The 102,783-nt window shown below is 42.8% G+C and overlaps 2 protein-coding genes and 1 pseudogene across 5 annotated transcripts in view; 1 reads left to right on the top strand and 2 right to left on the bottom strand.

The window, feature by feature from the left end:
* Positions 1–1,555: 1,555 nt before the first annotated feature.
* CSF1R (colony stimulating factor 1 receptor) lies at positions 1,556–37,546 on the top strand. The gene is made up of 21 exons (XM_081900163.1): positions 1,556–1,798; positions 12,916–13,167; positions 14,715–14,987; positions 15,769–15,902; positions 17,156–17,321; positions 18,550–18,739; positions 19,079–19,194; positions 20,699–20,816; positions 21,172–21,362; positions 22,040–22,146; positions 22,684–22,810; positions 23,318–23,422; positions 24,005–24,115; positions 25,250–25,415; positions 26,572–26,654; positions 29,133–29,245; positions 31,726–31,848; positions 32,154–32,265; positions 33,173–33,272; positions 34,325–34,430; positions 35,808–37,546. The coding sequence occupies exons 1-21, from the start codon at positions 1,726–1,728 to the stop codon at positions 35,940–35,942; spliced, it is 2,901 nt and encodes a 966-aa protein (XP_081756289.1). The 5' UTR covers positions 1,556–1,725; the 3' UTR covers positions 35,943–37,546.
* Positions 37,547–39,414: 1,868 nt separating this feature from the next.
* Positions 39,415–63,110, bottom strand: HMGXB3 (HMG-box containing 3). Its single transcript, XM_081900162.1, has 20 exons — positions 62,894–63,110; positions 60,905–61,052; positions 58,599–58,773; positions 57,645–58,208; positions 57,189–57,287; positions 56,286–56,417; positions 53,995–54,428; positions 53,516–53,691; positions 53,055–53,152; positions 51,773–51,871; positions 50,830–50,979; positions 48,414–48,715; positions 47,249–47,376; positions 46,886–47,017; positions 45,525–45,709; positions 44,983–45,202; positions 44,115–44,248; positions 42,911–43,027; positions 42,302–42,511; positions 39,415–41,293 (listed from the first exon to the last, which is right to left on the bottom strand). The coding sequence occupies exons 2-20, from the start codon at positions 61,048–61,050 to the stop codon at positions 40,826–40,828; spliced, it is 3,969 nt and encodes a 1,322-aa protein (XP_081756288.1). The 5' UTR covers positions 61,051–61,052; positions 62,894–63,110; the 3' UTR covers positions 39,415–40,825.
* Positions 63,111–89,993: 26,883 nt separating this feature from the next.
* LOC309363285 (neuropeptide Y receptor type 2 pseudogene) overlaps positions 89,994–102,783 on the bottom strand; it is a 15,683-nt pseudogene continuing 2,893 nt past the window's right edge. Inside the window, exons 1-2 of one of the 3 annotated variants that reach the window (XR_014173443.1) lie at positions 98,590–98,776; positions 89,994–92,016 (exon numbers count right to left, since the gene is read on the bottom strand). The product of XR_014173443.1 is annotated as a neuropeptide Y receptor type 2 pseudogene (transcript). Of the gene's footprint in view, positions 92,017–94,153; positions 94,415–98,589; positions 98,777–102,783 lie in introns of those variants that run through there. The other 2 variants (XR_014173444.1, XR_014173442.1) reach the window with 2 other exon arrangements.

The following is a 102,783-nucleotide window of genomic DNA, read 5'->3' as shown; positions in this document are numbered from 1 at the left end:
GCATATGCATAGACAGATCAGGTCCCATATTTATCGTTGTAAACAAAACCCTTAAGGTTACTGTAAGGGAAAGATGCTTCCTCCCACTTACTTCCCATTTTGCTAATGCTGACCAATCTGAAAATTCACCAAGGAAGGTAAAGGGGGTCCTTGGCCTGTGCTTCCATCCCCATGTCAGCTTTTTCTTTAACCGCAAGCTGTGCAGAGCTTCACCTAACTAGTTCATTAGTGAACCCAGAGCAAACAATATATAATAAGAACATAAGGCAACTCCTGCAGGATGGGACCCAAAGGCCTCTCCGACATACTGCACCTCCTGTTCCTTTAATGACCATGTGCTCTGCCATTCCTATAGTGTTTGTGAAAAGAAATAACTACAGTGGTACCTCAGGTTAAGTACTTAATTCGTTCTGGAGGTCCGTACTTAACCTGAAGCACCACTTTAGCTAATGGGGCCTCCTGCTGCTGCCACACCACCGCCGCACGATTTCTGTTCTCATCTTGAAGCAAAGTTCTTAACCTGAGGTACTATTTCTGGGTTAGTGGAGTCTGTAACCTGAAGTGTATGTAAACTGAAGCGTATGTAACCTGAGGTACCACTGTATGTCCTGGTGGTTCTCTCCATTTCACCAGATTTCCATTTTGCCACTATTCCTATGTTCCCCTTTAACACCAAACACCCCAGCTCCCTCATCTCGTATTGGAGGCTTCTATCATTACCATATAAAAACGGTTACTTCTGCAGATGTTTACCATTAGCATTTCCCTCTACAGATCCTTGGCCGGCTATTAAGCCCTACTATGCACTCATTGCCTAGTTTTGCCCTGTTCCACATCTGAATGATTTGGATTTCTATCCTCATCCTCCTTGCTCACACCAGCTTTCCCCCAGGGGTCGGTTTAAAAGCTCCCTCTGCAACATTTTTATATTTGTTCTGCGATGAGAGGCCAGAGAAGTTTACTAGTTTGCAAGCAGGAATGGGAGAGAACTTTGGTTCAGTTCACATGTTAATACAAACCTACCTGATTTACACTTCTCTAAACAATATTCAAATGGAAACACAGCAATCGTTCAGATTTTGTGATGCAGTTTTCCAACTTTAAAAAATGCGTAATAGGGGAAAGTGTGCATAAAAATGAATACATTGGTGTAAACAGCATACAGAAATGCATCATCTTAGGAGGAAATGTGTGCAAAGTTTATTAAGAGTGAGGTGCACTAAAATGGATTTTTTTTATTTAAAAAAATGTAAATTGATGTGGAAATTTGGTGACCTGGAGTTAATGCTAGAAATTGAGAAAGCAAGTGAAACCGAAAGAGATCTATCCATCCATTGCTATTCATAAGAGATCCTTTCTGATTGTTGTCCATGACAACATAGGCAAAGCTCACCTATATGAAGGGTTAACCCTTTAAATGGGGCATCACAATGCAGCTGCACCTCCCCTCCCCATCTACAACTGGTGAGTTTTCGTGACACACACGCCTTTGCTCATTTGCTTCTTTTTTTTTAACTAAAAAAACTAGGAATTTCCTAACTTGTGGTCATTTCAGAAAAAGGAGAAGTTCCCACTCCAAAGAGAGAAACAGACACAGAGAACGCACAACTGAAAAAAGCTTAGCAGCATTTTCTGCCTCATCTATCTCTCTTTCTCCTAAAGAAGATCCACTGGACCAAAGCCCTGGCACGATTCTAATACCACAGCACACCTGTCCTGTGCAGGATGGGCACGTTTATTCCAGGGCCAGTGGGCCCAGCCATCCTGATGCTCTTGGTAGCAGCTGATGTCTGGCATGGTAGGTTTGCTTTTTGCTTATTGCATGGACACCAGGGTAGCTTTGGGCGGCTCACGAATGGTCTCGAAAACCAATCATGTTGCATAGTATAAGGGAGCTTCTTATATCAGTACGCATTAGAAACAGCTCTGAACTATTACTATTACAATAACAGTAATGTTATCTGTTGAAACTGCATGATTCTGTCAAAGTTTGTTCTTTTTCCACCATTACTTGGGATTTGGTCGCCAGTTCATATTTGTGTCATATTTCAGAAGTTGTTTTTAAGATTGGCTTCACTTTTCCATAGTTAGGTTATATCAGCCTTTTGTCCACAAATTGAATACTCGGCTATGAAGTTTATTCCCCACCGCCCCGTACAATAGTTCTAAAAAGTGGCTCTAGAATTTCTCACAGTCTGAATGGTAGGCATACTGTGGAGATAACATAAACTGACTCGGTGTGCGTTCTTGGAGAGGATGAAGTCCATCAATGTTGCATTATTTCTCATTTTATTTAATATATTCATGTACTGCTTCATACTTCAGACAGTATCTAAGCAGTTTAAGATGGTCTCTAAGATCAGAGACTAGGTTTACGCTCAAGAAAGAGAACTGAATTTAATACTTCCCATCTGCTAGTGACCAGAGGTTTTCTTTGTCAAACATCTAATCATGTTTGTTCTTATTTGTTGTTTTTTAAATAGCTAACCACTGGACTAGGGCCAGGGTCAATTCATTATATCTTTATATGTTTTTAAATTAATAAATTAGAGAAGATCTTGGAAGGTACCCAGTGGTTAAGACATGGGATGTCTACTCAGTCCCAAGTTTTCCCAAACCCTACAATTCAAAGTGCTGCAGCTCTTTGCAGCTCAGGAGCTCAGTACTTCAAGGACAGCCTCAGGGAGAGATTCAGGTAGGTAGCCATGTTGGTCTGACGCAGTCGAAAAAAATAAAAAAAAATAAAAAATTGTCCAGTAGCACCTTAGAGACCAACTAAGTTTGTTCTGAAGAAGTATGCATGCACACAAAAGCTTATACACAGAATGTACTTAGTTGGTCTCTAAGGTGCTACTGGACAATTTTTTAATTTATTTAACCTCAGGGAGAGTGAACCAACCTGGACCCTGCATTCATCGTCTGAGGTCCTTCACCATGTATCTTCTCTGAGGGAGGTGTATAGGGTGACAACATGAGAACAGGCCTTCTGGGATTCTCTCCCCAGGGAAGCATTCCTGGCACCATCATGGTCAGTTTTTAAGCATTTATCCAGTCCTGAGGTTCCTAAATTGGGGTGGGGTGGGGGTGGAGGAATCTAGTTACTGTAGGTCTGTGGCCTCATTCTTGTGCTCATCCTTTTAAGAGGGGCGTGCATAGGATTTGCGCTCTCTCTCTCTCTCTCTCTCTCTCTCTATATATATATATATATGGATAAGCACTTCAAGTCCTCTGTTATTGCTGCTTTTATATTTGGCTTTAATTTTGTTTCGTTTTGTTGGTTTAATGTTTTTATCATGTAATTCACTTGCAGACACTTCAGTGTAAAAAGCAACTAATACATTTAATAATAGTGAATAACCACATCAGCCTTTTTTCTGCTTAACTGACTTATTTCCCTTCAACTTTCTATGAATATCACTCTTCCATCTTGTTCCTATTCCCATCCCTTCCACATTCACACTTAGAAAATAATAATAACAACCCCATAGTTTCTAAATTTTTGCTTCCACCAAAGGAAAGAAAGCTTCCGGTCACAGAATTCTGCATATTTATTGTTCGTGAATAAAGAGTGCCCATCAATAATGCACACAATTGTAGATGGCCTCAAAAGGCAGGCACAATCAAAGGTTTGCTGCAAAAGAGAGTAGCATTCATATGCCACCTTTAGGGTGCAACCCTATCCAAGTTGGCTGCTAATACTGTAGCAGCAGCAGCAAAAAAGCCAAGAACATTGTGGGCAGCAATATAACCAAATCATTACTGTATAAGCTGGAAAACTTCTTGGTTAAGGTAGAAAGCTTCAACACATGTCAAAATGTGATTGTTCTGGTTTAGCGTCCAAATGTAACTGCAAACGGCAGGGTGAAAGAGTTATGTGCCTGGTTGAAATGGCTTCACTGGAAGAGAGAGAGGGGGTGGAAATGGGCCGGCAGGACAGTAACTGAAGGCCACTTATGCAATGTGGTAATGTGGTAAAGTGATAGCCAGAAGTTACTGAAAGTATAAAGGAAGTAGGGCAGGAACGGGGTCAGTGACGTTTTCTGAAAGTTCATGAGAAAATCCATTCTCATCAGCTTAAGAAATGGCAGCAAATATATTTATCCGTATTTTGAATAAACTGCAGAAGCTGACTATACATTCTCATTGGTGTCCTACTACTACTACTACTACGTATAATAATAACTTTAAATCCACGATCGAATGACAACAGTATAGCTGAATATCACAAGTTGCGTGCATATACACTAATAATAGTTAATACAGTTGGTCTACAAAGTATAACCTTAAGCTTGTAAGAAGAGTTAGCTACATAAATACCCCAAAGTCAGCTTCTGCCCCCATCCCAATTCTGAGTAGGAAAGGAATGTAATATCCTCTGTATGCTTTTGATGTGTCCTGCTTCTAAGCAGAATAGATCTGTGGGACTATGAAGACATTCACTTCCTCCCCAACCCCACCCTTTCTGCCCCAGCTGGCCAGTTTTGAGGATAGCAAGGTGGCTCCCATTCAGGATCCTTCACACCTGGTGTTTCCGAGCCCCGCTTTAATAACCTTTGGCATCAGAGACAGGAAAGGGTAGCAATAGATCTCTGTGTGCTCTCCTTTTTTCAGGGAGCATGGGCAAAGATGTTTCCATCTTCTCTAATGCTGTCCCCTCCTTGGGAACATATGTGCACTCAGCCCAAGAAGACGGATGTGTGTAAACTCTCCCTGCCTCACCCATGCCTCTGAATTCTGAGAGCCAGTGCTTTTTTTCAGGGGGTACTCAAGCATTCACAGTATTGGCACCTTTTGTTATTGTTAAAAAGTGTGGCACTTAGTGTAACAACTTCATGGTGAGTACCAGCACCCATTTTTCTAGGGAAAAAGCACTGCTGAGAGCTAATATATAGTCAACTCGTAGCTGGAACAAGGATGTTTTATTTCCCTCTGGAACCAAAGGCCAATTCATATATAAACCATCCGACGGATGGAGGGATATCTGAAGAGTCTGGACCAGATGACAATAAATCATATTGCTCCTCCACTTAACAATGACTGAGTCACCAGTATCTCACATAGTCACTCTCTATTCCATACCACCTAAAGTCAATCATAAATTTAAAAATTACTCTGTTTCTGGCTATGGCCATGAGAACAGGTGTTCCACAGTTAAGGAGCAGAGGCAATTCCCAGTTAGGGAGGGGGAGAGACTGTTGGGTCTCTTGCAAACCACCCAACATTTTGATGTTCTTGCAATCCCCTGATGTAGCATCACTCCACAGTGGAAATGTAAAACTGGCAGGTGTGCTGGTGCCAGCTGTGCGAGAGCCTCCAACTCAATTCCCAATGCCGGCGGGTCACTTCCTGGGTGCTGAGCATTGGGCAGATGTCTGCACATGATGGCAGGCATGCTACCATCCCTGGTTGAGGGCAAGGCACCAAAAATCCCGCTCTGTGCAGTCCTGATTTGCTGCATAGATAGTAAACTTAATGATTGCATTCTCAATCAGTCATCAAGGTTTTAATGTAACATGAAGTGGAGGAAATTATTATGATTTACATATGCTTAGGATTGCACCGTGCACACAAAATTGAGAGAAGTTTGCGGCATAGGACGGAAGGGCAGGGAGAAGTGAGATAGCATTGTCCTGGGAACATTCCTGCCATCACAGAGCCTTCAAAAGTAGTACAGGTCTATGCACCTGATTTCTCAAGAGTCAACAGCTAGAAAGGTTTCGGTACTGTTAAAAGGAAATGCAAAATGGAGCCATTCTTCTGCATGAGAAACGTGCGGTGCCTAGTAGATTTTGTTATTCATTAGGCTTTTGCCCCACCTTTCTGCCAACATTGACCTAAGACCAGTGCTTTCTTTCTGGGGGGACACAGGGGTGCGCATACCCCTAAACATTTTGTGAATCTTTGTACTTTTGTCCATTTACTGTATGTATTTTTCCTGATTTGAACTATAAAATGGTGATTTTCTTGAGTCGAAATGAGAGTACCCCTACCCTAAACATTTTTTTAAGAAAAAAAGCACTGCCTAAGACAGTTGCACAAAAAATGAAAGCAGGTGTGTGTGTGTGTGTGTGTGTGTGTGAGAGAGAGAGAGAGAGAGAGAGAGAAATACAAAAAAGAAATACAGATAAAAGCACTATGAAATTCCCAGAATAAACAGAGTTTCTGATTAGTAAAACAGAAGAATTAAAAAACCTCTTCACCTAAACTCCTGATTTTTTTTTATAAAAAAAGAAATTTATTAAAAAGTTATAATACAGCTCTGTCTGCTGCCATAATACATAATACAGGAGAATTCGTTCTGGAAGTCTGTTCTTAACCTGAAACTCTTCTTAACCTGAAGCACCACTTTAGCTAATGGGGCCTCCTGCTGCCGCCGCAACGCCGGAGCACGATTTTTGTTCTCATCCTGAAGCAAAGTTCTTAAACCGAGGTACTATTTCTGGGTTAGTGGAGTCTGTAACCTGAAGCGTATGTAACCTGAAGTGTATGTAACCTGAGGTACCACTGTATCACAGAATGATCACTCCAATCTTCAATCCCACATCACTTTCATGTTGGCTCGCCGAAAACCTTCCATAGAAACCAGCTGCCAATTTGGTTTACTAGACATTTTGACTTCTAAAAAGTCTTTGTTTCTTAAAACTATTCACTCTGGGGGCTGAGTTCCAGAGTCTTTTTGGCGGGAGGCATTAAGGAATCTTCCCCATCCCTGGTCACTCTAATCGGGGTGACATTTTGTCAAGTGCTTCCATTTCAGAGGAACGTTCATTTCCTGGCAGTCCTGGCACTAAAGCAAGTTGCTGGAAAAAGACTGTCCTTCCCACACATGTTGCATGCACAAGCGCTGTATGAAATGTGGTTGCAAAAGTGTCACAGCTGGTGCTCGTGAACAGCAGCACAAGTCTTCCCCACCAATGCCTCTGCAATTTTATGCACTTTTTCAAAGTCCTGTTTTGTTTTTATTATTTTTTATTTTGCTCTCAAGGCTTAGGCTCACTGTGCCACCACTGTGGAAAAGCACTAATCGAGCCCTTAAGATAACCCTTTCCCAAACGTAGCAACCAATCGCTAGCAACTCTCTCTGTATAGAACTATCCCACTGCTTCATGAAAGTTCACCTCCTATCAAAAAGATGGATTCTGAAGTGAACTTTGATCAGGAAAGTAGTGCAGTTAGATTATTTTAGATTCTGGACTTATAGTCTTGCCTTTTTAGATGGTGATTGCGTATTACTTCATTTACTTCAGAATTAGATAAGGCAGCCATGTTTTCATTCTCGTTTTTTTGCACCAAAGTCCTGACTTGATAATACCAGCAGACCAGAATTTCTGGTTCTTTATCCCAAATTTGTAAGTTCTTTACTTAAGCTGCACACACACCAGACATTTACAGCACACTGCCACCCAAAGAATTGTGGGAGCTGTAGTTTACCCCTCACAAAGCTACAATTCCCAGCAGCCCTAGCAAGTTACCGTTCCTAGGATTCTTAGGAGGAAGAATGTGCTTTAATTGTGGCTGACATGTATGGTGTGCAAGCACAATTTAATTTGCACAATTTAAGCAGTTTTCAAACTTTGTTCTGGAGAACTCTGGGTTTCCTTAGAAATGTATCAGGGTTTCAGTGGCAGCAAACTTCCTGAAAAGAAATGTTATATGTTTTCCTCTGAAATGTGCAACCATTGGGACAGTGGTTGTTTTTTACTTGCTTAAGGTCCAGGACTAAGTGCCTCCTTTCGGAAATTTCCCCTGTACGTCAATTCCGCCACTGAAATCCTGGTAATGTCTGGAAAAATCTGGACATGTAGCAGTCCTAGAAACTTGGGGTGTCATTTCTAGGGCACGTTCTCAGCTCAGACAAGGCTGCAAAGAAGCTGCAGACAAAGCTTTTAAGGAAAATTGATGTGGAAGGAGTATAACAACAACAATAATGAGACATAGAATGATTGAAAAGCCCTGTTCTAGACTTGTGTGCCAAGTTGTACAATTAAAACATTACATACTTGGAATAACTAGAAGAGGAAGATGCTGTTAAAATACTGGATTATTTTTTATTTGACAAATTGTGTTGGTGATTTCAACTTGTTCATTGTGATATTCACACAAGAATGCAACTGAGTCAAAATTGACTCATGTAATTAGTTGTGTGCTTTGAGCTGCTTCTTCATCACCATCACCATTAAGAGTAGATCTATGCTGTTTTTGATACCGTCTATTATACTTCAATTTCTATTTCTATTCAGTTATTATTTCTTTGCTACTTCTAACAGTCATAAAATAGGATGGTGATTTCACATCTGTTTTACTATTACATTGAGCTTTGTGAAAGGTACCAGGTTTAAGATCTCTTGTTGTCCCATTAAGGACATCCTTTTTTAAAAAAAAGTCTTGAAATTACTTTGACCTTTTTAGTTATTCATTCATTTAGTAAATTGAATAAAAAAACCACTTTTTAGGAGAAGATTCCTCACAAAGCAATGTAGAAAATACAAGATTGAAGCTGCAGTCCCAACCCCCTCTACATAGGGCTAGGTGTGTGTGTGTTCGATTGGACAGAGGTGCCCTAGCCTCTGCCAACCACTGCCCACATATCGATGGCAGTGCCACTCCACCAGAACAGAGCTCCTTGCTTCACCCATCCAACCAGCAGGCGGAAGTACTATTGGTGGGATTTCCCCCTTACACACACACACACACACACACACACACACACCAGCAGAAGCTCATAGAAACCCCCCCAGATGGGCGCATTAGGCCCTATTTGGGCTCAATCACTATACCAGCTTCAGGCTGGAGCTTGGATGGCAGTGTAAGCAACAACTGAAACAATGCAAAAATACAACACTAGAATTTTAAAAGATTCTAAAGTACATTTTAAAATCTTTAAAATGTCCATGCAAGACAACAAATATTGCAGCATAAAGCTGAACAGATCAAATAGAAACATGCCTTTTGCATTCTTAGGGATTATAGTGATTAGGGTATGATCTGGATTTTAATTTCTAAATTAATATATTTTGTATGATTTTTATTAGGAATCCACCAAATGTTTTCCCATTTTAATTTGAGGGCAAAAATATATCTACCTCTCGCCAAATCTGCTTACTGTTCTTTATTTCCCTTTAGTCATGTTGCCATTTTGTTCGGAGCGTCTTTCTCTTCCTGAGAGTGATCTCAGCAAACCAGAGATCCCACTGTGAACACAATGACCATAGAACCTTAGAATCATAGAGTTGGAAGGGACCCCCAAGGGTCATCTAGTCCAACCCCCTGCAATGGAGGAATCTCAGCTAAAGCATCCATGGCACATGGCCACCCAACCTCTGCTTAAAAACCTCCATGGAAGGAGAGTTCCCAGCTTCATGAGGGTGTCACAGAGCTGCATAGCCAGTCAAATTTTGCTGTGTGGTGGCATTTCTTGGGGCTTAACACATTTCAAGTAAATAAACTCTTCTTTCAGCAACTAAACTAGTTTCCCTAGAGCAGGGATGGGGAATTGGTGGCCCTCCAGATCAGGCCCAGCCAGCATGACCAATGATCAGAGATGATGGGAGATGTAGTCCAGGAACATCTAAAGGAATAAACTATTATAAACTAATTGGAAAGGAAAGGTAATAACATACTTTAATGGTAGCACTGTAGTGTTTAATCAATTAATTAAACAGATTTATTTTAAAATCTTTTTGTAAACCAAAAATGTGTCCCAATTACAGTAATTGAGCAGCAGCTTTTCTGAAAACTTTTTTATTTTAGCATTTTTCATTTTATGTAACAAGTAAGAAAAAGTATAATTAACAGGACCTAAGTACGTATTATTGAGCAGTCACTTCCTCATTATTAATTAAGCTTCTCACTTTAGTTTTTTTGTTAAGCTTTATAATTACTAAATTTATTTAATCATTTGACAATTATTAACATTAATCAACAAAACTGCTCCAGAAAAAATACTTCAGATCATAATATTCTGCAAGAATATAAGACTTGTCATAAAGTTGCAGTGTTTCTTCTAAAAAAAATGAAAACCTATTTGAATTTGCTTTTGCGAAAGGTCATTATTTTCATGACAGCATTGTAAAATAGGGCAACCAGTTTTCTCATAATTTATTTCAATATTCACTTGCAGTTCTCACTCTTAGATGTTATTTGTGCTATTATAGCCAAATCCCAAACTGTATTAAGCCATTATTTAAATAAGGGAGTAATTTTGAGCCATTAACATTATTGCAGCTGTTAAGAGCTGTTAAGGTCTTTCTTTATGATAGGTGGCATATTGTTCAGGAAAAGCAATAATGGATCTAAGGGAACTTCATGTCTCAGTATATTTGTTATTATTCTAATAACCATCTTCTATTCTTTTTGTGCATAATCACATGTCCACCAAATAAGGTAATATGTTCCATTCTGCTTATTGCACCTCCCACATATTTTTGAATAAGATTTATTGCTCTAATAGAGTTTGGATTTGATATCCCGCCTTTCACTCCCCTTAAGGAGTCTCAAAGTGGCTAACATTCTCCTTTCCCTTCCTCCCCCACAACAAACACTCTGTGAGGTGAGTGGGGCTGAGAGACTTCAGATAAGTGTGACTGGCCCAAGGTCACCCAGCAGCTGCATGTGGAGGAGCGGAGACGCGAACCCGGTTCCCCAGATTACGAGTCTACCGCTCATAACCACTATACCACACATAATTACAGTTATGTTGGTTTATCTATATGAGAGTGTATGCAATTTTAACCAAGAATTTAATCAATTACTTGACTAACAGCACAACCCTATACTGTACATGTCTAATCAGAAGCAAGTCCCATTTAGATCAGTGGGACTTACTGCAATTCAGCTGCAACTTAAAGCTCCTAGGCACTAATGACAAAATTTTATTTGGCAGAAGCTAAACGCAGAACTATGATGCCATGATGAAATCATTTGAATCAAAGCTAACACACTTCCATGACCCAAGTGTTTTCTTATTTTACTTTTTTAACCTAACATTGAAAGAAAGCCAGAATTCATTTTCAGTGGATTGCCACGAATGTGAGAAGAACATTTGACATAGTAATCCTGGGCTTGTTTTCAATCTGGAGTAAAGCGCAAAAAGCAGAAGTGGAAGAACAAGAATACCAAGGGGTTAAACGGCAGCGATGAGGAGTGGGAAGAAGAGAGAGGAGCCACAGAGCCCAGAGCAGAGAAAACCATCTTCAATGTGTTTCCTCTGTTATTGAAGGGCACTTCAGAGTCTGTCTCCCCGCAACTATTATTCACAATGCCTTCCTCAGCACATTTGAGGTGCTGATTCACTTCTCACTTCCTCATCCTTGTATTATAAATATGAACAGTGGTCAAAAGAACTTGCTGACGCTGCAAAAAAAGCAATTGGCTTCAGCTACAGTAAAAGCCTGAAGATGCTTCTTTCTTTCTTTCTTTCTTTCTTTCTTTCTTTCTTTCTTTCTTTCTTTCTTTCTTTCTTTCTTTCTTTCTTTCTTTCTTTCTCATCCCATTTTATTCAGCCTGAGGAAGAAGCCAATTTAGATCCTTAATAATAAAGCTGGCATCTGGGGCTCGGATAGGTAAAGGTAAAGGGACCCCTGACCATTAGGTCCAGTCATGACCGACTCTGGGGTTGCAGCGCTCATCTCGCTTTATTGGCCGAGGGAGCCAGCGTACAGCTTCCGGGTCATGTGGCCAGCATGATTAAGCCGCTTCTGGCGAGCCAGAGCAGCGCACAGAAATGCCATTACCTTCCCGCCGGGAAGTTCGTGCTTTCGAACTGCTAGGTTGGCAAGAGCTGGGACCGAGCAACAGGAGCTCACCTCATTGCGGGGATTCGAACCGCCGACTTCTGCTCGGCAAGCCCTAGGCTCTGTGGTTTAGTCCACAGTGCCACCCGCGTCCCACGGGGCTCGGATAGCCAGATGGAAAAGAAGACAGGCCTCCTGCCCCTTTCACTCTCCCTTCGGCACAACTAAGGTGCAGGAGCTCTGCCCACCGCAATGTACAGTGGAACCTTGAGTTGCGGACGTAATCTGTTCCGGAGGCACGTCCACAACTCAAAGCATTTGCATCCAGAAGCGCCGAGTCTGCGCAAGCATGCAGAACGATTTAGCGCTTCTGCACTAGTGGCGAAACCTGGAAGTAACTGTTCCGGTACTTCCGGGTTGCCGCAGGACGCAGCTTGAAAAGACATTACCTGAAGTGGACGCAACATGAGGTATGACTAGATCCAAATGTCAGATCCATTGTAAAATCAGCACACAGAAGCCCCTGCAGACAAAACCCCTGACTTTCAGTCATTTGGAATTAAAACTTGTGGTTCTCAAGGCAACTGCGGCAACACAATAAACAGCGTTGATTAATCTATAATAAATAAATAAATAATATTTTTTTATTTATACCCCGCCCTTCCCGGTTCAGAAAACTGGGCTCAGGGTGGCTAACAACAAATTTAAAACAATTGATGCAACAAAAAACAGCATAAAATACGGTATAAAACGTGAATAACAATAAATTCAAACTCTAGGAGTGCTTAATATCTTTCTGTTTCTATCTTGCCACAATCCACGCAATGAAACTTCTGACTACGCAGCCCATGCCAGATGATGAGTGCATATGCCTGGCCCATTCAGGAAGAGCTGCTAGGAGAACACAGAGGATTGTGTTTGCGTACCATATGGATGTTTTTCAGAGTACCAGAGCCTTATCTGGGCTGCAGTCTGGCAAGGCAAAGAAGTCACAGGGCTCACTGTCGGCTTCATTTATTTTACTCATTTCAGAACAAATGGGTGCAAGTTGTTTGGTTGTAAGTCACTTAGGGTTGCCTTGGGCAAGATAAAGCGACTAACAAATTTAATAAATAAATAATAAAAAGATTTGCCAATGGTACCTGAAGATACATAGGCTGCTCACTGTCTTTCTTCTTTCTAGGCTCAGCCTCTCCTACCATCAGCCCTAATCTCCCCACTGTGATTGTGGACAAGGGAGACCCGGTAAGCTTGCATTGCTCCGGGAATTCTAGTGTGGAGTGGGTCGGCATAAGGAATGAGTCTAACATCGTGGTGTACACCAATGGCACTCTCTACATACCCAAGGCCAGTTACAAGGAAAAGAAAAACTACCAGTGTGCTTATGTTAACCGTACCAGTGAGGAAACAACATCTGTATCTCTCTGTGTGAAAGGTAACCAGACTTTTCTATTCTACTTCATTCATTTCACTCTCTGTTCCCACTCTATGCTTCCAAAATATCAAACAAGGGCTATGCACTTAGGGAAACCCTTTGGGGGCACTGACTCCATGCAGCTAACAACGGTTTGAAAAGGAAGTGTGGGGCAGTTTCTCCTAGAAACCTCCCTCTGTCCCCAACCCTCTGCAGCCAGCTTGCTGTACAGGCATAGTCCCTCCTCATGATTTGAAACTGTATACAGCAGGCTCCCCTCTATAGATGTTTCCCTCAATGCATGGATGTCTGCTGGTTACCATAACGAATGGATGGTAGAGGAGCATAGAAGGCCTGGACTCGTGAGTGGGAGCCAACTCTCTCCATCTGTATGTTTGTTAATATTGTGGATTGACTGCATGTGTTGGAAAGGGACAGTATGTCTGGTGGGGGACACAATGTGCTCCTTCTGGGTAGCTGATCCATCTTTGGGCCCCCTGCACTCAGCTCACACCTGTGGCTCCTAGACACCTGTGCCAGTGGCCACACCTCAGGAATGGCTTCATCTGGCTGGCTAAACCAGATGAGGGTAGCTGATGGGTCTTGGTGAGTTAGGGGCTTCCCCTGCACATGACGACAGACCAATAAGTGAGTCCAACGGTCAAGAAGGCAGTTTCTGCATATTCTGTAGAGGGAAGTGAGGGCCAGATGGGGCTCGTCAACCTGGAAAAAATGAAAACTCTGATCCTAAACCTCCCCTACCTTGTGACTACACTCACTTTGGAGTGAGAAAGGCTTTGGGAGCAAACCCCAAGGAAAAATCTGTACCTGCTGCTTTGTGGGACATCATCAGGATAAGAAAAGGAGTAAACCCTACACAAATCCGGAGTGGAGTCCTTAAGGTGCCTAGTTATGAATATTCCCTTTTGTGGCGATTAGGTTCAGGTGCACTTGGAAGAAGCTAGTTATCTAGACCAGAGCTGTCCAAGCTGTGTGTCCTGACACATTAGTGTGTCGGCTGCAGTGTGTTGCATGAATGCTCCCCACACTCCTCCCAGGGCTGGAAAGGGAGCAGGCAGCCTGCCGGTTTGCTAGTAAGACTGAATTACTGTCATTTTGTGACACAGTATGCCTCCTTCTGGCAACTCCTGCCGCCAAGCTGGTGCCAGATGTATTGCTTCCCTTTCCTTTGGACCACATCCATAAGGCCCAGAGGAAGGATCTTATCATCTGGGCAGCTTAGGACCTCCAGACACACTGCCCAGGCTTGCGCCCTAAAGAGAGAGGTTGTACAATGAATGTGTGTGAAATGACGCTGTTCTTACTTCAAATTTTCAACCCATTGGCTCAGCTATAAATATACATGAACATGGTTGTGTGGGTATATAGCAGAGGATACCTAAACTCAGTTAGGGCCATTTCCCCAGATAATTTGGCGTGAGGGAGCCTAGGTAGTTGCCATTGCTTCCAGTTGCTTCTAATGTATTCCAAGTTGCCACACGCACATCTGCTAAATGCTGGCCTCAGCTTCACAATTGATTTCTGACCCTTCTCTCCCCCCCCCCCAGATCACAGCTCAGCCTGGTGTGTTATTAAAAAATTCATTAGGGTGACAGAAGGTGAGGATGTGGTGCTGCCGTGCTTGATCCCTAACCCAGAATTGGCAAGCAATGTTACCCTGTGGACGGACTCGCACAACATCTCCTCTGGATTCTCTTTCAACGCTCAAGAGGGAATACGTATGCACAGTGTAAACATGAGTGATAAAAACTTCTATAAGTGCCGTGCCCTGGTGCAAGGACGGTGGGTGGATTCAGCAAAAATAGGCCTTATTGTTGAAGGTAGGTTTGCAGTTGCTCTTTCTACAGTGGTGCCACAACAGCAGCAGTGGTGGGGACCAGGGTGGGGTGAGGTATTTCTAAGTTGCTGGTGTAGTTATTCTGATAGCACAGTGCTGGAAGAGTGCTAAAGGTCACCTCTTGTTTCCTCTCACAACAGCTTTGAGCATTGGGTGAACTAGGGAGACTTCAAGGGCACAGTGCAGCTTTCATGTCTGAGCAAGGATTTTAACGTCAATCCCTTCTTGCATCCAGACTCCACATCCTTTTCTTGCTGCATTGCACTGGACCCGTGCTAAAGATGGGAGAAAAAAATTGGTTCAGTTCACATTTTAATACGAAATTAGCTAATTTGAATTGTCTGGAACAATGTATGAACCAAAACTTAGCTATCCATCAAAATTGGCACTTTTGCAAACACTGACTAGTGTGTCTGAGCAAGCAGCTTTGTGCAACACACAATAAATGCAACAAATTATAAATAGCAATGGTGGCAAACCAACTCCTAGCCAGCAGTGGCAGAACTTCATAGAACAGCATAGCTGCTGCCACATCCTCACCCACTCTGTTTATGCCAGCTGAAGTCAAAGGGCACTGCATTTTTGCTTTGCCTGCTCTTAGGCAACAGGGCTGACTTTGAATTCATGGTTTAAAAAAGTGGGCCACTCAGTCAAAAAATGATGGCACAAGCTGAAGAAATCTTGACAGATCTGAAAATGCTGCTTGTTACTTCACTTAGTCTGTAGCTAATCGGCATACTTCTTTTCTTTTTTGCTTGATTTAGCAAGCACCTTATCTGTCACAATTAAAACAAAAGATCATGTGAGACTACGAGGAGAACCTTTCAATATCACCTGCAGAATAAGTTCCCGCTCCTATTCCTATGAGGCAAAGTGGACCTATCCTTCCACTGCAAATGTAAGTCATTTTTAAAAGGTATTTAGTCAGAACTGTCTGTTATGGCTGAAGCAGCAAAGAAAAGACCTGGGATAACAGAAAGATTTGGTGGCACGGGCTAATTGATGCACAACTTTAAACTGGATGTCATATGTAGCCCTGCTGATCTGGTCTTTGCTGAGCATGAACCTTAGAGTTTTATGGACCTGAACTCACAGTTGAGTCTGTGGAGTGGTGAGGGCTTTCTTGAAGGATGGAGTAGGGTCAGCCATGCTAAATGAGGTAGTGGTACACCTTCTACTCAAAAAGCTCTCCCTATGGTCATTATTGCTTAGTTATGAATATTCCCTTTTGTGGAGATTAGGTTCAGGTGCACTTGGAAGAAGCTAGTTATTTAGACCAGAGCTTTCCAAGCTGTGTGTCCTGACACATTAGTGTGTCGGCTGCAGTGTGTTGCATGAACGCTCCCCACACTCCTCCCAGGGCTGGAAAGGGAGCGGGCAGCCCGCCAGTTTGCTAGTAAGACTGAACTACTGTGTCACAAAATGATGCATGTCTATAAAGTGTGTCACCAACATGAAAAGTTTGGCAAGCTCTGATCTAGATCATTTGCAGGTTGGATTCAGACTTAGTCTTTGCACCAAAGTCACTTTTGGCTGCCCTGATTGATCAAGTGCATTGGGAGAAGGGTGTGTGTGTGTGTGTGTGTGTGTGCACATGCGCACACATGTGTGCAATCCTGCTCCACCTCCTTGCTCTCTCAGTAGATGTTGATACCATCAAAACATGCTATCCTCCTGCTAGACCAGCTCTCGGGGTTGGAAGTTGGGGCACAGTATTGCTGTGGTTGTGTTCCTACCTACAAGGCTGAGACAGCAGGAATAGGAAATTTCTGCTCAGCCCCTTGGCAGTTGTGCTGTGGGGTCCTGCAGGGATCCATTCCCCCACCCCCTGTAATATTTAACAACTGTATGAAACTTTTGGTGTCAGCCATTTGGGGAAGTTGAATTTGCTTGTGCACTTATTTAGGTGAATACTTCCCATAGTTTCCTATGCCATTGCCATTCTCTAGGAGCAGGCATAAGCACAAATAAATACCCTACTGTGTATATTTACTTTATGATTTAGGTCTAATCCTCTGGGTGATGATGGAGCAACACTGGGTCTAGGATGGGCACTAATGAAATGGGATGAATTAAAGTGAGGATGGTGACAACTAAAACAACGACTTGTCTGCAAAATGTGCCATCATTTCTAACTTTCCTGGCTTACAGGTCAACTTGTTTCCAAGGGAAGATTACAATGTGACCTCTAGAAAATACTTCACGGACCATACCCTGTCCATTCCAGCAGTACGGTTAGAAGACACTGGGGAATATACTTGCTTGGGAACCAATTCCGCAGGAACTAGTAATTCTTCAGCCACCCTCCAGGTGATAGGTGAGCAAGTTTTGATGTTTTTGTAAGCAGATTTTTAAAAAATTAGACTGCAAAACAGCTGATTTTTCCAAGTCTCATATTTCCATTCATTGTTAATCACAGCTTCCCCTTCTATGGTACTTCAGCTGCAACCTAATTCTCTGTATTTTCACTCCATGGATTCTATATTTTCTGCTCCTACCAATTTGTTCCCAGCAGCACTCAAGACATCCATGATGGATCACACTTATTCACTCATTTGCCACAAACTTTTAAATGACTGATATGCCCCACAATAAATCAAATGCCGCAAAGCTTGTTCATATCTAATGGGCCCAGTTCTCAACATCATTCACAACCCAGCAGCCCAACAATACAGCTCACCCAGTATTAATACAAAAACAAACCTCAGTCAAGGGAGGTGTGTGTTGACCCTTCCTACAGGTTTTATCTGGGCAAAGGTTTCTGATTCCTGCATTGCAGGTGGTTGGACTAGATGACCCTCTGTTTTCCTTCCAACTCTACAATTCTATGACTTTGTCATCATTGCACACTTATTCTGGTGATAATGCGCACATTTAAATGAGTGCCTAAGCTGGGCTTTGTTTCAGGAAGCGTTGAAGAAAGGAGCATTTGGGTTAACATGAGAACAATGGATTCAATACACAACCCAACGTATGTCCCCAAGTTCACTGCTCCCCATCAGATTTCTAGGTGAAACACCACCACAATTTCCTACAGACAATAACTCTGTCCTTTTGATGTCCTTTTGACTTCAATATTGCAGGCTTAATTCACCCATCTCGAGCTCTCATCCAGGCAGAAGGCAAAAGGATGAATCATCTTCTTGCCTTTCTGGTCCATCATTTATGCCTTCCTGGACCATCTTCACTTCCACTGAGACCCATACCTGAATATCACAGGTTATATGTGGCCTGGGGAAAAGCATGGCTTAGGGAGAGTCCCAGACAAGGAAGCCTGTAAGACCACATTTAGCCCATGGGCCTATGCTTCTCCATCCCTGCATTAAGCAATTTGCTTATGGCATTGGAAGGCTGCTGCTTTGCTATGTGAAGGTCCAATTACTGTGATTATTCAAGTTGCCAAATTCCATGTGGGTACCACAAGGGAAAAACCACACTGATCCTAGTTGTGCCCCAACCTTTTCTCCTAGGAGAAAGCTTTAAAAAAACAAATCAAAAAAAGAATTCCTCTGTGCAACATCTTCATTCATTCATTTTCTTTTCAGAGAGTGGCTATGTGCATTTGTCCACCATACAGAACAGAAGCCAAGCGACAAATTTGCACAGCAGCCTGAACCTGCACGTGCTCATTGAGGCTTATCCTAGACCTCACACACAGAGATGGACATACATGCACCCATCAAGGAGCTCCGAGAATTTCACACTCAATATGGAAATGACTTCTGGCAACAACAGGTAAGAAAGAATGTGCCTCCTCTTTCCTAAATGACTTTCCAAACTATAAATTACTGTAATTGCATGAGGGATGCACAGAACTCCTCCATTGGCCAGGCTTGCTGGGGCTGATGAGAGTTGTAGCTCTATCATCTCGAGGACCAAAAGTTTCCCACACTTGATCTAAGGTATGATATGAGCAATGCCCTCTTTCTTGCTCCTACATAGACTATTTATGAAATCTAACAACACCTGTCCATAGATAATGCAAAATTATCTCTGGTCTCTATTTGAGAGGCTTCCATTCTGATTGCTTCTGAAAGGACCCTACCCTGTGCATTTGTTCTTTTTTTGTGAAAGGTACAACAATACGCTCAAACTGAACAGGATGGAGGAAAAGAATGGTGGAATATATACATTTTTTGCAGATAATGGTGAAGCCAATGCATCCATCACCTTCAACATCTCAGTGAAAAGTAAGTGTTCCATCCACTACTGTTCTTCCAATGTTATGTGTATGTTGAGAAGGAACAGCAGAGCATTCAGTCTCAACCAACAAGCTAAAGTGAAGGATGCAGGTGACCTTTCTGCTCTTCCTGTAAGCAAATGTGATGTAGCTATAACAATAAAATACACCGAAAGGAATTGTGATTGCAGTGATACAACCACATACACTCAAAGCAGCCCCCAAGAATAGATCAAGTGATCCAGAGTGAAGTATAATTGCCAGAAGTAGCCTTTCCTAGTGGGAATTGGAATAATCCACACCAAAAGAAAAATATTGACTGTGCTTTTGCTTGGATAAAGTGGTGACCAGCTATAGAATAGATTGGCTCCAAAGGCCACATCTGAGACTCTGGTATAGAATCATGGAATTGCAGAGTTGGAAGGGACCCTGCAATTGTCGAATTTCCTGCAATGCTGGAATCTCAGCTGAAGCATCCATGACAGATGATCACCCAATCTACTTAGAAACCTCTCGTGGAGAAGAGTCTACCACCTTCTGAGAGTTTGTTCCGCTGTCAAACAGCTCTTACTGTCAGAAAGTTCTTCCTGACGTTTAGTCAGAATCTCGTAACTTGAATCCATTGGTTCCTATCCTTCTGGAGCAGAAGAAAACAACCTTGCTCTCTCTTCCTTGTGATGGCCCTTTAGATATTTGAAGATGGCTATCATATCTCTTTTCAAGTCTCCTCTCAGTCTCCTCAGCATACCAACTTCCTCAACTGTTCCTCTTAAGGCTTGTTTTCCGGACCCTTTTATCATCTTGGCCGCCCTCATCTGCACATGTTCCTACTTGTTAATATCCTTCTGATTGTGGTGCCAGGTTTGGTGTGGCCAAAATAAAACATGGAGTGTATTCTAAGTATACTGCATAAGCAGGGCTTATTGTAAATGTTAGAAGGTTCTATTAGTTACCTTGCTCTGGACACTATATTTCTGCTAACACAGCCTAGAATAGCATTTTGTTGTTGCTGCTGCTGCTGCATCACACTGTTAACTCATGTTAAGCTTGTGGTCTACTGAGACCTCTAGATTCTTTTCCCATGTACTACTGGCAAGCCAGGTGTGTCCCACACCTTATATTTGTGCAGCTGGTTATTCTTGCCTAATTGTAAAACCTCACACATTACCCTTACATGTTACCCACTTTCCCATACACCCAAGTTTCACTACATATTATTTCATGATGCAATTTCTCATGTTGCCTATGTTAAGCATGGGGTGGAAAATGAAGACTGCATATGCATCATACATTTAAAGCGCCCCCCTCCAAGAATCCTGGGAATGGTAGTTTAGGTAAAAAGATAAAGGACCCCTGGACGGTTAAGTCTAGTTGAATTGAACTATGGGGTGTGGCGCTCATCTCCACTTTCAGGCCGAGGGAGCTGGCATTTGTCTGCAGGCAGCTTTTCCAGGTCATGCGTAGGTATACAAATGGCTGCTATACCTAACAGCTCTTTTACCTTTGCTATTCAGCTCCCCCTACAGCTAAACTGATGGACAACAGCTCTGGCAGCCTTTGGTGCGAAGCCAGTGGTTATCCTGCTCCACACATTGAGTGGTATAAATTGCCTCGCAATCTTCATCCAGACAGGTGAGATAAGTTATAGCATTCCCTACAGTTTCCAGAAGTAACACTACTGAGTTCACTAGGGAAGTTTTTAATCTTTGATCTTTTATTGTGTTTTTAAATATCCTGTTGGAAGCTGCCAGAGTGGCTGGGGAGGCTCTCCCAAATGGGTAGGGTATAAGTAATAAATTGTTATTATTATTATTTATTGGGTCTGTCCCAAGTAAACGCTGCACTGATCCTAAGGTCAAAGGCCTGGTAGTCCAGTGAATCTACCTGAACACAGCTCAATCCTTCATAGAGCAGAATTTAGAAGCTGATAAATAAAGAAACAAATATGAGCATATTAATATCTCCATCATCTTTGGCTGTCCGGCAGATGTGACCAAGGTGGAATGCTGCTTATGAAGGACACCAGCCCAGAGATAACGCATGAAGTTCCCTTCGGAAGAGTGACATCGAAGAGCACCCTCAAAATTGATGAGATGCTGGACAACATGACATACTGCTGCCTAGCAGTTAATAACATGGGGAATGGATCCAGTTTCGGTCCATTGGTTCGGTACATAGGTGAGACAAATCTGAGCATCTTGTTCGCTAAGAACTAGCTTTTTACCTTTCATCTCACTAAATCCTGGTTGTGGCTGCGTTTACGCCAATATAAAGGGGGCTCCTATGTGATTCTGTCCCTTGGGGTTGGCCTGGCACCAGCATTGTACATTGTTTGGCCCCAGGCCTTTCCCCTCTGACAGGCATTTCAAGTACCTCTGGAACAGATGGCTGAATTTGCTGCTTGATAATTCCACTGTTTTAATTTAATGTGCTTTGTCATTTTTTAATTGTATTCTTGCTATCTGTCCTGAGATCATCTATATTGAAGCATGGGAAAGAAATTACATAAAGAAACAAGCAAGCAAACAAATGTCAGAAATGTTGTGCAAGTGTGAGCACCTATACATCCATACATACTCATTCTGCCCGAGCTGGAGCAAGCCACAAGACTTTGGACGTGGCAGTGGTTCTGCTGCGCCTTTTCATTCTGCTGCTCCTAGTCAGGGGGTGGGATTGCTCTGTAAATAGGCTTTGCTATCACTGGATATCTGTGTCTTTGTTTTTTATAGGAAAGCAGGGAGGAAGCCAGGTATCTCTCTTGTTCTAATGTTGTGTTTGATCTGATAGCATGGTTCTCGTGAATGTTCAAGAATGACTGATGCACTACAAACTTTTATTTTCTTTCCCTCCTGCAGCATCTGAACCCCTGAGCGAATTCCCCAAACCAATTCTTATTGCATGTGCTGGGACGATGTTTTTCCTGCTTCTGTGTATCATCTTCCTATTCTACAAGTATAAACAGGTCAGATGGGTGTTCGTGGTCTGTGTGGAAAGAAAAGTAGCCAGAGAAGAGGTCCAGAGGTTGAAAGCAGCTCTACTGCTGTCACTTCTCATGTCTAAAATGGCGCTCTCTCACAATGCAGTACAGGAGAAGACCCTGTTGATGGAAAGATTTTTTTAAACCTTAGTGTCATAGTGGCATAAAAACATTCCAAGCTTAATTGTGAAGGGGCATATTGACGAAATTAAACCAAAATACAGCCTTCCAACCCAACCAAATTTGACAAAACCGTATCCTTAATCAAACTGGGACTGTATGCCATGTGTTTGATTTTAGTATGGAGGCCTCATTTTGTAAAATTCATGGGCCTCTTCAAACTTATAACAGTTGCAACATCTATGGAGGAGGCTGCTGGGAGTTTAGCAGGCCAATCCTACATATGTCTAGTTGATATTTAAGACCCACTAAATTCAGTGAGACTCATTTTCCAGATAATATGTTGAAGTGCTAAAATGCTATTGAGCAACGCTTTTCTGATGCATGGATTTTTCCTTGCAGAAACCAAAGTACCAAGTCCGTTGGAAGATCATTGAGGCCTGTGAGGGAAACAATTATACTTTTATTGATCCCACCCAGCTTCCTTACAATGAGAAGTGGGAATTTCCCAGAAACAACCTGCAATTTGGTGAGGAGCAATCCTTGTACACTTGCTCTGGTAGTAGTAAGTCATTCTGTTTATCTACATTTGTGGAAGGTCCGAATTATAAAACTGATACACAGCAGTTGCATAATACTATTCTGCTTATATGAAGGACTGCACAATTTCCCCCCTCATCATAATTCTTGGGATTTTGCAGAATGAGCAAAATGGCATCCCATAGCAGCTACTGACTCAATGGAAAAGGACTCAATGAAAAGATCAGAAAAATCAGAAGCAGAGAAATCAGGGCTACAAATAACAAAGAAATGACATTGAACTGTGCAAGGCACAGAAACCACCCCTGTTGTTGACTGCAAACCTTCTCATAGCCTGCTGTGGCTTATTGAACTTTAGGAGATATTACTTGTCTGCTCTCAAGGATATGTGCATATCCGCAGGGACACACATGCACACACAATGATCACTGAATCAGTATCAAAAATCCTCCTCCTGATTCTCTTATGCTTCTAAACACCATGTTTGCTTTCATAGGAAAGACCCTTGGAGCTGGAGCTTTTGGAAAGGTGGTTGAGGCCACTGCTTTTGGACTTGGGAAGGAAGATTCTGTCCTGAAGGTGGCTGTGAAAATGCTTAAATGTAAGTGCTGGTTAAAGCAGTCCTTGGCCAGTGCTCACTAGGTAATAATCATTCTAAGGGCCTGCAAATTGAAAACCAGCTCCAACATTGGAATAAATTGGGGGTGATGTAAGTAAGGAGCAAGAAGCAAGTCCTTCTCATGATACTATCTGTATACTTATATTTAAGAACTGGACATACTGATCCTAGGTGACTAGCTGGGATGGGAGGGTATCAATTCAATGTGCATTTATATGTGAACTTAACCTAATACATACTTTATGAAGCAATGTGAAACACAGCCACTTTTTGAAGTGTGCACTTATCTTAATTTTGCAATGCAGTTCTCCAGCCAAGTAATGTACACAAAAGTGATTATATTCTATGTATATGCATATAAATGCATATATTAATGAAAACAACATACAAAAATGCATTATATTATGGAAACCTGCCTTGCAAAAGAAAAGAAGAGTATACATTAGGCAAAGTTGCTTTTGAAAAATGTGTGTATAACAGGAGAAATTTGCACAAAAACGCTGTGCATTTTCACAAGAACCTGCATACGGGTTTGAATACAACTAGTTTCATTTCTGGTTTCAGCAACAGCACATACTGATGAGCAAGAAGCCCTCATGTCAGAACTGAAGATCATGAGCCATTTAGGTCACCATGACAACATCGTCAACCTGTTGGGAGCATGTACACATGGAGGTAAGAAGCGGTCCCTGGCGCCACTACAGTCCCCTCCATTCTCATTCCTTTGGTTTCATTCTTTTCAGCAACATTTCCTCATAATGGAAGAGTCATAGATTTTTCAAGTCAGTATCACAATCATGACAAGAATAAACATCTCTGCTTTGAGAATGCTGGCTATTCAGACCTTAAAGGTTACAATACACTGTCTGTAGGAAATTAGAAGTGGCCTGAATTTACAGGAACTATATTTAGTTGGGATGGAGTGGCGGGAGGTAGACCGCATTTCACAATAGGTATGCCATTCTCACTTTTTAATCTGCCATCATAGTGATGCTTCAGACTACTTTCTCTTCGTCCTATTTCACCTGTTTCTGGTTTCATACCTGTCATTCCAACACCTGAGAGTGGAACTACACAGTCAGTAAAATCATGATATGTAGTTTTTGCTATACCGTACCACTTTGGCTTGCAGGTAGAGGAACACATGCTTGAATTTTCCTGGTATAAAAGAATTTCAAAGAGATTTTTAAAGCAAAAAAACCACGCATGTCAGAGTTTTACATGAAGCTTCTCCAGGTGGCTTTCTATCTATAGGGAATCGTTTTACAGGAACAGAGCGTTCAATTCCCCCCTCCCCCCTCTGAAATGGTGCTGTCCAGCAAGAACCATGTCACGTGATTGTACTGATTACATAACTTGCCTTTGAGAGCAAAACTACACTTTACATTCCAGTTAGGAATTACTTTCCCCTGCTTGGTTTTCTGTTGTTTTATAAACCCAGGTCAGTTTTTTAAGCCCACAATCCAGTCACAATCTGACTGCAGGAAAAGCAAGAGATAGTGTTGCTTAGCCCTTTCTCTTGTGAGACCTTTCTGCTCATAATTCCTTCATCCAAGATGCTTGTCTACCTGCAGAAAAAAGGCAGCTTGAATAGGTAATTCTGAGTGGTAAAGAAATCTGGAGGGAATGGGGTGATGCACATCCTGCTTTGAGTTAAAAACAATGTGGAAGCCCTGTGTGGCACTCTGCTACAAAAACCAAAATCCTTTAAACTGAAATAGTTAGTGTTGATAAGTCAAACTAAGCTGCTACCTAGCAGAAACAGAGTACAATGATGCCACTTTCTGATCAGGTTTTTTTCTTTTTCAGGCCCTGTATTTGTCATCACTGAGTATTGTCCTTATGGGGACTTGCTGAATTTCCTGCGAAAGAAAGCAGAGTGTCTCATAATCCAGGATTTAACATTTGAGTCTTCTCTTGATAGCATGGCAGCAGACTATAAAAATATGTACCTTGGGAAGAAATACATCCGGAGGTAAGCTTCCAAACCAGTACAGATTCAACAGAGGGCTAAAACCCAACAGAATTAGGGCAAATTTCCAACCTAGCATACCTTTACAATACAGTCTTCATCTGAGAAGTCAATGAGAGCAAGAGTAATTTTGCTAAGCTTTCATGACTGGGATTTGTACACAAGGTAATTAGCTGATGTTCAATATACAGTGGTACCTCGCAAGACGAATGCCTTGTAAGACGAAAAACTCGCAAGACGAAAGAGTTTTTCATTTTTTGAGTTGCTTCGCAAGACGAATTTCCCTATGGGCTTGCTTCGCAAGACGAAAACGTCTTGCAAGTTTGATTTTCAATGCATTCCTATGGGAATCCGTGCTTCGCAAGACGAAAAACTCGCAAGACGAAAAAACTCGCAGAACAAATTAATTTCGTCTTGCGAGGTACCACTGTAGTGTGAGAGATGGTGGCTACATGATCTGAGGACTGCATTCTATGAACCAGACAAAATGACCAAGGGCCTCCCATGTTTCTGTCCAATGGAATGGCCTACTCTATCTTTAAAAGGGCTTTGTGGCGTGAAGAAGTTGACCAGAAGCTTTATTTACAGATGAGAAGGGCTGGTACCCACATTCTTCAGCACTTTCCATCCCACATACGACTGCTCTCCCTTCTTGAAATGCCACAACACATAGGAGATTAGCTCAAGAAATATAGTGCTTGTTGGAAAGAGACAAAGGGATTGATGCCTCGTGTCAGGATGCCTACCAATCATTCTTATTTTTCACTTACATTCATGGGCTTTGTCCCACCCTAAACAAATTCCTCACACACTTACACCATTTCAAATAATGACATACTTAATATTATTAGCAATGTGTTAATATGCGAGGAAGTTCCTATAGCGTTTTTTTAAAGGACACTGAGAAAGCATTTGATAGAGTTGAGAAGCCCCATTTGAAGTTTTTAATAGATTTGGGGGAGCAGTTTGTTATACGACTTTAAAGTTTTAATGATGCATCTAAAGCTAAGCTCATGATGATAGCCAGCATCAATTGGACTGGAACTTAAAATTACAGATTTGCACCTTTAGCACTCCTCCATTGATATTCAGGATGCTAGATCTGATCCAGAGATTAGATTGTTAATAAATTTTTCTTTCTCTGTTTCCATTGATGCAGTGACAGTGGAATCGGTACCCAGTGTTTGGACAGTTATTTGGAAATGAAACCAGTAACAGCATCAGGCTTTATGCCACCAAATGGTAAGTAAGCAAGGAATGATGCTTTCAATTATTATTGCCAGAGGAGGTAGTTCCTGCTGCTGAGGTTTTCAGTTTTTGCCATTATTTTTATATGATGGTTTGTTTATTACATTAAAAAATAATAATAACAGAAGTGAGCTCAATGTAGCATCTCCTTTCTTTTCACAATAGCCCTTACAGGTTGGACTGAGAGATGTATAAAAATGTCTGCTGACACCATCCAACATTGGCACAATTTGTGTATTATCCCTATGTTCATTGCATCCTAAACTTTTACACTAGACTTTGATTGTCCACTATTACAGCTACCTGAATGTGCATAGTTTTCAGGATCACAACCCTTACAGCAACATATTGTGCCAAAATTCAAATACAGTGGTGCCTCGCAAGACGAAATTAATTCGTTCCGCAAGTCTCTTCGTCTTGCGAGTTTTTCGTCTTGCGATGCACGGTTTTCCATAGGAATGCATTGAAAATCAATTAATGCGTTCCTATGGAAAACGCCTTCCCCCGACCTCTTCTGGCGGGCGGCATTTTAAAATCGCCCGGGACAGCGGAGGACTTCTCCGCTGTCCGGGGCGATTTAAAAGCCCCTGGGAAGGCAGGCAGGGGGGACAAAGGCTTTCCCGCCCCGCCGCCGGGCTTCGGGACATCGTTCTGAAGCCGGGCGGCGGGGGGAGGCTTTCTCGCCCGGCCGCCCGGCTTCGGGACATCGTTCCGATGCCGGGCGGCTGGGGGAGGCGTTCCTGCCCCACCGCCCGGCATCGGGACGATGCCCCGAAGCCGGGCGGCTGGGGGAGGCGTTCCTGCCCCACCGCCCGGCATCGGGACGATGCCCCGAAGCCGGGCGGCTGGGGGAGGCGTTCCTGCCCCACCGCCCGGCATTGGGACGATGCCCCGAAGCCGGGCGGCGGGGGGAGGCTTTCCTGCCCGGCCGCCCGGCTTCGGGACATCGTTCCGATGCCGGGCGGCTGGGGGAGGCGTTCCTGCCCCACCGCCCGGCATCGGGACGATGCCCCGATGCCAGGCGGCGGGGGGAGGTGTTCCTGCCCCACCGCCCGGCATCGGGACGATGCCCCGAAGCCGGGCGGTGGGGGGAGGCTTTCCCGCCCGGCCGCCCGGCTTCGGGACATCATTCCGATGCTGGGCGGCTGGGGGAGGCGTTCCTGCCCCACCGCCCGGCATCGGGACGATGCCCCGAAGCCGGGCGGCGGGGGGAGGCGTTCCTGCCCCACCGCCCGGCATCGGGACGATGCCCCGAAGCCGGGCGGCGGGGGGAGGCTTCAAAAGCCGTCCGGGGGCTTTTAAATCGCCCCGGACAGTCCCGGGGCGATTTAAAAGCCCCCGGTTAGGCAGGCAGGGGGGGCAAAAGTCTTTGCCCCCCCTGCCTGCCTTCAAAAGCCGTCCGGGATAGCGGGAAGCGCTTCCCTGCTATCCCGGACCGCTTTTAAAATGCTGGCGGTGGGGAGCAAAGCCTTTCGCCCCCGCCGGCCTTCCTGGACCTCTTCTGAAGTCCGGAGGGGGGGGGAAGGCTTTGCTCCCCACCGCCAGCATTTAAAAAAAGGTCCCCGAGATTTCCCTATGGGCTTTCGTCTTGCGATGCAAGCCCATAGGGAAAATCGTCTAGCGAAGCGTCGCAAAAACCGAAAAACCCTTTCGTCTTGCGGGTTTTTCGTCTTGCGAGGCATTCGTCTTGCGGGGCACCACTGTAAATTAGCCAGAATGTGAATTATTATGGGGAACTACATTTTGAGATATGCAGCTTTTCATTAATCACCATGAAATCCTGTAAGGGCAGATTCTAATTTTATTTATTAAATTTGTGATTCTAAATGCAGAATTTGAACACCAATTAACAGAATGATACATTGCTTTTTGTAACTGGAACTCAGCTCCCATGTACAAAGATCACATGACCTGCATTGCTAAGCACATCTATGTCTATAAAATAGGAATTGCAGCTCTTGCATGGAAAAGATGCTCAGTCCATTCATATTTCCCACTTCAGTATATTCTGCAAGCACAACTACACACATCATTACACAGGTTAGCATCATAAATGCCATGTGCATAAATTTTGTACCGAACAAAGCAGTCCTATTAGTTGGAGGGACTGGGAACAGCTTGCACATATAAGCCAATTGTATTGAACAAATAGAACTGGGCCACTAATTCTGTTCCTACTAGCAGACTTCCAGTTCAATCATAGTCAAAAGCAAGCTCATCCGAGTTCAGTGGGACTTAAATCTTAGGAAAGTGTTACAACCTTCATTGTACACTGGAAGTTTCAAATTCAAGTGATCGCTCTTTCCTTTCTCAAGATCCTTATCTGTTAACCATAGTTCCGTGTTATTGTTCCCATTTCTAGACTTCATTCATCTCCCTATATTGGAAATGTGGTTCAGTTAGCTTGAACATTGACTTCATCCTGTGGTAGAGTTGCCCTTTGTTGATCACCATGAGTTTTCCCCATTCCAGGGAGGAGCTCAGTGTCAGGAGAGGACATAGACGGCCATCCTCTCGACCTGTATGACTTGCTGCATTTCTCCAACCAGGTGGCCCAGGGAATGGCTTTTCTTGCTTCAAAAAACGTGAGTTCACACTCCTCTGAACATAGTTCTCTTTAGAAAATGTTTTCAGGATTCAGAAACCAAGGCGTCATTTTCCATTACTATGCAGGAAACTCACTTGCATCCCAAACAAAAGGCCTTGGCCCAACTTTTACTCTACATATGTGCAGCAGTTGGAACCCCACCCTGCTCTGTACACAAGTATATCCTGCATGTTACCCTTGAATAATGAACGCATAGTGCTGAAGTCTGAAAGAAACAAAAGAACATCCCAAAAACTAAGGCTTAGTTCTCAGTGAGGTGATAAGCCTGTGTCAAGGCTGTACCATTTCATACTGTTGGTAGGAGTTCACGTGATTGAATGTTTCTTTATTAAAATGAATCCCATATAACACCCACCCACTGACTAAAACAACAACTTACTAGTATGGCAGGGAGAGGGCTAAGTTCTCTTTGCCCCAACAGCTAGTTTTCTGTGTGGAAGGTTGTTGTGAACATGAAGGAACATTCAAATGTGTGAGGTAGTCTGAAGTGTTTCTCAGATTAAGATCCTGCTTTTGTACAAGAGAAATTTATTATTACAGCATCCTAAATATATTATTATTATTTTGCATTTTTAATGAATTCCATATCAAACAAAACTTAAAACTAAAACAATGCTAACAGAAGAGGTTCTCTAAAGTAAATAAGAAGTGGCATTGTTAACAAAGCAAAGAATTATTCCTTAACTGACTTCCCATCCCCTTTCCACGGTTCCTCTTATCTCCTCTTTTTCTCACGTTGTCTTGGTTCACCCTGTCTCTCACAACTACTTTTGTAAACTTAGGTTATTTCCTACACTGCTGAAAATCTTACCATTCTGCTAAGCTGATTGTTTGATTATAATACTTTTCCATATAGGCAATAAACAGTATCCAGTCCTCCTTAAATACTTATGGCTTTTGATAGAAAGGAATCCAGGTGTATGTGTATATCCCCCTATATGGTGAGAAACCATTTCTCTGCCCAGGGCTTATTTCTCATGCGGATCATCTGTCAGGAGAGAAAGGTGCTAGCAAGTGGGGCACTCCTTCCCCTTTGATTTCCCTTCCTTGCCCCTTGCATGAAATTAGAGGAGGGAATTTGTGCTGCCTACCCCAATCTGTTCCTGCCAACCTAGCAGTTCAAAAGCACGTCAAAAGTGCAAGTAGATAAATAGGTACCGCTCCAGTGGGAAGGTAAACGGCATTTCCGTGCACTGCTCTGGTTCGCCAGAAGCGGCTTAGTCATGCTGGCCACATGACCCGGAAGCTGTACACCGGCTCCCTAGGCCAATAAAGCAAGATGAGTGCGGCAACCCCAGAGTCGGTCACGACTGGACCTAATGGTCAGGGGTTCCTTTACCTTTTACCCCAATCTGTACCTGTGTATACATATGGATGCTGTGCAGTAACATGAACTATATTTTTCAGCTTGTGCAGTCCCCTCTTTGCCAACCAACAGAAGTATTACCATTTTAAAACATATTTTTCTATCTGAATGTTCACATTTGTTTAGTGGTTTGAGCCCAAAGCTTTTACAAAGATTTACAAGATTTAGGGTGTTCTTTATGCCTCCCATTCCAGGAATAAGGAACTGAAAGTGACGGTTGGGGCTTCTGACCCACCATGTTATAAATATAATTAGTGAGCGCAATCTCACTGGCTGCTCATCGCAGCACAGATTGTACTGTGCCGCAGACACAGGCTTCCACAAAAGGGTACCTCCCTACCTTTTAAGCTTGTACAGCAAGGAGATTGTGTAAGAGCTATAGACTCCATATGTGGCATTCTATAGCTTGAAAAGGTTTTACAACCATTTCAAAATTAATGCTGTTGGAGTGTTTAACCTTGACATTACAGGAAAGGGAAACATGGGCTATAATTTTCCAATTACCTGGATGTCCTGAGCACTAAGACTGTTTTAGCCTAAATCAATGCAAATGATTATCAAGGCTGATTCAGGCATGACTACTTCTGTAGTGGCTTAATGAAATGGTTAGTTTTGTCATGTGCTCTATTCTTCATGGTGTCAGCACAGTCTCACAACCAGTCTTTTATATGCTGTGTCCAAAGTACAGCGTCTTCCTACCTGTATCACCAATGGCTGGAAGCTCATACTAACTACTGGAGTTCCATAGGGGACCAGTGGAGTGAGAATAAGAAAGCCAAAACAAATACTCTAGCCCACCTGTCTCCAAGCCTTAAGATATTTTTGGCAACAGCTCCCATCAGCCCTGGCTGTTGACTATGCTGGCTGGAGCTTATGGAAGTTGTAGATCAAAACATTTGGATGACGTGAAAGCAACTGTAGCCTGTAGTCTCACTAATCCAGCCCGGATGTCTGCATCGTGCTGCTGGTGACCAGGAGGCAGGCACAAGCACAAATTGGTGCTCAACCTGTATTTCTCTATGGCCATATGTTGAAATAAGTCGGGAAGATCAAGAAAAACTGATATGCCATTTCTCACCCTTGCTATCTAGTGCATCCACAGAGATTTGGCAGCAAGAAATGTCCTAGTGGCTGATGGACGAGTGGCCAAGATCTGCGACTTTGGCCTGGCCAGAGACATCATGAATGATGCTAACTATGTTGTTAAAGGCAATGTAAGTAACGGGGGTGGCAAATGTGCACTGGGTACACAGGAAATTGATTTACAGTCAGACCATTTATTCCTCTGTTGCTGATAGTAGCTTTCTGGGGTTTTGAACACCGATCTCTTCTGCCCTCACCTGGAAATCTTGGGGTCACAAACATGGGAAATTTTTGAGTGTGTGTGTTCTTTGTCAGCGGGACAAGTGTTGCTGCATGTAAATTCTGGCAGAGGCTACTGAGCAAAATCTGGTGGAAAACAGTGGCACAAGATCTGTATATCACAGGCTGTTTCCTCTCTAAATAAATTTAATTCCAGGCTCGCCTGCCAGTGAAGTGGATGGCACCCGAGAGCATCTTTGAATGTGTCTACACAGTACAGAGTGATGTGTGGTCTTACGGCATCCTTCTCTGGGAGATATTCTCCCTAGGTAGGCAATGATGTGTTTGTCCATCCCCAATTTTCAGTATGGAAAGGCTTTAGATCAGAAATGGGGTTTGGGAGAAAGTATAATTTGAAAACTGGGTCACAACTGACTGTAGTGCTGATTCTTCAACGCCATACAGTGCCATAAGAAACCTCAGGCCTTTGGAGAAAAGTCATACTAGACTACTTAAAAGTTTAGCTGGCACCAGAAATCGGGGGATGACCTCAGGTACTTAACAGGGCCCAGATCCATAGAGAGCCAATGCCACCATCTTGGCTTTCACTTGATGTAGGGTCTGCCCTAGTCAGAGGCACTACATGCTACAGTACTTCTGACTTTTGCAGCAGAGTACTAAAATCGCTTCAATAACCCAAAGGCCTCTAGAGTTACACACCTACTCCCCCAACTTTTCCTCCCTATTCACCAGCCATTGCTTCCTGCCAACCTAGCAGTTCAAAAGCACATCAAAGTGCAAGTAGATAAATAGATACCACTCCAGCGGGAAGGTAAACGGCGTTTCCGTGCGCTGCTCTGGTTCGCCAGAAGCAGCTTAGTCATCCTGGCCACATGACCCAGAAGATGTACGCCGGCTTCCTTGGCCAATAAAGCGAGATGAGTGCCGCAACCCCAGAGTCGGCCACGACTGGACCTAATGGTCAGAGGTCCCTTTACCTTTACCAAAATGGCTTCGATAACCCAAAGGCCTCTAGAGTTACACACCTACTCCCCCGACTTTTCCTCCCTATTCACCAGCCATTGCTTCAGTGCACCCACACAGTTAGGGAGTTCACGTAGCATTGCCTTCAGCCTCTTAGATATTGACCTAAGAATCAGGAGCCAGTCCTGTAGGAAAGCAACATGAGAACAGCATGGTGACTGTAGAGTGTTGTGCTTCTTCTTATCACTATAGGCAGGAGCCCTTATCCTGGCATGAAAGTGAACAGCAAGTTTTACAGCCTGGTAAAACAAGGATACCATATGGGCAGACCTGAGTTTGCACCGGAGGATATGTAAGTAAACGGATTTCAGAAATCTCCACTGTAACCGGGCAACACACACAAGCATTACAAGGAAGCGACGGAAGTTTGTTCCAGAGTGTCACTGACATTTTCAGTGATGAGCATACTGCATGTTGCTGCTGTAATTCCACCAAGGTGTTTCAGATGCATTTTGCAGCTCACAAAGTTGTGTTCGGTGACAGGCCAAGATTTAGGTACTTTAGTAACAAACATTCTTCTAGCCATGTGAGAACTGCTTACCTGTGACTGGACTGCATGCACTGGCAGAATGTCAGAAATTACCCAACCACGTGGGCAGGACTCCTTCAAGCACTTCTCTTAAGGCTTAGTTTCCAGAGCCTTGATTAGGCTGTTTGCCCTTCTCTGCACACATTCCAGCTTGTCAACATCCTTCTTAAATTGTGGTGCCCAGAACAGGGCACAGTATTCCAGGTGTGGTCTGCCCAAGGCAGAATAGAGCGGGACTATGACTTCCCTTGATCTGAACAATATACTTCTGTTGTTGAATCCTAGAATAGCATTAGCTTTTTTTGCTGCTACATCACACTGTTGACTCATGTTAAGCTTGTTAATCACAGCATCCTTTTCTAAATTATTTGTTCTCTGGTATCAATGTCCAGCTCACCGGTCAGTAGTTACCTGGGCCTTCCTTCCCCCCTCCCCCCCCTTTTGAAGATGGGGACATTTGTCCGCCTCCAATCTGTAGGGACCTCACCTGTTCTCCAAGAATTCTCAAAGATAATAGATAAAGGCTCTGAAATTACATCCGCAAACTCCTTTAGTACCCTTGGATGCAGTTCATCAGGCCCTGGAGATTTGAAGTCATTTGGTGTTTCCTTAATACCTCTTTTCCTATCTTGGGCAGCAGCTCCCTCCTTACAACATTTATTCTGTTGTCACCAAGTCGGGCATCATTATAGGATCTGCATTTGGCCCTTGGGAATGATCACAGACTTGTCATTATTTCAGTTGCTTTTACACAGAATACCACAAGTTGCTGCTGAATGGGTAATATGCAGATTCCCCCCCCCCCTCCAATCCAGGTACAACATCATGACTGCATGCTGGAACATGGAGCCCACTCAGCGGCCAACCTTCAGTCAGATTTCCACTTTCCTTCAGAAGCAACTGGATACCAGTAAGGAACAGGTGAGATGATAAAATTACTCGTAAAAACGCAAGGTGAAGGTAGTTCATACCTGAATTATCTGTTTCTTCAGTAACTGTGTCTTTCCTTATATTTTCACATAAATGCATTTGTATTATGTTGAGTAGAAACTGCGCCACCCTAAAAATATTCTGGGATTTCTCATACTACTTCATTATTTGCAGAACGTTTGTTTCCCCTCAAGGCATAGATTGCACTATATAAATTACACTGTCCACAGTATATAATCCAATTCCCACCCAGATTAGATTTAACCCATTGACCTAATTGGTCAGGGATAAGGATCTTGTGGTCCTCCATTAATTGCTGGACTACCACTCCCAGTATCCCTGAGCACTGGCCATATTGGAGTCCAGCAACATCTGGAGAGCTGCAAACTACCCATCTCTGCTCTAGCCATCCTACACAGTCATAGAATCATAGAGTTGGTACCACATGGGTAATCTAATCCAATCCTCTGCAATGTAGGGATCTTTTGCCCAACATGGGGCTTAAACCCACAACCCTGAGATTAAAAGTCTCATGCTCTGCTGACTGAGCTATCCTAGCAGGATGTCAAGACTGGCATCAAATAGCAGAACAGGGGTGGGGAATAGGATGCAGCCAGACAACCACGTCCAGAAGAAGTGGCACAACCCCCTCTGAGTGACTCTGTCAGCTGGCAGGGCCACCCATTTGTGAGTCCCTTTACATCTTATGTCAGGGGACTGAAACTTCAGGCCACTGCTGCAAAGGAAGTTTCTCCCTTTCACTTGTGGCTTGCTGGGGGGGGGGGAGTTTCCTGTGAGAGAGGTTCCCCACCTCCGTAGCAGAGTTCCCACATTGCTGAACATACTCTAAAATGGCACTTGTCGCTGGCAAAATCAAAAGGGGATTAATGCTGTGTTCAGGTGTTTGGAAACCATGATAATACATGAGAAGCTGTAAAAAGCAGCTGTCTCCCAGTGACCATCGCAGTCACCTTCCAAGTCATGGACGGCAACTTTGTCAAGGGGGGGGGGTGTCCTTCCTTCATGGAGGGGTTCCCACACATTTTTAAAGCCTGATTTCCCAGAGTAAAATGCATGGGGCCCAGGAGGCTCCCTGCTCCACAAGGTTACCCTCCATGAGTCTTAAGGTGACTGTCATAGCGACAGGGAGGTAGAGCCTAGCACACTCACCTCCTTACCACCTCAGTTGTTAACAGGCTTTCCAAATGGCTGAAGAGGGATCAAGAGGCATCAAATTGTTTAGGAGCTTCTGTTTTATTTATTTTTAATGCTGTATTTTCCTGAATGCAATTGTTAAGAAGGCTTTCTGTTCAGATTATATACTCCAAGCACTAAAGTTTGTGGGTTTTTCCCCTCCTTGCTGTGAAGGGTTACACCAACTTACCAGCCAGCACAGAAGAAGACAGCGGATGTGAGCCTTCCAGCTATTGTGAAGATGAATCTTGTGACACTGGAGAGAGCATCCAACCCCTTCTGAACAGCAACAATTACCAGTTCTGTTAAAGGGTATACAACTGCACCCTACTTCTTGGTTCGATTTCAACTGAAATGTAGTTCTCACGCAGCTATCCCTCTGGGAGCATTTCATACCAGAAAGCCAGATGTAACTGGTGGGCACTGCACTGGCAGCAGACTTCAAGACATGAAGCATTGCCTGCCATTTCACATCTCCCCCCCCCCCCCGCTACTTATAACTGGTTTCCAATTTTTATCGAGCTTAGCTTAGAGCATGCAGGAATCTTGGGCAGAATCATCGTATAAAGTCAGCAGATTGCCATAGCCTACTACACACCAGTCTTCATATAAGTGTGCTTGTAAGAGTGAGAGAGTGGGGAATGTGGACTTTAAAACCAAGTTTTCTATATCTCGTGTACCTTTCACTGCTCATCCATCAGTATATGAGTTTAGAGTGGACTCCTTTCCCTAACTTGACTTCTTCCTGGGAAGGAATGCCACATTGATAAGATTAGTCGAAAGCAAATGGACAGATCCTATCCAATTTGACTCTGGCTCAGGGATTTTGCAATGGTCAGGGTGGGAAAAGAATCATAACCATTCCCCATCTGTGAAGTCACATCTCAAGAGGGGAAATGACCTTAGCTGGGAGAAAGGTTCTCTATTTCTCCACAGATAAGAACTTCAAACAGGAAAGTAACAGCAACTCTTTCTCTCACTTGGGACTACCATTGTACCATGTGCTAATCGAGCAAACAAAAATTTAAGTATTAAACTGTGATTTTTAGTAGTATAGCCAATCTATTAGCAAAGCTTTAGATTTAAAACACATTACTAATGAGTGACTTACAGTGCAGTTCTATACATGTCTATGCAGCTGTAATCAAGTTCCATGGGGCTTACTCGCAGGTAAGTTGATACAGGTTTGCAACCTCTCTTGCTCAACTGATTTAAATGACTGCTTTTTGTTTTGGAGACATCAATATGTGAAAATTTAGTGCCACAAAATATGTGAAAATTTAGTGTCACAAAAAGGAAGGGAGGGTATTTTGGCCAAGCCTTAGTCAATATTGTTTAATATTGGACCCAGAGATAATTGCAGCCATCATTGTAGCTGAATGTTTGATCGCTTAACCAGTTTTTATAGTTTTTAGAAACTGGTAATTTTTATTTGCCAATTTTTGGTTAATGGAGAGAAAACTCACAAGGCTTAATTCATTCTTACTTGGCAATTCAAATGAAACAAGAAACCAAAAGGAGCAATAAGCTAGGGAATGTACTACATTAGGAATAATTTGCAACAGTATTAGAAAGCAAGTTATTAAATCTGCGATAGCAAGCATTGAAATAATAGAAACAATGTGAATGGCTTGGCATGCAACAGATCAACAAGACAGGAAATGACCTAGAATAGTACCTAAAGTCCCATTGATTTTAATGCGAGAGTTAAAAAATTGTGAAATGTTCTCCTTTAGGAAAGACTGGGGTTTATTAGCGACTGGAACGTACCAGTAGCTCATGAAGTCCCTACATTTACTACAGCAAACACAGATCACCATTGCTGGAGGCTTTGTCCTTAGGGACCAACAATATTAGTAAAATTAGAGAAATTAGAAAACAAAGCATAATTAGATCTCTCCAATCTTTGCATATATAAAGGGCATTGCAGCAATAGAAAGTAACGTTTATTGAGGCAAACACTCAGCTCGACGGGTTGTAATCAATTGTTTTATTTTTCTGAATTTTATCACTCTTTGGCATTGTTGCTCTGTAGTTTATAACACTGAGATTTTATTGCATTTGTGTTAATATGTAAGCTGCCCTGGGCGTTTTACACTGCAGGGTGGCATTAATGTGCTAAAATAAATTGTTGCAATGTATTAGTTTTTGGGTTACAAACGGGTAAGCAAATCTCAGGCAATTCTATATTAAGACTACTGACGTTTGATATTTTTTCTGAAATATGAAAAAAATATATTGTTAACCTGCTGCAGAATAGATGGCCAGTCTCATCTGAAGTATCTAACTCACATTCTCAACTAAGTCAACTGTAGCAAATGTGAATTTGTACTGCTTGCGTACACAAATTGTCACAACTGTTTTATGTATTATTTGTTATTTTTACATACACTGCAGTTTTAAAAACCAAAACTAGAAAGCAGCAGCTTCATAATGGTTTTCATAATAATTTTGCAAGCCACTGATTTGAGTTTTATGTAAAGGTTACTAGCTTTGCTAAGCAGCTATCTTTGAAGCCTTGTGTAAATGAAAAAGGAGCATCTCTTTTACTGGATAAGAACTAGCCAGACAGTTTTCCAGAACAAACTACCACCATTCAGTTGCTGCAAGATTGCTTTTAAATAGTAAACTGCTATGTGTTGAGTTTCCAAATGAAACCATTCTTCCAATTACATAAATCAGTATGTTCAGATTTAACTGCCATTCAAAATAAAACAATTTGATTAAGCAAGTAATTAGAACTCTTTATTTGTTTACTTTTTTCCTAGGTGACAATACGATTTCTTCTATAAGGGCATTTTTAAATAATATGTAATAAATAATAATAAATTAAGTGACTTTGAGAATAGTTCTGATAGACTAAAAAAACAAACAAACCATGCCTCAGCTAATGTACTTACTTATGAACCATGTAAAGTACAGGTTTGTTTAAAGACAAAGCTGGCACACAAATGCCCAATTCTATGAGATTCTGCAGTAATTGAGCATTACCTAAAGCTTTAGGTAACATGTCCCCTTGCTGATACCATCCAGTTAAAACACTATTCTCTTCTCTCTGGTGTCCAATTAAACTGTTCTCTCTTCTTATTGGACATCAACTACAAAGAAGACTGCTCTCCCACCTACAAAATGGTAGGAGGGCCGAAGCAGACAACATGGGGGAGAGTGAAGAGAAACTTGGACTATGTCAACACTGAAAATCTGCCCTGAAGGTGATTCAAGAAATTCCTCTGGTGCTCTGGTAGGTCTCTGAATGCCTTAGTGCTCACAGGTGCCGTGTCGGAACCTCAGAGCTAGAGTTTCAGATCAGGACTGCGATGACCCAGTTTAAAAACTTCATCTCAGCCATGAAGCTCACGTGGGTGACCTTGAGCCAGCCACTCATTCATCCTAGCCTACCTCTTAAGAGTTGTTGTGAAAATAAAATGGGCATGGCAAAAGAACCATCCATGCCACCTTGAGCTGCTTGTAGGCAAGGTGGGGCATAAACGTAATAGTAGTAATTCAGGTGTTTTCCACCTGATAACCTATGCCCCACTCCAAGGCTTTAGCCACCCATAACTAAGTTGATAAAGCATCAGTATGTAGCTTCTGCAATGTCCTACACATCTCAATACTCAGTTTCAACAGATGTTTGAAATTAATCTTAACATGATACAGACCTCACAAAAACTTTCCCTTCCACATCTTGGGTAACTATGATGTTGAACTTTGGAGCAGTATTTCAAGTCACTTTCAACAGCCTTAGGGTGCCATACAACAAATTCCACAGTAGGCCAAATAGTTTCACCCTCCAAACACTGGAAGAGATAATTTATTAAAGTTTTCACTGACTGTAAAAGTGTCATTCATAAATTAGCATTTTTAACAGCAAATCACAAGCTTTGCTTGAAAATTCATTATGGTGGTGGTTTGTTTTACAGCACAATACACACTAGAATCCTTCATGGAAGGAAGTTTTTAAAACCACACCACAAATCTGAATAAAACAGTGGAAACTCTTCCCCTACGTTTCAGAATTTCCTGCTTTCAGCTATAGTGGAAATCCATTTTCACTTTCCAGATTTATAGATGGGCAAGAGTGAATGGGAATCAGTGGGTAATAATGCAAAGAGTTGACACACCATATTTCAACATATTACACAGGAGGAAGAATGCTGGTCTCCTCAAGACAAAGTGTTGGAGTGAATATAACCATATTAAATTCGCCCAAGTCAGTTTTGTAAATGTTGGAAATGGAGCATACATAGTGGTTTGCAAAGAGCCCAGGCAGTAAGTGTTGCACACCTTCCCTAACAGGTATCAGCTGGGGAAATAATAAAAGCATCTCTTGTTGGGCCGTGTTCACTGAATCCCACTACCAATGCACAAATACTCTTTAATAATGTTACTAGAAATAGCAACAGACAATCTTCTATCAAGTCCATGGATAGGATGTAAAGTGCCTGAAAATCCTCTCCCGATCCAGATGCTTCATCCAAAACACAGAAATCCCTGAAGAACCTTTGTAATAACTATGCTAGCCAGGATAATTATAACCTACGGCAGAACAGCTCTTACCTTAATGCATGGAGCCATTAAAACTTCAGCTCACTCTGGATTTCAACCACTAAATAAACATAGAAGCTTCTCAGATAGAGCCAGAATGAGTTAGAGGAGCAGATGTGCTCTCAAACACTGACTGGTGCTGAAAGTCAGTCTAAGTTCAAGTCTTTTCAGAACGGAACCAAGTAGCAGCTGGGGCTCCAAATGCTCATTGATCTATTATGGTCACCCACTTCAGGGTATAATATTGGGAGAGTCACACAAGCTTGCGGCTCCGTCGTCTCCTGTTATGATCCCGACACCCAGCAACATACACACTTCGAAAAACAGGTTCGATGATCCTCTGCAAATCCATTTCTGCAAATTTCAGGCCACTGGAAACCCTTTGTCTTCTCCCGTTCAGCACGCTATCCCAGCGGGCTTAGGGATTCAAGTAGCTCCTGGGGAGGAGAAACCTGCCTGTTTTCAGCTAGCTGGTCTGCAGATCAAAAACCCAATCCAGATTTTAATGGAAGCACACAACTCTTTGGTCAGCATAAGCTGTCAAAGCTGCTCGGGCGTGGGGCGTATCTGGGTGACAGCTGCCCAGAGTATCTGCAGCCTAGCTCTCTTTCCTATGGCTAAGATGACCACCTCAGACCATGTTATTATGCAACACCATCCTCCCCTTGGATCTCCTCATCTTCATCCATTTCCGTCTTGATCTGGGCCACACCTAGGCGGTACAAAGTATCCCGGATCACCACCTCACCTGGCTGGCAGCTTTGTACAATCTCGTGAATCTGCTTGTTCACAATCTCACGGCTGGAGAGGAAATCCATCAGGCGATTATAAAGATAATAGTGCGTTGCGTTGTCAAAGGTTATAGGCCTCTGGCGGATGTTATTGGTTTTGCTGTCATTGATGGCTGTAATGATAGCACCGTAGGGTTCCAGTTCCCGGCAAACGGAGAGGGAACGGTACTGAGCTGTTGCGTCCCCCTGAGTGCTCTGCTCTGTCCCAGCATGAACTACTCGTCGAGACGCTGATTTGGTGACGGGATGCTGAACAGAATGTTCAGCACTGGTCATATCTACATTGTAGTGTCTGTCAAGAAGTTCTGGGCAAGACACAAACTGATGAAAGAGAAAGGGGGGGGGGAGAGTTACCGTTCATGTATCAGAATAATGTTTGCAATTTCCTTCTTCAGAAGTGCCTAAGCAATAAGAGAAATATCTTAAGAAGAGTCAGCATGGTATCATAGGGGCAACTAGATCTGAACCTCTAATTAGTCCAAGATTCTTTGAGTAAATCATACACTTTAACATGCTCAGTTCTGCATCTGTACAGCAGGAAAAATAGTTGACTATTTCCACAGCAAGACAAATGTATGGATCACGCTATGGACTAAGATGTAAATAAAAACCCATGCCAAACATTTGAAATTTGACATACATTTGTATTCATTTTTATGTACATAACCCCAATCAGTGAGGAAGAGGGGAGGGAGAGAGAAAAGCCCAAAATTATTGCTTAGAGAAGTAATACCAGTTTGGGGCCGATTTTCCTACAATGAACAATTAGGATAAAAATATTACTATTATTATTGAATTCCTTAGCTGTTCTTCACTGCAAGGTTCCCAGGTTATAGCAATGTTAAAATAAGTTTAACACATATTGGGCTGTCTTTCTCATTCTTACCAATTTGCATGACATTCTATTCGTTGCCAAACTAAAAACAAATGAATTCTAAAAACACGTAACATTTCTCATTGAAATGTGTTGCTTAAGCCGACAAACACTGAGCTGGATAAAGAGGAGTAGGAGCTAAAAAGGAAGGCAGAAGAAGACTGCGGAGGTAAATCAACTGTAGAAGTTTAACACCCATACTGTCTGAGTACTGTCTCAGAGTAATTATATTGCTCAAAATTAGACCTTAATGAAGTTACAGTAGGCAAAATAATATCAGAAAGATAGCATATGCCTTAGGAAGTTGTAGCTCATGTTATCTGAAAAACAACCCCTGACAGTTCAGAGTCCCCACCACCTTAGCACCTTCTCTTAAAGGCACCTCCTAAGAAGACAAGCTTGCCCTTGATGATGCACTAGCTTTGAAAACAGTGCACTGATGCAAGGCAACTAACCTTTAATGGCTCCATGGGGTCAGAGAAGCAGCCCTGGTTCCTCCCCCACATCTGAGCAGTCAAGTCAGGATAGCAGATATCTGCACACAGTGCCACAGAGGAGGCCAAGTCTACCACATAGACTGGTGGCCAGTGGCGTGAAGAGGCCAGGAGGTCCACGTGGTCCCGGGGGCTTTCCCCCCTCACAATGTATTTTGAGCCACACACAACCTGGGGAGATAAAAAGTGTAATTGATCTGGTGCAACGCACTGGAAGATAAGGAAGCACGTCTCAGGCTCCACCCTAAACTTCTCAAATGCTGCCCTGATAACTTAAGCCTCTCTTCAAATGAACAACTTGAATTCTATAGAGGAAGATTCAGTCTAAGTTTCTCTCTAGGGTGACGGTCAAGAAAAGAGCATGGACTGTCCTGACACCATGATCCAGAGCACGTTTCCTGATCCAGAGACATATGGATAAGCTGTGGTTTATCCAAAGAGAAGTAGCTGCAGCGATCGTGGGCTCTGCATGCTCCTCCTCCTTCTTGGGGAACCGTAAGGAGGAGTTCAAACCATGTTATGAAAACAGGCTTATTTAAACTTACTAGTGCAATTTTTAATCCTTCTCACCTGGTGTGGACAGACTTTGTAGACTTTCCCTCCAGTGAAGTGTGCTGGGGGCTGACTGATCTGTGTCCCATTCTGTACAAAATCATATAGAGCCAGAAGAGAAAGACACAGCTGCTCCTACAGAATACGTCACAGAGAAAAATCAGCATGAGAGAGACAAAACAGGAAGACAAAACGTGGTGTAGTTATAAGTTCATGTAAAGCTTGCAAGGGTCAAAACCCCCAGACACTCCCATTTTATTTTTTCATGAAATACCCTATTCCCATCACAGCCTCATATTTTTAGATGATATTTTCTCAAATAGATTTTACCATATTACCCCAGGAAGTGTTTTCAACTTGGGAAAACATTTGGGTGTTTTTTTAAGCACACACATTAAGTACTTTCTTTTTAACAATATCCAATATAAGAACTACCCTTATTTAATTATTTTATGTAATCATTTCCCTTCTTTATTATTAATAGATTTTATTATTATTATAAATTATTAAATTTGTATGCCACCCTATACCCACAGGTCTCAGAGCAGTTACAACATAAAATCACAATATAAAAACACTAAATACGTTATAAACATAAAAACAAAAACAACCCAAAAACCCTCCTCCCCTCATATTAAAAGGGCATTGGATGTCACTCAGCCAAAGGCTTGGTTTAGGAGGAACATTTTCACCTGGTGCCTAAGGGTGTATAATGAAGACTCCAGGCGAACCTCCCTGGGGAGAGCATCCACAAATGGGGAGCCACTGCAGAAAAGGCCCTTTCTTGTGTTGCCACCCTCCAGCCTACTCATGGAGGAGGCACGTGAAGAAGGGCCTCAGAAGAATATTTTGAGATAAGCTTATAGACTATGTCTGTATCACCCTTCACCAGCCTGGTGCCCTCCAGATGCTTTGGACTACAACTCCCATCAGCCCTAGCCAGCACCATTGTAGTCCAAAACACCTGGAGGACACCAGGCTGGTGAATGCTGGTCTGTATAATGCCAAAAAAAGAGGCTTCCCTTGATAATGCAATAATAATACCATGAAGCTTCAAGATGAATTGCACAGTACTATCATCAAGCCATTTACTTTTCCAAACATACTGAAGTGATACTATATGCTTCTGTTTCCCTCTGTAATTGAATCCCAAGAGGACACGGAAGCAGCACACACTTCAAAAGCCAGGGATTGCTATGTGCTTACAGAAAACCTCCATTACCTTTGAGTCCTCTGCCTCCCAGGGAACGCTGCACTGGGTCAAGAAATTCTGCAATTCTTCCTCACTGTATGAACCAATCTGCTCCATTTTACAGGTTTCGTCCTGAATCAGCCTCACTAGAACGCTTGCATTACCTATAGAGCAAGGTGTAATTCTCACTTAGAAGAGAACATTTTAATTAATTCTACAAATGGCAAAACAGTCCTTGCCTTGCACCAGAATGCAGGAAGCTAAGCCACTTCACAAATTCTGAATTCCTAGAATGACAGACATCAAGCATTGAGCACCAGAAGTTGGCAATATGAAACTGAGGGCACAAGACCTTTGTCTAAAACAGGCATAGGCAAACTCGGCCCTCCAGATGTTTTGAGACTACAATTCCCATCATCCCTGACCACTGGGTCCTGTTAGCTAGGGATGATGGGAGCTGTAGTCCCAAAACAGCTGGAAGGCCGAGTTTGCCTATGCCTGGTCTAAAAGGTCTTCCCAGTCATGTGGTGCTCCACAGAAAAAATGATAATGTTTAAAACATTCCTTATCCCTTAATGTGGCCAACATGAAGCTTCTGCAGGCATGCCAACCTAAGGGTATTTTAGCAGATGTTGTACCAATGTGCATAGGCTCTATGGGCACAAAACAGGATAGAAAGCGTAAAAAAATTATTGCTTCCCTATGGCAGCTCACCGTGGGAAATATTTTTTCCAGCAGTGTTCATACAGAGTTGGCAACATGCTACTCAGCCCTTGCCAATTCCACCAGCCTTTTTAAAAGCACACATTCTCAAGGCTAAACTTCCTGCCTTAGTGCTCAGTTGTTAAGTGTCCTTTTGGGCACCATATAAAGCTACCATTCCAGAGAAACAAGTTACCTGGCATTATATGTGCTTCAAGGTTCTTCTCTCTCTCTGTGTTGACAACCACGGTGCCTCTCATCAGTGGTGGGAAGAAGGGGGAGATGATAGAGGCATCAAACTTTGTGATTGGGATGCTGGAGGGGAATGCCACCTGCTCTATCACTTCCGTCTCCATGGTGGACCAAAAGTCTTCCACGTTTACCTCACTAGAGGCCAAGAATTCTGGCCAAGTAAACTAGCATTGGAAGAAGAGGGTAAGAAAAATATCAACCAATAACTTAATTTTAAGACAATTATATGCCCTATTCAACTCCACACACAGAAATCAATTCTTCTTTCCGCTTTTAATTTCACAGTATCATTAGCTCTGGGTTGTCCCAGTACTCCCCACTCACTTCTCAGAACTTCAGGAAGAGGTTTGCGGAAGAGTAATTTTGCTGAGAGTTTCTCACTTTCCTGCTTTGGAACAAACAAGGCTATAAACTACAAACAAATATAACGAGCAGCAGAATTCAAGGTATGACTGGAGCGCATGGCGCATGCCTAAGATAATCTACCTCAATATTTTTCAGCAGCAAAACATTTTCCACATTCCTCTGGGCTATTTCGACTTTGGGTGCGATGCCACAGACTCCACAGATCATATCATTGTAGTCTCGGACAGTGAGGCACTCAAAGGCCCAATAGCCATTACATAGCAGTTCCTCGAGCTGAGTGAGCTCCTCGGTGCTCAGGTTTCTCTCTAGGGATAAAAAGAGAACCATTTAACAAGTCAGGAAGCCTCAGACAATCGTCATCCCTAAGAATGGGATTGTGGGAAGGACAATAGAATAAATGGTAATGCTAAGCTTCTGCGCTGCCTATTTTCTAGCTCTGTACTCTCATTGGAAAGTCACAGAAGTACTACTTGAATTACAGTTTACCCAGAAATTTTATCTGAGCAATGCTGCTCCCTTTAATTCAGGTACACTGCAATATTTATACCTGTGTGGGTCCCCAGAGATGACAGGGAACAGAACAGGCTATGTACTCTGTATGACTGGCTTATTGCACCCACAGCAAAGGTGTGTGAGGAAACAGGTTCTACTTCCTTTTCCCTGCACTCCAGTTGTAGCTACACCTACAGCGAATCCAACACATTTCCAGAATATGCCACTCACAGACATAGTGCAGTATTCAACTAAATAATTGTGCTCACACAAGGCTTACCATCAGCACAATAGGACTTTCCCCCTTCTCCACATTCTATTGCATAAAGAAGAATGCTTGCACTGACACAACAGTCAGTCACAATGGCTGGGAAACCATGGCTGAGCCAAAAGAAAGTCAGCTTTATTCAGTAACTTTCACATTTTATTCTTGGAAAAGCAGAAGAAAAAGTACCCAATGATCAAGTGAAGGCAACTTTACACTGCCAGCAAATCCCTATCCAAAGATGTCAGACAATCCTGCTGGGTAGGTTCTGAAGTCTCATATTTTGGGACACAGGAAAAACATTCATTCATAGTTTTTCAGCCGACATCATACCAAAAGGCCCTTTTGCCTATAGTCCTGTATAGCTAAAATACTAATCTCTCTTACAAAGCCCTCCATTCCACAATAGTCAGCTGATTAAATAAAGCATCCAGGTAATCTGCTAAAATAGTTCTTGATTTGCCACTGTTTTCTCAAGGAGAAAATGTTAAATGGTGGCTAAAAACTGTTGACTCAGCAGTCACAACTGCTGGGTAGATTTCTGAATGGGTAACAGACATTTTCACAAACTCATCAAATAAAGTGCAGGGGAATCTTAATTTGGAAAGAACTGGTTGGAAAAAGCCAATTACTTTAAACCCCCTCACAGAAAAACCATCCTATTTCCAAGCAAACTAAGGGTGCAAAGCTGTTGGGAAATAAGGAGAAAGAGAATTATCAATACCAGTCTGCTCCTGCACCGATTCCAAGATGCTGCTGACTGCCACTTTAGGATCCTCTCCGAGTTTAATATGATTTCTTATTGTAAACAGAAGGTCCAGGCTCACCAAAAGCTTGTTGCCCACATTAAACAAGCCTACAATTGAAAACAGAAACAAAGACAGCTCTTACTATGGATTTAGAAATTCAGAAGATAGCTCAGATCCCAAGTTCAGAAACTCTGCTCACATTCAAGCACACAGGGCAGCCTCATGAAGAAACACATGAAAACCACAACAGAAGAACAGAATGCACATGTCACACTTTTATACACCTCCCTTTGAAGCTTAGGGCTCCAATATATTAGTTTATTGATACAGTTTCTTACCTGTGTATATATCATTGAAGCTGTGGAGAGCCAAGCACTGCACATTCACGCACACCTTGAGCTGAGCAGTGACCACCTGCAGCCGATTAGCTGTCAACAACCAGCACTCTTGAGGACCCGCAAGAGAACTATGACAATAGATGGAAAAGAAATTGATTTCAGTTTAAGAAATGCCAGGAAAGACAGAAGTAGGATCAAATGCTTAGCTGAAAGTACTTACCTTAACCCCTTCCTGGAAATCTAAACACAGCCTAAAACACAGGTTATCTCCAGTTGGGGGGGGGGAGCCACCCTGATGGTGTGTTTGAAGTGTGTTTTGTGGTTTCATATTTTGATTTTATTCTGTGAACCGCCCTGAGACGTCCAGGTACAGGGCAGTATATAAATTCAATGAGTAAATAATAATAAATCTAAATAATATTTGTTTATTCACAAGCAACAATTTTATACCACTGAATATAATAAAATCTCTAACAGGTTTGCCAATAAAAAGATAACAGTAAATATTTTCTTAGATTCAGACTAAAAAGAAAAACACAAATGTATGTCACAGATAAAACTCAGCATAAAAAAGAAGAAAAACTGCAGCCAGATTTGTCTGCTTCTTTCTCATATTTCTTAGTATATAACCTGTAAATAGAACAAATGAGCTAGAATCCCCAGAAGCAATGCCTCTTTAGACAGCACCTCCACCCTACCATGGGTACATAGATGCAGAAAATCTGGATGTTCAAATCACACTTCATTTTCTCAAGGGAAAAAAGAGAGAAGGAAATATAATTCTAGTTTCAGGACCTGCGGTATGTCTGGAGAAAGCGACACACAAACATAGCGGCCAATAGCCTTACCAGTCCTGGTAGACTAGCTTGTCCATGTGATTTGATTTGTCAGTTTTGTTCACCACCAATGAGGCACATATGACTAAAATGCAGGTGCTACACTTTACTTAAGATTCGAAATGTAAGAGAGCAAGGAAAACTTTCTTTTAAAGAGCAATCCCTGTAGAATAGGAGCAGGGAACCTGTGGCCTCCAGGTATTGCTCAGTCAGAACCCACCCACCCCCACCTCAGCCATAGACTGACTGGAGCTGGGAGTACAGTGACATTTGGAGACACGCCCCCATCTGCTTGAGAAGAATGGCAATCAATGCAATTCTTCACTCACTTGGGTCCTCCTTTGAACAAAGGGCTGCTACAGAGAAGGCACTGGGATGATGGAAACTCGTAATAGTTTGACCAAGAGGTCTGCTCAATGGTGACCGTCTCCTCATTCATATTGGACAGGATGAGCCGCGAACTATTGAGTTCATGAATCAGTGCAAAAACATCAGCCAGCTCCGATTCGTTCTCCGGTATCTGTATTACTTTGCGAAGAAGCTGTAAGGTGGACTGACGCTGGACTTCTTTTTGGGACTGAATTAGAGGCTCACTGGTGTTCAGCACATCTGCAGGGTTAGAGGTGACCTCCTACAAAAAAAAGATTCGTTTTGATTATCTGCCAAGATGTTTGAGGGTTCGAAAATGATCTTATTTTCTGCTATTTATGTGATGACTAGACAAAAACAGTGATTTGGTAATATTCTCAAGGGCGTGCTGAGCCCCAGCTCAAACAGAAAGCCTGCACAGGGTTCCCTATTGCAGGGGAGATTCTAACTATATTCAGCCAAACACAATTAGAATCTCCCTGCAGATCTTTGCAGTTTAAGGCTAGGAAATGAAGGGGCAGAGCTGCCGCCCAGGAGCCCACACACCCCTACCCAGTTTGAGCCCTCACACATTCTTTTGAATACCCAAAGAAGGCTAAGGTTAACTGTGGAAGAGTCCACAGGTGTATGAAGAATGGAATTCAGTGCCATGTTGCGTCTGCTCAAGCATTTCAGCTTGCCCAAAAGAAGGATCCCTCCTCCTTCCCCCCCCCCCAGTTATGTGGATTTTCCTGGCCTCCCAAGTGCCAATTTGGGATATGTGCAAAGGGGGGGGGCACTGTGAGGGAAGAGAGGGGAAGCCCTGTTGTGCAAGTGGTAGCCCTGGTGCAGGTCTTCCACTGATGGGATTTATTAAGTGAATCCCACCTGAAATGTGCAAATAGTCTTCAATTATTAACCTGATGCCTGTTAACTACAGAAGGTCTGAGAAGTGCAGCTTCAAATTTAGTGCATCAAGGAAATTAAGTACATCAAGGAACACTAGGGGGCTCTTTAGGATAGTAAAACAAAACACGCTTTGCTTTAGTGAATTTACACCCCAACAGTGTGTCAATCTGCAGTACAGTGGTACCTCGGGTTAAGTACTTAATTCGTTTCGGAGGTCCGTTCTTAACCTGAAGCACCACTTTAGCTGATGGGGCCTCCTGCTGCTGCTGCGCCGCCGGAGCACGATTTCTGTTCTCATCCTGAAGCACAGTTCTTAACCCGAGGTACTATTTCTGGGTTGGCAGAGTCTGTAACCTGAAGTGTATGTAACCTGAAGTGTATGTAACCCAGGTACCACTATATTAAAGTTGAAGGGCAGATTGGGGGGGGGGGGAGAGGTAAAGAGACGGCTACAATGAAAACTTAATTAAAAGGGGAACAGTTCAGCATTTTCCCTTAAAAGACCACTGCAGAATCACAGATAATTACACAGCACAGCATTTTAACCATGGTTAAAGTTTCAGGAATGTGCCACAATATCAGACAGTCCTTTCCGAACACTCTCCATTATTGTATGCAATTTGTACCATCTGATTTTATCAATGGTAAGAGTTAGCTCATCATGTTAGCTGATCTGCTAACCAAGATTTGTAGCCTGATTCAAACCCTAATTAAGAGCACACCATCAAAGTAGCTTGCCAACTATGGCTAACAGTGCCAATAAAATCCTGAACCGTGGTTAACTCTTAACCAGCAGAGATAATTCATGAATGAGAGGGGAGGAGCTAGGAATGGAGCATGTGATCCCAGCACCCATCCACAAACCCTTCACCAAGGTTACAGTTGAAGCAAAGCAACAGCACAGAACAAAGATTTTAAAGAAAATGCAGAACTCTGTCACTTCGTATTAATTATGCTAAGACTAGAAGCAGCCCAGAGTGGCTGGGAAACCCAGTCAGAAGGGCAGGGCAATAATAATAATAATAATAATAATAATAATAATAATAATAATAATAATAATAATAATAATTTATTATACCCCCTTGAATTATTTTCCAGAAATTTTTCCAACCCCCTGAAAGTCTCCAAGAATTCTTGCTTCTGCCCCACCACACACCCCTTTTAACAGGAAACAAGCCTTACTTTTTATATAGCATAAAACCCCAAAATAAAAAACCCACAGCAGCCACGGAATTTGTCTTCCCAAAATTAAGCCTACTTTTCTCTCACTTTAAACAGCACTGAAAAGTAAACCAGAATTGTATCAAGAACTAATAGTTATAAAATGTAGCTTCTAAACACATTTGTCATACTACCCAACCAGTTAATTTTACTCAGAAGCAGGTCCCACCACATTCAAAACCACAGGCCAATAGGAAAGAGATTTCTTGAGTAGTACACTCAATTATAAGGAGTAATAATAAAAAAAAAACACTAGCCACAACTCACCAGGGATTTTGCTGTTTTCTCAGCCCTGTCTTTGGCAAGATTGTAGCCACAGCTGGGACAGATTCTTGGTTTGTGCCGATTAGTGTATACGTAACTGCAAGAAGGATTCTTACATTTCCCTCTGCCACGTGAAGTGGCCAACCCCAAGTCCTACAAAGAAAGACAGACCAAATATTTATCGAATCTGCTTTACATGCTAGACCTACAGAACTTGCTACACTACCCACTTTCCCTGAACACATAAAAATCAGCAATGGCATTAGTCACCACACCAACAACCACCGAAAACTATTTGCTTCAGAATTAACAAGAATTATCGCAAGCATTAAGCTAGATGATGTTCAAGCAAACATAATAGGGTTAGGGTTGGATGCTGGTTTTGATTGAGGGGAAAACAGAAGCAGAATTCCATTAAGATGTCATGGAAAACCGTGTTCAAAAGAGATTAACGTCAAGTAAGATAACAACCTGTACACTTTCCATTTCACTGCACTACTATGAACCACCAGCGGGTGAGAAATGAAACCCACACATGCTCTCTGACTAGAAGCTGTGATGTTTCAGGGCAAATCAAATTGCAAATGCATATGAATGGAAAGGGAGGTAGAAGCTGACCTAGAAACCAGTTCATAAGGGGCTGTGCAGTTCAAAGCATGGGCAACACCACCTTGTGCTTTCAGTAGAAGTCAGCTAAAAGTCAGTACCAGTTAAGGAAGTTTATACAACTAAACCAGCCTCAGTTCTTAGCCAGTTCCTAAAATAAGAAGTTTCAAAACTTTGAAGTGCTTTGACAGTATCACAGCAAAACCGTGGCCTACTTTTAAAAACAGACAAGGGGTTCTCATTTGAGGAAAACCATGCACCTGGTAACAGAAAGCCAATGAGAGAGAAAAAGCCACATATTGCATTCTCCTGAGGTGCTGCAGTGACAAAGGATTCTCACCAAGGTTACAGTGCAGCTGTACTTATAGGAAGGGAATACATCTGGTTTGACCTCCACCACTTTGACGTGAGATGCTGAGCTGTCTGTGCTGCCACGGAGCTTTCAATGGAGATCAAGGAGGCAAGAGAAAAATAAGACTCAAGTCATATGCACTGTTGGAAATTCTACTAGACTGTCATCTGTACCTAACATACTTCTGATTATTTCCCTCCACATATCACCAGGACACCAGTCTCTACTTTACAGCAAAGCCCTCCCAAGGCAGCTTATATGCCAAAACAAAACATGAAACACCTCATGTCAATAAAAGCAAATCATTCATATGTTTTACTATTCATTTTCACTCTTCCGTAAATATACAGCAAATTGCTGTCTGCAGGCCAGTTTGTACTATGCATGGCCTGTAAATGCAACACACACAGGAGCACAGGAGCAGCCTAAAGCTTGCAGACAGAAGGCAACCCTAACATTTTCCCATAATTAAGCCTAATATTCCCATAGGTTATGCTCTGCACAAATAGTGAACAAAGGCTGAAAACATATGCTTGAACTCGAGTAGGCCCAGCTCGTATAACTGTCTGTCACAGAATTGGGGTGGATGGATTATGTGAGCAGAGTTTATTAATTATGAAGTCTACACACAAATCTTACAGTTCACACCACACATGGTGAGAAGGTTGTAAGCAAAGCCAAGTCTTGTTCCCAGCGTGAACTGGCCTTGAAACGACTTCACTAGAAATAGAACAGGCCAGAATACTCTCTCTCTATATATTGAAATTTCCCCTAGAGACTGTAATAGTGTAGCAGGTCATACCAGGATGGGGAAAGGCCAGATCAAACCCCCGCTCTGCACTCTGGTCCAAACACATCCTCTCAGTCAAGCTACCTTGTTATGAGGATAAAATGGAGGGGTGGGGACTATGTATACAGTCTGTGATTCTTAGAGGAAGGGTGGGATTAAAGTGCATAACATAAATATTAATTAAAAAGATTACACAGTATCGCACACGCTACTGAGTATTTTTTTTTTAATTTTAGGAAGCATTTGCAAAGTATAATGCAAGAAGCATTTCCAAGCTCCTGAAGTTCATGCTCATGACCCAAGGAATAGAGATCTGTAGGCCAGAGCCTGATGTTTGCAGGATAAGCCTCATGAAATTAAATGAGTTATGTAAACTAAATTTCCCCCCACTTTACATGAAAAAACTGAATTCTGTAACATGCTAACAATGACATTCCTAGACAAAAGAAGAGCATGAATTCAGGCAAAAAACACCATTACCTTGTTCTCTTCAACACTGGGCGGTTGCAGGGGAGACTGGCCCAGCTGCTTCAGGGTGCTAGGCTTCAGTCCTGAGATTCTTACACAGGAGTTTTTTTCTTAAATAAAAAACAAGCACAGAACGTTTAACATATGTGAACAATACACATCAATATGTTGCATTTTACACTGACTGGTCTAGCAAACGCAGTGTGGGATGTGGTGTAGCAAAATCACTTCTGAATCTCAAAGGGACCAAGGCACAGGGGTGCAGGCTCTCTTTTCTTACAAGCATTTGCGAAACTGACAGTCCTGGAAACATCAAACTGCTTTGATGGGAAATCACAATCCAAGCCTTCTCGTCATTAAGAGGCACTCACAGTCACACCCTGCCAGCACAATTCTAGGTACAACAATTCAAGTCCTGCCATTCAGAAAACACAGTTTCCCTCACCACACACAAACAATAACCCTTGTTTTACCATGGTTTGTAAATGGCTGCCTGCAAGCGGGCTGCTCTGTGTTGGTTTCTCTTGCCACACTGACAGGGGCAGGCAAAATGGCCCTCGTGGGTCTTGCTGCGGCCAGCAAGGAAGGCTTGGGCTTGGCTTTGCTCTTCTGCTCCTGCCCTTTGGGTGCAGTGCCAAGAGCATCAGCTCTGAAAAGAGAAGAAACGCAGTTGAGAATTCCACAGTTATGCCAGCAGCAGTCACAACCTGCTTGAGAAGCAAGGTGGCTGCCTTGTAATTCATCTGAGGCTTGCCATCTGTCAAAAAAGAGACACAAAAATATAGATAGCATTGACTCAAAGGTGTCAATACAAGCGTGCTAAAAGAGCTACTCTAAGAAGCCCAGAAGGCAAAAGCGTCCTTGGAGCTCACCAAGAAAATCATTTGTAGCCAAAAGTGTAATTAGCAGTGCAAGACATGCAATGTCTGTATTTCACACAAAATCGACTTACCCTGTTGGATGTTTCGTGGCAGAAGCTGGATTTGAAAGGGAGCTGGCAGCACTCGCTACCTCCACCAATGCCTGTGCCTCCAGCCCTTCATTCTCCCTGTCCTTCTGTTCTAATAAAGGCTCTGCCTGTACAATGCCCTCTTGAAGTTGAATAACAGCCGTGGTGTTTCCTTGCTCCTCTGGCTGCATGTTGTTTGCAAGGATGTGAGCCTCCGAGATGATCACTTCTTCCCATTCTGTTTCCTGCACCTGCTGCCCAGAAGGGGCAGCATTCAGAAGCTGAGTAACTGCTTCGGAGCTCTCCAGCATAGATTTGGAGGCACTGTCGTGAGCCACAGCCTGTCCCAAGGCTAATGGCTGCTGACTTTTTTGGGGCCCCAATGTTTTTAAAGGCACACCGGAAGTTGGCTCAGTTTTGCCTTTAGGCTGCTTCTCCTGAAAGGCAAAGCACATTCAAAGTCAGCATCACATATACTTCATATTGCATTAAAATCCATTCAGTAAATAATAATTGGCAGACATGGAGAATGAAAACACGAAATTCTCCAGGGCTGAAAATGTGAAATGAATATCAACCCGTCAAATAAGCTGATGTGAGACCATATTAAAAAAAAAAAAAAAGGATTTCTCTTTCTCTGAGCAATTCAGCTAATTTTAAATAGGTAAACTTACTTTAACAAAAACAAACACTTTGGGGACAACAGGAAATACACACTGATTCCTGATTTCATCTGGCACTAGTGCCTTGGGCACTAGGAAGGATATAAAATCTTTGAATACATAACTAAATAAGAATGGTTGATCAAGCATCATTATTCGCCTTCATTTAACTGGGCTCTCACTTGTGGGGTGCCTCAGGTTTCCGTCCTCTCCCCCATGCTTTTTAATATCTATTTGAAGCCGCTGGGAGAGATCATCGGGGGGGGGGGTTGGGCTGGGTGTTCATCAGTATGCAGATGACACCCAGCTCTACCTCTCCTTTAAATCAGAACCAGTGAAGGCGTTGAAGGTCCTGTGTGAGTGCCTGGAGGCGGTTGGAGGATGGATGGCGGCTAAGAGATTGAGGTTGAATCCTGACAAGACAGAAGTACTGTTTTTGGGGGACAGGGGGCGGGCGGGTGTGGGGGATTCCCTGGTCCTGAATGGGGTAACTGTGCCCCTGAAGGACCAGGTGCGCAGCCTGGGAGTCATTTTGGACTCACAGCTGTCCATGGAGGCACAGGTCAAATCTGTGTCCAGGGCAGCTGTTTATCAGCTCCACCTGGTACGCAGGCTAAGACCCTACCTGCCCGCAGACTGTCTTGCCAGAGTGGTGCATGCTCTAGTTATCTCCCGCTTGGACTACTGCAATGCGCTCTACGTGAGGCTACCTTTGAAGGTGACCCGGAAACCGCAATTAATCCAGAATGAGGCAACTAGACTGGTGACTGGGAGTGGCCGCCGGGACCACATAACACCGGTTCTGAGAGATCTGCATTGGCTCCCAGTACGTTTCCGAGCACAATGCAAAGTGTTGGTGCTGACCTTTAAGAAGCCCTAAACAGCCTCGGTCCTGTATACCTGAAGGAGCGTCTCCACCCCCATCGTTCAGCCCGGACACTGAGATCCAGCGCCGAGAGCCTTCTGGCGGTTCCCTCATTGTGAGAAGTAAGGTTACAGGGAACCAGACAGAGGGCCTTCTCGGTAGTGGCGCCTGCCCTGTGGAACGCCCTCCCAGCAGATGTCAAGGCAATAAACAACTATTTTACTTTTAAAAGACAACTGAAGGCAGCCCTCTTTAGGGAAGTTTTTAATGTCTGATGCTGTACTGTTTTTAATATTCAGTTGGAAGCCACCCAGAGTGGCTGGGGAAACCCAGCCAGATGGGAGGGGTATAAATAATAAATTATTTTTATTATTATTAACTATCATCTGTGCAATGCAGGAGGGGAGGAGCTCAGGTTTTTATCACAGCAGTTCAAAAACGATCTTAATGTTTTTAAAATGAGTTAGAGCAGAAAGCAATGGCTGATTTCAGTTTATTAGACCCAACTCAGCCTGAGATAGAAAAAGGACACCGCAAAAAAGTTTTCCACTTGTAGAATTATGAAAGGAAGGAAATTGCTTTGAGTATTTTTGACAGTATGGAGTCAACCCTATCCACATACTTCTTGCCAAGGACAAAGGCTCTGAAGAGTCACCATTTCAACAAATAAACCATTCCATAGCCTTACTTACTTTATGCATTAAAAGCCAAGAACAAACACAAAAAGTGAGGTGCAAGGTCACATTTCCTAAAATCTGAAAACATACCTTTGGGATCCATTTGCCTCCCAGAAAGTTCCCACACATTGGACATTTGGGTGGCTTGTGTCTGGTCACGTATGTGAATGTACAACCAGGGTTGGTGCAATTCCCATGCCCTCTGCGGGTGTAGGTAGTTGTCTGAAGTGAGAGGGTATGGATTATTTTGCTAGAACTACATCACAACTGGAAGTTTCCTTCCTATCATTAAGCATATTCAAACATCATTAAAAGACTGCATCACGACAGTAGCATAGAATCACTCTCATTACTTCACTTGGATCCCTGTTCTGCATGGCAACTAGGGCAGATCATTTTACCCAGAGTTATCGGGTTGATAAGCCAGCAATACTGCCATTTTAAATTTGATGATACTAAAATGCTAAGAACAGTAACTTTAAAAACAACTCCCCAGCTCACATTCTGTAATTCACACAAAACAGTTGTCAAAAATGAGCATGGCCACACAGACAAAAAGCACAACACAGATGCATACTCACAGGCAGACATACACCCACAACTGTTCTAACCTCACCAGCAATAAAGGTTGTTATTGTTGTTGTTTTAAAAGAATTGTAGCCTGCAATTGGAGGCCTTTTCCAAGCCAAATCATGGCATGAGTTGCATTTTCGGAGGAGTCACAGGTGAGGAGGGCAGGATTAACCCTCATCACCTCATGTACTGTATGTTGCATATATGCAAAGGTTCTGGGTTTAGACCCTAGTGTCTCCTGTAAAAGGACTGGAAAATCCAAAGAACTGAAAATCCAGAGGAACAGTAATATTCTAAAAAACTGATGGTCTGATTCAGTATAAGACAGTGGCTTAGTGTGTTCTAGACCTAACTAAAAGCAATGCATGAAAAATGAAGAGCCTTTCCAAGAGAGATGGCATCAGCGCTTCCTTTACTGACCAGTTTGATTGATGTTGGATTTTCCAAAGCAGAATGGGCTGACAGAGGTAGCATAATGAACTGTGCAGTAGGCGTTGACGAATTACTTTCTTCTCTGTCCTACAAGAGAGAAACAGGTTGCATGTGTTTTCTATGTTCTAGCAATTTTACTGCACGTCCTCCCCGCCCCATTAATATAAAATTCACAAAACACAGTATGCCAAAACAACAGGGCAGTGGTAGTTAAGACCTACAGATGCAGCCATCTTGATCTGTTCAATAAGCTACAAGACTGGATAAATTTTGTTTCACAATTATTCAAGAGTGTGACCAGCAACAAGAATAAGGCTGCAATCTAGGCAGATTACATTAGGTATCTGTCCCATTGAACCAGTGGAATTTATTTCCCAGTAAAAATGCACTGGATCACCCAGTAAGGAAAGCCAAGAGGGAAAAACTTTCAAAAGCTTTACTTACTCTTCTGGTCACCACAGCTACAACAGAGAGACCCTCTGAAGGCTGTGGTTGGGCCACAGCAATGCCCCCATTGGAGGCATCCGAACTGTTTACCAGGGTCTCTTCAATAACCACGCTAGCTGCTTGATAGGGATAGCCATCGCTTACTTCCAAAGAGGCTTCATCCAGGAGAATGTCTCCAGCCCCTTTGTGTGCATCAGGTCTGACATAATGAGACAAGATCTCCGATGCAACAACTTCTTCTATTGTGTCTGACTGAACAAATGAGGCTGGGTCTTCTGAAACCCCTTCAATGGCAATGCACTGCTCAGCAATGCCAATGTGGCTGGAATCTACAGAGAGGATGTTCTGCACAGTGCTGTGGGAAACACCTGTGACATTGGTAGAAGCTGTCAGTCCTTCTGATGCTGTTTGGCCCTGGGTGACGCAGAGTTCCAAGCGCTGCTTGCTTCTCTCCTCCTGGAGAGAGCCTTTGGGGATAATTATGTAATCTGAACGCGGGAGGATTTTACGGAAACCTGGAATGTCTGGAACCACAGCAGTCAGGGAAGACAACTTTGAGTTCTATGGAAAAGGGCAAACAAGGGGCATGAGGACACATCAGTTTGGCTATTTTAACGCATTCCTGGCATATCAAATAAGCCGCAAAAGCAAAATTCTACCAAGACTTCCTTATCTGTAGCAAAGCATACGGATAAGGTATGCACACATACCTCAAACGTGTGTGTAGTCATTTCAGGACCTTAATGAAACTTAGATGCTTCTCCATACTAAAAAAAGTTATTCCTGGCTACCTCTAAACACAGTACTGTGTAAGTAGCAGAGTTTAGAAAAAGCAAGTAAAAGGCCATGATGCTTAAAGCATTTTATTTCTTGCTGGTTTCGATATATAGCAAAACATAATATTTGCATGCCAGTAGGTGCCATGAAAGGAAGCTACTTAGGATGAATTACCGGGTCTAGACCTTCTTTTTCTAATTTGGCCTTCTCCAAATAATAACTCTTCTCAGCCACACTGAGCAGCTTCCAACTCTCACTGATCTTCTTGTTAATTTCAGACTGGGGAAGATGTGGGAGCTCCTGCTGAACTTTCAGGTATATGTCATAATAATATAGAAGGTATGCAGATCTGGAAAGCAAGCAAATACCAGACTTTTACAGCCAGTCACAAATTACAGTGACAGCAAACAAATCCACTTAACCCAGGCCAGCCCAGCAATTACAGGTTTGCTTTAAAATAAACATTCAGAAAATAAAAAGGTGTTTTGTAAAGAGAAACACATTAAGACTGAAAGATGTATTTGGTAAACAACAGTCCAACCCTATACATGATTACTAGGAAGCAACTTCAGTGGGAGAATTTGGATGTCACACTAAGCCATAGATGAGCATGACAAAGATGAGCCACAGTGAGCTTTGAGTTTGCATCCTCCGCCCTCCCCTCTTCACTGTCCAGGAGAAGCTTTCACTTCATCATCTAGAGCAACAAACTTGTGTTTTAATATTAATCATGATTTTTCCTGAAACAAGCCAACTTCAAACTGTGGGTTAGGAAGCAGGCTTGTTTAAAGAAAACTATTGTTCTTTCCCTCTTTAGATCATGTGTCCATTCCTCTCTCGCAATGTCTAGAGAGAAGTTGTCTCCCTCTCAACTTTGGTCACCCAGTCAGAAAACTGACAACAGGTTCAAGACACAGGCTAAAAAAAGTACTTCTTCCACACAACCAATGACTAATTTTTAGAATTAATCACTATGGTATGTGAGGATGGCCAGTAAGATGGCTTTTAAAAGGATTGGTCACGTGCATGGAAATCAGCTCTATCCCAGGCTAAATGGAACCTCCATGTTCCTATGCATTATTTTTCCTGCTGCATATCTGCAGATTTATATCACTGGTGAATCCTGTATCATGCAATGCTTTCCCCCCTCCCAGCCCAAGTCCTGGATTAGCAAAGAAGAAAAGCTCGAAGCTTCTGCACATGAGGCCTTTATTTCATGCCTGTCATGATCATTCACAGAGCTAGAGTTGCCATGGACCCAGTCACAATGAGGGGCTTATTCCATGTAACATAAAGCCTTAACTTTCACACCCGGTCACATTCAACCTACTATTTCAGTTCCAAAGCCCTTCATTTACAATATTATCTGTTCTGGCACTAAGATGAGTACTGCAGGAACTGAACCCGAGAAAAACAGAGGAAATGACTGTGAGAGGGACAGAATGAGTGTTGTCAAGGGACTGTCTGACCTAAACTCACTTTTCTTTTCACGCCTACGAAGAATACAAGGGGCATCCAAGCATTTATTTACAGACCAGCTAATACACTCTCTACCCTGCTGTAAACTGTTCTTTTACTGTAAACAAGACAAGAGTTCTCTCAAGCACTCAGAGAGTTTGAATTATTTCTGAAACAAACTTAGTTTTCCCACCACAAATTTACAAGGCACACTACATTCCTGCTGCCCTTGTACATTCAGGGAGAGATCTAACATAGAGCAAAAGGGAATCTGCTCAGTCAAGGAGGATTCTCCTTCCTTTCTTTCACCCCACTGGTAGGTCTCAAGCTCCCACCAAATCTACTCTGAAGGGTTGGAACAAGGTGCTAGAGAAGGTAGAAATTTTTTTTGTCTCATTGTGCAAGCAGATTTGCTTTGCACAAGCAGGTGGACATTATTGGGTGTTACTTTAAGTTCTGGAACAAATCCACACTTTAACCTTTCCTACTGATCTTATAGCAAAAGATATCCAAATTTTCAGATACACTGGCACTGTCTTATCTCCAGTGACAATGTTGTGTTTTTCAACTAAGATCCATGGCAGAGTGATTTCTATTCTCAGCCCTAAGGCCCTATTGATTTTTCTTACCTCTTTACAAAGAAGACCTACTTTACTGAAATATTTAACTAGCTAACAGAGGATGAGTGCAGACAAGTGCACAGAATTCAAGACAGACTAGTGAGTGGACTAGCAGAAAAGGGGTTGAGTATGTGCCCAGCAAAGAAACCAAATCACTGCAAAAGGAGGAAATCCCCCTCTTCCCAAGGCAGAAAACTGCTAGAGGAGGGATGGAGCTTTCTGGCCCTCCTCTGCTGCCCATCTTGCCCAACAGACTAGCAAAAATTTTTGCAGGCTAGTTACTTTTGTGGACTTCTACAAAGCTGACATTTTTGGAAAAGGAATGCACACTAAAAAAAAGTTATCTTAGATGGAAAGCTCTTTGTACGATATACATCCATTTAGGAGGGAGATATCACCCACCTGGGCTTCTTAGTCTTTTCCCCTTGATCTCCAGGACTTCTATATTTCTTCTTCTTTTTAGATGGCACCGGAGAAGCAAAGGTGTATGTGCTTTCTATTTCCTCCATTACTACAGTAACTTCACTGCCATCATATGGAGCTGCCATTGCTATGGAAAAATTCTAAGAAGTTATATACTCTTCAAATCATTACTGGTCATAAAACCCTAACAATCATCAAAACCCTAACAATCATCAAAACCCTAACAATCATCAAACGATCCATGCTGAGTTTGAACAATTGCTTTCAAAACATAGTACAGAAATTGAATGTACTTCTGACATCGTCCAGGCATTGTGAGAACTAAATGTCTCTTGAAACTGGACACTCAAATTAAGCCCTAAGCAGCTGCCACTCAATGTATTGAGAGCATTTGTAAAATAAGCCTAAAGCTATTTCACACACAATTGCTTCATACATAGATATTACTTATTACACATTATTCTGTTGCATGCACATGTAGCGAAGGTACATCAAACAGCAGGTGTACAACACATGCACAGTTGCAATTGCCTTATAGGCATAAATCAGATGACAACATACATCCAATTACCCTACATAGAAGTAATGCTGGTGTAGAAAATAAAATTGCTCTGTTAGAAGCAGCCCTTAGATCTGAACTAGTTTATTATGGTTGAATGTTTCATTTTAAAAAGTGCAGCTGTTCATTCATGAATACAGCAGCAAAACAAGAGAGACTTAACATGAGGACTAAGTATGGTGATTTGTAGAGCACTAAAACTTTGAAATCTGCCCCAATAGTTTATGGGTTTTTTTTCTGCCCAGTAACATGTTTAAAGCATATGTTTACAATGGCTCCCTTGAAGAAAAAAAACCTAAATTATAATGGTAGTGCTTTTTTTAAAATAGAAAAAAGGTGCCGGTCCCCACCATGAAGTTGTTACAGTACACCTTTAACATTTTTTGGGGGGGGGGAGAGGTTCCAAAACTGTGTACCCTTGAGTGGACCCAGAGAAAAAGCTCTGGACAATGCCATCCTATATACATGTAATTATATTCAAAATAAAAAATGTTAGTCTCAGTATATAGATAAGAGTTACATAAAGGAAGGATATTTACACTAAAGTCAAGAGGGCCTTTCTCTGTAGTAGCCATATGCAAAAGGAAGTACTTGCCTCAATCAAAATTGTGTCCCCACTTTGTTTGTATAGAAGCCTATCTATTTAGGAATGTTTCAGTTGCCCCCCTTTCAGTTGAAACAAACACCAGAGCCTGTCTCAAAATATTAGAACCCAGAGCCATCCAATGCAGTCAAATAGTGGGAGATTCAAAACAGGCAAAACCAGAGCTTTTTTTCCAGCTAGAACTCACTGGAACTCAGTTCCGGCACCTCTCAGGTGGGTGCCCCTGCAATTATAAGAGAACAGAGGAGGCGTTCGTGGTGAGTACCAGAACCTCTTTTTCTAGAAAAACAGCACTGGGCAAAACCTTTCATTTCAGAGTGCAGCATGGAATTCACTACCACAAGATGTAGCACCGGCCACCGACTTGGCATGCCTTAACATGTGATCAGACAAGATAAAGCTGTGAAGGGGTATACAACGCTCTCCAGTATCAGAGGCAACACTTATATTTATTTAACAGAATCCGTTCTGCACTTAGTTGTATAACCGCAAACGGCAGCAAACTGAAAGAAGATGCAAAGAGCGGGCAGGTGCCGCTGCGCTCAGCTGGCGCTTGTGGGCTTCCTGCCAAGTCATCTGGCTGGCCGTGCGAAAACAGAATGAGGGGCTGGGTGGGCATTTGGAGATGCGAGCGGCGGGGCCCCCAAAGTCAGCCTCCCGCTCCCCCAGCCCCACCCGATACCCTCCTGTCAGCCCCAGCGCCGCCGCCCCCAGCCTTGCGGGTGGGGACTCCACGCCCCGCTCTGCCGGCGCTTCTGCTATTAAAGGCGAGAGCGAGGCCGGACTTGCCCTGGCCGGGACTCACTTGGTGGCGCGGGACGAGCCGCTGATACCCCAGCGGAGAAGAGCCCCGCCGTCCGCGCATCCCGGGCAGCCACGGCCAGGCCGCTTCGCTCACGCCTCGCGAGGAAGCCTCTCAGCGGAGCCCGGCGCCTCCATAGCAGTTCAACGCCTGGCTAAGAGCAGCTCCAGAGCACAGCTTTAAGCACCAGCGCCGTGCCGGAAGTTCTGCTCCCGAGAGTTCTTCCTGGGTCTATAGGTCACCGGGCCGGCGAACGTTCGGGCGAATAGGCAGGCAGGCCGATTGCCGCGGGCGAAAACCATAGAGTTACGGTAACAGCGGGAGGGAGGAGGGAACCGAGGGACTATCTAGGAGAGGGGAGAAGGTTATAGAGTTGAATCGCGCCTCTTGCGGGAGGGAGGTTTGTTGGATGCTCAGGGCGTCTATAGAACAAGAATCTTGGTGCGGCAGAAGTCGTGGTACTCGAGGGCGAGGTGGTTGCGAGGTGGTTGTTAGAGTTGTGGAGTTGGAAGGGATCCCGAAGGTGATCCAGTCCAACCCTCGGCGATGCAGAACTCTCAAATAGGCAGATGGTCATCCAACTTCAGAAACCTCCAAGGAGTTCACCGTCTCTTGTGGGAGTTTATTCCACTGTCGAACAGCTCTTACTGTCAGAAAGTTCTTCCGGATGTTTAGTTGGAATCTCCTTTCTTGTAGCTTGAATCCATTGGTTTGGGTCCTACTAGCCTCCGGAGCAGGAGAAAGCAAGCTTGCTCCATCTTCCATGTGACGCAACAAGATCACAAAAGGAATAAACCCACTATTAGCTATTCTTAGTGTTTTATGCTTGTGGCACAACTAGAGTCAGGCAGCAGAAATAAAACAGAATATGGTAACCTCTCTTTTTTTATCCTTACACTATATGAGTGGTTCAAAACACTAGAAGCATAGACTTAGAAGGGAGCTCAAATGTCATCTAGATACTCATGGACGTAACCAAGGGGGCCAGGGAGGGGTAGCTGCCCCCCTCCCACTCAATAAAATTCAATAAAAATACATAGCAAAGCGAGGTTCTGCCCCCCCAACAAAAGATCTGCCCCTCCAACAAAAATCCTGACCACCCATTCATTCATTCATTCATTCATTTTATATACAGTCTTATACTCAGGGGTCTCGGGACGCGGGTGGTGCTGTGGGTTAAACCACAGAGCCTAGGACTTGCCGATCAGAAGGTTGGCAGTTCAAATCCCCGTGACAGGGTGAGTTCCTGTTGCTCAGTCCCTGCTCCTGCCAACCTAGCAGTTCGAAAGCACGTCAAGTGCAAGTAGATAAATAGGAACCGCTCTGGAGGGAAGGTAAATGGCGTTTCCGCGCGCTGCTCTGGTTCACCAGAAGTGGCCACATGACCCAGAAGCTGGACACCGGCTCCCTTGACCAATAAAACGAGATGAGCCCCGCAACCCCAGAGTCAGCCACGACTGGACCTAATGGTCAGGGGTCCCAGGGTGGTTCACAGAATAAAAATCAAGATATAAAACTACAAAATACATAGTAAGAATAAAAACAATGACCCAATAGCACCCCCCCTTTTTTATTAAAGGGCATAGGATGCAAATCAAATCAACCAAAGGCCTGGTTAAAAGTGAACATTTTTGCCTGGCACCTAAAAGTGCATAATGAAGGCACCAGGTGAACATCCCTGGTGAGAGCATTTCATAGACAGGGAGGCACTGCAGAGAAAGCCCATTCTCGTGTTGCCGCCCATGTAGGTACTGCTGTAGTGGGGTATGGAAGCCTGATGGTATTGCTAAGGAGAGAACAGCCCGTGGGTGAAGTGTTGTATCTCCACTGCACATTGTCAAGTCACATCTCATTTGCTTTTGCACCCCTATTGAACATTTGCTACAGTTTCAAATTGTTCCTCAGCAAAGTCCACGTCATTGGTCCAAAGCATTGTACGTGAACATGAATCTCAAAATTTGGGCATTTTCCCACATGCTTTACTTCTCTTCAAATGACATTAGTGCATGGGACTACTCTGTTTTTTGTTTTTGCTGTCTTCCCGCCAAGTAGCATAATACTGTACAGATCAAGTAGTGCCTGTCAAAAGCAGGAATGGTGGACAAAACCTGCTTCACAACCCTTTCTTGGAACAGAAAGCATTGCGGAAATTGGGCCCCCACATCTTCCGACTGATTTATCATTAACCCGAAGTGCTACTTATAAACAAGGCTTTTGAAAACTTGGGGCTTCCTCCCTTAGTTTACTTGCCTTTTAAGGACTTTTATATTACTCTTGTTTCATTTAGTGTCCCCCAGCCAACTATCATTATGTTGCACTTGTAATGGAATCAAGCAGAACATGCAAACGTACAAAATGGGAACTGTGAGGAAAGCCAACTCTACAACCGGTTCTTAGAAAATAATGCATTAAGAGGAAATGATATCAATTAAGTGCTTCTAATTAAGTTATATCCTTTCCTAAACAATATACACTGGCAACAGGTGGTATGGACCTGGTCCAGACACTTAAACCAAAATATTTAGGTGAGTTAGGAAAGAAGTTCCAGATTCTAATGGTGTTTTTTAAAAATAGGGATTATAGTGATGCGAAGACCTTGCCTCGCTGTTCCTCCACCAGCCACCCTCCCACCCACCCACCCAATCAATGATTACAACTGATAGCGTGGTCCAAAGTTCACTCAGTTATTGTGCTATTGATGTGGATATAATATGTTAGGGAGGCATTTCCTAAAATAGGGAGTCAGTCCACTCCACACCAGCTGTCCACCTCTTCACACATATGGAAATATATTGCTTGAGAAGAGAATTGGATACAAACTGGAGACAGCTGTGCTATTTCTTGAGCCAGTTCATAGTGCTGTTGGGGATGTTCCTAGGGAAAATATAGGTAAATGGCCCACACAATCTAGAAGGTTGAAAAAGATGACTCATCGTTCCCCTCTCCAGCCAGAGATAAAGAGCCAGCTAGCTGTGAGGAGATAACAATAAAAGTCGTTTCTGAGATGTGGACAGGCTGTTAGCTGCAAGAGCCTGAGAGACATGCCACCCCGATACAATGGAACCTCTGGTTACAAACTTAATTCGTTCCAGAGGTCCGTTCTTAACCTGAAACTGTTCTTAACCTGAGGCACCACTTTAGCTAATGGGGCCTCCTGCTGCTGCCGTGTGATTTCTGTTCTCATCCTGGGGCAAAGTTCTTAACCCAAGGTACTACTTCCAGGTTAGCGGAGTCTGTAACCCGAGGTGTTTGTAACCCGAGGTACCACTGTATTACCTTTATGATTTTAAATCATGGCTTCACTGTGCTTTCCTTTGCAAGGCAGGGAGACGAGTAGCATCATACTTGCATGAATCATCTCAACAAAAATGTCGCAAGTCCCACCCTTGCAATAGGGTGCCACTCAGGAGATGCGACCACAAATCAAGAGACTTAACATACAATGAGACTTGCTAAATAGTAAGTATCACCATTGGTCTCCACAAAATAAAATACTGTCAGGGTGGGGATGTGTCCCATCTTGAATTGCAGAACCATACTACCGTATTTTTCGCTCCATAGGGCGCACCGGACCATAGGGCGCACCTAGTTTTTAGGGGGGGAAATAAAGAAATTTTTTTTTTACAAAAAAAATATTCCAGCCAGGAGAGGCTGCAGCCAGGGATGGATCCTGCTCGCTGTCTTGGCTTCGTTTTTAGCCGCAGGGCTGGGGCATGGGAAGCCTGAGCTTCCCCTAACCCCAGCCCCCAAAACAGGTCCAGGAGTGGCGGCAAGATTGCGCACAACCTCGCCGCCACTCCCGGAGCTTGCGGATAGCTGCCTGAAGCACGGGGAGCGCAGCGGGAGTTGGCGCTGCACTCCCCGGGCTTCAAGCTGCTATCCGCAAGCTCCGGAACTCCCGCCGTGCTCAGAAGGCTTGCGGATAGGTGCCTGAGGCCTGGAGAGTGAGAGGGGTCGGTGCACACACATTTCCTCTTCATTTTTGGAGGGGGGAAAGTGCATCCTATAGAGCGAAAAATACTGTACATATTGGGGTGGGAGGTGGCAAGGAAGCAAGACTATGTCTAATCATTTTTGGAATTTACTTTGTAGCTTTTTGTTTTTGAAGCAAATATTGTTCCCATTTGCCATGGTTCTACTTGCTGCCTTAAATCACTCACTGAGATTAGTAACTCCCTCTGCCCCCCCTCTCTAAAGCACAACCTGACAGAGACTGATTCAGTTATCTCTCCTTGCTTTTCCTCTTCTGCCTCCAGTCTCCTGGCTCTCTGCTTCCTGAAGCAGAGGTCTTTGCTGCAACTGCTTCAGACATTCATTTGGAAGGTCTGTTACTCTATTTCCTCAGCTTCCCTTGCTTAATAAAACTATGGTTTAGCATTATGTGTAAACCAGGAGACAGTGAGAAGCAGAGGGAGCTTACCTTTTTGTGGGTTTGCTTCTCGCTGGAAGTCTAAAATGTGGTAATGGATTTGGCTGTCACTTGGGCTGTGCCTCCACCTTTGCTTAACCTGTATATTTGTAAATAAAACATCACACAATATAACAAGTGTCCAGCAGCCTCCTCCCAAAAGGCACTGCCTGTACCCAGGAGAGTGTTGCACATACCCCTGCTTTACCACTCAGGGAAGTTGGGGTGAGTGTAATAACCTCCTATTGAAATCAATAGCAAATCCCAATTGATGGAAGAATTTTTGTGCAGTGTTGCTTATCTGAACTCCCTACCCCATGACACATTTTGACCTTGAAATCTAAAAGAACTGTAACATGAAAAATAATTTCCTCTAATAGAAGTCTATGAATAAAAACAGCCAGAATTAAACAACAGGAGGTATAATATGAAGTTAAATGGCAGTGTGGGATATAAGGTCAGATATTTAGCTTACCATAGCAGGTGGTCTGTATGTAAGTAAATGGTGACAATCTGTCTGTTCTGTGTCAAGCATTATACAGGGAACTTTTCAGCCATGCAATTCCTAATGGCGTTCTGTTTTCTAATCGAGAGTAGTCGGTGTTCCTTTGACTCGCAGACCAAACTAATTGCATTCATCAAGTTGACCTGTGCATGTGGAAAGAAACCGGGGACAGAAATGTCACTTTGATAATCTGCTTGAAAGCACAATGTGTCGGTGGAATATGACATTCTGTTTTGGCTAAATTATGTGTCATTTCTGTATCTCCTGCAGGCATACAACAGTATTAATGGAATAACGACCACAGCGGTACATACCTTTTTGTACTACCGTAATGGGTTTTTTTATTTTAAGTATGTGCTGTTATTTAAAGATCCTCATTTACTGCCTCTCAGGTAAAAGCAAATATAGCAGCACCTTTATTGAAATAATATATTTGCTAAACCATAATTTAACTTTCATCCAATCTCTGAGGGAAGGGAGAAATCACACAGATGATATTGGGGTTGTATTTTCTATCTGAATGAGAATTCCCAGTGTTTGGTGGGGTAGACTTTAGATCTGTTCAGAGTGCTGACTTGCCAGCCATCCCTTCTCCACATTACCCCAATTTCATTCCCTTTCCTTACTTTTCTGTTTCTCTCTTTTAACTGGCACTTGGCATTTTGTGATTATGGAAATGTCACGTCCTAATTGCTATATATGGTGGGGTGCCCTCTTAGTTTTCCTTTTTTCAAATGGTGTTACTGTGCTGGTGCAAACCTTGAACTTTCCCTACCCAAGCTGAACCCTGGCTCCCATTTCTCAATGACACCTTTTTGGCGCAATCTCTCAAGTAATAGCAATCTATGTCAAGGAACAGATGGTGAACCAGTATGATGATTTGTCCTTGAGAAATTTTCAATGTCAAATAATATAGTTCCAGCAGATTAACATGTTGCTACACATGCTTAACTTCACTGAGCAGTGAGCGGTCTAGGGACAGCACTACATTAAGTAGTTCCTATTGAATGAGGGAGGGTAATTATTGCATTCCTTCTGTCCACACATTTGCACACTTTGATCCAGATGAACCCGTGGGGTTTGTCTGTATATAGTCATATAGTGGAACAGCAATGATGTTATAATCCCAGTTGGGAAGGTTAATATGAGCATTGCTCACTAGTCTTCAATTCAATGATCTATCAAAGTGACTGAGATATTTTAGAATTTAACAATTCAGCTAAATGGTACTCCCACCCACTCCACAAAACTTTGGGAATAACCTGTCTTATTTTGAGCTGTTTAAAGTGAAATTGGATTATTTCACATCCCAGTTTCAAGTGCAGCATAGATCAACCATTTCCCCAGCCTCTCTGCGCCCCCCCCATTTCTGTGTCCCCCCTCCCTTTGGATTCTAATCCAAACCAAAGAAAACAGTGTGTCTTCTCTCCCATCTGCAAGACTCCCACCTTGTATTTGTGGTAAATCAAAGAATTATGAAGCTCACTGTTGTTATGTAATATCATTATGAGTTTGTGGGAGGCCAAACCCTATAACCCTAGTAAGTGTTAAAAGCTAATCAAGACACAGGCTAGCTGTCCTGAGGTAATCACCTGGGTGATGAGCCATTAAGAGAACAAAGAAGAGGTGATGGGCCATTAAAAGAACAGAGGAAAGGGGGCTCTGTGTGAGGTAGAAAATGCGTGGGGGCCCTCCTCCCTCTGTTAGATAGACAAAGCAGGAGTTTAAGAGCAAAAGTTTGCTGCTATGTGGCCTAGAGGGGAAAGCTGCAGGCTGAAAAGGCAGAAAGAAAGCCATGGCTTTCTGTTTGAATCCAAAGCTGTGGCTATGGCAAAAGCAAGGCTCTCTTGGGGTGTTGATGCTGTGAACCTCTCCATCATAGGCTCAAGATGTATATTTGTGTAAATAAACCATATATCATAAGGGCACCACAGTCTCTCGTGCCTCATTCCCAAAGGGAAACACAAACCGGTTAACCACCTAGAACATTGGGATTTCACACCACTTGAAGATCAGGGTGGCATGCAACAATATAATTAGTTCCAAAATCCTAATTTCCTTGAATAAACTTTAGCAATTTCCTTTTCTAATGTCTTCAGAAATTGTCTCATTCTTACTTATAATAAAGGGTTGGTTGTTGTTTTTTAAAAGGAATATATCTCGGTCTTTTCTTTATAGCACCATGAAAGTCTAATCAAAGTTTCACGGAAATGATGCAGAAGATAAACGTCTGATAAATGAAATAGCACTGATAACAGGCTTTGCCATTTCTAAAATGGAATCAGCTTGACAGGTAAAAATGAGGTGCTTGTTTTTCACCTGTCACATTCTGTTGTCTTTAGAAAGCATTAGCGAGGACAAACATAATCCCCAAGAATGCTAATATTTTAGCTAAATGCATACTATAAATTTGGGGGGAAGCAAAGTAGCTATAAGTGTTTGTGTTATTGTAGTACAAAGTTTCGTAAAAAGCATTAACATGGAAAACATGTTACTTTGTATAACTTTCCTTGTGTTTTTCCAGAAGCCTACTTGTCTCCTTTAAACAGTAACAAAGGATCAAGAAAACAAAATGTTTTTAGTCCTAAATCAGCAGGATTAAGAAGTCTCTTCCATTCAAAATGAACATCCTGTGAGCAGCAGTGTAGCATTCCAGTTATTTATGTAGAAATCCTACTCATTTCCATGATCTTACTTCCAAGTAAACAGGTTTTGGATCAGTGTGTTAGTCCCATTCACCGCAATGCCTTTCAAAACATCATTGTCAGCTTAGTTTCCCCTGTATAGAAATGATGGATAAGGCATTTATTTTTGACAACAGCATACAAAAAATAAATTATATTAGGGCAAATTGCTTTGCATATATGTGTGGGTGTGAGTATGTGGAAAAAATCCAGATCAAAACATTTAAGAGAAATTCATTTTAAAATGCTGACTTTTTAAATGCAAATTAATGAGGAAAAATGAGAAACTGAGAGAATCTGAAATTCTCAGGTGTGTCCATCCTTAAAGTTTGCACTGATTTTCCTCATAACATTTGGGGATTGTAAACATGTCAAGTTGGAGCTATAGCTTCATGCCTACCCAGGTTATCATAAATGCTGAAACTAAAACAAGCCTCATGTGAGGGGCAATATTTGGGGATGTTTCATATTGGGTATCCCCTGCTCCATTCCGTTTTGGCATGCTCACAGGTATCTCTTTAATTGTAGGAATCCGAATCGTAGCTCATAGCTCTTGTAAGGACAGCATCAAGAAGCAAGTCAGAACCAAATGACAGAGAGGGTGCCAGGACCAAACAACAACACAGGAGCTCAAGGAAGGCTCAGTGTTTTAACAGATGGGTGAAGTCAACACAGTACAGGCACACTGAAATGGATGCCTCTTGAAGTTCAGTGATTCGCCACAAGGGGCAGCTGCATACAGATCCTGCAGTTCCTGACTATTTGCTTTTCTTTTAACTTTTAGACTTCTGTATTGAATAAATGAGGGGGGATTCCCCCCCCCTCTCTCTCGCGGCTACCTAACAACCACTTTGGGTATGTGTGTTCAACTTTGACTCTAGATATTAGCCTCCTGCACTTGAGGAATGACACTGGTTGCCCTGCCACATAGAACACATTTCGAGTTTTCCAGTGCACAAAGGGAAGACTAACACATGCCTTGGGCTCTCCTAGCCTTGGCTATTAGAGTATAAATACTAATCTTAACGAAATACTGCAGAGCTGAAATTTATGTCTTATTTTGAATGGCCTGATTAAAGAAAATAAACAGGCTTGAGGTTTAATCCATTCTGAGGAGAAAGCAATTATGTGCTTTTGGGGAAATGAAGGGGCTTAATGGTGCTTACAAAGAGCAATCAAGCAACAGAGTGAGGAAATGAGGAAATGCTCGGCATGGTTTAGCATCCACGCTTCAGCGTCCTAGAAAATAAGTCAGGGATTGTACATTTCCCCAGGTTAGAGCTGGGGTTAAACCTGCTGCTTCACCAATGAGGGAGCCCTTCCTGGTTTTCGGCCAGGTCATGATCTAAGCAGATGCTCTGATATACGGCACCCCCCCATTTATTAATTGCCTTTATATCCCACCTCCCCACCCCCACCCATCAAGGTGGCATACGTGGTTCTCCTCATGCCCTCCTCATTTAACACCCTCAACAACCATGTAATGTAGGTGAGGCTGAAAGGCATCGATTGGCCCAAAATGAGCTTCAGGACTGAATGGGGATTTGAACCTTGAACTCCCAGCCCCTAGGCTAACAATCTAACCACTGCACCACACAGGCTGTCCTGAGGAGCCTCACATGCAGCTAGCTGCACACCTTGGCAATGACTCTGAAGTTATTGTCTGGTTCACTATCTCCTCCACTCCTGTGTCCCTGGGAGAAGTGTGTGTGTGTGTGTGTGTGTGTGTGTGTGCACACGCGCGCGCAAGAGAGAGCGAGAGAGAGAGAGGAGGTGCTGGCCAGGAACCCAGGCAGTTGATGTACGGACCTTCAGTCCTAGGGCAGGGTTGTGTGGGTCTCATGCAAGCCTTAGATAAAGTCCCACTGAACTCAGTTGAATAACCATGTATAATATCCATCATATAGGATTGCATTTTGGTCTGGTTTTACTGGCTGATATCCTTAAATTATAATACACTATTTTGTTTAGGATGGGCTGAACATTTAAACACATCTATGGAGTGTTCTAGCTCAGTCAGTAGAGCATGAGATTGTTAATCTCAGGGTTGTGGGTTTGAACCCCATGTTGGGCAAAATATTATTGCATTACAGGAGGTTGGGCTAGATGACCCTCATGGTCCCTTCCAACTCTACAGTTCTATGATTTTACCTCTCCTGGCTACTTATGAAATTAATTTAGAATATAGTCTATTAGACAAAAACTAGTTTCCAAGTACAGAGAATAAATTCCACCCCTCCATCCCCTTTGGTTGTTTGTCTGACTTCCAGCGAATCACTATATAGGTCTCCAGGAGAGGAGGCTTTGTTTTGCACACAAAATACTCTTTTTGGTGCTGCCTCTCTTGGCAAATGAAAGGGTGATGTCTGACCTTAAAATCTCTCTCCTATGCAGTGTGTCATATGCCACCGCCTCTCAGCTGCAGTAAATGAAGACAGGAACCAATAGACAGAGAGAAATCATTGGCCTTTCATTTTTTATCAGTTCCATTCTGAAAAGTTAATTCCTTTCATGGGGTCTTATTCAGAGCCAGCTAATGCTGAAGTGTTCATCTTCTCTTTTTCATTTTGGAAAAGGAAGTGACAGGCCCAAATGGCCTGGGCATTTCGCATCATTTGCCTCTACCTGCCCTCTCTTTTTATTCACTCCTTACAGTGCTGCCAGCATCAAAGCTGAGTTACCTTATCACCTTCTGCAGCTGGGAATTGATTAAAATAATCATTAAAGTGCCTTCAGGCCCCCTCTGCTTTGCTTGTACAGCAAAAGGCTTCCAAGCATAGCAGAGTTCATTGAGCAAAACAGATTGTTAGGACCAGAGTGTATAGGCTTAATAGCAATTTAACATCCCTTTAGATGGGATGGAATGAGACGGTGACAAATACACCTGATGAAATTCTACACAACTATTAAGGGCGCAGGAACACTTTTGCATCTTGCCACTTTATTAAAGGAATGGATGGTGAAACTGAAAAGATCCCGTATTGTTTTTTAAGGGTGCCTGGATATCCTACTAACTGAGAGTCAGTCAATGCGGTGCACTACAGGTGCTGCATGACTCCCATCATCCCTCTTCATTGGCTGTGCTAGCTGGGGCTGATGGGAGTTGGAGTCCAACAAAATCTGAAAGACACCACATTGACCGCCCCTGTTCTAATTCATGTTTGAATAGGGAGGGAATCAGATGCCATGCAACTTAAATGAGCAAGTGTATCTGTGATTACCAAAACACATTCTTTAGAATCATCCAACATGTGGAGACAAATAGAATATAAAAAGAGAATTCACAGTGGGGTTGCATCGCTCAACTATAGTGTGAAAATCTCTTCCATCTGGCCTTGTCATGAGCCCAGCAGCACTGTCAAGATTGGATTTGGATTGCAGGAGAAGAAACAAAGAGGGGGAGCTGAACAGTGGGAACCTGTGTCAGAGGAGGAGAGACCTTGACCCTTTGCACCTTGACTTCAGCCATTTCGGAAGACAGAGCAGGGATTCCAACTCTCCGCCATTGTTACTGCAGAGCAGAAAGCAGGCTGGGGTGGGCTTTGAGCAGCCAAGAAGGAGGCAGGACAGGAGGCATCAGCAAATGAACAGGAAGGGGCAGTCTTGTTGCCTAGAACCATGTGCCATTTTCACAGATGGTGGGGACTCATCCCCCTTGATGGAGCAAAGGTATGCAATTCCTAGAAGACGAGCGACTCTCGTGAGGGAGTGCACCACACCTCCACTTTCGAACTGAATAATAATAATAATAATAATAATAATAATAATAATAATAATATATTTATACCCCGCCCATCTGGCTGAGTTTCCCCAGCCACTCTGGGCAGCTTCCAACCAAGTGTTAAAAAACAATACAGCATTAAATATTAAAAACTTCCCTAAACAGGGCTGCCTTCATATGTTTCTTAAAGATAAGATAGCTGCTTATTTCCTTCACATCTGAAGGGAGGGCGTTCCACAGGGCGGGCGCCACTACCGAGAAAGCCCTCTGTCTGGTTCCCCATAACCTCACTTCTTGCAATGAGGGAACCGCCAGAAGGCCCTCGGCACTGGATCTCAGTGTCCGGGCTGAACGATGGGGGTGGAGACACTCCTTCAAGTATACAGAAAAACTTGCTGGGATATCTTTGTCACTTCTGTGAAGTTCTGAGCTTCTTGCCCTAATGACTCCCAAGCCTTGTGTCTGAGGCTGAGCCTGCTCTGTTACCTGCCTGAATTAAGCTCTTTTTCTTTCTTACAAGTAACAGGCACTGCTTGTGGGTTTGGGGGCAGGGCCACAGCATTTAAAGCAGTATTTTGTATGTGGGCTATGTCATGCATCTTGTGCCCTTCCTCCCATATCTCATCTCGCCTACTCCGTTTTTTAAAAAACTTATGAGTTTGACCAAGCTGCAGGAGGCAGTGGAAGACCAGAGTGCCTGGCATGCTCTGATCCATGGGGTCACGAAGAGTCAGACTAAACAGCAACAACAAAATTTACATTTGTATGCTTGAACATCCATTCATCACCATTTCTAAACTGTTTTTACAGAAAGAAGCCATTCTGCGAAAAAATGTTGGGGGATCTTTTAACGCTTTCCCCTTTCCTCTGAATTCTCACTGCATAGCATGTATGTGAAGAGCCAACTTCTTTTTAAAGGTAGGCTCCAACCGTGCATTATTTTGTAGAGAATTTATGGTTCATGCAGTCTGGAGTCACTCAGGACCCAATTGTAAATCTGAAACTTTAATTACAAGTATCCCATCTCAACCTGTTGAGATGATGTGTATGTTCAGCTTTTTATTGGACACCAGTAAAGGCAAGTTGTCATTTGTTTATATGACACTAACCTTGTGTAACCATTACTCTACATTAACTGACAGAAAAACATTAATGCCAAGCTTATTGGAAGGCACATCTTTGTAAGACAACTTAAGGGAAGTTTTATTAGCAAATATTATATTCTGACTTTCCACCTATAAATAATGTTATTTCCTCCAAATATTTTTGACAAATCTCAAAAAGGAGGGAGATCTGTGTTATGCCTGTGAATGCTTAGCAGCTACTTCCACATCATTAACCCCTCCCTTTCTTCACCCATATTTGGGACAATAAATGTGCCCAGGTGGAAGTGGCAGGAATAGTCCATGCTGGTCATTTCTTCTGGATCAGTTGTTTGACAGGGAATGAAACACCCAGTGCTGCATACTGTCTGAGACAGTATGCTAGAGAAACGGCTATAAACTACATAAGGACAAAGTCATTGTTTTAAAATGTGCACTTGAATTTCCCTTTCGCCTTCTGGTTTTTTTAAAAAAAGAATGCACATGCTTCCGTTTTATTTTAATTGCGTATTGCTGCATTTACACCACACCTTTCATCCAAGGAGCTCAGGGTAACCTCACAACAACCCTGCGAGGACGGTTAGGCTGAGAGTTGATAACTGATGCAAAGTCACCCAGTGAGCTTCATGGTGGAGTAGGGATTTGAACCCTGGTCTTCCAGGTCCTCTTCCAACCACTGCTCCACATCATCTCTTTCTCTGCAAGTCTGAGAAGTAAAATAAGCCTGGACACCCTTCTTTTGTCTTCCCACACTGTCTCCTCCGGTGCATTCATCTCTGCCCCCTAACCAACCATCAACCCCCATTCCACCTGCCTTTCCCCAACATCTTCTTCTACACTCTAGTCAGAATTCCCTGCTCCATCCCATTTCAGCAGCCACTGATTATGGAGACAGATCAAGAGGGCATGAACCAATCACCTTCCCCATGAAAGCAGAAGCACAGATGTCTGCCTTCCAGCAACCTAATCTGGATGTGATAAATGTTATTTGTCATAAGGTCACCTATCTGCTACCTCTAAATTACATTTTCTGTCATTGCTGATTGCCAGGATATGTGTGTGACATTATAAGCTGCCTTTATAGCAAGCCTGAACCATTTTTCTTCTCTAACCCCTCACTTGAGAAGGCCGTGATTTAGTACTTGTTTTGCATTCTCACAATCATTTTTCTGTGAAAAGCCTTGATTTCAGGCACTTACTCTGTAGAATTGGCAGTCAAAGAAATGAAAAAGAGAATGACATTTGGCTAAATCATATCGATGCGGCAGGACATTACAATTAAGGAATTAATGGAAACAGTATTTTAGAGTTAACTAGAGCCATCTAACTTATTTAAGAAAGCAACACAAATACCGCAATTACTTTTTTCCACATTATGGAAAGCTAAAAGTTGGCACTTGGTAACAAAATGAGACGTGTTAATCTTTTTAGGCAAAATTGTAGATAGCCATATTGATCACTTAGAAAAACAACAGCAATAGTGTAAATCAAGAGGGTAAATTAGCATCGCAAAGGAGTTTAGATGGGTCTAATTACTGTACACTGTTACTTTACTGTTCCTTTTGAAATTATAAATCGGTGTTATTCAGAGGCATCTACCTCTGTATTATATTTGAGCAGTATATACATGCTATGTACGTTTCTGGTCACCTCACTTAAAAAAGAATATCGTAGAGCTGGAAAACATTCAGAAAATGGCAACTAAAACCATGAAGGAATTGGAGCAATTCTACCATGGGGAAAAGTAACAATATTTTGGGCTTTTTAGCTTAGAAAGAAGGCAAGTAAATGTGTCATAATCCAGGTGTAAAATATTTTTGCATGCCACCCCAATCTTTGAGCAGTATGAGATTTCAGGGGTTCCAGGCACTTGCCCAGGGTTCATGTTTCCTTTTGGAAATGGGGAACAGCGGAGACTGTGGTGTCTTTATGATATATGGTTTATTTACACACCTATACAACCTGAGCCTACAATGGAGGGGTTCACAGCACTGAACAGAAATCCCAGCAAACAAAGCAGAATAAATACTCAGTAAATCACCAACATTGTCTAACCTCCCCAAACACTTTTGCAAACAAATCAGGATTAGCGCTCAATGAACAGATCAGCTGGAAGCAACCCTAAAAACAAAGTTTCTCAATTTTACCACATTTCTGGGAATATGATTGGTTACGTTTCCTCCCTAATTTGTAGGGATTGTTAGTGAAGTGCTGCTTCTTTTACCCTTTTGTGAGTCAGAGCATAGAAATAGCTTAGCTGACAGCCTAACAAAGACCCTAGTCTCTTAATGCACTGCAGAGATTAGTTGTCACCCTTCAGAAAAAGCAGCTTTCAACTGTTCACTCTACAATTAAAACAATAAATCAGAAAATTCCATTATTACAGAATCATAGATCTGTTGGTACATATGATTAGTTATGAATTACATACAAAACCAGCATAGCCATTGTCCCACTTTACAAAGGCTAGTGCTTTAGTTGAAAGAGTCCTTTGTATGAAGGACTGTCCAGTCCAGGTCTGGTTTTAAGAACTGAGGACTCAGAGAATGGAGAGCGAGCAGGGACCTTGAACTTGCCCATTAGCACAGCAGACTAAGCAGGCGCACAAGAGATTGCATTGTATTTCTATTTAAATAATAGCAATTTATTACATTTACATTGATATATGCAGATTTTACGCAAAGTTGTGTCCTCTCTTTTGGTTATGCATTTTCTCTCCCATTAGTCTTAGTATTAGTCTGCCTGTGTTCCCAAGTGATATGTAACACTTTCACATATGGGTCCCCAACCCCACCGACACTTTGTTCTGTCCTTTAGATGGATAGCTGGATGACTTAGTTGGTTATAGTATGGAGCTGACAAAGCCAAGATTGCAGGTTCGATCGCTGTAAAGAACAACTACATATTCCTGTAGTACAGGGATTGGACCAGATGATCCTCATGGGCCTTTCCAACTCTATGGTTGTAGGAGATAAAAAGATAAAAACCCATGTTCTATCAGGTCAACATTCATCTGAGTAGGCCACTAGTCAGTCTGTCTCCAACAGCAGCCAAACAGAACTCACTGGCACTGGAAGGAAGTCAAAATGTGAACACTTTCCCAACCATGCCACATTTTATTTCTGAAGCTCAGAGTTTGGCTTTTAGAAATGCTCCCCTTCTGCTTCAGTGACTGCTGATTGCTGCTGACGAGCGGAGGGGAACGCAGCTGGAGACATTGCAATGAAACGCCTCTGCCGGATGAAACGATGATGGTGAGACAGTAGGGATTATTTTATGAGGCAGGTAGTGTTGAGGCCTAGCCTGTCAGCCATGACAGAAAAGATAAAATGAGAGTTATTCAGACCGGCACATGTATTTCTGAGCATGTGAGTCATGGGAGATGTGCTGTCTCCCTCAATCTGAAATAATCCTAGCTATCTAAGAGATCATCCACACGCCTGTTTGGTCCGTGACTTCTTGTCCTGCTGCTGTCCCCAGGAAAACCCTCTGTTCACTGCTGAATCGAAACAAATGTCAGTCAGGTGCCAAATGGAAGAAATCATGGGATGAAGTGTGCATGAGCCCTGAGTTTGCATACAGTGGAAGGGGCAGGGAGTAACTAGCACTGAAAGGAAGACTTCCTCTCTGAAAGGGGTCTAGCAGATCTATATTGCGTGGTCAGATATGCATTGCCCCAAAAAGAAAAAGAGAATTAGCATCACACAAGTGAACACCGATTTGTATAAAATTTGCATGTGGTGATTTACATCTATAGATGCAAATTTAAAATCATTGCTATAATTTAAATTGAAATAAAATATATCTCACCATAGTAGGGAAGACATCAGGCTCAGACTGCTGACCATGTGTTGCTAAATGCTGATGGTCACCTTCAAGGCTTCTCATCTCCCTTTTGATGCTTCCCTATCTTTTAGCCAAACTTGGACTGGTCAAACCTCAAATAGAGGACACCTTCATAATACCATCCTCTGTAAATGAAGCCACCATAGATCTAAATGACTGTAAGTGCTGAATGCTGGGTATCAAATCCCTAGTGTTTGGAATAATGTGAGCCAGGACTCAGCTAGCCTGTTTTAAAATGCCAGGGCTTAGGCCTTCAGGCAGGAAACAGAATATTTATATATTTAAATTATTTGTACAGAGTTTTCCAAAGATAGGAATTGCAAAATAAATAAATAAATTGCAAAATAAATAAATAAATAAATAAATAAATAAATTGCAAAATAAATGGACAAACCAGTTTCTTTGTTAATGTAAGTATCTGGTTTGTTATGTAATCTTGGAGCACAGTTTTACCATAAAAACTAAACAGCTGTAGACACTTCTGGAGACATGTCTTTCTACCTGCTCTCTCACGTCCCCTGGCTGGAAGAAATGTCTTTCAGGTCTCTGCATGAACAAAAGAAACAGTCTGGAAACTGGAAGGGAAAGAGACAGAGGCCTGACTCACTTCCCATGAGTGAATCCAAGTTTATGGCTTTGGTGGTGCCCCTAGAAACCTAATGTGGGGAGCAGGAAATGTTGGAGTGTTAATACATTGAATCTTGCATTTTATGTTCAGCCTAGCTATATGTGTAAATAAATCTCTTATCATAGAATTGCCACAAACTTCCAAGGAAACTAAACTCAAGGTATGAGCTGGAACACTTGAAACCTCTCACTGCTCAGATATTGTGCTACTGAAGTACTCGTGCCTGTCCTTTTGAACAACTTCTAACACTAGACAGATTACCAGCAGCATCCAGACTTCATGACTCAACAGACTACTGTCAACTCTCTGAACTTCCACAGAGACTACCATCTGTTTTCTGCTGTCGGCATTTACCACCCAAGCTACTGTGGAAAGGGTAACGCTTTGCATGTGATTTCATATGCAGAACAAGTCCTTGTTTTTAAACTGTTAAATAAGCATAGCCAAATCAAAGCTGTTCTGGTGACTGCATTAAGGTGAGAAGACGCTGCATTCAATTTGCACTCGAAGATGCCTTGAGTTGAAAACCCAGCGGGACGTCCTTGCCCTTCTCAATCAAACATTAATTTCACTGATGAGAGATTCAGGAGATCAGCCCTCTCCTGAATAGGCTCTCAGCCTCGGAGATTTTCAGCAAGACCAGACAGCTCAAAGAGGCCAATATTATAGCATATCAATACTGATTAACCACTCTAAGCAAAAGAACACCGCCATCCCCATAACATTACTGAAGTCCGATTTTCCGTATCCTGCATTTTCTTTTTATTGGAGCATTTTTTGCGTGGAATAGGGTAAGTTCACTAGGCTAGTTCAAGGTCAGTGGCAATACCAAGGTGGACAATGTGGACAAATGCAGAAGCAATATCCAGGACTGGTCCAAGGTTGGGCTCCAATGCAGAGCCTGAAACAATGGGCCAGGCAAGGTGAGGACAACCCAGGGTCGTGTTAAAATTGGTCCATGGGCAAATAAAGGTATAGGCAGGCAACAAGTCAAAGGCAACCTGTGGTCAGGCTCAGAACAGGGAGGAGATCAGAACAGCAGGCAAAGCATAGCACTAGTACAGTAGTAGGACAGCACTTCCAGCCTTACACTGGGTTTTTTGAGCTGGAGCTGCTGGAAACCATACGCTGACCTCAGCTGTCGTCATCCAGACGTTTTTATTCCCTAGGAGACTTTTACTCCTGAGGTTTCCTTTTCTGCAGTTGAGCACTTCTCCAGATGGGGTGGGTTTCTTTCTGGCAGTTGAGGTGTCATCTCTCCCTCAGGATTGGGACTTGTTCTGCCTCAGTGTCAGAGGCCTAACTCCAAGGCCTCAGATAAGGATTGTGACTCTGGTCCAAGGTCTAGCATAATGCCAAGGCCTCCAGATTGTCTTCAGACGAGGAATCTCCCAGCTGAGACATGGCAGTAGGGGAGCAGTCAGGAAATTTCTGAAGCTACTATAGATGTGCATACAGCTTTAAGTCTGTGTTGTCTGGTGGTGCTGAAGAGCTTGTTGTACTCTGAAGAGGGAAGTTTGCTTGGAATTCAGGTCCATTTAATTTGATTAAATTCTTTAGGAACACAGTTCCTTTTCCTCAAACACAATGTCCTCAACCATTACTGGAAAAAAATAAAAAACAAGAGAACACAGGAGCTAGTGGATTCAGCTATACAGCTGCGAATAAAACATTTTGAATTAGTTGTAAAGTGAAATATACAAATGTGACACTGGATGGCAACAGTGAACTAGGCCAAATTTAATATATTTTTCTAAACGTTTTTTTTTTAAAGCATTTTCACAGCATTTTTTATATGTGTGTAGATTCCACCAGTAAGACTTCCTGTCTCTCTGAACAGAATATGACAGCTGTGCTATTGCTTTTCTGCCCATAACATATGAATGAAGTTCTGTTTAGAACAGGGGAAGAAAAGCATGTTGGGCTGATAAGAACCACAAAGGTGTGACAGCTTATGAGAGGAAAATGCTACTTTCCCACAAAATGCTACAGTCACCTTTATTCCGATAGGTCAAAAGTGCTTTTAAGATTTTAAAAAAGTAAACAAATTTCAATGTGTGTATGAATGAAGTAAAATTGGTGCTTCCTTTTGTGTTGCTGAATGCATGACGCAAATGACAGTAGTTGTAAATTCATACATATCTGTATGTTTAACCCAGTGGGTCAAAGAGCAGCTTTGGGAAGATGATTTAGATCAGGAAAGCTATACAGTGGTACCTCAGGTTACATATGCTTCAGGTTACATATGCTTCAGGTTACAGACTCCACTAACCCAGAAATATTGCTTCAGGTTAAGAACTTTGCTTCAGGATGAGAACAGAAATTGTGCTCCGGCGGCGCGGCGGCAGCAGGAGGCCCCATTAGCTAAAGTGGTGCTTCAGGTTAAGAACAGTTTCAGGTTAAGTACAGACCTCCAGACCAAATTAAGTACTTTACCTGAGGTACCACTGTATGAATGGAGAGGGCTTTAAAAAAAAAACCCCTCCCCCAGCACAACTGCTCCAATCAAAATGGGAGCGCTTTGCAAAAATGGGATCCTTTTCTAAAAATAAACTTTTCAGGAACTGAAGTTCAATCACAGATTTTCTGTGTCTCTCAGGTAGTTTGGAATTGACTCAGTGAATGTTAGTGGCTGCAATCAAGCATAAAGTAAGCATCCTGTAGATTTCAATGGGCTTTGGTTCACCCAACTGTGTGTGCTGGATTGTGACATTGAGGCATGTTTTGGGAATACTCTGAAGCATCTCATAGTTAGCAAGCTCTGTCTCTCATTTATCATATAACTTAAACACAAAATTAGGACTAGAAATAGCTGAACTCTTTCTCCTGTCCTTCGCCAAATCTATTTTCATCAATATTAGGCCCAAGGGAAAGATTAATACTCTGACAAGTGTATGTAATATTGTTTCTGGCACTTAAAGAACCTCAAAATAGATGCAAGATACAGTGGAAGGAGATAATTCAAGCGATGCTGGTTCAAACCTAATGATCCTTTTCCTCCGTTGAAAACCAGATTACAGAAGTTTGTATACGATACCAAATTTGGCAAGAGGGTTTTTTCCTTGGGTTTATTTTTTACAAAGCAGGGCATCAGCTAGCCCCAAAGTCTACACTGTTCATTACTGAATCACAGACAAGATAATCCCTTGTAGATAAAGCACTGAAATAATTACAAATCATGCCCAGGCAAAAATGTATTTGCCTTGGCTTAAATTAGTAATAATAATCAAAAGATACATGCCTAATCTCAGTGGAAGTTGCTGGCCATCTGTGACCCCTGTTTGGCAGAATTATTTCTTTCATTAACATATATTAAAAGAACTGATCTTGTCTCCTGATATGGTATTCATATTACTGCAGGTCCTTTATCAAAAGCACAAGACTTATTTATTTATTTTTGTTCTAGCTCTATCCAGCCTGTTATGGGCTGTGAGACGTATGCTCTCTTACATTGTTTGCTTGGAAGGAGATGGAAGGAATATCCAATTTGCAGTGCAAACATTCAGCTCAAGACTTAAAGTATGGTGGACCACATACATTTAACAGAATAATAATAATATTCATAATAAATCATATAATTTAGCTCTTGTTTGCATATTTTATATGTATCTTTTCCTAGCACAATTCACGAATTGCAGATCAAGAATAGCTAGTGCAGTTCAGGAGTTGAGGGAGACTACCATTAGGTTAGTAGCAGGTTTGGAGAATAAAAAATACAAATGAAAAACTTAAAAAGGATTCCATTTCCAGATCTGAGGTTGTTGTGGGCAGGTGTACTCAACAAAGAGAAAAGTCCATTGTTAGCATTATTAAATGTATATAGAATTCTTTCTCGTCTTGGAATATTCTGACTTCCAATGAATTTGCAAAATCCCCTACAACACATTTCTGTTAGCATTCATGTAGTCAGAAAGCCTGCAATCTTCAAGCAGCTGTACATTGATTATGGACATATAGTTCTTCATTTCAATCTAATAAAATGATATACATTTTTTAAAATGTCATTGGAAGGTCTTTGGTAAAAGATTTGGAAGCCAGTGAATAATAGAGGGACAGCACAACCTACTTAGAAGGTAGGGACGAACAGAGCAAATCGTTTGCTTATTTATAGTGAGATGTGAGCAAAGATGATGTCATGGGAGGCATGAATTTTGGTGTAATGGCAAGAGTGCTGGTGTTGGGTGCAGATTAAAATCCCTGCTTGGCTATGGAGCTTACTCACTATCTGTTAGCCTAACCTAGCTTTTTGAAAGAAGTTGAGGGTGCAGGTATAATTTTAAAAGCACCCATTCATTGCTATAACAGTAGAATATTTCCCATTTCTAAGAGTGTTGTGGCATAGAAGTACACACCCGTACAATTTTGGGTGCAGTAATGAAGCTTTTTAAAAATAATAATAATATGAAAACCTCTCTCTCTGTGTGTATAAAGCACTTTAAAAAGAGGACAGATGTTGCCTTGAGGAGCCCAGACACAAGGGAGATACAGTATCAGAGGAAGGTGGGAGGAATTACTCCAGCAACATATTCATTCATAGCACCATCTCCTTATTGCTGTACATCCAGCTGCTTTGTATATAATGTCAAATAACAAAACCTTTGGCTAGCTCATAGGAAACTCGTTTGCTTCCCTGTCTGTCACAGCTGAGAGAAAGCTCTGATCCATTATAGATGTGGCTGAACACGCTACTTTGACAAGCACTAGTAAGTATGAAATAGCGCTGTGAAATGTTTATGCATGAAACAAAATAGTTTCCACTCCTTTAAGCCTCTTTATTAAAAAAAACAATAGTACTCTGTGAGTCTGAGGAAGATGCAATGCTATGCAAATGGAATGTGGAGTACAGAGCCCTTGTGTTCATTGCTTCTGACATTAACCTGGTCCCCTCAGAAACAAATAGAACATCCATTTTGTTGGAAGTGAAACATAGACCTTGGCCAAGAGGGACAGGAATTATTATATGGCGGGGCATTATGTGTGTGTGTTTATGTGTATGTGTGTGTGTGTTATTTATGTGTTTACTGCCAAGAAACTATACTATCTACAATCTTAACACAGATTAATCACTTAATTTGAGATTTACCCACCTTGCTGTTATCCCACAAAACATGAATATTTCAGGAATCATTAAAACTACCCAGCCTTTAAGGAGCATGAAATGTTGGCCCCTCAGATTAAATGGTTCGCAGGAGTCCTGTTCGCATGGGCAATGTGTAGATACTGAACAAGAAGAGAGAACAGGATCTTGACAGCAGACTCACCCCTGACCTGCACAGTAGGTTTCAATAGGCTCTGTCATTAGGCCTATATGCATGCGTCTGGCCTTGCCTGATGGGGAACCCTGCTTTCTACAGGACTCCAAATCACATGCATAGAGCCTGTGCATGTCACAAACAGTACGTGCAACAAACCTGTATACACAGGGTCAATACGTTCCTGTGACACCCCACACTGTGGAAATGATTCAGCGGAGGCATAATGGGAGGCAGGTGCATGAAGGTTATTGAGATGGTGGTTCAACGACAGCAGCCACAGCTAGCAGCTGAGCCAAATGCTAGAGTATAATATGGGCGGACAAAAGTATGACCCTCATCTTGTACCTGATGAAAGAACATCCTTTTTTTCTTTTAATGTGTTTTCACTGATTTTCAAGAGACGAATAAAAGAACATCAAATATCCATGAAACTTGTCAGTATACTGCTTCCTTCAAGGTCTTATCATGAAGGAAGCCAGCTAACTACATATAGAAATTCAAAGAAATTGCTCAGGCTGATATTTTTATGGAGCAAATATCTTTTCTGCTGCTCAAGAGGGGTAGAACCTGAATCAATGGATTCAAATTATAATAAAGGAGATCCCGACTAAAAGTAAGGAAGAACTTTCTGACAGTAAGAGCTGTTTGAGAGTGGAATGGAATACCCCAGAAGATGATGGACTCTCCTTCCTTGAAGGTTTTTAAGCAGAGGTTGGATGGCTATCTGTCAAGGATTCTTTAGCTGAGATTCCTGCATTGCAGAGGTTTGGACTAGATGGTCCTTGAGGTCATTTCCAGCTCTACAAGTCTACGATTCTGTGATTCTTCTCTGAGAAACATAGCTGAATTTACAGGTCATGCACCAGGCACCCAAACTGGAAGGAAAATGAGGGAAGCTGGGGAGAGGGAAGGGGGGAGATTAAAATGTATAAGGCAGAGATTTGCTTCCCTGGAAGATCTAGCTGTGTGAGAAATGAAACAATGAGAATTCTAGGAATGCCTATGTTGATGTAAATATGCAATTCATATCACCAGGTATTCCCTAACCCAGGGAAAAGGAGCTTGTGGCCTTCCAGATATTGCTGGATTTCATTTTCCGCAATCTCTTTGGCAATGCTGGCTGTGGCTGATAGGGAATTCTGCCACATCTGTAGGGCCTTAAGTAGAGTATGGATGGGTTTATCTTACAGCAAGGGTGGCCAACTCCCAAGAGACTGCAATCTACTCACAGAGTTAGAAACTGGCAGTGATCTACCCCCTTTTTGGGGGTTCAGGCCAAAGTTGTTGAGTTTTTTCAGGGAGGAGGTAAAACGTTGAGCTTTTTTTAGGGGGGCACAGTTGTTCAGCTTCTTTGGGGGGAGCCAGGGATCTACCAGGGATCTACCGCAGATGTCCAGTGATCTACCAGTAGATCACGATCTACCTGTTGGACAAGCCTGTCTTACAGTATCTGCTTGTGCTTGTGCCAAGTACTGCCAAGGTTTCCTGGCAATTGGCAGCCACCATTAATATGATAGCCTTTCTAAAGAATGGCCTGCCTCCCATTGATTTGTGTATGGGAAAGCTGTGTTTTGTTTTGTGGCCTTTACAAGATGGGAACAAATGAATGCAAACAACAGAAAGTATGAAGAGACTGGAGAAATTATCGTAATCTGGCCTGGCAGCATACAACAGAGTTGGAGAGCTAGCACAGCAGGAGCCAGGACTGCTCAGGATCAGAGTTTTGCAATAAGCCTCACTGGAACAAGTCTCTCTTAATAAGTTTCCTTCCTCCCCCCCCCCCAGAACTTTAGCCTTGCAGAACCAATAGTCTGACACAGTATGGCAAATTCTATACTCAGTGCTTAGAGGAAAAGATGGTACCTTTCCCCTAATCCCTCAGATTTCTAAACCCTTCCTCCAATAACTGATGAATGAAATCTGCCTTGCAGTTACTTAGGTCTGAGAGAAAATGCACTCTGAGCCTCTGGAAGGAAACTTCCATATAATTTTGCTTGATAGGTTCAATAATTGAGCCTTGGCACCAGAAATAGATTCTGGGGCAAAGTAAGTCCTGTTTTATTGTTTTATATAGTCAGGAGTTGCAAATTTCTTCCTCTATGTTAAGAAGGTATGAGAAGTCTTATTTTTTTCATTTGGGAGAAATTCATTTTCTACCTGGTTGAGCAAAGACTTCAAATGACGCAAGTGACAAGCTGTTAAGAGTGCGGTGGCAATCAAACCTCTCTTGATGGCAAAGTTAAAAATATGCTTCTCTGCCTGTCAAAGTCTCAAAGATTTTTATTTTAAAGAAAGAAGTGGTATAGACTTTTTTTTTTAATGCATTTTATGAATCCAGGGGAAATATTGTGTCATGGGATGAGAGGGGGCATATAGGTTATTTTTCTCTCCTGAGATAAAACATTAATATATTTAAAGCATAGCCCCCTAATTGCATTTAAAAAAATAATCAGACAGTGGTCAAGAGTCCTCCAATATTATTACTCTAATTTTATCTAAATGAAAAGTTCATCTTTGTCTTGGCGTTTCTGAAATTTTGGATGACTACAGATGTCATCAGCAATCCCAGTGAAGGTTCATAAGGCAAGGAACACCAGTCTAGGGTGGGTGGGAGATTCTCTTTGGGGAAGACTAAGACAAAATAGCACTGAGGTGTTAAATTCTGACCTTGTCATTAGGTCGTTGTTCCACTTACCTTTACAAATCCTGCTACCCTTGTGAAGAAAGAAGAAACCCTTAGAAGCAATGTCTGGTAACAGGTCACTTATAGTAGTCTCATGCTCCCTGCTTCACCAAACCCATGTGATTTTCCTCTTGGCATGTCCTTGTTGTCATGGAAATATGTGTGACACCATATGTCAGCTTGCAGCAGCAGTAACCTGATGTGTGGTGCATGATGGTGCAACAGAATTGCTAAACAGACATTCAATACAGGCAAGTGCATGGGATATTCTGTGTGTGTGGAGCAGGAATGGCAGTATTGTGCTGCATGTGGCATAGTCCTCATGCAAAGAAATAGCTATGTTTTGGAAATTTGCTACCCGTCCCTTCTCCCTGCCACTACCGTTCCAGATACTCTGAGGAGATATTCCCCAACTTCGATATCCTTCCTCCCCTTCAAAAGAACATTTTTGGTGTGTCAGCATTGGAACACTTTTATTACCGCAGCTCCCCTCTCTGGTTCTCCTTAAGGGGACTCCTGCCAACTGCCCTCCCAATGACAAAAGGAGATTCCCCAGATCTTTCTCCTGAGGCGATGGATGTCTCTGTTGGCACTGCTGTTTGTCCTCCCACTTTGCTTCTTGTCCTGAGGCCTCCATTTTTTCAAGAGTGGGTAATAGGGCAGCTAAAGTGCACCCATAGGCAATGCCCTAACTGTATTTGCTCAGTCATGGGAAATATGCCCCTGGTGGACTACTCGGGTACCAACTCTTTCCTTCCCTATTCCTTTCAAGTTAATTTGGCTACCTTTCTGACAAAAAGATAAAAGGGAGAAATCAAGGGAAGGAAAATTTGTGCCTCTCAGCCCCACAAACTATTTAAATTGTGAGACAGTAGCACAGCAGTCAGTTGACACCAGGCCGAAGGAAATGTGTTAAAACCATGTTGGGATATAAAAGAATCGCTTCAAGAACAGAAACTGAAAAATCTAGGGTGATAATAGGCACAGCACAGGAATGTAATGATTTGGGAGAAGTTTGGGTCACTACCTAAAGACCTGTCTGCCCAAAGTTTGCAGGAAGGTTGGACAATGTCAGTTATTTCCTGAACATCCATTCTGATTGGTTACATGGTGTTGCATTAAGTGTTATCCTACACTTTCCAGAGCATTTTTCTCCTTATAGCAGAAAGTTCCATTTGGGGAGGGGGGGGATGGATTTGTCATGCAAAAGCATCAACTCAACTATCAAAATAGCAACAGTCCAGAAGTGCCCATCATCTAGATTCTCAGGAATGAATGAGTGAGCAAATGACGTCAAAAACAGAATAAAATGGTCTGTACTATGGCAAAGGGTGCTTGTTTTTTTTTTTTTCAATTTTAAAAGGGCTGGGGAACATTCAGGAGTGTGGGGGAAATGGATTAACCCCACACGTTTGTGTTTCCAATGCTTATCACACACACATTCTGCGGCTGCTGCTATTTAAAGTTTTAAAAACAAGCACACATCACCAAACTATGTGTTTAATGTAAAGTGCGGTTTGGTCCTATTAGTGACCTTTTAAGGACAGGAAAGTTCCATTCACTTGAAAGCAGAAATTCCAGTAGATTGTGCCCCATATTTCACTTCCAAGCATGCCTACCTGGCACGTGTCACTTCAGTTTTGGCCTTCACTGTCTTGGAACAATGTTTTGCATATTTCCTGTGCATACATACCTTCTCCACCCAGAGAGCACAGTTTTAAAAAAATGTTTTGGACCACTCAAAAACATTTGGCAAAAAGGGAAGTTATTTTCAGAAGCGACCATATAGTTGTCTGTTAAAAGGGAAAATTATGAATGTGTGTAGGTGACTCCATGCACAAACACAGTGGTGCATATTCACCATATCTAGAAAGAAAGAAAGACTCCATAGGAGGAAGAGGAGCCAGGGAGGATGCCTGTAATTTCTGCTCAGAAAGAAAATTAGCATGTGCCTTATTAAAAAGAAATGAGCTTTTAAATACTGCCCTTTGAGCTGGAAATGGAGTGCAAGCAGAGGCTGAGCGTAGGATGCAGTATGAACATCACTTCTTCAAGACACTATTATTGGTACATCTGGTTACATGAAAAGCTGCCATTCTGGACAGCAACCATTCCAGTTTCAGATACCAATGCAAACCTTGAGCAGTCATCATTTGTGATAGTCTGGAAACCTAGAAGAATCTGGTATTTCAGCCGAATCCATGTGCTGAACGCCCAGCCTTTGCTTCTCAATTGTTTTATAATACCTATTTTAAAAATTGCACACAATGGGTCATGAATTGTTCAGTCTTTAAAACTGGAAATAATAATATGACTTTGGCATGAGAAATTCAAAAGAACAGGAGGACATGTCATTTAAAAGAATATACAGCGCATTTAATATACAGTATAATAGCATACTGTCCTGTAGTTTGCAGTACTGGAGGCAGATACTTTCATTCCCACTGGATGCCTAAAACCAGCCTTTCCCAACCTGGTGCTCTCCAGATGCTTGGGACCACAGCTCCCATCTGACCCAGACAGCATGTCAATTGGCCATGCTGGTGTCTGAAGAAGTGTGCATGCACACGACAGCTCATACCAATAACAAACTTAGTTGGTCTCTAAGGTGCTACTGGAAGGAATTTTTATTTTATTTTGCTTCGGCGATGGCAGACCAACACGGCTACCTACCTGTAACTAGAGCCAACTCTATGGGAGTTGTACTACAAAATGCCAGGAGGGCACTAGGTTGGGGAAGGCTGCCTAAAACAACCAGTCCTGTTCGCTGTTTCCCTCCTCTCTCAGATTATGGTAGAACTGAACTGAAAGCATTCTGTGAACAACATGTTTGTGCTGCTTATGCAAGAAGCAACACAGAACTCAAAGTTTAGTTAACTTGCTTCATGAGACAAAATAGACAGTGCGCGAGGTTCTTTGTTTGGACAGATAGACAATGTGCTCCCATGTAGGCTATGACAAGTAACACTATTTTGGCAATACGACACATTGAGTTTTAGAAAAGGCATCAGTCCTAGGTAGATGCCACCGATGTTCCTGCCCCTTTGTGTAGGCACAGCTACTTGTGGTCCTAAACTGGTGTGGGCAGCTGCCCATTGAGTGTTGAGTGCTTGATGCTGTCATTCAAGGTGGTGGCTCGGAAAGTGTAAGACCGCCCTCTGACCGAGCCCTCCGTATAGAGCCTCTCCGGCTTGTTCTGGCAACGGAAGAACATGAGGAATCCATTGCGGTAGTTCTTGTTCATCCAGCCATAGAGCAGAGGATTAGCAAAAGTGGAGCACATGGCCACCACGTGGAACACGGTGTAAAGAAGCTTATAGTCATGGAAGATGAGCACCAGGTCAAGGTCAACGGCAAGTTGGAAAACATGGAAGGGGAGCCAGGAGACTGCAAAAACCACCACCACCATGACCAGCATCTTTGTGGTCTTTCTCCTCCGGCAGTGGCTGTCACTCCTAGAAGTGGGACTGATGTGGCTTTTCAGCTTGAACCATATTCTGATGTAGGCGTAGCAGATGATGGAAAGAGGGAGAACATATTGCAAGAGGAGCATGGATAAGCTGTATATGGTGGCATCCCTGCTTTCAGAAGGCCATTTCTCAGAGCAGACGGCAATTCTGAGATTGATGGATGGGATTTCTTCGTACCTGTACTCTCGGAAGATGGCCAGTGGACTGGCTAGGATGGCAGCAACCAGCCATGTGAAAGCGATGATGGTGAAGCTGACCTTCTTGGATATCCTGCTATCCAAATGGAAAACAATGCATCTGTACCTGTCCAGAGCAATCACAGTTAAGGTGAGAGTAGACACATGGACACTTAAAGCTTGAGCGTAGGAGACCAGGTGACAAAGCACAGCCCCGAACTTCCACTCATCCAACAGAGTGTAGGCCAAAGTGAAGGGCAAGCAGAGCGTGTCCACCATCAAGTCTGCCAGAGCCAGGTTAGCTATGAAGAAGTTGGTTACAGTCCTCATGGTTCTGTATCTCACAATCATGTAGACTACTAAGGAGTTGCCAATGAATCCCAGAAGAATGATGAGGGAGTAGGCAGCTATCAATATGATCTGGACTCCCAGGATCTTGGTACTGTCCATCATAACATTACTGGATCCTTCAAGCCCCTGGCTAGGGGTGGCAAAGCCCTTTGCATGCCAGCTGAATGGCAGTTGTTTATCCAAGTTGTGCTCTTCCAGGATGATAGTGCTGTTGGCTTGATCAAGCAGCCCCATTCCTATTTATTGGCTTATTTTCGCTTCTGGGCTAATGATTTATGTAAAGTTTGCAACTCCACCTGTGAACATGGAAACAAAAACACACAAAAAGGATATTTTAGATAGGAGGGAGAGGAAAACCTAGATATTTCAGGTTTCAACAGCATATCCAAGAGAGCATTTCAAATTAGGCTCCATCCCTAAAGTCCTACCAACACTCTTTCAATTAAAATTCATTGTCCATAGTTTCCATACAACGTTTTCATGGCTGTTCTTTGACTCAGTTGGATGCCCCATCCCCCATTTTTATCCACATGATAAAATTAATGCTGACCAAAGATCTAAGAGGCTGGTCTCAATTGAATTATTTCATTAAAAATGTATTTACTTCAAAAAAATTTATTTGTCTGAAATTGAATGGGCTGAAAAGACCCTTTCAAATGTCATGCTGATGTAATCAGATAAACCAAATCTTCTATTTAGCTGCTAACAACAGGCAGCCCTTGGCCTGCAATCTGCCTCCGTGGTCTCTGGTGACATGGGCTCTGCTTGTCAGAATAATTAAATCTGAGAGAAGGATGGGGAAGGAATACAAATAAATATATAAATCAATAAAGGCCTGGGAAGGTAATAGAATCTGTGGTAGTTTGCCCATGAGGGTGACATAAAGTTGCAGTTCCACACACACACTTACCTGGGTGAAATAACACAGTGGGAAGCAAAGTCTGAGTCACACGGGGTCATGTAGCATCCTTAGGCACCCACTGGGCCCAGAACCCTGGCTGGGCTGAGCACCACCACTTAGCCTGGCCCTTTGACTGACAGTCCAATCCACTGGTTGCTCATCAGCTGCATCCTGGAGCTGTGTGTTCAATTTCCCACAGTGCCCCTGACGTAGCATTGCTTTGGGGCACTGTGGGAAATTTAAATGGCTGCTCCCATTAGGGATCTGGGAGCTGTCATTTAAATTTACCACAACACCTTCTAGAGATGCTTTGTTGGGGGAACTGCACTGGGGGATTACAAAGTTGTTTCATCAGAGTGCTGCAGCCACCAGATCTTGTAGCTGAGGGCCCCCTCAAAGGTGGAGTTGGCTGTGTTTTGAATACACATACAGTCATATCTCGGGTTGAATGCGCTTCGGGTTGAGCACGTTCGAGTTCCGCTCCGCGGCAACCCGGAAGTAACGGAGCACGTTACATCCGGGTTTCACCGCTTGCACATGCGCAGATGCTCAAAATGACATCACGCGCAAGCACAGAAGCAGCGAAAAGCGAAGCGCGAGTGCACAGACATGCCGTCACTAGTTACGTTTGCTTCTAGATGCGAACGGGGCTCCGGAACGGATCCCGTTTGTATCTAGAGGTACCACTGTACTTAGGATTGGGCTGTCAAATGGAAGGCCTGGAGGACTTTCTGAAACCGTAATTTTTTCCCATTGTAGTATTCATTTTTGTTGTTGTTGTTTTTATTTTCATCATCTGAATCTGTGAATTATTGGTATGTTAGGGTTAGTAACTTTATCAGTCATTGCCAAACAAGATATGTGTGGATCTCCCAGCATTTGATTTTTTGTTTGTTTGTTTTTTTAAAGAAAAAATGAAGAGGGACAATGTACCCAATTTCCCTGATTTAAATCATCCTATGATGCTGCTGAAGTAGCCATGGATAGGAAGAAAGACTGCTACACTCTGGGATACAATTGGACTCATGAAGCTAGCATAACTTGATGGTAGGTTGTGATAAGAAATCAAGTGAGTTACATGCACGAGTGAGCAAGCTCCAAGATGCAGATTTGAACAAGATAATGTTTCTTTCCTAGAGCTAGACACAGCTTCTAATTTACAACTTCCATTAAGCTTCATCTCAAATGAATATATCCCCAATGCGCCTTGAGTTTCCAGATGATAATTATCTCATCATCCAGCACACCCAGCTGCTTATCACTCTCCTTTGGAACATTCCAAACATTTGCTCTGACCATTCCATTTTAGCCTGAAGAAAGGTTATGTGAACCTGAAAATGTGATTATTATGCTTTTGCACTTGTTCCTAAGCAACCTGCATTCATTCTCTCAAAAGAAACGTTTATACATTTCACATGCTACACTCCTCAACAATTGGATCATGACGACTTAGTGAAATCAGTGGGGCAACTTGCAAACAACTAGTTTGAAGCTAGTGGAACTGAGTAATTTGGACCACAAATATCATTGACCTGGTTGTTGCTGGAGCATCTATTTTCACCATGTGGCTGTTCTCTTGAGTTTTTCCGTGAAACGCATGCAGTGGTTCCTTAAACAAACGGGTGGGGGGAGAGAATGGCTGACCAGATGGTGATAAAGGCTGAAGTTACGTATGTCACAATTCATAATAAATGTCCCTTTGTCCATTTATCATTTGGTAGAACAAAGTTCATAATCCCTCTTGGGAGCGGCTGCAGGAATTCATGTTGCTTGGCTGCTAAACTCTGAGTGAGGAAGAGAGGAAGGGGCCTGGTTTAGATTGGTCTGAGCTCCTTCCTCACTTAAATATTATTGGCTGACAGAGATGAACACCAATGGGTTAATCTGGGATGGTGACTTTTGTAGTAGATTCTCTATGAAACACAAATTAATATCCCTCTGTACAGTTGTGAGGATAAAGACTGTAAGTTCAACTTCACTGCTGCCCAGAAACACTCTTCTGGCTCAAGCCTCCCTTGTGCTGTAGGGGTCATATTGACCCAAACCTTTCAGCAAGAATGAACAATAACTCATGACACAACTCAAAAGCTGGTGACATATGGGATTAAGGTTGGGCATTGTGTTTCAAAGGCTCCCACACTGTCCTGTGTATTTAACCCTCATGGCCACAAATTTGTGTGTTATTCACTGTTGGTATGGCTTATTTTTCTTGCCATTTCCCACCCTCCACCCCTACTACTTGCCATACTGGACATTTGTAAACTTGAGGGAAATGGGTATTAATTGCATGATGAGCTGAGTTCACTTCTGATTTTACCAGATTACTCTTGTAGCAACTGCCTATAGGCATTGCAGAAAAGCCTAGTGGTCATATTTAGCCAGAGCTGTCTAGGATAACATCTAAAAGTTATCATGAAATAGACTCACCACCACACTGACCGTTAAAAGTATTGCCTACAGACACCAAGCTATGTTCAGTACTGTGGTTGCAGTTCTAGCCCAAGTTAAGCACATTTATATTTTATTGATAAAGTGATCTTCGGATGAAGGGTGGTATATAAACTCAGTAATCCAGCCCCAATCCAGCTCTAGTCATGCATTCATTAGTGGCTTGTGCTTGGGGTAGCACATCACTGCTCCACATCAAAAGGAGCATCTGACTGAGGGCTGACCCAAGACATTTTGTTGCTTGATATGAAGTGGCAAATGGCACCCCATTCTCCACCCCCACCCCCAAGGTCAATGTGCATAATGTCCAAAGCCAGCCAAGTCATTTCGACACCTGAGGCAAAACAACAACAACAAACCCAACAAGCACATTTTCCCCACCATGGCAATAAAAATTCAACAACGACAAATTAAATGACTAAAATTATCCTTCTCTTTCTGACTAGTTCAGTTGGATTCAGATGAGCAATGTAGCTGCAGATATTCATCCACATCAGCCACCCTGGTTTAGATTGGTCTGAGCTTCTTCCTCACCTTATCTATTATGGGCTCACAGATCTCTCTTGATGGTTCCAAGGATAAACACTGAGGTATACACACAAGCTGAAGCAACACAGGATGTCCTAACATGCCTGAGCATGCGATAGTTTGTCTATAAGACCCTTTTATCCAGTAAAATATATTGAGACCATGCAAAAATAAATTAATAAATTGTGCGGGTTTTCCCCATGTGTGTCCATGATACCATTCCCTTTACCACTGTATTTGGCTTGACTGTCCCATTGACTTCCACATGCTGATAGCCATGGATAGCTCACTTGGTTAGAGCGTAGTGCTGATAATGCCAAGGTTGCAGGTTTGATCCCCATATGGGACAGCTGCATACTCCTGCATTGCAGGGGGTTGTGCTAAATGATCTGCAGGATCCTTTCCAACTCTACAATTCTATGATACTGTGAATCTGATAATTATACCTGATTTCCTCATCTCCTTTGCAAGTAGGCTGAAATGGACAAAGGCTGCACAGCAAATTATACTTGCTCAGTTGTCTTCTTCATATTTTCCCCACTTCAAACAATTAGCTGCAGAGTAACCATTATTGCAGTTTCTAAAAGTTAACAATTAGAGAACAGTCAGAGGTACAATTATTGTTCGGACCATTTCGGATTATTTGTTTTAAGTGTCTTAATGGGTTTTTTTAAAAAAAATAGGCTAACATTTCAGAATTAATTAATGCATTTCAGAAATGAAGCAAAGTAATACGTGTGATCAAAAATAATTTGCAATGCTTCTAGACTAGTTAATATCATGCGGTGGATTTCACCCAAACAGAAATCACGTTTGCTGAAAACATGCTGAAATTTTAAGCTGTAGCCAGGCAGGCTCCTCGAGTATATGGAGAAACTGCTGGTGTTTCGTAAGAATCAAGCAACAGCTAAGCAGTCTTGCTGACTGACAGGGAGAATAATTTATTTGTGACAGGATATAGTTGTAAAAGCTCTAAGAGACTATTAAACTTTTTGGTGGCAAACATTTTGGGTACTTTCATGTGTCTTCTTTCCCATAGAAGCAATAACTAGCAAGGGTCATGGCCACACAGTTAAGGTGATACTAGGACAACTTAAGCTAATGCAGTGAATATACAAAGCAGGGTTTCATAAACTGTGAGCAAGGGATCACCAGTGAGCCTCAACCCTCTTTCAGGTTGGCCTCAGTGTTGCAGCCTGCCCAGTGCTTCCTTGCTTCTTCATCCCACCCATGATTCCAGCATCAGCAGCTTCCCACATGTGCAGTACAGAGGCACTCATGGGAGTGGGAGCTGACTAGAGAGTGAGACTGAAGCGCATGAAGTTGGAGGGAGGAAAGAAAGAGAAGGAAAGAGATTAGGAATGGGCAGAGTTGCTGGCCAAGTGTGAGGGAAGGAGGAGAAAAACAGGAAGGAGGCAGAAGGGATGCTCAGGCAGAGGAAGAGGGAAAGAAGCAGCAAGTGTTTAGTGGTGTGCTGCTGCTGCATCTTCTGCCCCCTTCCGTCTCACGCACACACATGTACACTTGCTCGCTTGCTCGCTTACTCGCTTTGCCACAGCCCAGCTTCTTAGCTAGGAAGCCTCCCCTCACTGCCTTCAAAATGGCAGCTGTCTCAGAAAAACAACCAGCCATTAGGCAGTGGTGCTGGGAAGTGGGCAACTGGTGTGTGCGCATGTGCTTGCATGTGTCATGTGCTAGGACAGAGGAAAAGAAGGTGAGACTGAATGAATAAGACCAGGAGAGGGAGAGGTTTGAGTTGGGTGGGAAGAGAGAGTCTCCCTTCTCTGAGGTGAAAGGGCCCTCAGGAAGAGATAACAGAGAGAAGCTGTTATGGGAGGAATAATTGTGCATAACAGGAGCAGAGAAGAGGGATCAGAGAATGTAGACCTTATTCCTTCTTCTTACCACAAACTGAGGGGGAAGAGAAGGGTAAATGACAGAGATGAATAAAATACTTTGAAAGGCATGAGTATGGGAGGAAAAATATAAAATAACAAGCTTTCTCCACATGGGAGCCTCTGGGTCAACAAATTCTGCTGAGTCATGATACCTCCAGAACCAACCGGAGGAAAGGTAAACTATGGAACTCCCTGTCGCAAAGAAATCGCTGTGGCACATTTTGAAGAGGAATTAGCAGTGCTTTTTTTAAAAAAAAATGTTTAGGGATGCTCTCATTTTCCTACTCATATTGAAATACTGCCCCTCAATGAGGCCAAACTTAGATTCACAAAATGTTTAGGGTTATGCATACCCCTGCGTCCCCCCCCCCAAAAGCACTGGGAATTAGATATCAATTAAAAGCTATGTCAGCAATTGCCTGCTGAATATGCCAAACGCTACACTTTTCTGCCATCATTTTGTGACAGAACTGGAACCAGGAGATCTCTCAAACTATACATTTGCCATGGCAGGCAATTTACTGATTTCCTGGACCCAGAAACCCCTCCCCCACCCACTTTGGTCTTTCAAATTGTAGGGGTGCCCTGTGTGAGGCAAAAATTTGTTGCCCTGCCACTTCTTGCCTTCTGTTCTGTGTGCGCACTATGTCACAGTTGCGATGCCCTGCAGCTCTCCCCCTTGGTTCAACAGCCAGCACGGGAAAAACAATTGCGCTGCCCTACATCTGCCTCTGGGGGACGCGGGTGGCGCTGTGGGTAAAACCTCAGTGCCTAGGGCTTGCCAATCGCATGGTCGGCGGTTTGAATCCCCACGGCGGGGTGAGCTCCCGTCTTCCGGTCCCAGCTCCTGCCCACCTAGCAGTTCGAAAGCACCCCTAAGTGCAAGTAGATAAATAGGTACCGCTTTATAGCGGGAAGGTAAACAGCGTTTCCGTGTGCTGCGCTGGTGCTGGCTCGCCAGAGCAGCTTCGTCACGCTGGCCATGTGACCTGGAAGTGTCTCCGGACAGCGCTGGCCCCCGGCCTCTTAAGTGAGATGGGCGCACAACCCTAGAGTCAGACACGACTGGCCAGTACGGGCAGGGGTACCTTTACCTTTACATCTGCCTCTGCTCACAGAGCTTCCATCCTGCAAGTTGTCTGATTCAGTTTATTACCCCTCATCCAGCCCAATGCTGTATGCAGACACCAGTCCAGGGCCTTTTCAGCCATTCCTGATTTAGAAAATACAGAGAATTAAAGTTGGGTATCATGAGCAAACACCTTGCTCCAAAACTCCTAATGGCTGCTCCCAATTGCTTCATGTAGATGTTAAATAGCTTCAGAGACAAGATAGTGCCCTGTGGCACCACATAACCAGGGGGCCAAGGAGCACTCATCCAATGCTACCTTCTGGAACCTGTCCCGGCGATAAGACCAGAGCCACTGCAGAACAATGTCCCTTAAACCCATCTCATGTAGAGTATCCAATAGGATACCATGGTCAATAGTATCAAAAGCCCATGAAAAATCTAGTAAGAGCAACAGAGTTGCAGTTCCCCTGTTGCTCTCCCAACAGAGGTCATCCATCTAGGCAGATTCAGTCCCAAGCTCAATTTGGTTATATTATATATTATATTATACACAGCCTGTATTTGGACTGGATTAGTTCAGACTGCAAGTTGTGGGCATGCATGATAATGTTCCTCCATGCAACAAATTACCATTACAAAGAATACTAGAATGTCTAGCCAGCATCTCTAGAGGGATTTAAAAAGAAATAGAGGAACGTGAGCCCCCATGATTCAGAAATGTTAGACTAGAAATAAGTTGATCGTTACATAAATAAGTGGACCTTTAATGGGCGGAATAAGATTCCAACATGATAGACTTTTAGGAAGCAATGGATTTAATTAAAGCTAGGAAAGTACTTTAGAGGTCAACTAAAGTTGAGTAAGATCTCATAATATGTTTTGATGATATAGGCTGGAGAATCAGGCTAAGGTACTCCGTAAGGTTAGAGGGAAACAGCTTAGAAGCCATTATGCCAATAATCTAAGTTCAGACAACAACGTCAAAGGACTTGAATTGCTGATATTGTGACTACAGTACAACTGAAATCCGATAACATTAGTGGGCATGTACTTCTAGGGTAGATGCCATCTATGAAAGGTGGAGCTTGGATTATCTGAACAGTTGCAAAACTACAAGGTTTATTGCACCCTAATGTAGAATTGGTCTGCCCTAGTAATATGATCCTAAAAGTTCTCGATCTCCCTTTGGGGTGTGATTGGTGGCAGAATGATCTACTGATATCTGCATGGGATCAGAAATTACCCTAGTGCTGGATCAAGCCTTCCTCTGCCATCAGAGGTAGTAGACTTTCTGGTAATTTTCTCTTGATGTGAATAAGTATAAGTAAATAAACATTTACTATATGTAAATATTTGCCCAGATCTTAGGTTGACTCTTGATTCAGGCCTTCAGAGCAGATTTTTTAAAAATGAGAGCTGTTGTTCTGAAGGCAACAGGTTAGGGCACTGATAACTTGCAGGAGAGGATTGCAGTCCCTTCTTAGCAAGGCTTTCTCCTTATAATTTCCTGAGCCTCTAACCTCATGACATGGCATGCTGTGCAATAACTGAAAGCCTCCTGCTAATGCTCCAGATTTGATCTGTCACTGCCTCAATTATCCTGCCCTACTGAAGATGTGGAATCTATGTCACAATACAATTTTCAGTGTTAGTGGTGCCACAGGGCTCTGCTGGGTTTTTTGGGGGGTTTTTTGCCACAACACACTGTAGCTCTAATTGCTTACCACAGGATTTCTGGGTTGTGCTTGTATTTCTCCATTACTTCTTGCTTTGGATTTATTTCTAACACTGGAACCATCCTTTAACCAGAATTGTTGTGTGTGTGTAAGCAATTAATAAGTGAGTGTTTTGTCACCAGATTCATATTTGTATGAAAACATGGTTGGTATACTCTCCACCTTTGATATTGTTAAATGGGCATAACAAGTGATACAGCTGAATATTAATTATTCTAGGTTTAAAAATTATCACAAGAAGGTAAATATCGTTCTTTCTATGTGATCAATGTTTGGTAACTAGTATTAAAGGGGGGCATTTTGGCAACCTTTTCAGGCTTTTGTCATTCTCTTTTGATCCAGTATACCATATTTGTTAATTTGGACATTAATTCTACATCTCAGAGCTTTCTGGACCCCTGCCCTATGTACACACCATATATTTAAAGCACATTCCCCCCTAAAAGAACTGCAATTTGTTATAGTTGCCCTACTCGGTAGATGACAAATTGTGGGCTTTATCTGAATGTGTTACCTGGAATAATACTTGGAAGTTAGCAGTAGCTTAGTGACAGAAGGCACGTATAAACAAGGGAAAGGGGAAGAGATAACCAAAAACACACTCTGTAGAAACAGAGCACTTTAATTAAAAAATTCCTCCCAAGAGCAGTGAGTTTTGATTGCCTCCAGCGAATGGAATGGGAGAAGCATATAGACTAGAAGAAAATAACATCAAGAGCAGAGGACCCTTTACAGTCACAAGTTATCATTAGTGAAAAGCTGGAAATAAGGGTGTTTGAACCGCCCCAGCCGCCTTTCGCTGTTTCATATCTAATTATCAAGAGATGGAAGCCATTTCCATCACCAGCTTTGGGCATGAAAACGTACAAAGAGACATTACATTTTCTTCCAACTCAGGGTAATTTCTCCAATTGTCCTGCTCTCTGTGTAATAGTGTTTATCTACCTTTGCCTTTTTATAGTAATAAAAGAGGAGCCTTAAATTGCTGCTAAATCCCCATCTTTGTGTGTCAAATTAAACTTTCACAGCTTCCCTTTACCTCCATGCTCTCCCAGTTATCACTTTGGCTCCTTTTCCTCTGGCAATTAATTTCCTTTTCTTATCACAACTTTCATTATTACTCTTGCAGTTATTATACACCCGTTGTTTCACCCTTCCCTCAGGTTGCTGGTAAGGGGTACCTTTAAAATAGCAAACATGCCTTGTAGAGGATGAGGGAATGCTGAGAATAATATATATTTCTAAAGGACAACTAGCTAACTTTTTGCACCTGGGAGGAGTGCAATGCTATTTGCCTCAGATCCTGGAAGCATTTGAAATACTGTGTACTGGTGGATGTGGCAGGCAGAAATGGAAGCATACCAATGACCATTAGGTCCCAGCAAGAAGAAGAAAATGTGATTAGCATTGCAATCCTATGCAAGTCTACTCAGATCAGCAGTAAGCCCCATCAACTCGCAGGTAACATTTCACAGGATTGTTTCCAAGCAGACCAATTCTAGCAAGGGGCTGGGAGGCATAGAACAGTGAATTCATTGCCATATCTGTAGCCCTCCAGCTCCTGCTCACCAGGGTGGAAGCTTGGCATGCTGGTAAAGCAGAAATGAACTGACTTTGGATCCTTCAGATCCATCACCGCCCCTGTTCTGCTCTTCTCTCACCCCCAGCTAATACAGTCAAGAACACTGCTGGTGCTATCTTCCCAGCTGCCCTTGCTTTCAGTAGGGAGGCTCTCCACTACAGTTGACCCCCACCCACGGGAGGAGAGATGAAGCCACCTCACTCCCTCCAGAAGGGCTGAGCAAGGGCTTAGGATTCAGTTAAGACTGCCTTTGTTCCTAGTCTTCACTTCCTTTGTCCCTTAGACTTTCCAGGCGGTTGGAGGGGCTGCATAGCACGTACTCTGATAACACATGGCTGCACTCCTATGTACACTTACTTGGCAGAAAATCTCATTGGATTCAAGAGCATTTGTTTCTGGATAGGATTGCACTGTAAGGCTGTAATACTGCATTTTTATTTATTTCTATGCATGTATGTATGTGTGTGTGTATGTTGTTGTTGTTAATCATTCACCTTTCTGCAAAATTACTAGGGAGCAAGTTCCATCAAACTGATTGAGACTTACTTCTGACCAAAGAAGCTGAGGGTGCATTGTGAAAGTGCCTCTCACAAAGTATCACTGGGTCGCTCTTCAGTGATATTCAAAGCACAGCTGCTCTCTCTGTACAGTCTTACAGCGTCTGCAATTCCTCAAAAGCACTTAGGAACTTAGCGGAATGTCTGTGTCTGCCAGGACCTCAAGAGAAAACAACCAGGGAGGTGAAATGATGAAGCCTAATTAAGTGATTTGTCCCAGGTGGCTCAGAAATCCAGTGGCAGAATACAGCTTTTAAGGGAGCTACCTTGTTTTGTTTTGTTTTGTTTTGTTTTGTTTTGATGTATCTGACACCTGCGAGCCACATGGGAATCTGGAACTA

Source organism: Podarcis melisellensis (assembly GCF_964234715.1).
Source record: "Podarcis melisellensis genome assembly, chromosome: 2".
Taxonomy (NCBI): Eukaryota; Metazoa; Chordata; class Lepidosauria; order Squamata; family Lacertidae; genus Podarcis; species Podarcis melisellensis.
The sequence above is the reverse complement of the archived record's forward strand: the minus strand, read 5'-3'. Positions and strand labels throughout refer to the sequence as shown.

Excerpts from the sequence above, each read along its gene's own strand:
- CSF1R (XM_081900163.1), top strand. The coding sequence starts at position 1,726 with ATGGGCACGTTTATTCCAGGGCCAGTGGGCCCAGCCATCCTGATGCTC. Across the intron at positions 26,655-29,132 it reads AGGCTTTATGCCACCAAATG|GGAGGAGCTCAGTGTCAGGA; the intron begins GTAAGTAAGCAA and ends TCCCCATTCCAG. Across the intron at positions 32,266-33,172 it reads CTGGGAGATATTCTCCCTAG|GCAGGAGCCCTTATCCTGGC; the intron begins GTAGGCAATGAT and ends TTATCACTATAG.
- HMGXB3 (XM_081900162.1), bottom strand. The coding sequence starts at position 61,050 with ATGGCAGCTCCATATGATGGCAGTGAAGTTACTGTAGTAATGGAGGAA. Across the intron at positions 53,692-53,994 it reads GCCACGAAACATCCAACAGG|AGCTGATGCTCTTGGCACTG; the intron begins GTAAGTCGATTT and ends TTCTCTTTTCAG. Across the intron at positions 50,980-51,772 it reads ACAGCTGCACTGTAACCTTG|GACTTGGGGTTGGCCACTTC; the intron begins GTGAGAATCCTT and ends CTTTCTTTGTAG.